We start from the raw sequence: 113,194 nt of genomic DNA on the forward strand, positions 1-113,194 counted from the left end.
TTCCCAGGGAGATTATGGCTGCCTCCTTCCTTGGAGCAAGTAGTCAATGACTACTGCGCATCCTGTCTTGCGGATCCCTTGTTCTATAAAAGAGCTCTCATCTGTGAAGAGAGTCCAGTCTGGATTCTCTAGGGGAGTTTCCCTGAGTTCCTCCCTGGCTGCATAGGTTTGTACTACGACTTGTTCACAGTTATGTTCAGGTTCCCCAGTTTCCTCAGGGAGGAAGGTGGCTGGATTTAGGTTAGAACAAGTCTTTAATTGGATGTGGGAACCCTCTAACAGCAGGGCCTGATATTTAAGGAGTCAGCTCTCTGTTAGCCAAAGCTTTACTCTAGAGTACAGTAGTCCTGCCACATTATGTGCGGTGTAAACAGTTAAATCATTCCCCAGGGTTAGTTTGGAGGCTTCTGGGACCAGCAGAGCCACCAGTCCCTTCTAGCTTGTAGAGATTCTGCTGGCTTGGTAGTGGCAAATTCTCTCAGCATTTGTTTGTCTGAAATAGACTGTATCTTTGTTTGTGAAGCTTAGTTTCACTGGATACAAAATTCTTGGCTGATAATTGTTTTGTTTAAGGAGGCTAAAGATAAGACCCCAATCCCATCTAGCTTATAGGGTCTCTGCTGAGAAACTGTTGTTAATCTGATAGGTTTTCCTTTATAGGTTACCTGATGCTTTTGCCTCACAGCTCTTAAGATTCTTTCCTTCATCTCGACTTTAGATAACCTCATGACTATGTGCCTAGGTTGTGATCTTTTTGTGATGCATTTCCCGGGTGTTCTTTGAGCTTCTTGTATTTAGATGTCTAGGTTTCTAGCAAGGCCAGCCCCAGAGCTGTTTGTACTGGCACCAGTGTTAAGTGGGTCAAATTCTTGGGCCTCCAGGTGGCTTGCTGAAATGCTGGTAGTGCTAGTGATAATCCAGGTGTTTGGGTAGGTTTTGGGCGCCTGGGTAGCTGCTGGGAAGTGACTGATGGCAGTAGCAGTGGTGGAGCAACCCACTGGGGCCCAAGCAGTCTGTGCTGGTATTGGCGCGGGCTGTGACAGGTTGAGTTGCACTGGTAACACTGCCAGCTGTGATAGTATCAGCAGGATGGGTCAACCCAACCTTAGATCCCAGCAGGAGTGGCCATTCAGGTGTCAATGGTCATAGATTGGGATGGGTGATTTTCAGGTCCCTGGATAGCATGCTTGGGTACTGGAGGAATGGTACTGGGCTGGCCAACTTGTCCTCTGGCCCTCTGGTAGTGCATTTACGTGCTTTTTGTGATAGGTAGAGGCAGAGTGGTCCACAGGCCACAGGCAGAATGCTCAGGTGTGGGCAGTGGCAGCTGTGCTGTGGGCCTGCCCTCAGGGAGGGTGAGACCTGTCTCAGCTGGAGTAGTGCAGGCAAGCAGTGCAGTTTGCCCGGGCCTTGGTCCCACAGCAGCCTGCAGCTGCAGTGGTGAGATTTGTCCTAGGGTTGCATGGGAGTTCCCGGCCTCCCCTCTCACTTCTCAGCCCAGTGGCAGCAATGTCAGCATCAGCCTGGCCTCAGGGCAAGATACAAATCCCCAGAGGCTAGGCTCTGAAAATGTCACCAAACTGAAGCTACTCTGGCCTTGGATGCCTCCGGGACTTTGTATGAGTTCCCTCTTTGAAGCTGTGTCTCTGTGCAATCTCTAAGCACCTTCCTGTTAGGCTTGAGGCCTGCATGGGTTGAGTGGTTCTGCAGCTACATTATAAAAGACGATGGCAGAAATATGAAGCTCTAAGTGTTTCTCTCTTACCCTTTCCCTGTATTGGGAAGCTTCTCCCACTTCTCATCCAATCCTGACTGAGCAAGCTGCCTCTTTCCCTGCTTTCAGTGCTTCCTGTCACTTTTCTATTGAATCCCAGTGTTCTTTCTTAGACAATCTCTTTGAAGTGTGAATATCTACTTGCTATATTTGTCCCTCTCCATAGAGGAGGTGCATACTAGCTGCATCTAGTCAGGCATCTTGAACCCTCTCCTTGATGTTAATGTTTGGAAAGCAACAAAAATGTACTAATCTTTCCTCCAGACTTAATCTACTTTATTATTTACATTTGGTAGAACTGCAAATAATATAGCTCTTTCTTTTCACCTATGTAACTGCTATACAAACCACTTCAACATATTTAAATATTTGTAGCATTAAAGACAATAAGATAATGACAAGGATAAACTATATAATGAAATGTTACTTTCCTTGTGATGGTAGAATATTTTATATTCAGGGATATAATTAAGTGCAGCATAATTTAAAGATGGTATAAATTACACACTGAATAATAATAAGAAGGTATTCTATCTAGAGTTTAAGATGTCCATACCTTAATTATCACAGTTGGAAGATGATTGAAAAATTAAAAATTAAAAAAAATGCCCATACCAGAGTCTGATTCTTCAGAACAATCTGGCAATACCCTATATAGTCATTAGTGAATAACTCCATATGTGAAATCATTTCTCATATTTATTATGTCACTTTCTAATTCTCTTTGAATAGTCCAAATTATTCTTTAAAAATTACTTGATTAGTGGCTCACGCCTATAATCCCAACACTTTGGGAGGCCAAGGCAGGCAGATTACTTGAGCTCGGGAGTTTGAGACCAGCCTGGCCAACATGGTAGAACCCCCCGTTTCTACTAAAAATACAAAAATTAGCTGGGTGTGGTGGCACATGCCTGTAATTCCAGCTACTTGGAAGGCTGAGGCACAAGAATTGCTTGAACCCGGGAGGTGGAGGTTGCAGTGAGCCGAGATCATGCCACTGTACTCTAGCCTGGGTAATGGAGTGAGACTCTGTCTTTAAAAAAAAAAAAAAAAAAAAATTGCTTGATTTTTCCAAACCCTCTCTTTTTTTCCTTGGATTTGTAATATTTCTCTTAAGGATACACAGAATGTTATCAAACACTACTCTTTAATACTATCTCTAGTCTTGTAATTTAGGATTCTACTAGGGAAAGATTATATGAGTTATATACACAGTATCAGGCAATTAGGTTGAACTAATGTTTCAGTTTTCTTTTTCTTTCTTTAAAAAAATTTTTTTGAGACAGGGTCTCACTTCTATTCAGGCTGGAGTGCAGTGGGATGATCAGGGCTCACTGCTGCTTCAACCTCGGTGAGTATTGAAGTCCCCCACTCTACTAAAAATACAAAAATTTGCCAGATGTGGTGGCAGATGCCTGTAATCTCAGCTACTAGGGAGGCTGAGGCAGGAGAATTGCTTGAACCCAGGAGGCAGAGGTTGCAGTGAACCCACATCGTGCCACTGTGCTCCAGTCTGGGCAGCAGAGTGAGACTCCATCTCAAAAAAACAAAACAAAACAAATCTATGATAAACTCTCTAAAAAAAAACCAACCATCTATGATAAACCCATAGCCAACATTATACTGAACAGGGAAAAGTTTAAAGCATTCCCCCTAAGAACTGGAATAAGACAAGGATGACCACTTTCACCACTTCTATTCAACGTAGTATTAGAAGTCCTAGCCAGAGCAATCAGACAAGAGGAATAAAGGGAATCCAAATCGGTAAGGAAGAAGTCAAATTGTTGCTGTTTGCTGATGATGTGATCCTATACCTAGAAAACCCTAAAGACTCATCCAAAAAGTTACTACATCTCATACATGAATTTAGTAAAGTTTCAGGATACAAAATCAATGTACACAAATCAGTAACACTGTTATACACCAACAGCAATCAGGCTGAGAATCAAACCAAGAACTCAATCACTTCTACAATAGCTTGCAAAAAAATAATAAAATACTTAGGAACATACCTAACCAAGGAGGTGAAAGACCTCTACAAGGAAAACTACTAAACACTGCTGAAAGAAATCACAGATGACACGAACAAATGGAAACACATCCCATGCTCATGAATGGGTGGAATCAGTATTGTGAAAATGACTATATGGCCAAAAGCAATCTACAAATTCAATGCAATTCTCATCCAAATACCATCATCGTCTTCACAGAACTAGAAAAAACAATCCTAAAATTCATATAGAATCAAAAAAGAGCCCATGTAGCCAAAGCAAGACTAAGCAAAAAGAATAATTTTTTTTCTTTTTTTTTTTTAGATGGAGTTACTCTTGTTGCCCAGGCTGGAGTGCAATGGCGCGATCTCGGCTCACCGCAATCTCCGCCTCCCGGGTTCAAGCAATTCTGCCTCAGCTTCCCGAGTAGCTGAGATTATAGGCATGCGCCACTAGGCCCGGCTAATTTTTTGGACTTTTAGTAGAGATGCAATTTCTCCGTGTTGGTCAGGCTGGTCTTGAACTCCCAACCTATGGTGATCCGCCTGCCTCGGCCTTCCAAAGTGCTGGGATTACAGGTGTGACGCTGTACCCAGCCTTTTTTGTTCTTTACCTGACTTCAAACTCTACTATAAGGCTATAGTCACCAAAACAGCATGGTACTGGTATAAAAATAGGCAAATAGATCAATGGAACAGAATAGATGACCCAGAAATAAAGCTAACAGCCAACTGATCTTAAACAAAGCAAACAAAAACATAAAGTGGGGAAAGAATACCGTACAAATGGTGCTGGGATAATTGGCAAGCCACATGTAGAAGAGTGAAACTGAATCCTCATGTCTTACCTTATCTAAAAATCAACTGAAGATGGATCAAAGACTTCAATCTAAGACCTGAAACCATCAAAATTTTAAAAGATAACATTGGAAAAACTCTTCTAGACATTGGCTTAGGCAAAGACTTCATGATCAAGAACCCAAAAGCAAATGCAACAACAAAAAAAGATAAATATATGGGACTTAATTAAACTAAAAAGTTTCTGCACAGCAAAAGAAATAGCAGAGTAAACAGACAACCCACAGAGTGGACAAAAATTTTCACAAACTGCATCCAACAAAGGACTAATATCCAGAATCTTGCAAGGAACAAGAAAAAAAAATAGTCTCATAGAAAATTAGGCTAAGAACATGAAGAGACAATTCTCAAAAGAAGATATACGAATGGTCAAAAAACATGAAAAAATGCTCAACATCACTAATTATCAGGGAAATGCAAATCAAAACCACAATGTGATACCACTTTACCCCTGTAAGAATGGCCATAGTAAAAAAAAATAGATATTGGCATGGATATGGTGAAAAGGGAACACTTCCACACTGCTGGTGGGAATGTAAACTCGCACAACCACTATGGAAAACTTTATGGAGATTCCTTAAAGAACTAAAAGTAGATCTACCATTTTGATGCAGCAGTCCCACTTTTGGGTTTCCACCCAGATGAAAAGAAGTCATTACATGAAAAAGACACTTGCACACACATGTTTATAGCAGCACAATTCACAATTGTAAAAATATGGAACCAGCCCAAATGTCCATCAATCAACGAGTGGATAAAGAAAATGTGGCAGTGGCCGGGCGCAGTGGTTCACGCCTGTAATCCCAGCACTTTGGGAGGCTGAGGCAGGCAGATCATCTGAGGTCAGGAGTTGGAGACCAGCCTGATCAACATGGCAAAACTCCATCTCTATTAAAAATACAAAAATTAGGCTGGGCGCGGTGGCTCATGCTTGTAATCCCAGCACTTTGGGAGGCCAAGGCGGGTGGATCACGAGGTCAGGAGATTGAGACCATCCTGGCTAACATGGTGAAACCCTGTCTCTACTGAAAATACAAAAAATTAGCCGGGCATGGTGGTGGGCACCTGTAGTCCCAGCTACTCGGGAGGCTGAGGCAGGAGAATGGCGTGAACCCGGGAGATGCAGGTTGCGGTGAGCTGAGATCGCGTCACTGCACTCCAGCCTGGGCAACAGTGAGACTCCATCTCAAAAAAAAAAAAAAAAAAAAAAATTAGCTGGGCGTTGTGGCACACACCTGTAATCCCAGCTACTTGGGAGGCTGAGGCAGGAGAATTGCTCGAACCTGAGAGGCAGATGTTGCAGTGAGCCAAGATCATGCCACTGCACTCCAGCCTGGGTGACAGAGAGAGACTCCAACTCAAAAAAAAAAGGAAAGAAAGAAAAGAAAAGAAAGTGTGATGTATATATACACCATGGAATACTACTCAGCCATAAAAAGAAACAAAATAATAGCATTTGCAGCAATCTGGAAGGAGTTGCAGACCATCATTCTAAGTGAAGTAACTCAGGAATGGAAAACTAAACATTGTATGTTCTCACTTATAAGTGGGAGCCTTTAAGCTATGAGGACGCAAAGGCAGAAGAATGATCCAATGGACTTTGGGGACTCGGGGAAGGTTGAAAGGAGGTAAGGAATAAAAGACTATAATTAGGTACAGTGTACACTGCTCAGATTATAGGTGTAGCAAAAGTTCAGAAATCACCATTAAAGAACTTATCCATGTAACCAAATACCACTTGTTCCCCACAAACTATTAAAATTTAAAATTTAAAAATTTAAAAAATGTTAAAGCAATTGACAATAAAAAACACAAAAAAGTAGAATGATTTCAAATAAACAACCTAATAATGCACTTAAAGGAACTAGAAAAGCAAGAACAAATCACACCCCCAAATTATGAGAAGAAAAAATAAAGATCAGAGCAGAACTAAATCTATTTGAGACTAAAAAATTACAAAGGACCAATGAAACAAAAAGTTGGTTCTTCAAAAGAATAAACAAAATTGATAAACTGTTATCTAGACCAACCAAGAAAAGAATACTCAAAGAAACAAAATCAAAGATGAGAAAGGAGATATTACCATTGATGCCACAGAAATACAAAAAAATTATCAGAGACTTTTATGACTATATGCTGAGAAACTGGAAAACCTAGAGGAAATGTATAAATTCTTGGACACATACAATCTACCAAGACTGAATCAGAAAGAAACAGAAAACCTGAACAGACTAATAATGAGTAACAAGATTGAATCAGTAATAAAAAATCTCTCAACAATATAAAGCCTAGGATCAGATGGATTCACATCCAAATTTGCCCAAATGTGCAAAGTAGAACTAATGTCAATCCTCCTGAAATGATTCCAAAAAAATTGAAAAGGAGGGAATTTTCCCTAATTCTTTTTTTTTTTTTTTTTTTTTTGAGACAGAGTCTCGCTCTGTCACCCAGGCTGGAGTGCAGTGGTGTGGTCTCGGCTCACTGCAACCTCCACATACCGGGTTCAAGCAATTCTCCTGCCTCAGCCTCCCGAGTAGCTGGGACTACAGGTGTGCACCACCATGCTCGGCTAATTTTTGTATTTTTTAGTAGAGATGGGGTTTCACCATGTTGGCCAGGCTGGACTCGAACTCTTGACCTCGTGATCCACCCACCTCAGTCTACCAAAGTGCTGGGATTACAGGCGTGAGCTACCATGCCCAGCACTCCCTAACTTTGTGAGGCCAGTGTCACCTTCATATCAAAACCAAACAAGGACAAGAAAAGAGGAAACTACAGGCCAATATCCCTGATGAAAATAGATGCAAAATCCATAGAGGAAAACACTAGCAAATCAAATCAGCAGCATATCAAAAACTAATACACTATGATCAGGTGTGATTTATACCTGGGATGCAAAGATGGTACAACATATAAAAATCAATAAATGTGTTACATCACATCAAGAGAATGAAGGACTAAAACCATGTGATCATTTCAATAGATGCAGAAAAAGCATTTAATAAAATTCAACATCCATTCTTGAGAAAAACTCCCAACAAACTATGCATAGAAGGAACATACCTCAAAGTAATAAAGGCCACATATAACAAATCCACAGCTAGCATTATACTGAATTCAAAAAAGTTAAAAGCCTTTCCTCTAAGAACTGGATCAAGACAAGGATGCCCACACTTACCACTCCTATTCAACATAGTACTACTAAAAGTCATACCCAAAGGAATCAGGCAAGAGAAAGAAATAAAAGGCATTCAAATTGGAAAAGAAGAAGTCAAACTACCTCTTTTTGTTGATGATATGATCTTATATGTAGAGAAACCTAAAAGACTCCACCAAAAAACTCTTAGATTTAATAAATTCAGTAAAGTTGCAGTTTACAAAATCAACACACATAAATCAGTAGTGTTCCTGTATACCAATAATCATCTAGCCAAGAAAGAAATTAAGAAGGCAATTCCATGTACGATAAATACAAAAAACTCAAAATACTTAGAAATAAATTTAACCAGGGAAGTGAAATATCTCTACAAAGAAAACTATAAAACACTAAAGAAATTGAAGATGACACAAATGAATGGAAAATATCCCACGCTCATGAACTGGAAAAATTAATATAATTAAAATGACCATATTGCCCAAAGTAATCTACAGATTCAACACAATCCCTATTAAAATACCAATTCATTTTTTATAGAATTATTAAAAGCAATCCTAAAATTCACATGCAACCAAAACAGAGCCCAAATAACCAATGTAATCCTGAGCAAGAAGAATGAAGCTGGAGGCATCATATTACCTGAATTCAAAACATATTACCAAAACAATATAGTAACCAAAACAGCATGGTATTTGTGTAAAAATTGACACACAGACAAATGAAACAGAATAGAGAACCCAGAAACAAAGCCATACATTTACAGCCAACTGATCTTTGACAAAGCTGAAAAGAGCTTATGTTGGGAAAAGGATATCTCCTTCAATCAATGGTGCTGGGAAAATTGGATAGTCACATGCAAAAGAATAAAACTGGACACCTATCTCTCACCATATACAAAAATCAAGTCAAGCTGCATTAAAAAATTAAACATAAGATCTGAAACTACAAAAATACTGGACAAAAACCTAGGGAAACCTCTCCTGGACATTGGCCTAGGCAAATAATTTATGACTAAGACCTCAAAAGCACATACAACAAAAACAGAAATAGACAAATGGGAATTAATTAAACTAAAAAGCTTCTACATAGCAAAAGAATCAGCAGAATGAAGAGACAACCTGTTGAATGGGAGAAAACATTTGCAAACTATTCATTCAACAGGGACTAATATCCAGAATATATAAGGAATGCGACTCAACAGGAAAAAACAAACAATCTCTTTAAAAAGTGGCCAAAGTCGGCTGGGCATGGTGGCTCACACCTTTAATCCTAGCACTTTGGGAGGCCAAGGTGGGAGGATCCTTTGAGCCCAGGAGTGCAAAACCAGTCTGGGCAACGTAGCAACATAGCAAGACCCTGGGCAACACAGCAAGACCCTGTCCCTTTTTTTTTTTTTAAAGTGGGCAAAGAACATAAATAGACATTTCTCAGAAGAAGACATACAAATGTCCAACAGATATATGAAAAAATGCTCAACATCTCTAACTGTCACAGAAATGCAAAGCAAAACCACAATGAGATATCTTACCATTTGGAATGGCTATGATTAAAAAGACAAAAAATAACAGATGTTGGCAATGATGCAGAGAAAAAAACCTTTTATACACTGGGAGAATGTAAATTAGTATAGCCACTGTGGAAAATAGTATGGATATTTCTCGAAAAACTAAAATAGAATTACCATTCAATCCAGCAATCCCACTGCTGGCTATCTACCTGAGGAAAAAGAAATCAATATATAAAAGGAATACCTGCACTCACATGTTTATTTCAGCACTATTCACAATAGAAATATAGAGGATCAACCTCAGTGTCCATCAACAGATGAACAGATTAAAAAAAAGAGATATATATACACAACTGAATACTATTTGGCTATTAAAAAGAATGAAATAATGTCATTTATAGCAACATGGATGGAACTGGAGGTCATTATCTTAAGTAAAATACGCCAGGCACAGAAAGAAAAAATATTGCATGTTCTCATTTACATGTGGGAGCTAAACAATTGGACCACATGGAGGTAGAGAATGGAAAGGTAGATGACAAAAACTGGGTAAGGTGAGTGAGGGGGAAAGGGAAGGATGAAGTCAAGTGGGTTAAAGGGTATAAACATACAGTTAGATAGAAGAAATAAATTCAATGTTTGATAGAAGAGTTGGGTGATGTTAGTCAAACAAAAATGCACTGTACTCAGGTGATACATACCCTACATACCCTGACTTGATCACTATACACTACATACATATAACAAAGTTTCACATATACCCCATAAGTCTGTACAAACATAAATAAATAAAAACACAAATAGATTGGTTGGGTTGTATATGAGAGGTGCACTCACAGAGGTGCCCCAGGGCATGAGCTCTGGATTGGCTGTGTTGTATATGAGATGTGAACTCCCAGAGGTGCCCAGGGAAGTAGTTTGCGATTTCTAGGAATTAGCTAACGCTCGGAGGGGCAGTGTCTCCAGGGCCAGCAAGGCCCCAGATGCCATAACATCAAGAATACAGAAAATAGGCAAATACAGTTAATACATATGGCTATGAAGTTGCCTGTCATTTTAGCACCAACTGAGGTAAAGAATGATAAAGTGAGGCTTTTATATTCTAGTGAATTAAATAAAGTGAATCCTGACTCAAAAGAAGAAAATCCACTCCCAAGACGGAAATCCACTGAAGGCAGAGGAAAGACACCCTACACTCCACTTCTGCTTCCAAGTGGAGGCTTCTTTCATTTCTAAAGGTGTTTTAAAAAGTCAAATAAGGCTGGGCACGGTGGCTCACACCTGTAAACCCAGCACTTTGGGAGGCTGAGGCAGGTGGATCATGAGGTCAGGAGTTCAAGACCAGCCTGGCCAACATGGTGAAACCCCATCTCTACTAAAAATACAAAAATTAGCCAGGTGTGGTGGCAGCCATCTGTAATCCCAGCTACTAGGGAGGCTGAGGCAGGAGAATTGCTTGAACCCAGGAGGCGGAGGTTGCAGTGTGCTGATATCGTGCCACTGCACTCCAGCCTGGGTGACAGAGCGAGACTCCGTCTCGGGGAAAAAAAAAAAGTCAAATAAGACAAATGAAAATGGCATCTTACCACAAATATAACCTATTTATCTGGGTTACTGAATATGAAATGATCTCTAAACAAACTCTTCTTGCAATATCTGTTACAGATGTTCTATTTTTTAAAACCTGAAACCTGATAAGATCTCTTATGCCTTAGGATGCTTATTTTAATCTTTTTTTTTTTTTTTTTTTTGAGGCGGAGTGTCGCTCTGTCACCCAGGCTGGAGTACAGTGGCTAGATCTCGGCTCACTGCAAGCTCTGCCTCCTGAGTTCACACCATTCTCCTGCCTCAGCCTCCCGAGTAGCTGGGACTACAGGCGCCTGCCACCACACCCGGCTAATTTTTTGTATTTTTAGTAAAGACGGGGTTTCACCGTGTTAGCCAGGATGGTCTCGATCTCCTGACCTCGTGATCCGCCTGCCTCAGCCTCCCAAAGTTCTGGGATTACAGGGGTGAGCCACCGTGCTCGGCCCTTTAATCTTTTATCTTCAGGATTTTTATTAGGGTACCAAATATCAAATTATAGTATGATTTTTAGCATCCTTGAGTACAAATGTCTCTGCAGATTTTCAGGTTGTTGAAACTAGTTAGCTGGGGGAGCAGAGAGCAGAGGCTGCATCTTGGCCCTGGAGCCCCTCTGGCTCCTGTGATGGTGGAGAAGGCATAGCTCTCTTACACTTTACTGTTTCTCCATTTCTCCCAACTCAGCTCATATATATGTTGGTTTGTTTTTTTTTTTTTTTTTTTTTTTTTTTTTTAAGACAGAGTTTCACTCTTGTTGCCCAGGCTGGAGTGCAACAGCACAGTCTCCGCTCACCGCAACCTCTGCCTCCCGGGTTCAAGCGATTCTCCAGCCCCAGCCTCCCGAGTACCTGGGATTACAGGCATGCGCCACCATGCCCAGCTAATTTTTGTGTTGTTAATAGAGACGGGGTTTCTTGAACTCCCGGCAGGCCTCGAACTCCCGACCTCAGGTGATCCACATGCCTCTGCCTCCCAAAGTGCAACCCAGCTCATATTTTTAGAAAGCTAATGAGTGGAATAATTTGTAATCATCTCTATAAATGTATATAAATTAACTAAATGCCTTTTGTTTCATTATACTGTGTTGGCTTAGAATGCCAGAGTTTAAAACCACAGCTTCATCATTTACTGTTCTGTAACTCAGAGAAAAACACTTAATTTCTATAAATTTCTGTTTTGTATATAAAAATGGGATAATAAACTGTAATCATGTCATTAGGCTGTTATGAGGTTTAAATAATACACATAAAGCACTTAACACAATTAGCATAATAAATGCTGGCTGCTCCAATGATAATATTTCTATGAGTTGTTCTTCATATGAGAGGCATCACCCATCATTATGAGCTAATGAAATTCATTCATAAATATATGGACAAGAAAGTTACAGCAAAAGCAGTTTTAAAATATTTTAGGCCAGGCACAGTGGCTCATGACTGTAATCCCAGCACTTTGGGAGGCCGAGGCAGGTGGATTACCTGAGGTCAGGAGTTTGAGATCAGCCTGGCCAACATGGTGAAAACCCATCTCTATTAAAAATACAAAAATTAGTTGGGCATGGTGGTGGGCGCCTGTTATCCCAGCTACTCGGGAAGCTGAGGCAGGAGAATCGTTTGAACCTGGGAGGAGGAGGTTGCGGTGAGCCAAGATTGCGCCATTGCACCCCAGCCTGGGTGACAAGAGTGAAACTCTTGTCTCAAAAAAAAAAAAAAAAAAAAAAAAATTTAGGCCAGGCACAGTGGCTCATGCCTGTAATCCCAACATTTTGGAAGGCTGAGGCAGGAGGATTGCTTCAGCTCAGGAATTCAAGACCAACCTGGGCAACCTAGCAAGCCCTCGTCTCCACTTAAAAAAAAAAAAATTAGCAGGGCATGGGGGCACGTGCCTACAGTCCCAGCTACTCAGGAGTCTGAGGTAGGAAGATGGCTTCAGCCCAGGAGGTCAAGGCTGCAGTGAGCCATGACCTCTCTTGCCATGGCACTCCAGCCTGGGTGTCAAAGCAAGACCCTGTCTCAAAAAAATAAAATACAATATCTTTGTTTCTTGCTCTCCCTCTTGTCATCTTCTAGGGGTCTTTCAAAAAGTTCAAAAATATGTAGATGACTAACTCTGGAAAATACTGGAGTAGACTGTGTCGTAATGGAAGTGCAGTGACTCACTTACTCCCAGAAACTGGAAACAGATACAAATCATGTCCCAGATTTCCTTTTGGCATCAAGCCTGCTTTAAATTGCAGAAAAAGATGGACTCAAATTTTGATTGTCGGAATGATGAAAATGACAATGAAATCGGCTACTGAAAAAGGAAATATATCAAGGTTTGGAGTCAAAAGGTATTATCTGGTGAAAGAATAAAGACATTTTAATATATATTTTGTTTTCTGTAGTATTAGAAATATTTTAGAATATCTTCTCCTATATGAAAGATTACCTTCAAAGAAGAGAAAGCATCTAATGTGCACAGAACTGCAGTGTGTTGCTGTCAGGCAAGTTGAACTCTTTTTATGATAGAAGATATCAAGTTGACATGAGCTGACTCAAAGGAACATCAAAGTACTCACCATATTAACATTGACAGATTTATTTGTTGTGTAAGCAACTGCCAAGTTAATTCTGTCTTTTATTTCTCAGATTAATGTAAAGGCTCAGTAAACCAAGCTGAGTTTTCCAATGGACAAGTGGAACTCAGCCACAAAACTTGTTTAAAGTTTTGTTGTAACTCATTAGAGTTGTAATATGGTGCTTTTTTCCCCAAATGATGGGGTTTTTTAACATGAAATTCCATAGCGCTCATGTGTGCATGTAGCCAAACAATGGCCTAAAGAGAACCATTTCATACAAAACAGTAAAATTGTTGATTATTAAATAATACTGTCAACCACTTAGACATTATTTGTCCAACAAACCCCCACTGAAGGCTTACTCTAACAAGCTGTTTGCTTTAAGGTTTGGCCACCCCCTTCCTGGAGCTCATATCTATCTGACGAGACAGATAAGCAATAAAGTATAATGGACAGTTAGACCATGGGAAAGGCTTTGTAAGAAAACAGATAACCTCAACTTTCCCTATTATCTTTTCATATAGACGTACTTTGTAACCTTATATTACTAATTCAAATTATACAGATCCACATGTCATGTTTTCTGACTTCCAGATTCTTTTTTTTTTTTTTTTTTTTTTTTTTTTTGAGACGGTGTCTTGCTCCACCGCGCAGGCTGGAGTGCAATGGCGCGATCTTGGCTCACTGCAACCTTCGCCTCCCGGGTTCAAGCGATTCTCCTGCCTCAGCCTCCCTAGTAGCTGGAATTACAGGTGCGTGCCACTATGCCTGGCTAATTTTTGTATTTTTAGTAGAGACGGGGTTTCACCATGTTGGCCAGGCTATTCTCGAACTCCTTACCTCAAGTGATCCACCCGCCTCGGCCTCCCAGTGTTGGGATTACAAGCGTGAGCCACTGCACCCGGCTTCTAGATTCCTTTTTTTTAAAATAGACTCAGGCGATCCTCCTGCCTGCGTTTGCTACATAGCTGGGACTACAGGCACAAATCACCACGCCCATCTCCAAATTCATTTCTAATTCCAGCAGTAGGAAAAAAGTGAAAAGGCCAAGTTTGCAGATGGAACCCAGAAGTGGGTGGGGCTTCGCTGTGAAATCACTTGTAGTTTAACAATGGCGTGGGGAATCTCAGAGTAAGCCCGGAGTTTGTTGAAAAGAGTCTTTAGCCAAAACTTTTATAATTTATTCTGGGGGGGGGGGGGGTGGGGTCAGCAGGCCTGTGGGAGGAGGGTGTTCAAAGGAGTAAAGGGGGCTCAAAGAGAGAAATAGATTCTTGTTCCCCTTTTCATGTCAAAAGTTTTATTTCAAAGGAAGACTAAATATTACTCTTATTCTGCCTGAATGGCCGAGTTTCCAAGTTTTTCTCAATCAACATACAATCCTGTTAATCTAAAATGCTTGAATTTCTTGCTACCCTCTGCTTTACAGGGTTCCGTAACTTTTTTTTTTTAATCTGAAAGGTGGAAGAAAAGTCTAACACTTTCACTTTAGAGTTACCATACTGACCAAAAAGGCGCTGAGAGCCCAGGTGTGCTGGCTTCCAGCTGAGCGCTGTCCCCGCGCCGCCTCCAGGGGTCGACAGAATGCTGAACAATAAGCATGGCGCATCCTCAACCTTCGCCCCACAATGAATCACCCGAGAAAATTTAAAAACCACCAGGGCCCGAGCCGCAGCCCAGGCTGAAAAGTGGGGTGTTCAGGGAGACCCCAGTACTTTTTAAAGCTGCCCGGGAGAGTCCCACGTGCAGCCAAGGGTGGGGAATTACCCACTTAATAAAAACTTCCCCTGTAAATGCGATGTTTCATTTTTAATGTATAACAGTTTTCTGAAATATTACCGTTGTTTTCATCGTATAGGTACATGTACATGTGCACACACAGACACATGCATGTGTGTAAATACTAATTTTAAAAATAATGGCTACGAGGACATTTACACCCCTCCAGTTGGAGTCCTGTCCAATCCTGAGGGCGGGTCTAATGAGGGGCCGTACCTTCCAAGACTTCACTCCGCCCTTCGACGCCGCGCGGCGCTGCGCGTGCGCAAACGCCTTTCCCTGGCGAGCCTGATCTCGGAGTCTCCCCGCGTCTTCCGCGGCCGCCCGGGGAGGGGAGGGCCCGCCCCGCCCAGCCCCTCCCCTCCCCGCCCAGCCCCTCCCCTCCCCGCCCAGCCCCTCCCCTCCCCGCCCAGCCCCTCCCCTCCCCGCCCAGCCCCTCCCCTCCCCGCCCCTCCCTGCCTCTCCCGCCGAAGCTCCGTCCCGCCCGCGGGCCGGCTCCGCCCTCACCTCCCGGCTGCAGCTGCCCTCTGCCCCGGTAGTCCAAGATGGAGGGCGCTCCACTGGGGCCGCTCGCCCTCCGGCTCCTGCTGTTCGTGGCGCTACCCGCCTCCGGCTGGCTGACGACAGGCGCCCCTGAGCCGCCGCCGCTGTCCGGAGCCCCACAGGTAGGGCAGGGCGGGCCCGGCTGGCTGCTTTAAGACTCCGACCCTCCGGGAGGCCCGGGCCGTCCACAATGACGCTTCCCACATCCCACCGGCGGGCAGGGGCGGGGGTCCGGGCCCCCGAAGGAGGTGTGGGGAGAAGCACCCCAGGAAATGGGGGCGGCGTGGGAGGCCGAGGTAAGAGGAAAGGGACCCACTGGGGCTGCGTCGCTGTGAGTGAGCTTCGAGCCACCCCACACCGACTCTCCGGCGGCCCAAGCCGGCGCGCGACCTGACGGGGCTTTGCCGTCTAAGCGCGCGGTTGCCGGTGATCACAGGCCTTCGTAATGGCGTCTTCCCGGGGTAGAGCCGGCGCTTGGGCAGGGAATGTTTGTGTGCTCGGGAAGTGTGGAAGTTGCCCACTTCGCGCATTTCCAGGCCACCTGTGCCTGCTCGGCCTGCGATCGCGAGGGTCCGCCGTTACGAGGCTGCGGGGCTCCGCCGGGCTGAGGTGGGCAGAGGCAGAGACCCGGCCCTCGCGCGACGTAGTGTTTTTGTCGGATGTTGGAGGAGAAGTTCTCACGGCGGGGCGCGATCAGCGGCGTCCGCATCCCCGGGGAACTCGGCCCGGCCTCTGGGGGCGGGGCCCAGCAGTCCGGGTTGGCGAGTCCTGCAGGTGCTTCTGATGCCGGCTGAGGTGGGAGAATCGAGGCATCCTAACATTAAAACGTGGCTGATGCTCACGATTTCTGCCGTACAGTCGTGCCTACCTAGGCCAGTATCAGCCTTTTTTCAGTAGAATGGTAGGGAAAAGTTTGAATATTTTAAAGTGCAAGTTTTCTGAGAATGACAAGAAACTATGTCGGTACACCTCTTCCTAGTCAAGACTTGAATACGAACACTCTAAATACAAAGGTGAAGGGCACGGTAAATGTCACTTTGACCAACAAGATGAAACCCCGTCTCTACTAAAAATAGAAAAATTAGCCGGGCGTGGTGGCAGGTGCCTGTAGTCCCAGTTACTCGGGAGGCTGAGACAGGAGAATTGCTTGAACCCGGAAGGCAGAGGTTGCAGTGAGCCGAGATCGTGCCACTGCACTCCAGCCTGGGTGACGAAGCTGAAAAACAAACAAACAAAACAAGTGTTAACGTTTTAGGATAATGACATTGCCCCACGTGGGTACAAAAATGACGAGCGTGTCTCAGTTCTGCAGGGCGTTCCAAGAAGCCACGACATTGCCTGCCATAAGAACCACCTATATATGGTTCACATATAATCTGAAATTATATGTGGACCACAGTTGCATCTGGTTAAACAATAGGAATGTGATGGACAGGCACCAAGGGACCAAGTAAAAGTGAAATAGTTCTAAAAAGTTCTGGAAATATGGACATTATTTTCCTATTTTTCAAGTTTTAAAGATTCATAATTGACACCTATGTGTCGAAGAGATGTTTAGGTCTATATAATCTGCGAAAAAATACATTTTGACTGCAGGCTTAAAATACACTGCATTGTTGTCTGGCTCTTAGTGATTTTATTATTTCAGTTCTCCCTTCTTGGGCCTTCATTTCACTTTCAGAAAGTCCAGATCTAAACTCGGAAATTCACATATTAAGCTGGGTGCAGTGGCTCACGCCTGTAATCCCAGCTACTGGGGAAGCCAAAGCCAGAGGATTGCTTGAGACCAAGAGTTGGGTGTTGGCTGTTAAGCCTGGTTAACATAGCAAGAGCCTGTCTCAACAACAAAAAGTTTCACAGATTAAATGAGTGCTGAACAACTAGAAAGAGAATCCCATTACTTGGACTGTGTCTGTGGGAAACTGAAGTCCCTTGATCTAAGTCTTCTCAACGTCTTATTGTGAAACATTTCCAATAGGAAAGAATTTCACAGTGGTCCCACATATCGTGTTAAGTGCTGTCCAGTAGAACTTTCTGCCTTGATGGTTATGTCTTTTCTCACCTTGTGGGTAGCCACTTGACTGCTGTGGCCACTGAGCACTTGAAATTTGGCCAGTGCCAGTGAGGAACTGTTTTTAAATTTTTATTTAATTTTAATCAATGTAAATGTAAATAGTCACAAGTGATTAGTGTGTACCATATTGAACAGTGCAGAACCAGACTACCCTTAACATTACTAGCTTTATCACATCTGTCCATCCTCGTTTCCAGCCTGATATAAATTAAACTGGTTGAAGTCAGGAAAATTCTGCCTTCTTTCAATGACTCAGATTTATTGGATTATAAGCATTTTTCTGTTTTTATGTATGCAGTTGTCAGAAGTTGAGGTAATACAATATTGCACATAAGATTGAAAAATAAAAGTCTTTTTTTTTTTTGAGACAGAATATCTCGCTCTGTCTCACCCAGGCTGGAGTGCAGTGGCGTGATCTCGGCTCACTGCAGCCTCCACCTCCCAGGTTCAAGCGATTCTGCTATCTCAGCCTCCTGAGTATCTGGTACTACTGGCGCGTGCCACCACACCTGGCTAGTTTTTCTATTTTTATTTTTATTTTTTATTTTTGAGAGAGAGTCTCACTCTGTCTCCCAGGCTGGAGTGCAATGGCGTGATCTTGGCTCACTGCAACCTCTGCCTCCTGGGTTCAGGTTCAAGTGATTTCCTGCCTCAGCTTCCCAAGTAGCTGGGATTACAGGCTCCCGCCACTGCGCCCAGCTAATTTTTTTATATTTTTAGTAGAGATGGGGTTTCACCATGTTGGCTAGGTTGGTCTCGAACTCCTGACCTCAAGTGATCCACTCACCTCAGCCTTCCAAAGTGCTGGGATTACAGGTGTGAGCCACGCGCCCGGTCACTTTTTTTTTTTTTTTTTTTGAGATGAAGTCTCACTCTGTCCCCCAGGCTGCACAGTGCAGTGGTGCAATCTCAGCTCACTGCAGCCTCTGCCTCCCAGGTTCCAGCGATTCTCCTGCCTCAGCCTCCCAGATAGCTGGGATTACAGGCACGTGCCACCATGCCTGGCTAATTTTTGTATTTTTAGTAGAGACGGGGTTTCTCCATGTTGGCTAGCTGGTCTCAAACTCCTGACCTCAGTTGATCCACCCGCCTCAGCCTCCCAAAGTGCTAGGATTACAGGCATGGGCCACCATGCCTGACCGAAAAATAAAAGTCTTTATAGTAAATTCTTCTAATATTAAAGTAACTTGGTCACCAAAGAGAGGCATTCGGAGGACACTTACTTTCTTGTATGCATAACTGTATATTTCGCTCAGACGTATTTTAAACCAGCTGTCTATTACCTTTATTCTTAGGAAGACACTTGTGTCCCCAGTGGGCATCCTATGAGTAAAGGAATTAGAAGAATTGAAGATGGTTAGGGAGAAACTTTTCAGTGTCCCCAAGCACTTTTTAAGTATATGCAACCCTGGCTTACGAGCCTGAACTTCCAGTTCAATCAGAAGTTCTCAAGAACAATAAATATGACCTAGCTCTGAACTCCTGGCCAGGGGGCCGTAAGCAGTGTGATTCCCTTTTGCAGTGAAATCATTCAGAAGGACCAGAAAATAATTTCATTGAACTTGGTTCTCTGGAAAATATAGTGTGCTTGTGTCTGTTAATTGTCTTTTTCAAACTCTGTAATTTTACTAGGTAGGTGAGATATATATATATATAAAGTTCAGTAAGTTGCTAACAATATAGTGTATGTTCACTGCTAAAAGGCAGAAGCTATAAAATGGTTTCCTAGAACAACATTGGAGGCTTACTTCTGGGCTGTTAGAAGAATAATAGTTTATAATTAATATATTCTCTAGTTTGCAAAGGAGATCCATATGACTTGAATTTGGACACAAAACAATGTAGCTATCAATCTCATGGCTCACTGAATGTTGATTTGTTTTAGATGCACTATTGGTTCTAACCCTCTAGATCAAGGTGGGCCAGGAAAAAGCTGGCTAGTTCTGAGGAATTTCTAGTTGGAAAGCTTCCTAGGCTCCTAGTTGGGAGGTGAACCAAAGTCACCCTAAATGTATGATGTCGGTCTTGTGTGGTATGAATCCTGTTCCACAAATTATTCCTGGAATCAGCTCAACCTCATGAAATTTCATCAGTCTTATTCTCTCATTTGTGGGAAATTATATATAAAGTTTTTAGGATACTCAGGGCCAGCAGATATACTTGTATATTATTTTTGATGTTTATGAACAGTTTTCCTATTTTCTAAGTTAATAACAACCTCAAAGAAAAAGTATTTGAGAGGAGTATTGTTTTTATTCTAGAATAACAATGTCTATTTGTGAATAAACTTAGAAAAGAATTTGATTTAGAAATGACAGATTGTAGTTCCTGTGGTCAGTGGTAAATACTTCTTAAAATAGTGCTTGCTTCTCTATATAAAGCATGTCATCTTCAATATGTGGGTATACTGCTTTTGATCATACCTTGAGAGGTAATAAAATTGGAGCATTACAGATGCTTGTATAAGAAACACACTCAAGAAAGGGTCAATGCAACTTTGGTCAGGTGCGGTGGCTCACGCCTGTAATCCCAGCACTTTGGGAGGCCGAGGCAGATGGATCACGAGGTCGGGAGTTCGTAACCAGCCTGACCAACGTGGTGAAACCCCCGTCTCTACTAAAAATACAAAAATTAGCCAGGTGTGGTGATGCATGCCTGTAATCCCAGCTACTCAGAAGGCTGAGGCAGGAGAATCGCTTGAACCCAGGAGGCGGAGATTGCAGTGAGCCAAGATCGCCACTGCACTCTATCCTGGGCAACAGAGCGAGACTCCCTCTCAAAAAAGAAAAAAAAGTCATTGCAACTTTATTTATAAAAGCAAAAATGTTGGAAACAACTCAGATGTCCATGGGTAGTAGAATAAATAAGTAAATTGGTAGTCCGAGATAGACTACTGTGATTACAGCTATGTGCATCAACAATATCAACTAAAGTTATGGAAGAATACATACTGTTATCCCACTTACATAAAGCTCAGAAACAGATAAAACTAAGCAACATATTGTTTAGAGAGAGAGACACAGGTAGTAAAACTATAAAGAAAAGCAAGAAATGATTCAAATGGAATTGGGTATAGGATTCCTTCTCGAGGGATAGAGGGCAATCATGCAGAGCCTGCCAAGGCAGGGGTAATATTTTATATTTTATCCTCGGTGGTACTTACAGGAGTGCTCATCTTTTAAACTCTACATTTACATATTATATACTCATGTGATACTTTTCACAAGTAAATAGAAAAAATATATATTATAAAAAATTAGACTGGGCGCGGTGACTCACGCCTGTAATTCCAGCACTTTGGGAGGCTGAGGGGGGCGGATCACGAGATCAGGAGTTCAAGACCATCCTGGCCAACAGGGTGAAACCCCGTCTCTACCAAAAATACAAAAATTAGCTGGGTATGGTGGTGCATGCCTGTAATCCCAGCTACTCGGGAGGCTGAGGCAGGAGAATTGCTTGAACCCAGGAGACGGAGATTGCAGTGAGCCCAGATCGCAGTACTGCACTCCAGCCTGGCGACAAAGTGAGACTCTCAAAATAAATAAATAAATAAATAAATAGTTGGAATTGTAAATAAGGGTGGAAAAATGGCTATAAAATGGAAAAGATGGTCTTTTAAACTCTCTTAATGCTGTTATAAGTGATTGTACAATAGGTATAATTGGAGGGAAAAGAGAAAGCCACGTTGTTCTCCATCTGTGAGATGCACACCTTCCAATTTACACAATACTTGTTTTACAGGACGGCATCAGAATTAATGTAACTACACTGAAAGATGATGGGGACATATCTAAACAGCAGGTTTGTCTCCTTTTCTGGTTTTAATATATAATTTAGCTAAGTGCTATGCAGCTTATTTGACTTTTTAACCTGCACATCTAATTTAATCTTTTTTGACTTGAAGAGTTTGCTATTGTTTATAAATATTGGAATTAATGTATATGCTGCTTTATTTTAAGGTTGTTCTTAACATAACCTATGAGAGTGGACAGGTGTATGTAAATGACTTACCTGTAAATAGTGGTGTAACCCGAATAAGCTGTCAGACTTTGATAGGTGAGTACTACTAAATTATTTCCATAATTGCTCTGTTTTTTTGTGTGTTTGTTGTTATTGTTGTTATTGTTTGTTTTTTGACACAGTCTTGCTCTGTCTCCCAGGCTGGAGTGCAATGGTGCGATCTCAGCTCACTGCAACCTCCACCTCCTAGGTTCAAATGATTCTCATTCCTCAGCCTCCACAGTAGCTGGGACTGCAGGCATGTGCCACCATACCCAGCTAATTTTTGTAATTTTAGTAGAGACAGGGTTTCGCCATGTTGGCCAGGCTGGTCTTGAACTCCTAGCCTCAAACCATCTACCCTCCTCTGCCTCTCAAAGTGCTGGGATTACAGATGTGAGCCCCTGTGCCTGGCCTGTTCTGTTTTTAATAATACTAAATTAGCAAAACAATTTTTGGATGTTATATATTTCCATTTTAAAGTAAAAATAGGCTGGGCACAGTGGCTCACGCCTGTAATCCCAACACTTTGGGAGGCCAAGGTGGGCAGATTACGAGAGGTCAGAAGTTTGAGACCAAACTGGCCAACATGGTGAAACCCCATCTCTACTGAAAATGTGGTGTGTGTGCCTGTAATCCCAGCTACTTGGGAGGCTGAGGCAGGAGAATCGTTTGAACCCAGGAGGCGGAGGCTGCAGTGAGCTGAGATCACGCCACTGCACTCCAGCCTGAGCAACAGAGCAAGGCTCCGTCACAAAAAAAAAAAAAAAATAAAGTAAAAATATACATCACTGAAGCAAGAGGATCACTTGATCCCAGGAGTTTGAGGCTGCAGTGAGCTATAATCATGCCACTGCACTCCAGCATGGGTGACAGAGCAAGACCCCATCTCTAAAACACACACACAGATCATTATCAGAATGTACAATAACACTAATGTGTTTAAAACTCTGTTCTTATTGTATATTGGCTGCTTCTCACATATTCACTATTTTCCATAAGATCAGCATTGATGAAACTGCATTTCTGGTAAGTTGATAACGATGTAAGAATGTGCATAGAGGCGGGGCACGGTGGCTCTAGCACTTTGGGAGGCTGAGGCGGGTGAACTGCCTGAGCCCTGAGTTGGAGACCAGCCCGGGCAACATGGTAAAACCTTGTCTCTGCAAAAAATACAAAAATAAATTAGCTGGGTGTGGTGGTGTGTGCCTGTAGTCCCAGCTACTCCTGAGAGGTGGGAGGATCGCCACTGTACTCCAGCCTGGGCAACAGAGTAAGACCCTGGCTCAAAAAAAAAAAAAAATGTGCATAAAGGTAGTAAATGGGATAGCAAGAGCCAAGAAAATGAATTGTCTGATTATCTAGTATTCAGTTTCTTCTACCCTTATGTCAGTAGAACATTTTCTTTTTAACCTTTAAAAATTTTGAGTTGTTTAAAGGTAAGCAGGTATGTTGCATTGGAATATGCCATATTATTTGGATGAAATAGCAAATACAAAGGATATACGTGGAATTTTTTTTTTTTTTTTTTTTTTTTTTTTTGAGATGGAGTTTTTGCTCTTGTTGCCCAGGCTGGAGTGCAGTGGCGCGATCTCGGCTCCCTGCAACCTCCTCCTCCCGGGTTCAAGTGATTCTCCTGCCACAGCCTCCCGAGTAACTGGGATTACAGGTGCCCACCACCATGCCCGGCTAATTTTTGTATTTTTAGTAGAGATGGGGTTTCACCATATTGGTCAAGGCCGGTCTCAAACTCCTAACCTCAGGTGATCCGCCTGCCTCGGCCTCCCAAAGTGCTGGGATTACAGGCGTGAGCCACCGTGCCCAGCCCACTTGTTTCTGTCAGTCTTTTAGTTGGGATTTTAACTTATTTACATTAATAAAATTACTGATACATTTGGATTTAAATCCTCCTTCTTGTTTCCTCTTTGTCCCAAGTTCTGTGTTTCTTTTTCTTCCCCCTTTGCCTTCTTATAGGTTAATTATTTTTGGTATCATAGTTCCCTTCTGTCTTGGTTTTACATAGTTTTACTATTCTTTTAGTGGTTACCCTTGCTATCAATAGATTAGTACTTTTGGCTGGGCATGGTTGCTCATGCCTGTATTCCCAGCCCTTTGGGAGGCCAAAGCTGGAGGACCACTTCAGCCTGGGAGTTCGAGACCAGCCTGGGCAACATAGGGAAACCTATGACCCCAGTGTGGTGGTTCAGGCTTGTTTTCCCAGCTACTTAGAAGGCTGAGGTGAAAGGATCCCTTGAGCTCAGGAGATACAGGCTGCAGTGAGCTGTGATTGTACCACTGTAGTCCATCCTGGGTGACAGAGTGAGACACTCTCTCAAAAAATGAATTTAAAAAATAAAAATAAATAAATTTGTACTTTTATCACTTCCCAAACAATGCAAGAACCTTAGAACACTTAAATTCCATTTATTCCCTTTTTGCTTTTGGGTTATTATTATATATTTTAACTCTTTGTGTTCTTAAACCCCATGTGACATAATTATTGTTTTATGTAGTCCAATATTCATGTGTGTTTGCCATCATAGTTACCTTTTTCATTGCTCTTTATTCCTTCCTATCTGTGCTCCACTCTATATCATTTGGTTGGAATTTCAAGTTCCAAAATTCTTTCTTCTATCCCTATTTCTCTGTACATTCTGCAACTCCTGCCTTGCCCTCACACACATGCATTGTGCCCTGGTTGTCATTTTCCTTCGGCCTAAAGAATTCCCTTTGGTATTTCTTTCAGTACAGGTTTGTTAGCAGTGAATGGTCTGAGGTTTTATTTGTCTGAAAACATCTCTTTGCCTTCATTTTAGAAGGCTATTTTTGCTGGCTGTGGAAGCATAGCTTAGCATTTTTGTTTTAACATTTAAACACTTCATTTTCTCCCCTGCTGGGTGAGACTGCCAGACACTTTGTCGAGCTTTTTTGCCTCTAGTCATTGCTTTCTACTCAGCTTTTCAACCTCTCCACCTGTTCTGCTTGGGAGTTGGCAAATGCCTTCGGGGGAAGAAATCACATAGGATATTGTACTCACCTCAGGGAGCTCTTTTCTTGGCCCTTCAAGTGCTGGCCATCTTTAGCTTCTGATGCCTCTAGACAGATGTAGGTTTTGTGTGTATGTGTGGGTGTGTATTTTTTACATCTTTTCTAGCAGTTCTTTGCAAGTGGTTCATTGCAAGAGGGTTGGTGTGCTACAAGCTGATCCATGGTAGCTAAGAAAGGAAGTGCTAGTACTACTGAAGTAATAATTCTTTTGTTGTTGTATTCACTGGGAATTGGACGTGGAATATAGCCTGTCTCCTCTCTTATGGCCGTCTTTTAGTCATCCCAGTCATTGCACTGAGTTTGTTTCTATGATAACTGAAATAAATGCTCATCTTACCCAATTACAGCAAGAATCTTCAAAACATTAAATGCAGCAACAACAACAAATCTTCTTTAATTCTTTAAAGAAACTTTTTCTTTAGTTGGTGTATTTGTTTATTGCTGCATAACAGTTTAACCCAGAAATCAGTGGCCTAAGACAATATTTATTATTTCATAGTTTCTGTAGGTCGAGAATCTGAGCTTGGCTTAGCGGGGTCCTGTGGTTCTCAAAAGGCTGTCATCACGTCAGGACTCAGCTGGGAAAAATCTGCTTCCCAGCTCATTCATGTGGTTGTTGGCAAGAGTCAGTTCCTTCTGAGCTCTTGAACAGAGGCCTCAGTTCCTCACCAGATGTTGGTTGAAGGCCTTCCTCAGTTCCTTGTCACACGAAGCTCCCCATAGAGCATCTCACAACATGGCAACTAGCTTCATCATTGAGAGGACAAGAGAGACTGCCAGTAAGAAAAAGAGTATTAGCAAGACAGAAGTCATAGCCATTAATAATCTAATTGTGGCAGTAACATTCCATCACTTGGGCTATGCTCTGTTTGTTAGAAACGAGTCACTAGGCTGTGTGCATTGGCTCATGCCTGTAATCCCAGCTATTCGGGAGGCTAAGGCTGGAGGATCACTTGAGGCCAGGAGTTCAAGACCAGCCTAGGCAAGATAGCAAGGCTGTCTCTTTCAAAAGAAAAAAAAAAGACTGTCTCATTCATAGATAGATAGATAGATAGATAGGTAACTAACTGACTAGTCACTAGGTCCAGCCCACTTGAGGAAGGAATTGCAGAAATGTCTGACTCCTTAGAGGCAAGGGTCATTGAGGGGCATTTTTGAAAGCTGCCTACCACAGTAAGGAAGTCGGAATATGAAGGGCTTTGTTGTTTTTTATTTAATTTTACGCTGTATTAGAGGTACTGTATGAGGCTCTTCTCACATTGCTATAAAGAAATACCTGAGACTGGGTAATTTATAAGGAAAAGAGGTTTAATTGGCTCATGGTTCTGCAGGCTGTACAGTAAGCATGGCACCAACATCTGCTCAGCTTCTAAGGAGGCGTCAGGAAGCTTTTACTCGTGGTGGAAAGCAAAGGGGGAGCCAGTATCTCACATGGCAGAGCAGGAGCAAGAGAGCGCGAGAGTGGCAGTGGGGTGCCGTAACACCAAGCCATGAGGGATCTGACCCCATGGCCCAAACATCTCTCACCAGGCCCCGCCTTCAACGCTGGGAATTACATCTCAACATGAGATTTGCGGGGAACATCCAAACTATATCAGGCACCAAATTTGCAGGCTGAAGAATTGCCACTTGGGTGTATTTTTATGACTGCATTTTCTCACCCATTGAGTCTCCCGTACCCTAGTCTTTGGGCTTACGGACATGCTGACACAGCGCCTGCTGTTCCATGAAGGAGACTCACGGGTGGTAATGGTCAGTTGAAACACGGGGATGGACCATGAGAGCGGGGGTACCTTTGACAGTGGTGCTTTTCAAAGGGCATGAATGATTAGGCACACTACAGAGAGGAGCAGTGAGAGGCCAGATGAGGAGCCTGAGGAGGACCAGTGAGAGGACCGGGAACCTCACAGAAGTGCCACTAAAGGTATATGAGCAGGAGGCTGTGGACGGAAAACCACGTCACAGTGAGACGAGCCTGGCCTGTTGTCTGAATGGTTTGGAGGCGGGGACTAAAGCAGGGGAGAATAGGTAGGTATATCTTGTAATAGTAAGTAGTTAATGAACTAGATATTGAGATGTTCCAGACAAAGGAAGTAGCCCTATAGACGCACAGAATCAGATTAAACAGCTGGGTGTGCATTCAGATTGTATATCTGGGTTTCTGTTTGGCAAAAATCTTCAGATTATTTGAGGGATAGAAATAAAATGCTCTGTCTGTGGCAGGTGCATTGGTGTATGTTGTTTTATCTTTTTCGATAGCACTTCTACCTTAATAGAGTAGCCGTTGGCTCTGTAAACCAGCTGCAGCTACTACATCCCGTTTCTACTAGAGCAGGAGTAGAGGTTTCCTAGCTAGAGAAGAACATAGACAATAGCTAGTCCTACCCCATTATCGATTACCAGAGAGAAATGACAGGTCTCCCCCACCCTCTTTCCCCATTCCTGCTCTCTCTAATAGTAATGATTCACTAATTGGGGAAAGGATTGATTAAAAAAACTCAGTGTTCTTACTGCTTGGGCATCTTCTCTCACAGGATTTTGTGGTTGGATGAATGTATGTGCTTATTATGTTAAAACATGGGATTAGCTGTATCTTATGGCTGGCTTTATAGTTGTGCCATGTTGGTTCCTCATTGCCAACCTGTGTAAAAGAATAGGAAAGATGGGCCGGGCATAAAAGAATAGGAAAGATGGGCCAGGCGTGGTGGTTCATGCCTCTAATCTCAGCACTTTGGGCGACCAAGGTGGGTGAATCACTTGAGGTCAGGAGTTAACAAGACCAGCCTGGCCAGTATGGTGAAACCCTGTCTCTGCTAAAAATACAAAAAATCAGATGAGCATGGTGGTGCAAGCCTGTAATCCCAGCTACTCGGGAGGCTGAGGCAGGAGAATCCCTTGAACCCAGGAAGCAAAGGTTGCAGTGAGCCAAGATGGCGCCACTGCACTCCAGCCTGGGCGACAGAGCAAGACTCCATCTCAAAAAAAAAAAAAAAAGAAAAAAAAAGGATAGGAAAGATGTTGCTAGTGTGGTATTTCATACAAAGTCTAAAGATCAACACATTTTACCCTTTCAAATGAGTGTAAGCAGTCATAAAGATTTGTCAGATTGTCTTTGTTTTTAATAAATCTGAAACAGCATTGAGGTCAGGGATGAAGAAAGCCAAAGAAATTGGTTTACAACTGTCTTGTTCCATGTAAATGTCATCAAAATAATCAAACTCAGTAACAGATTTGGTGGTAATTTTTGTTCAAAGGTGTCACTACTTTTTTTTTTTATAGTGAAGAATGAAAATCTTGAAAATTTGGAGGAAAAAGAATATTTTGGAATTGTCAGTGTAAGGATTTTAGTTCATGAGTGGCCTATGACATCTGGTTCCAGTTTGCAACTAATTGTCATTCAAGAAGAGGTAGTAGAGATTGATGGAAAACAAGTAAGACAGTATGTTTATTAATTGGGAATTAAATGATAAAGACTTAGATTTGTGCTAGATATTATGCATGTGTTCAGTTATTTTATTTGTTTCCGACTTGATAAGGAAGGTGCCTAATGTTGCCTATATCCAATTATTTAGAATTTTTGTATATTTATTTTAGCATTTGAAATGTATTTTTAAAATTTCCCATATTCATACATGTTTGTATCACTTTAAAATATACAGACATTATTAAATAGAAAGTAAGCAAAGAGATTCAATTTGACTCATAGTTCTGCTACCATTTCCTCTATGGTAAATGAAGTCTCTGTGTGTAAATGAAGTAAAATCGAGATTAAGCTTATAACAGTAAGTGTTAAAGCAGACAGGAATATTATTAAAGTTGCAAGTTAAGTGCCCCAAAGTGGGAGTACGGGGAAATAAAGAGTAATTGTCAGCCGGGCATGGTGGCTCACGCCTGTAATCCCAGCACTTTGGGAGGCCAAGGCGGACGAATCACCTGAGGTCAGGAGTTCTAGACCAGCCTGACCAACATGGAGAAACCCTGTCTCTACTAAAAATACAAAGTTAGCTGGGCATGGTGGTGCATGCCTGTAATCCTAGCTACTCGGGAGGCTGAGGCAGGAGAATCGCTTGAACCTGGAAGGCGGAAGTTGCGGTGAGCTGAGATCGCACCATTGCGCTCGCTCCAGCCTGGGCAACAAGAGCGAAACTCCATCTCAAAAAAAAAAAAAAAAAAAAAAAAAAGAGTAATTGTCTGAATAGGACACGTGTTTTAGTTATATAAATCTGGGAGGAAAATTTGCTTTTAAATTTTTATGGGGCTGTGCTACTATTTAAAATAAAGAATATTTATATTTTCTTTCACAGGTTCAGCAAAAGGATGTCACTGAAATTGATATTTTAGTTAAGAACTGGGGAGTGCTCAGACATTCAAACTATACCCTCCCTTTGGAAGAAAGCATGCTCCACTCTATTTCTCGAGACAGTGACATTTTATTTACCCTTCCTAACCTCTCCAAAAAAGGTAACTTAAAAGACCATTATTTAAAGTATTAAGGAGATTATTTAGTTGGTAGCTTTATATACTCTTGAACTTTGTTATTTTTTACGCTATTTGCAAAAGTTGCTATTTATCTTTAATTAATAGTTAATATGTTTGGAAATGAGCTTCTTTAAAAAAATGCTTCGTAACATGTATTGCTTCATATGTCCATTTAAGGACTTTAGGACTCTATTTTGAGCCTTAGTAGAATGTGATCAGTGCTGGTTGCATAGTGACATTTTTCAGTAATTACTCACTCTTACTGTGGGTACTGATCACAAAATATGTAATAAGAGTATTGTAAAGGTTCATTCAGAGGAAGAACTATTCGTTTTTTCACAGAAACATAGAACTTCTAAAATTTTGGCTTTCTATGTGACAGAATCATAACTGCTTTAGCTCCTTATACGTGTCTTAGTTTATAGTTCTCTTCTGACATTTAAATCAGTGAACATTCAGATGTGTTTATTTTTTCTCCCATGGTAAAATATGTGTTCTTATTATCCTAAATGCTATTGGTATCGTAATCTTAGGACTAGTAGGATAAGACACCAGCATTTTGGTAACGTTGCTCTTTCTCCTGGGTAGAAAGTGTTAGTTCACTGCAAACCACTAGCCAGTATCTTATCAGGAATGTGGAAACCACTGTGGATGAAGATGTTTTACCTGGCAAGTTACCTGAAACTCCTCTCAGAGCAGAGCCTCCATCTTCATATAAGGTAAATCAAGTATTTGGTGTTATATTTATTTGGTGTTATCATAAGCATTCATGGTTATGATGAAAATCGATCCTAGCATTTAAAATGGAATGGAAATCCTGAAGAATGGAACTGTAGAGCATGGGTGATAATGGACTCATCTTGGTCTTAATGTGATATTTTTAGTATTCCTATTTTTCTCTTCGAGCTTTGTTTAATAATATCGTAGTCAGATCATGATTATCAAGGTGCTGGATTTCATTTGGTTGGAATTATAAATTCCACAGTTATTTCTCATATCCAGATTTCTGTGTTTATTCTGTACCCGCTACCTTGCATACACACATGTGCATTGTGCCCCCAGGATCTTGCCCAGTGATTCAGCTCAGGTGGTTGAGAATATACTTCCTAGAGTCAGCCTGCCCAGGCTTGAAACCTGGTTCTGCTGCTGACTAGTTGTGTGATCTTGAACAAATTTTTTTTTTTCTTTGAGATGGAGTCTCGCTCTGTCACTCAGGCTGGAGTGCAGTGGTGTAATCTCGGCTTACTCCTCCACCTCCTGGGTTCAAGTGATTCTCCCACCTCGGCCTCCTGAGTAGCTGGGATTACAGGCACATGCTACCATGCCCGGCTAATTTTTGTATTTTTAGTGGAGACGGAGTTTCACCATGTTGGCCAGGCTGGTCTCAAACTCCTGACCTCAAGTCATCTGCTCACCTTGGCCTCCCAAAGTGCTGGGATTATAGGCGTGAGCCACCATCCCTGGCCGATAATTACTCTTTATTTCCCCGTACTCCCACTTTGGGGCACTTAATCTCTCTAACCTCAGTTTATCTGTACAGTGGGGCACCCACTTAATCTGAATAGTAGTGTAAAGTAGTATCTCATGAAGTTGTTATAAGGATTAAATAAGTTGGGTACTACATATAAATATGCATTGGCACCTACTAATTTCTCGAATGTTACCTGTGACATTTGTACTGCTTACGAGGAATATATTCATGGGTTCAGAAAGCATCCCGATATCTCTCTGTATATTAAGTAGACCCCTACCCGAAATTCATTTTAAATGAGCAGGGTCTATGGTTGGTCTTAAAGGAGTAGTAGTTCTCACTGAAGGTCAGGATTGCATATTTGAGGTCACTTTAGCAGTCTGGACTTTAGCACCTTTACCCTGTCTACCTCACCTCCCTTAGCAGCTCAGCCCCAGAGCATACTGTCTTCATAGTCCATGCCATCAGTGCCAACCTTAGGTTCTTCTCTCGCTCTTAAAGTATAGAAACATGTTTTGTACACAGTGAACTTCCCATCTATTCTAAAATTTACTAATATCTTTGTCTTTCTCTTCCTTCTCTTGTGCTCTAGGTACTGGAAACAGTTGACTCTGCTCCATTTCATTTATAATGGACTAGCCTAACGAATCTCTTGTCAATTAGCAATTATTTTCACTTGATTTGTAGTTAGAAAACAATATAAATAATTTTACAGGCTATTAACATTTTTGTGCTTGTGTTGTTAGAACATAATTTTTAAAATTATAAGTAACTTTATTGAGGTACATTCTAAAATAAAATCACCGTTTAAAATATACAATTAGTTTTGACAAATGTAGTCACCCATGTAACTACCAGCACAATCAAAATATAGAATATTTTTATCATCCCAAAGCTAAAACATTAAAAAATTTAAAGTTTATTCTTAGAGATCGATGCAACTTGCATATCTAATTGAAATTCCTTTTTCAGGTAATGTGTCAGTGGATGGAAAAGTTTAGAAAAGATCTGTGTAGGTTCTGGAGCAGTGTTTTCCCAGTATTCTTTCAGTTTTTGAACATCATGGTGGTTGGAATTACAGGAGCAGCTGTGGTAATAACCATCTTAAAGGTGCTTTTCCCAGTTTCTGAATACAAGTAAGTATTTCTTATTTTTGAAATGTTAGTATTTTTAATGATTAAAAAGTGAGACATATTTGCCATGTTTTAGAGTAGAAAATATAAAAATTAGAAAGAGTGAGACAAATGGGAGGGAACATAACACCTACTGTTTTTCTAGCCCATCTTCCAACGTTAGCAAAATTGAAACACATTTATTGAATAGCCATTGTGATCAAGACATTCTTAGAGATTCAGATGTAAGTAAGACAAACTCTGCTAAGAACTTAAAATCTAGTAGCGGCGGAAGGAAACAAATATGTGTAATGGAAAATGCAAGTGTATGATCAGAGGTGAACAAAACCAGAGGACTTCATGATGTATTTTCAACCCCAGAGTATCAGTTTAAAATGTAGTTAATTTCAGTAGACAAGCAGGATATTCATTGCAGCATTGTTTGTAATAGAAAATAAAAGCAAAATAGTCTGGGCACAGTGGCTCATGGCTGTAATCCCAGCACTTTGGGAGTCCGAGGCAGGTAGATCATGAGGTCAAGAGATCGAGACCATCCTGGCCAACATGGTGAAACCCCATCTCTACTAAAAATAAAAAAAAATTAGCCTGGACCTGGTGGCTCACGCCTGTAATCCCGGCACTTTGGGAGGCTGAGGTGGGCGGATCACAAGGTCAAGAATTTGAGACCAGCCTGGCCAATATGATGAAACCCTGTCTCTACTAAAACTACAAAAATTAGCCAGCTGTGGTGGCGGGCGCCTGTAGTCCCAGTTACTCAGGAGGCTGAGGCAGGAGAATCACTTGAACCCGGAAGGCAGAGGTTGCGGTAAACCGAGATTGCGCCACTGCACTCCAGTCTGGGCGACAGAGTGAGACTTCATCTCAAAAAATAAAAATAAAAGCTAGCTGGGCGTGTGGCACCCAACTGTAGTCCCAGCTTCTCAGGAGGCTGAGACAGGAGAATCGCTTGAACCCGGAAGGCGGAGGTTGTGGTAAGCCAAGATCATGCCGTTGCACTGCAGCCTGGGAAACAAGAGCAAAACTCCATCTCAAAAAAAAAAAAAAAAAGTAAAAGCAAAATAAAAACCCTCTTAACTGTATATCAGTGAGGGCTAATGAGATATTCTCTGGCTGAATAAGTCCAAAATCTATTATGTGGGGGGAAATATGGCAAAGCAGTATGATCACACTTAGGTAAAACAAAAGTATTACGTGTATATAAATGGATAGAAAATTTCTGGAATGAGAAAACAAGTTATCTCTAATGAGTGGGAATGAGAGCAGAGGTGGAGAGACTGACTTTGACTTCCTTTTGTATATTTTTTAGTGAAAAATTATAATAAAATTTAAAATGAATTATTGTTAGTATTTTTTCAAGTTAAATCAGTCGTTTTATTTTATTTTATTTATTTATTGAGATGGAATGTCACTCTGTCACCCAGGCTGGAGTGCAGTGGCATGATCTCGGCTCACTGCAACCTCTGCCGCCTGGGTTCAAGTGATTCTCCTTCCTCAGCCTCCCAAGTAGCTGGGATTACAGGCATGTGCCACCTTGCTTGGCTAATTTTTGTATTTTTAGTAGAGACGGGGTTTTGCCACGTTGGCCCAGCTAGTCTCGAACTCCTGACCTCAGATGGATCAGGTGGATCATGCCTCGGCCTCCCAAAATGCTGGGATTACAGGCGTGAGCCACTGCACCTGGCCCATTAGTCATTTTAATTATCTTAACAGAAACAAATCTCAATGCAGATGACCACAGTTCTTGGCTTAGCTACATTGCATTATACTGTTATGTAACAGGATTTTTGGAAAAGAAGACCTAATTTGAACATTTACTTTTCCACTTGCTTGTTGTGAGGTCTTTGAACCTCCGACTTCTTCAGGTGTAATGATGAACTAATGCCTCCCTTGAAGGGTTGTTGAAAGTCAAAGTCATGAAGCAAGCAAAGCACCTGCAGAGTAAAGAAATATTAGTTGCCCCTCCCACCTCTTAGTTTACATTTCCACTGAATTGGCATTCCCATTCCTTTCTGATACAGAAATATCCTTATCCAAAATGCTTAGAATCAAAAGTGTTTCAGATTTCAGATTTTTTTGGAATTTTGAACATTTGCATTATACTTACTGGTTGAGCATCCTTAACCCAAAATCCAAAATGCTCTTGGGAGCATTTCCTTTGCATATATGGAAATATATATATAATACTTGTATATATTTTATATAAATATTTATAAATGTATATATATATAGAGAGAGAGAGACATGGGGGTCTTGCTATGTTGGCTAGGTTGGTCTTGAACTCTTGGCCTCAAGTTGTCCTCCTGCCTTGGCCTCCCAAAGTGCTAGGATTACAGGTGTGAACCACTGTGCCTGGCCAAGCATTTTCTTTAAGTATCATGTTGGCACTCAAAAAGTTTTGGATTTTGGAGCATTTTGGATTTTGGATTAGGGATGCTTGACCTGTAATAAAAATTCTGTAATTTAACAGATTTCTTTCCCCTTTGGCCAGGAAGTTCCAAACTTTTTTTGAACTTTATTATGTATACCTGCATAGAAAACAGTGTTGTAATGTTCTTCTTTTTCTTTTGCCATTGTTTTGTTATGGCTTTCTCTGCAGGAACAGATGCAATATAAAATTAAAAACCAAATTTGCAGTTGTACTGCAGATACTTCCTGGTAGAAAAGGATTTAATACAGAACTATAGAGAGCAGTGAACTGAAAGTATCCCTTCTCTGTTCTTCAATTCTTACTCTACCTAGAGGTAGTCATTGTCAACTGAGTTGACATTTTTAATCCAAATTCTATGTATTAATGTGAATGTACACTAGATAATCATAATTGTTTATCAACTCAGATTGTTAATTGTTCTGCATTGCATTTTTCACTTAAGACAGAGGTTTCCCAAACTTTCTTGGTTTATAGTATCCTTAGTGTGCCAGTAATTTTTTTTAATGCCCCTATACTTAGGCCAAAAGACAAATTTAAAGATTTTTATTTTTATTATTTATTTATTTATAATGAGACAGAGTCTCGCTCTGTCGCCCAGGCTGAAGTGCAGTGGCACAATCTCGGCTCACTGCAAGCTCCGCCTCCCGGGTTCATGCCATTCTCCTGCCTCAGCCTCCCGAGTAGCTGGGACTACAGGCGCCCACCACCACACCCAGCTAATTTTTTGTATGTTTAGTAGAGACGAGGTTTCACTGTGTTAGCCAGGATGGTCTCGATCTCCCGACCCCGTGATCCCCCTGCCTCGGCCTCCCAAAGTGCTGGGATTACAGGCGTGAGCCACCACGCCTGGCAATTTTGTTCTTAAATTACTAATTTAAGAAATACTAATGGGATGTGAGTGCCTATAGAGCACTACACAATACCTCATATCTTGGCATCAGACTGGAAATTGGCATCCTCATTTCTTGTTCAGTGTTAGTTTTGTACAGTATTTGCTTTTTATCATAGTAACCACCTGTGTTAATCCATTTTGTGTTGCTTATAAAGTAATACCTGGGCTGGTTACTTTATAAAGAAAAGAGGTTATTTATTTAGCTCATGGTTCTACAAGAACCATGTAGGCTGTACAAGAAGCATGGTGCTGCCATCAGCTGGGCTTCTGGTGAGGTCCTCAGGCTGCTTCCACTCAGCAGCATCGCAAGGCAAAGCATGTGCAGAGATCACATATCAAGAAAGGAAGCAAGAGGAACAGCAGGGGGGTGTCAGGCTCTTTTTAACAACCAGGTCTCCAGGGACTGAATAATGAGAACTCATTCCCTTCCCCTCCAGAGAGAGCATTAATCTGTTCATGAAGGATCTGTCCTCATGGCCCAAACACTTCCTGTTAGGCCACATCCCCAACACAGGGGATTAAATTTCAACATGAGGTTTGGAGGGGAAAAACTTTCCAAATCTAGCACCACCAAAACCCAGCTTTGGAAAGATTGACTTCATTGAATGTTTTGCAATCTAATGTTAAAAGCATGAAGTAACCTCAAGGTAATATTACACATGAAGTCTCTTGAAAATGTATCATATTCTGTGGTGCTGCTGTGAGTTTGCTCACCAACCCAGGGACCTCAGTGCAGTTTGGGAACCATAGACCTGAGATCTTTTCTTACCACTACATATATTCTTTTTTGTCCCCTTAGTTATTTTAATTCCATTTTATTTTTTATTACTTATTTTTGAGACAAGGTCTCACCTTGACACCCAGGCTGGAATGCAGTGGCTCAGTCATGGCTCACTGCAGCCTCAATCTCCCAAGACTCAAGTGATCCTCTCACCTCAGCCTCCTGAGTAGCTAGGACTAAGGTGTGTGTCACCATGCCCAGCTAATTTTTTAAATTTATTTTTTGTAGAGGCCAGGTTGGCCCAGGCTGGTCTCAAACTCCTGGGGTCAAGCAGTCCTTCCACCTTGGCTTCCCAAAGTTCTGGGATTACAGGCATCAGCCACCGTGTCCAGCCCTTAATATTATTTTTAACTGACATGTCATAATTATGTATAGCTTACCTATTCTTTTTATGGCTGCATAGTTCTAAAGGAGATAGGAAAAACCGAAGCATAGGAAAAATACTTTGGTTTTTCCTACTCTGACACTCTGGAGTACTTCACGTTTGGGCACCAATACGTGTGTGGGGATTTTTCCCCACCAATAACCAATTCTCCAGTGGACACCAGCTGGGTGTCCTCTAATTCAGTTCAGTTCTGACACTTTCCACCTGGACACAGCATCAGATCCCACAGGCTAAGGGCTTAGTTCCACAAGACTGCCCTCCTTCAGATGCCAGTTGTAAGCCCCAGGTTGTGACGTGTGATTCTGACCAGCTGGGTATAAAGAGGTTCCCATGACCTCCTCTTTGGGTTTGATTAATTTGCTTGGGACGTCTTTGGGGCGGCTCACAGATCTCAGGGAAACACCTCCACTTGCTGGTTTATTACAAAGGAAACATGAACAGGCAGATGGAAGAAGTGCATAGGGCAAGACATGGGGAGGGGGAGAGGGGTTCAGAGCTTCCCTGCCCTCCCTAGGTGCACCTCTATCCAGGTCCCATACCTCTGTGTGTTCAGCTATCCAGAAGCTCTCCAAAGCTAGTCCTTTTGGGTTTTTTTGCAGGTTTCATCACACAGGCATGATTGATTACATGATTGGTCACTGGTGATCAACTCAACCTTCAGTACCCCATTCCCTTCCCCAAGGTTGGGGGATGGGACTGATCTCATGGTTGATAACCCCTGGCAACCAGCTCCCCTGTTGAGGCTATCCAGGATCCCCCAGCCATCAGTCATCATTAGCATCCAAAAGATATTTACCACTTTGGAGATGTAAGGATTTTAGGAGCTGTTCCAGGAAGCCAGAGGAACTTACAAGTCACAATATCACAGGTGTTCCACAGTATAGATATACCTTAATATAACCATTCCTCTAACATTTAGGTAATTTCCAATTTCATGTTAATCCCAATAATGTTCTAGTATACATTCTTGCACATATATTTCTTTGCATGTGTATTTATGTAGAATAGATTCCTAAAAGTAAAATTACTGTGTCACAAGTAATTGTATTAACTCCTTACAACCTGATGATAATCTTTCTTGGTTTTGCTACTAAAAATATAATTCATCTTAATTTGCATTTTCATCTTACTAGCATCTTTGCTAGTTTAGGTCTGGGTGGGTTCAGCATCTTTGTGATAATTGGCTATATATGATTCTCTCATGACTTGCTTACGTAGAGCCTTTGGCCATTTATCAATTGTGTTGCATTTTGTAGCTATTAGTATATAAGAGCTCTTTTGTCTATTATACATATGTAATGCACATTGCAGATTTTTTTAATGATCCCAGCCTATCATTTGTCTTTTGCTCATTTATGGTATCTCATAATACAAAAGCTTTAAATTCGAGGCCTAAGTAATTCATGTTATTCCTTTACAGCATCTAGGGTTTTTATTTTGCCTACTAAGTAGGCCAGACTTTCCTATCTTAAAATTATGGGGCTTTTTTTGTTGTTGTTTTTTGTTTTTTAAAGACAGGGTTTTGTTCTGTTGCCCAGGCTGGAGTACAGTGGCAGTGCTATCAAGGCCCACTGCAGCCTTGATACTCTTGGGTTCAAGCGATCCTCCTGCCTCAGCCTCCCAAGTAGCTGGGACTACAGGCACTTGCCACCATGCCTGGCTAATTTGTTGCTGCTGTTGTTGTTGAGACACAGTCTTGCTCTGTTGCCCAGGCTGGAGTGCAGTGGTATGATCTTGGCTTGCTGCAACCTCCACCTCTTGGTTTCAAGCAATTCTTATGCCTCAGCCTCCTGAATAGCTTGAGATTACAGGCGCCCGCCACCATGCCTGGCCAATTTTTGTATTTTTACTAGAGATGGGTTTCACCATGTTGGCCAGGATGGTCTCGAACTCCTGACCTCAAGTGACCCACCCGTCTCGGCCTCCCAAAGTGCTAGGATTGCAGGCGTGAGCCACCGTGCCCAGCTTAAGCCTTTGTGCCCAGCCATTTTTTGAAAAAAAATTTTGTGTAGAGACAGGGTCTCACTATGTTGCCCAGGCTGGACTCATTGGGCCCAAGCAGTCCTCCTGCTTCAGCCTCCAAAGGTGCTGGGATTACTAAGGGCATGAGCCACTGTGCCCAGCCATTATATTTTCTTAAAATTTATTTATTTATTTATATATTTTTTTGAGACAGAGTCTCGCTCTGTTGCCCAGGCTAGAGTGCAGTGGCACAATCTCTGCTCACTGCAACCTCCACTTCCTGGGGTCAAGAGATTCTCCTGCCTCAGCCTCCCGAGTAGCTGGGATTACAGGTGTGCACCACCACGGCCAGCTAATTTATGTATTTTTAGTAGAGACAGGGTTTCACCATGTTGGCCAGGCTGGCCTCAAACTCCTGACCTCAGGTGATCCGCCCACCTCAGCCTCCCAAAGTGCTGGGATTACAGGCATGAGCCACTGCGCCCGGCCAAAATTTATTTTTTAGCATTACTTTTCTGTATACTTTTAAAGCTAGAGTTCTCATTTTGTTTCCCAGACAGAGGCCATTTTTCCATTAGTAATTTCTCATTGACTTAGAATGTTACCTTATTATAAACTAAATTTCCATATACGTTAGTCTTTTTCTGGACTCTTTTCTGTCCCAGTGATCTGTTTGTCTATTCCTGTGCCAGTAGCACAGTTTTAATTACTCTCATGTTTTGTTTTTGTTTTTGAGACATGGGCTAACTTTGTTACCCAGGCTGCAGTGCAGTGGCACGATCTCGGCTCACTGCGACCTCCACCTCCCGGGTTCAAGCGATCCTCCCACCTCAGCCTCCTGAATAGCTAGCTGGGACTGCAGGTGTCCCATGCCCAGCTAATTTTTTCTATTTTTAGTAGAGATGGGGTTTCGCCATGTTTCCCAGGCTGATCTCGAACTGCTGGCCTCAAGTGATCTGCCCGCCTTGGCCTCCCGAAGTGCTGGGATTATAGGTGTGAGCCCCTACACCTGGCCTACTATCATGTTTTAATAAAACCTTTGAGAGCTAGTTAAGGCAACTTTCTCTTCTCCCCATTGTTCTTTAAAAAAAAAAAAAAATCTTATGGCTATTCTTGCAGTTACTCCCCTGTGAACTTTAGAATCTGTTTGGTTCTATAAACAACTAACCTCCGTTGATGTTCTTATTAGAATAACACTGAATTTACAATACAGGGTCCTAGATTCAATCCAAAGACGTACTCTCTGGTCAGGGATTTTAAGTAACAAAAAGAGCAACACTATCTAAAGACCTAAGGTTGTGTTGTGGTGGTGAGTATTGTTTAGAGAGGGGCTTAGGCTTAGGCTTTTTGCTCAGCCTGGGTGTATCTAGGAACCTAACTCTGCCTTGGAGATCTATACTTACCCTATTCTTCCCTAAAATAGGAAATAATGAACTTCCTCGATGCCTTTCTGTTCTCTCAGCCAGTTTGGTTAAAGTGACTTTGGGCTCAGTTTGTACAACCACTATGAATTTTTAAATAGAATGTAGCAAAAGCACCTAACCTTAGGTGTATATTATAACCTTGAAGTAGCCTTTTCTCACGATCAAACTACAGGCAGAGGAAACATTTAATTTTGATAGTAATTAATCACTTTCTATTTCAGAGGAATTCTTCAGTTGGATAAAGTGGACGTCATACCTGTGACAGCTATCAACTTATATCCAGATGGTCCAGAGAAAACAGCTGAAAACCTTGAAGATAAAACATGTATTTAAAACGCCATCTCATATCATGGACTCCGAAGTAGCCTATTGCCTCCAAATTTGCCACTTGAATATAATTTTCTTTAAATCGTTAAGAATCAGTTTGTACACTAGAGAAATTGCTAGACTCTAAGACTGCCTGAAAATTGACCTTTACAGTGCCAAGTTAAAGTCTACATTATTCTCGGCCGGGTGCAGTGGCTCACGCCTGTAATCCCAGGACGTTGGGAGGCCGAGGCGGGTGGATCACGAGGTCAGATCAAGACCATCCTGCCAACATGGTGAAACCCTGTCTCTACTAAAAAAATACAAAAATTAGCCGGGCGTGGCAGTGCACGCCTGTAGTCCCAGCTACTTGGGAAGCTGAGGCAGGAGAATAGCTTGAACCCGGGAGGCGGAGGCTGCAGTGAGCCAAGATCACGCCACTGCACTCCAGCCTGGGCGACACAGCAAGACTCCGTCTGAAAAACAAAAAAAGTTGACCTTATTCTCTAAAAGGGCTGGCTATTCATATGATGAATTGTTAAGGAAAACTTAAAAGTGGAAGAGAAGACATGTGAAGAGACTTTGAAATTATCAAGACCAGACAAAATCTCATGTGCCAATAACTTTTCAAGGTGCCTTTGTTAAGGAAATTATATCTACTTAATCACTATAATATATAAGACTTTATGAAAAGCACTTTATAAAATTCTAATTTAAAAGGTCAAGAACTTAACACTTATTTTTTTATTCAGTACAGTGTGCCTTTATATTAAGTATGTGACTCAGTATAAAATCACTGAAGTGTATCATGATTTGATTATATCCTGTACCAAGACTACTTACCTTGAATGCTCCAAGATTTACAAGTAGTATGACATGTTCTCACTCTAAAATAAACTTTTTTTTTTTTTTTTTGAGGAAAAAAGTATAGCCGTTTTGGTTACACTGATATAAAACCTTTGCCCAGGTAAGAATGGCTGAGATGCAGGAGTAGGTATACTTTCATTTACACTGGCTGAAACCATGGCTCAAATTGAATGAGTCAATTGATATCATGAGTTAGACTGTGCCCTTGGTCTTGTGGTTCTAGATATAGTGCTGTTTACCCTAAAAGTGTTTTATTACCTCTTTTAACCATCACTCATATTGACATATTAATATTTTACAATGGGAACGAGTACATATAACATCTCTATGTGATACTTTTTTTTTTTTGAGACGGAGTCTGGCTCTGTCGCCTAGGCTGGAGTGCAGTGGCGCAATCTCGGCTCACTGCAAGCTTTGCCTCCCGAGTTCATGCCATTCTCCTGCCGCAGCCTCCCGAGTAGCTGGGACTACAGGCGCCCACTACTATGCCCGGCTAATTTTTTGTATTTTTAGTAGAGACGGGGTTTCACCATGTTAGCCAGGATGGTCTTGATCTCCTGACCTCGTGATCCGCCCACCTCGGCCTCCCAAAGTGCTGGGATTACAGGCGTGAGCCACCGCGCCCGGCCCTCTATGTGATACTTTCTATTGTTTCATTAAAAAATATTTTTATTGGCTGGGCACGGTGGCTCACACCTGTAATCCCAGCACTTTGGGAGGCCGAGGCGGGCGGATCACGAGGTCAGGAGATCGAGACCATCCTGGCCAACACAGTGAAACCTCGTCTCTACTAAAAAAAAAAAATACAAAAAATTAGCCAGGCGTGGTGGCGGGCTCCCGTAGTCCCAGCTACTCGGGAGGCTGAGGCAAGAGAATGGTGTGAACCCGGGAGGCAGAGCTAGCAGTGAGCTGAGATCGCGCCACTGCACTCCAGCTTGGGCGACAGAGCAAGGCTCTGTCTCAAAATATATATATATATATATATTTTTTTTTTTACTGCAACCCATCATTTTGAAAACATTGTCCAAGAAAGTAATGGTTGTTTTTTGTTTGTTTTTTTGAGACGGAGTTTCACTCTTGTTGTCTAGGCTGGAGTGCAATGGTGTGATCTTAGCTCACTGCAACCTCCGCCTCCCAAGTTCAAGCAATTCTGCCTCAGCCTCCTGAGTAGCTGGGATTACAAACTCCCACCACCATGCCCGACTAATTTTTGTATTTTTAGTAGAGATGGGGTTTCACTGTGTTGGCCAGGCTGGTCTCAAAACTCCTGACCTCAGGTAATCCACCCACCTAGACCATCCAAAGTGCTGGAATTACAGGCATGAGCCACCATGCCCGGCCATGGTTGGTTTTTTTGAGACCACTTTATATTTAGGCCAAATAGGTGTGTGTGTGGTGGGGGTGGAGAGGATGACAAAGTAGAATGAAGGAGTGATGTTTCACTTTGCCAGACTTTAAATTAATTACATTGCATGGAGCTCTATTATGCAATACTATCTCCATACTGCTGAAAAAAATAATCTGCAACTTATAATTTGATCCTTGAGTTACCAACTAGTAACACTTTATCTTTACACCCTTTCTCATTCCCTAAGTCATTAGAAAGCACCAGTTCTAACTCCAAATGATGACATGGTCTTATTTTATCTATTAACCATAAGCTTACAGATTCTAGTGAAGAAAAAACTTTAGGAGGCTACATGGTCTATTGGAGAGTGTAGGCTCTGCAGTCAGAAGATCCCTATCCGGGCTTCTGTCTTTCTCAATAAGACTTGGGACCACAGCAAGGTCTGCAATCTCCTGAGGCTCTTTTCTATGGTTCGGATAACATGGTAAGTTATTTTCTTCTAAGTAGTCACACATGGAAATCTTATCTAAAATTTTATACCATTAACTTTTATTTCACTTATTAACTCATACCATTAATACCTTAGCTATGTTTAGTATGCATGAGTTAATGAGTGATTAGAGTACTATGAGCAGCACAGGTTTAGAAATGCCTATTTGCCTATAGTGCAGCCTCTTATATAGGCAAAATAAAAGTCAAGTAAGAATTTTATTTCTCCTTTTTAAAATGCAAAGTAAAATGTGTCTTTAAAACTCTCCCAGGAGGTGAAGGGAAGCTACCATAACACCAGGTGAGAAGGAAGACATATTGGGCTTGGCTCATGCTTTAATTAGCTACTGTGTAAAAATGTTCAGGGATTTTCAGTTATCCACTGGCACCCAGAGGCAATGGGTGAAGTTAACTGGAGCTAGAGCCAATTTTTTTCTTCCTAGAAGGAGTAACAGCAGCAAACAGTAGGAGAGAAGATGCCAAGTTAGAAGTGCATATAGCTTTCTTCCACAGGAGGCCTACACGCCGCTGCTTGAGCTGCCGCCATGTCTCTAGTGATCCTTGAAAAGTTGCAGCATATTTTGCAAGTACTCAACACCAACATTGATGGGTGGCGGAAAACAGCCTTTGCCATCACTGCCATTAAGGGTGTGGGCCAAAGATATGCTCATGTGGTGTTGAGGAAAGTAGACAATGACCTCAACAAGAGGGTGGGAGAACTCACTGAGGATGAGGTGGAACATGTGATCACCATTATGCAGAATCCATGCCAGTACAAAAGATGCCAGACTGGTTCTTGAACAGACAGAAGGATGTAAAGGATGGAAAATATAGCCAGGTCCTAGCCAACGGTCTGGACAACAAGCTCTGTGAAGACCTGGAGCAACTGAAGAAGATTCGGGCCCATAGAGGGCTGCGTCACTTCTGGGGCCTTCGTGTCCGAGGCCGGCACACCAAGACCACAGGCTGCCATGGCCGCACCGTGGGTGTGTCCAAGAAGAAATAAGTCTGTAGGCCTTGTCTGTTAATAAATAGTTTATATACCCTCCCCCACCAAAAAAAAAGTGCATATAAAGTCAGCTTTCCTAGGCCCTGAATCAAGAAAGGTGATGGTTTGCCATTGTAGCTGTTGGTTTCAAACAAGAGCCAAGATTGATGTCTTTCTTATGGTCTGTTGGCTAATCCCAGTATGAATGGCCAGTTCAGTTGGAAGAAACACAGTCTTGAAAAAAATAGAAAAAGCAAAGAAAAAAAAAGACAGCTTTCCAAGCTAAGTAACATTTGTGGTCAGTGAAATAGAAATCTAGTAATGCTAAAGTAAAACAAATTTTCAGCTTAAAAATATTGCCTTTATTCAGAATCATAAGGGTTTTAAAAAAAATCATACCATTATGAAAGTTAAAAAAAATATAGCACTCAATACAATGAATTACTACATTTAATATTCAAACACTTAAGGCACATTTCTCACAGTTTACATGTGAGAATTTAGCATGATCCAAACTCAAATATCCATTTCTCATATCTTTCAATGTCTGCAGCAGACACTGACTTAGAAACCTTTTTTAAAGCCATCTCGAAATCCTCCATAGTTGTAGGCATGTGCATTTCTTCTTTGGAAAGATTTCGGATTTCCTCTGGAGTCAAACCTTCAATGCGCCTTCTCATTGCCATCAAGGACGCATCCCTAGGTTTTAAGTTAAAAACAACAACAACACACACAGTGTTACTTTGGTTAAATGAAAACCTGTTAATAGAAAAATTTTCAATTGATCTGTTGTAGCACTCTCTAATTATATTACACATATATGTAGTATTGTATAGAAACTTATTGGAATACAAAGCCTGTTGTTTTTTTAAGCAGTTAAATCTTCTGTAATGAAAAAGGATGCTAATTTAAATAATTAATACTGAATATAAAACCCCAGAAAAAGTAAAAGTGGTGTTAAAGCTAGCAATTTGAATTTCATTATAACTATTCAGTAAAATGAAGAATAAGCATCACAGAGTCAGAAGAGAACCTGTTAACAAGAAAATTAAATATTTTCTCCATGTAGAGGAAAAGCTAGGTAAGTTCAGTGGTTTCTCCTTTTCTCATTTGTGTTTAAATAAAAAAAAACTTCAGATGCAAACAGCTCTTTCCTTTTACCAAGTTTTATCCTTAATAGCGGCCACCATTTATGCAAAGGGATAGCAATATAGCTGTTTGATGTATACATGTTAGCTTTAATCCTCAGAACCCCGTGTGGTATGCTCACTTTAGAGAGGAGGAAATGAGCGCAGTCAAGCCCCTGGTTAATTAAGTGTCTCTACTAATACTTAGATTAGGACAAAACCTACTTGAACCAGCTGTATTAAAGACATTGTTTTTTCTTTTTACTGCTATTCTATCACATTTAGGATAAGTTCACTGAGAATGAGACTGTATTCTGTGCATATGTCAAGTCAATATATTTCACAATCATTTCCTATTTTATAATATAGTGAACAAAGGCACCAACAATTTATTTAATCCAAGACAATTACTGATTTTCTGTTTTACACAATTTATCCTAACATTAGCTTCTTGAACTTGTAGCTTTCAAATGAACCGTAGACTCTTCACTGACATGAAAGATACCCAGATATCTTACCAGCACCTGCTAACACCAACAAAACCAGAATTTGTGACCCTGACTACAAAATGTATGTGGGGCCGGGCATCGTGGCTCACACCTGTAATCTCAGCACTTTGGGAGGCTGAGGCAGGCGGATCACTTGAGGTCAGGAGTTCCAAGACCAGCCTGGCCAACGTGGTGAAACCCCGTCTCTACTAAAAATACAAAAATTAGCCAGGTGTGGTGGCACGCTCCTGTAATCCCATCTACTCGGGAGGCTGAGGCACAAGAATCACTTGAACCTAGGAGGCAAAGGTTGCAGTGAGCTGAGATTGGACCACTGCACTCCAGCCTGGGTGACAGAGCAAGAGTCCGTCTCAAAAAACAAAACAAAACTGGAATGTGGGTCTTTATTCATCTTTTTTTTTTTTTTTTTTTGGACACAGGGTCTTGCTTTGTCGCCCAGGCTGGGGTGCAGTGGCACAATCATGGCTCACTGCAGCCTCAAATTCCTGGGCTCAAGCGATCCTCCTGCCTCAGCTTCCTGAGCAGGTGGGAACCACCATGCCCGGCTAATTTTTAAAATTTTTTTCATGGAGATGAGGTCTTGCTATGTTACCCAGGCCAGTCAAACTCCTGGGCTCAAGTGATCTCCCACTTGGCCTCCCAAAGTGCTGAGATTATAGGCTTGAGCTGCCACCAAGATACTGATCTGTCTTAATTCAGCATAAAAACTTCACGTCAGAGGATCACTTGAGCTCAGGAGTTTCAGGCTGCAGTAAGCTGTGACTGCGCCTCTACTCTCCAGTCTAGGCGACAGAGCGAGACTCTGTCTCAAAAAACAAAACCAAAAAACTTCATATTAGAAGTTTATGCCTTCAAAAACCTATGCTTCTGTGATAATTCATACCTGCACACGTTGGTAATGTCCGCACCTGAATAACCTTCCATGTTTTCTGCTATACTTGCAAGGTCAACATCATCAGCCAATTCCAGCTCACGTAGACTTATTCGTAATAGCTCTTCCCTGCCTTTTGCTAATGGTAGAAACAAATTTTAAAATGTAAGCCTGCAGCATAAACATAGTATACTATTGTCTCAAATCTTCTTTGTGTGAGATGTTGTTTTCCAGTAAGAATTGGATCTCTAAGAAGAGATCATTAAGTAAAGAGCCATTCTTTACTTTTTAATTCCTTACTATTTAGTATTAAGGCATATAGCCAAACTAGTACCGTAAAGGAAGATACTCCTCATGTATCTCGTCAAGAAAGTTAGTTAATAACAAATTTTAAATTCTCTAAACAAAACTACACGGAAGTTAACAGGCTTTCTGACAAGATTGAAAGGAAGATACCTGATGGCAAAGGAATATAGATTCGTTTCTCAAGGCGTCGTCTTAAAGCCTCATCTATATCCCAGGGAAAATTAGTAGCTGCCAGAACCATAACCATTTTGGAAGGGTCATCATTTTCAGAAGCACCTCCAACACCTAAAATAAGGGTAAGGAGAGAGTGAAAAAGATATTAAGTTGGATTATACCAAATAAAGCTCAGCTATTTAAAGATCAACAACTATTTAGTACAACAATACAAGGAAGCACAGTCTTAAAGCCTCCTTAAGACTTAGGTTAACTGGTACATATGTGAATTTGTAATCCAAAGAAAATGAGTTCTGTAGTATGCAAATATATGACTCAAAATAGATTTAATCGAAAAGCCAGATCTCAACTACATAACAATTTTAAATCTTTTTCAAAGCATACATAAACTCTAAGGCCAATTTATCTGCATTTATTTTTATTTCAATTTCATAGCTAAAGTGAGATAGTTGTATATACCAAAAGGGTGCCCTGTGGGTGGCCATTAGTTCTGACTTGTCACCACTGTCAGTGTACCAAATCTATTACTATCACTATCAGGAACTACTTGCCACCCCCTCTAGTCCATCTGAAGTTAAGAACACCTATTAAAAGCCTTGGGTTAGCACTATGAGTAAAGTTTGACCCACTGGAACTGGAGATGCCACACCTAACAACCTCCCATCCCTGGTCAACTCATGCTAAACACAGATACCATCCATTTGAACCAGCAGCTCCGCTTTCACCCTCCTGCTTGCTTCATGTTCTTCAGAAGTCCCTCGGCGACTACAGATGGAGTCTATCTCATCAATAAATATGGTGGCTGGAGAATAAAATCGAGCCTAAAGGAAGAAACCATGCAATACCAAGCTATTATTTCATTTTAAAATAATCTACAGACTCGCAATCAGAAAATAGCTGAGGGAGGCTGGGCGCAGTGGCTCACACATGTAATCCCAGCACTGGGAGGGTGAGGCAGGAGGATGGATTGAGCCCAAGAGTTCGAGACCAGCCTGGGCAACATAGCAAGACTCCATCTCTACAGAAAATTAAAATATTAGTTGAGTGTGGTTACACGTGTTTGAGTCCCAGCTACTCAGGAGGCTAGGTGAGAGGATCCCTTGAGCCCAGGAGTTCAAGGCTTCGGTGAGCTATGATCACACCACACCACTGTATTCCAGACTGGGTGACAGAGTGAGAACCTGTCTCTAAAACAAGAGGAAAGAAAGAAAACAACACAACAGCTAAGGAGCCTGCCACACTGTGCATCTTTCTCTCACGCTAATATTGGGGAGATGGGATAGAATTAGAACAGCTAAAATATGGCTTCTAATGAACCGTTATTTACTTATTTATTTATTTAAGAGGCAAGGTCTTGCTCTGTCATCCAGGCTGGAGTGCAGTGATATGATTTTGGCTCACTTCAACCTTGAGCTCCTGGGCTCAAGCAATCCTCTCACCTCAACCTCCTGAGTAGCTAGGACTACAGGTGTGTGCCACCACACCAGGCTTATTTTTATATTTTTGGTAGAGATGGTGTCTTATTATGTTGCCCAGGCTGGTCTCAAACTCCTAGACTCAAGCAATCTTCCTGCCTCAGCCTCCCAAAATGCTAGGATTACAATGAGCCACTGTACCTAGTGGGATAATTTCATCTTTAAAGAGAGTCAATACTTGGGTTTTTATGTATAAATATTTTTGTACTTTTTCAACAAATGGAGAGAGGGAAAGAGTGAACTTAATCATCATTAAAACATCCAAGAAAATTCTCAACTAAAATTTTAGGAACCATCTATCAAAAGAACCTACATCAACAAAAATTAAATTTCAGTCTGTTGCCACACCAAGCAAAAGTGACTAGACCGATTCTTCCCACATACTGAGGGTATGCAGAATGATCTGACTTCAAGTAAAGGCTATGTGTCCTGGGTTTAGCTGGCCCAGGCAGGTACTGTAGAGGACACCAATTGGTTCTCCCTGCACAGCACACTTCTGGTAAGAGAAGCCTCTTTTTCATTTGCAAATCATCCCTCTTTTTCTTTCTTTCTCTCTTTCTGTTTTTTTGAGACAGAACTCTCACTGTGTCTCCTACTTGGCTCACTGCAACCTCTGCCACCCCAGTTCAAGCGATTCTCCTGCCTCAGCCTCCCAAGTAGCTGGGATTACAAGCATGCACCACCACACCTGGCTAATTTTTGTATTTTTAGTAGAGATGGGGTTTCATCATGTTGGCCAGGCTGGTCTCGAACTCCTGACCTCAAGTGATCTGCCCGCCTCGACCTCCCAAAGTGCGGGGATTACAGGCGTGAGCCACCATGCCGGGCCCCTCTTTCATTCCTATTCCACTACTTCAAAAGAGGCTAACTTTACTTGGAACTCCAGGGGTTTTATTCAGGCCTGGCCAATCAGAGCACTCCAATTCTCTGACCAAAAACAAGGAGGTTAGGCATAGGTATGAAACTCAAAACAGGCCAAATATTAATCTTTGGACTTTTGCTGGAACTATGACAAAATGAGGGCTAACTTCGCTGAGAGTTCATTACCCTAAGGACAATAAAAATAAGACTTGAAAGCTGAGTTGCAGTGGTACACGCCTGAAGTCCCAGCTACTTGGGAGGCTGAGAGAGGAGGATGCAGTATGTTATGATTGTGCCTGTGAATAACCACTGCACTACAATCTGTATAATATAGTGAGAGCTTATCTTAAAAAAAAACCAAAAAAACAAAAAAGCTGAACACAATGGCTCTTGCCTGTAATCCCAGCACTTTATGGGGTCTAGGCAAGAGGAGTGTTTGAGGCCAGGAGTTCTAGATTAGCCTGGGCAACGTAGTGAGACTTCATCTCTACAAAAAAATCAAGGCCAGGCGCAGTGGCTCATACCTGTAATCCTAACACTTTGGGAGGCCAAGGTGGGCAGATCACCTGAGGTCAGGAGTTCAAGACCAGCCTGGTCAACATGGCAAAACCTCATCTCTACTAAAAATACAAAAATTAGCCAGGCATGGTAGTGCACATGTGTAGTCCCAGCTACTCAGGAGGCTAAGGTGGGAGGATTGCTTGAGGCTAGGAGGTGAAGGCTGCTGTGACCGGAGATTGCAACACTGCACTCCAGCCTAGGTGACAGAATGAGACCCTGTCTAAAAAAATAGAATTCATGTCTTGACCAGGATTGGTGACCCATGCCTGTAAATCCAGCACTTTGGGAGTCTGAAGCAAGAGGATCACTTGAACCCAGGAGTTCAAGATCAGCCTGGGCAACACAGCAAGACCCCATCTGTAAAAAAAAAAAAAAAAATTAGCTGAGTGTGGTGGCTCATGTCCATCGTCCCACCTACTTGGGAGGCTTAGACGGGAGGATCACTTGAGCCTGGGAGGTCACGGATGCAGTGAGTTGTGATCATGCTCCTGCATACCGGCCTAGGCAAGACTGAGAACCCAAAAAAAAAAAGAAGATTCACATCTTTGTCACTAATAGCATAACTCTATCCTAATTACATAAAACCACTCTGCTTCTTAGAGGCAAGAGTGAGGTAATCAGTGAAGCTTAACAAAGTCTGAAGTTTAAAAGGTTGTGGAATTCAATCTAAACACTCTATCAGAACTTGTTGAATTACATTTCTTCTATTGGTACTCTGATTTGTATTGGTGGAAGAAAGAACCTAATCCAAGATTAGGTCATTAAAATGAAGGCATTTGGTACAGTTAATAGATCGGAGGTGACCTGAGTTCCATAGTAACTTATGATTCTCACCTTTTGGCATCATTGTTACAATACTGTGGTTATCATATTATAACTAAACCTATTGATTTAAAAAACATAATAATTTCAGATTCCTACAGAAGATTAGTAATGCAGATCCCATAACGTGAGCATGCCCCAAAACTGGTAGATTTGGATCTACATCTGGAGAAAAAAAGACAAAGAGAAACTCTAATTATTCATGTTTGTAAAGAAAGCTAGCTTTAAGGACAAGGAATCATACTCTGGGCAAAATGGCATCCTGCCTAACTATTCCATATACTGGAGATAGTTACAGCTCACTTTCTCCCCTTTTAGAGAGGTAAAGAATCATTAGAGCTGTCTCAAACATTCACCATTTCAAACAGAAGACGAACAAGCTTCTCAGATTCTCCTCTGTATTTGGAAGTCAGAGTTGATGAAGAGACATTGAAGAATGTTGTCTTGCATTCTGTAGCCACTGCTTTAGCAAGGAGCGTCTTCCCCGTGCCAGGTGGGCCGACCATCAGTACTCCCTGTTGCGAATATAATAGCCTCAGCAGAGGATTTATCTGCCATTGTTCTAATTCATAAAAGTGTCATTACTAAGTAGCAAATTTCAACCAACTTATATATAATATCAAGACAAATAAAAGACAAAGAGATAAACAGGAGGATACTTTGTCACAAATTTACTCTTCCCGTTAAAAAAGAAGATAACTACATTATTAAAAATTTGGAACTCAAAGATGAGAAAAAGTAGTTTATAATATCAACACCCTAACAGAGGTACCATGAGCATCTGGATTTATATCCTGATTGTCCTTTTGCTCAGACAAATTAGGTTTTTTAAAAATATAACTTATTCGGCCAGGCATGGTGGCTCACGCCTGTAATCCCAGCACTTTGATGAGAGGCCAAGGCAGGCAGATCACGAGGTCAGGGGATCGGGACCATCCTGGCCAACATGGTGAAACCCTGTTTCTACTAAAATACAAAAAAAGTTAGCTGGGCATGGTGGTGCATGCCTGTAATCCCAGCTACTCGGGAGGCTAAGGCAGGGTAATCACTTCAACCCGTGAGGCGGAGATTGCAGTGAGCCAAGATCGCACTGCACTCCAGCCTGGCGACGGAGCGAGACTCCGTCTCAAAACAAAACAAACAAAATACATATATATATAATTTATTCAAAGTATGTCTATCATTTTGTATCTTGCTTATCACTTAATGTATAAAGGATTTTTACAACTATTCATACATGCAGAGTTACCTATCAGTGTATTTTCCAAATCCAAGAAAGGCTTTTTTGATGGTCTTTTTTTAGATCAGCCCATGACTTTAAAAAGTATTTATCACATGCAGATATTTCCCATTAATTTATTGAAAACAATCCCCAAAATACAGGTTACAATCATGCAACATGACATATAAAATGGAGTGTTTCTGCATTAGCTGACTAGGTCATATTTGCAAATACAAGGTCATTCTAAATGGGGTGAATTCTAATTTTTTTTTTTTTTTTGAGACAGAGTTTCACTCTTGTTGCCCAGGCTGAAGTGCAATGGAGTGATCTCAGCTCACCACAACCTCCACCTCCCAGTTTCAGGCAATTCTCCTGCCTCAGCCTCCCGGGTAGCTGGGATTACAGGCATGCACCACCACGCCCGGCTAGTTTTGTATTTTTAGTAGAGATGGGGTTTCTCCATGTTGGTCAGGCTGGTCTCAAACTCCTGACCTCAGGTGATCCACCTGCCTCGGCCTCCCAAAGTGCTGGGATTACAGGCGTGAGCCACCACGCCCGGCCAAATTCTAAATTTTAATGCTGTGTATTCAACTTTCCAAAGATCACACTGTATGTATTTCTTATTCTAGGACTCTTGCAATAGCTTCTGGTCTAACAAAATTCTCAGTAGCACAACATATACCTTTTAATTTAAAAATTTCCTTACTCCACTTTCTCCCTCCACTTTTCCCAATATAGATAAATATTGGCTTTCTGTATCAACATGCTGCCATTTACTTTGACAATGCCACACAGTAATAAACTTACTTTCCATGGTCTCCTAATGCCCTTAAAGAATTCGGGCATCCACATTGGTAACACTACGGCTTCCTTAAGCAACTTTTTAGCTTCTACTAAATCAGCGATATCGTCCCTGAAAGAGAAGACATTTTATTAACAACCCTTTAGATGATACATGTCTATGCAGTCACTCTTGAGAACCACTGGAAGCACATGATGTTGTGCTGCTGACAGAATGGTGAGCCTCTCTCTGAGCCCGGGTGAACTAACGCACTGTGATGAGGCCCACCATGTCAACCAGCAGATATATACACTGCTGACAGAATGGTGAGCCTCTCTCAGAACACGGGTGGACTAACACACTGCGACGAGGCCCACCATGTCAACCAGCAGATATATAAAGAGCACAACCTTTTCTTCAGTTATTGGCAGTTGACAGTTTTTAGCCTGGATCATGAGAACATAGTCTACAGGCACACTCTTCAGGGTTATGTGTCATCTCATTTTAAACTCCTGCTCTTATGGTCCTCATTCCACAACCTCCATGATTTAGAAACAATGAGCCCATGTTTTTTAAAACTAAAAAAAAGCATAAAGAATAAAAATGGTATAAAGCAGAGACAGGCTACAACATAGCTGCTTTGCCTCCAGCTCTATTAAGAGGTAGATGCCAAGGTTAAAGAGTATCACAGAGATTGCTATAAAGTCATCTCCAACCACTAGAATACCTACTACTACTGCTACATGTGGCAATTTCTGTTAAAAAAAGTATTTTCATTGTATAAAATATTAATGTCCCCAATATTTTTAAATATCAAACCCATACCTAATAATCATTAAGGTTTTAACAGAAATATAAACATAATATGCCTAACTTTGTGGAAAAGTTAACTTTTATAACTCATTGTAATACATTACAGATCTTTGATTATATGTAATATTAATAAAGTTGAGAATCACTGCTCTAAAAGAAAATAAAAGCAACATTTCTAGGATGCTATAGATAATAAGCAACACACATACATACAAATCATTGCCTTGGCCAGGTGCAAAGGCTCATGACTGTAATCCTAGCACTCTGGGAGGCTGAGGCAGGAGGATCACTTGAACCCAGGAGTTCAAGACCAGCCTGATCAAGACTCCAAGTCTACAAAACATTTTTTTAAATTAGCTAGATGTGGTGGTGTGCACCTGTGGTCCCAGCTACTTGGAAGGCTGTGGCAGGAGGATCACTTGAGCCTAGGAGTTTGAATCTGCAGTGAGCTATGATCAAGCCACTGTCCTCCAGCCTGGGCAATAAAGTAAGACCCTGTCTCTAAAAAACAAAAACAAAAACCTCAGACCCTCAGACAAAAATTGGAACAGGCTGAATGCAGGGAAGTCATGCTCACGCTGCACATACTCCGGTTCTGTCCTCAAGCTCTACTCTTCAGTACATGCTCACATTTGCTCCATTTTCCATTCCAAATAGCATCACCAGCACCCAATTATTTGGTTGTGATATAACTTACCATCGAACATTGGGATTCTGAGAAATTATATCTCTTTCCAAAGCTTCTACTAAGTCTTTATCATATCCGGTACTATCAAATTTATTTGTCTCTGGTTCTGTTACTGCAGCAGGTGATTTGTTCTACATCAAGAGAAAAAACAAGCTGATTCATTTATTTTGTTTCTGTGAATCGGAAACACAGATTGGACTCAAGTGACATCCTTTAAAAAGCTAATACATCATTTGGCCAGGCACAGTGGCTCACACCTGTAATCCCAGCACTTTGGGAGGCCAAGATGGGTGGATCACGAGGTCAGGAAATTGAGACCACCCTGACTAACAGGGTGAAACCCCATCTCTACTAAAAATACAAAAAATTAGCCAGGCATGGTGGCAGCACCTGTAGTCCCAGCTACTTGGGAGGCTGAGGCAGGAGAATAGTGTGAACCCGGGAGGCGGAGCTTGCAGTGAGCCAAGATCATGCCACTGCACTCCAGCCTGGATGACAGAGTGAGACTCCATCTCAAAAAAAAAAAAAAAAAAAAAGCAGCTAATATAATAATACAATAACAAGGATAGGACCAAAGACTCTAAGTCATCCTTCTACATCAACATCGGTTTGATATATCAAAAGTATCAAAGAAAAATAAAAATGACCATGCATATGAACGGGCTAGCATAAAAAAATTAATACTGAGATAAATGTGGTCACAAGTGAATATCAGATATACACAAAATGTATTTCAATCCTTTAGAGGAGATAAGATTAAAGACACATGGCTTATTTAGCCAAGACTATGGCTCAATCTTTAAACACCTACTTGTCCCTCATCAATGCTCCTAAAAATATCCCTTTTCATTATTCCCACTACCCTCCAAAAGACACATCTCAGTCCTTACATGGGATTCCTCTCATCCTCTGTGATGACAGTCATTAGGGCCACGGTTCCCAAACTATGTACTCAATACCCAGGACACAATGGCAAACTCACAAGGTATTGTGGGATAGTTTAAATTTTTGAAAGAAACACAGCAACATCTGTTGAACATTGTGTGAACTACTAGCTAGAGGTAGTTCACAATTCCTACATAAGACTGCTATACTCCTCTTCAATAATGCCTTATTTATTTATTTATTTATTTATTTATTTATTTTTGAGCTAGAGTCTCACTCTGTCGCCCAGGCTAGAGTGTAGTAGTGTGATCTTGGCTCATTGCAACCTCCACCTCCCGGGTTCAAGCAATTCTCCTGTCTCAGCCTTCTGAGTAGGATGACAGGTGTGCACCAACACGCCCGGCTAATTATTTTTAGTAGAGATGGGGTTTCAGCACGTTGGCCATGCTAGTCTTGAACTGCTGACCTCAAGTGATCCGCCCACCTCGGCTTCCAAAGTGCTGGGATTACAGGCGTGAGCCACCGTGTCCGGCCTGAGTAATGCCGTATTTTTGTGGAGCTGGGTTTTGGGCAGTTGCTGGGATAAGATGTACAGAGAGAAAATCAATGTGCAAGAGGAATGACGGTAGAATGTCCGTTCTGACTGCAGGGTTTGAGAAACTGTGTAACAGGGCCCAGTAGGTGTTCAACTGCTAGGACACAAACTGTTTGAACCTAACTTCTTCATAAATGGATAGGTATTTTTCATAAGTGGATGGGTATCCTGGCCTAGAGATGCTATATAAAAATTACTAAGATACTTATGAATATTATAGGCCAAGAAAATTTATGAAGCCCTGGCCCTGCATTAGGGTAAATAAACATTTTTTCTGCCATACTAAGATTGTTACCCAATTCCCATAACATTTTTTTTGCATGTAACATGATGATTCCTTTGCCAATTGGTGCTGTCTAATGCCATTATTAATGTCCAGACTTAACTAATATTTATGATATTCAAAATGTTAACCTAGACGGCCAAATAAGCATCAGTTCCACGATGTGTATTGAGCCTCCAATATTAACATAAAAGATTCAAGGAAGGAACTGTGTAACTTTTTTTTTTTTTTTTTTTTTTTTTTGAGATGGAGTTTCACTCTTGTTGCCCAGGCTGGAGTGCAGTGGCACGATCTTGGCTCACTGCAACCTCTGCTTCCCAGGTTCAAGCAATTCTCCTGCCTCAGCCTTCTGAGTAGCTGGGATTACAGGCATGCACCACCACGCCTGGCTGACTTTTTATATTTTTAGTAGAGATGAGGTTTCACCATGTTGGCCAGGCTGGTCTTGAACTCCTGACCTCAGGTGATTTGCCCACCTCAGCCTCCCAAAGTGCTGGGATTACAGGCGTGAGCCACCACACCCGGCCAGAACTGTGTAACATTTAAAAGAGAAGAAGATAATCTTTTCTTCAAAGTATTTATAAAGCTGTTAATCATTTACAGATATTTAACAAGTATTTGTTCCATGTTAGCAGCTATGGAGAACAGAAAGAAGACACTGTCCCTGACTATCAGGAACATATACTGTAAGCCAGGGAAGATACAAATATAAGGCATTTTCTCTTTCTCTTTCTTTTTCTTTTCTCCCATAGAACACAGTACTAAGGGAATGTTCGCAGACAAAGCAAAACAAATTTAAGTAGGCAGAAAAAAGAAACAGGGTTGTAATAGGCCAGCCAAAGGAAGCTGTGGAATTTCAAATGCTGACATATTTAATAGGATTTTATTTAATTAGTTGAACTAGCACAATTTCTTTTAGATATACATCTATCTAATAATTTGCTCCTGGCCAGGTGCAGTGGCTCATGCCTATAATTCTAGCACTTAGGCTGAGGCGGGTGGATCAGTTGAGGCCAGGAGTTTGAGATCAGGCTGGCCAACATGGTGAAATCCCCTCTCTACTAAAAATACAAAAATATTAGCTGGGCATAGTAGTACATGCCTGTAGTCCCAGCTACTCAAGAGGCTGAGAGGAGAATCGCTTGAACCCAGGAGGCAGAGGTTACACTAAGCTGAGACTGCACTACTGCACTCCAGCCTGGGCAACAGAACAAGACTCCATCTCAAATAAAAACAAACAATAACTTGTTCTAAGTGAAAACAGTAACTAGTAGGAAGTGGAAAAAAACAGTTGAGGGATTCAAAGGGACCTAGACTCCTTTTTTCATGCTCAAAATAAAGTTTCAGATAGATGGACTAATCAGTACATAAGTTCTTGGGTTTAAAACTAGTTCTTTTGCTGGGCTCAGTGGCTCACGCCTGTAATCCCAGCACTTTGGGAGGCCAAGGCAGGCAGATCACCTTAGGTCAGTAGTTCGAGACCAGCCTGGAGAACATGATGAAACCCCGTCTCTACTAACAATACAAAAATTAGCCAGGTGTGATGGCTCACACCTGTAATCCTAGCTGCTCGGGAGGCTGAAGCAGAAGAATCGCTTCAACCTGGGAGGCAGAAGTTGCAGTAAGCCGAGATCAGGCCACTGCACTCCAGCCTGGGCGACAGAGTGAGACTCCGTCTCAAAAAAAAAAACCAAAACAAAACCAAAAAACTAGTTCTTTTAAAGCTGGCAAAATTATAAATACAAAACCCATTACCTCAATTAAAAGAGTTAATTAAAAATGACAGCTGGGTTCTCATTTCCAGGAAGATGGAGCATACTTTTCAGCATTTCTTCTGCTAAGTAGAGCTAAAACCCTTGGGTATTATACATACCACAAACACAGGAGGACTCTGAAAGGTGCAAAGAAGCCAGCAGAGCCACTAAGGAACTCAAACATGGTGTGAGTTCCCTGGGTTTTCTTTCTTTCAAATATCCAGACTTGGGGCTGAAGAGCCAATTTGAACAAACAAAAACACCCCAACAGAAGCTTGCTCTTTCTAGGCAAAGGACCAAGGAAGGGGCAGTCTAGCAAGACAGAGCTTTTAGACAGTAACACTCTACTCCAGTCAAGCATCACCAAAGACTTGTGGCCCCGGCCCCACCCAGGGCAGCAAAGGCAGGGTGGAAGGCCTAGGACTTTCTACCTCTGGAAGCCTACAGTGAGTTACCTCAAACCCCCACTAGGGTAGAATCAGAGGCTAAATAAGAAGGTGAAACTTTCATTCCCAAAAATGAAATGAACAAGAGCCCCTGCATGTTCTCTCCCCCACCCCTCCCCGCCACAGTCACTGGACATCATAGAGGGAAGCTGGACTTCCACTCCTCAACCACAGTGTCCCTGGAGAGCATGTGGAGAACTTCCATCGCAGCTCAGCAGTAATGAGAAGGCCTCTGCCCCTAGGCAGGTGCCGACAGAGGATGGCTGGGGAACCTGAACTTCCATCCCCACCTGGCAGCGGTGGCACCCCTATTCTCCCTGCCAGAGTAATGTTAGGAAAAGTCAGCTAAACAGAAGGTTTAAATAACATCTAGAGTCTCATGATATAATATGAAAATGTCCAGGTTTCAACAGAAAATTCCTCATACCAAGAACCATGAAGATCTCAAATTAAACGTAAAGAGACAATCAACGATGCCAAGACCAAGATGACAGTGATGTTAGAGTTTCCTGACAGATTTTAAAGCCTTTTACATGCTTCAATAATTATGAATGTACTTGAAACATTATGAAGAAAAATAGCCTCAGAAACAAACAGAACATCCCAAAGACTCCATGCCAACACACATTATACTTTAATTTCTGAAAACCAAAGACAAAGAAAAAATTGAAAGCAATGAAAGAATATCAACACCTTGCTTATAGGGAAAAACAATTCGGATGAAAGCTTCTCAGAAAAGCAAGCCAGAGGAAGTAGCATAGTATTTTTTAAGGAAAAAAAAAAGTATTTTTTCAAGAAAAAAACTCAGGCCAGGTGCGGTGGCCCACGCCTATAATCTTAGCACTTTGGGAGGCCAAGGTGGCAAGACTGCTTGAGCTCAAGACTTCAAGACCAGCTTGGGCAATAAAATAAGATTCTGTCTCGGCCAGGCATGGTGGCTCAGGCCTGTAATCCCAGCATTTTGGGAGGCCGAGGTGGGCGTGTCACGAGGTCAGGAGTTTGAGACCTGCCTGGCCAACACAGTGAAACCCCATCTCTACTAAAAATACAAAAATTAGCTGGGCATGGTGATGGGCACCTGTAATCCTAGCTACTCGGGAGGCTGAGGCAGGAGAATCACTTGAACCCAGGAGGCACAAGTTGCAGTGAGCTGAGATCATGCCGCTGCACTTCAGCCTGGGCGACAGAGCTAGACTCCGTCTCAAAAAAAAAAAAAAAAAAAAGGCCAGGTGCAGTGGCTCATGTAATCCCAGCACTTTGGGAGGCCAAGGCAGGAGAATCACCTGAGGTCGGAGTTCGAGACCAGCCTGACCAACATGGAGAAACCCCGTCTCTACTAAAAATACAAAATAAGCTGGGTGTGGTGGCACATGCCTGTAATCCCATCTACTCGGAAGGCTGAGGCAGGAGAATCGCTTGAATCCGGGAGGTGGAGGTTGTGGTGAGCCGAGATCACGCCATAGCACTCCAGCCTGGGCAACAAGAGCGAAACTCTGTCTCAAAAAAAAAAAAAAAAGAGATCCTGTCTCTACAAAATAAAAATTAAAAAATTAGCCAGGTGTGGTAGCACACATCTGTGGTCCCAGCTACTTGGGAGACTGAGTCAGGAAGATCCCTTGAGCCTAAGGAGTTCAAGGTTGCATTGAGCTATGATCAGTGCCACTGCACTCCAGCCTGGGCAACAGAGTGAGATCCTATCTCAAAAAAAAAAAAAAAAAAAATCAGCAAGGATGTAGAGCTCAATAACACCACCATCCAAAGGATCCAACAGACATTTATAGAAAATTCCACCTAACAACAGTAAAATACACACTTTTTTCAAGTGTTCACAGAACATATACCAAAACAGCCATATCTTAAGCCAAAAACAAACTTAGACAAGTTTAAAAATATTGAAATTATATGAAGTATATTCTCAAAGCACAAAAGATTCAAACTAGAAATCAGTAACAGGAAGAAAACAAGAAAATCTCCACACAATTGGAAACTAAACAACATGCTAGTAAATAATCCAGGTCAAAGAGGAAGTCTCAATGGCTATCAAAGAACACATTGACCTGAAGAAAAATAAAGAAACAACTTATCAAAATTTCTGGGACACAGTTAAAGCAGTGCTGAGAGGGCAATTTAGAGCACTAAATGCATATGTTAGGCAAGAAAAAAAGTCTCAGGCCAGGCATGGTGTCTCACACCTGTAATCCCAGCACTTTGGGATCATGCCACTGCACTCCAGCCTGGGCGAGAGAGTGAGACTCTGTGGCAGGTGGATCACCTGAGGTCAGGAATTCGAGACCAGCTTGGCCAACGTGGCAAAACCCCGTCTCTTCTAAAAATACAAAAACTAGATGGGCATGGTGTTCCACGCCCATAGTCCCAGCTACTTGGGAGACTAAGGCAGAATTGCTTGAACCTGGGAGGTGGTGGTTGCAGTGAGCCAAGACTGCACCACTGCACTCCAGCCCAGGCAACAGAGCAAGATTCCGTCTCAGAAACAAACAAACAAAAAAGTCTCAAATAATCATTTAAGCTTTTACCTCATTAATGTAGAAAAGAACAAAATAAACTCAAAGCTAAAAAGGAAAATAATAGGCCAGGTGCAGTGGCTCACGCCTGTAATCTCAGCACGTTGGGAGGCCAAGGCAGGAGGGATTGCCTGAGGTCAGGAGTTCGAGACCAGCCTACCCACCATGGCGAAACCCTGTCTCTACTAAAAATACAAAAATTAGCTGAGCGTGGTGGCGGGGGCCTGTAATCTCAGCTACTCAGGAGGCTGAGGCAGGAGAATCACTTGAACCTGGGAGGCGGAGGTTGCAGTGAGCTGAGATCGCGCCATCGCACTCCAGCCTGGGTAACAAGAGTGAAATTCTGTCTCAAAAAAAAAAAAAAAAAAAAGAAAAAAGAAAAAAAAAGATATTGATAAGACCAAAAAGCAATAAAGTTAAAAACAGAATAACTATAGAGAAAATTCAATGAAACAAAGGAGTCTTTTAAAAAGATTAAAAATTGACAAACCTCTAGCAATACTGACAATGCAAAAAGGACAGAGAATACGTATTACTGATATAACGAATGAAAAAGGAGCTATCATTATAGACCTGCAAGCACTTAAAGAATAAGGAATATGGCTAGGCATGGTGGCTCATGCCTGTAATCCCAGCACTTCGGGAGGTCAAGGTGGGTGGATCACGAGGTCAGGAGATCGATACCATCCTGGCTAACATGGTGAAACCCTGTCACTACTAAAATTACAAAAAATTAGCCGGGCGTGGTGGCGGGCGCCTGTAGTCCCAGCTACTCGGGGAGGCTGAGGCAGGAGAATGGCGTGAACCCGGGAGGCGGAGCTTGCAGTGAGCCCAGATCACGCCAGTGCACTCCAGTCTGGGCGACAAAGCGAGACTCCATCTCAAAAAAAAAAAACAAAAAAAACAAAAAAAAAAACGAATAAGGAATCCTACAAAAATGCTACATACATAAATTTGACAACTTGGACTAACTGGACTAATTCTTTGAAAACCACAAACTACCACAACTCACCTAATAAAAGAAGATAATCTGAACAGTACCATAACTATTAATGAAGGTGATTCATAGTTTTAAAGAAATATTCAAGCCCAGGTAGTTTCATTGTAGAAACATTTGAAAAAGAATTAAGGCCGGGCGCGGTAGCTCACACCTATAATCCCAGCACTTTGGGAGGCCGAGGCGGGTGGATCACCTGAGGTCAGAAGTTTGAGATCAGCCTGGCCAACAGGGTGAAACCCTGTCTCTACTGAAAATACAAAAAAATTAGCCAGGCGTGGTGGCACGCATCTGTAACCCCAGCTACTCGTGAGGCTGAAGCACGAGAATCTATTGAACCCAGGAGGTGGAGGTTGCAGTGAGCCAAGATCGCGCCACTGCACTCCAGCCTGGGTGACAGAGTGAGACCCTGTCTCAAAAAAAAATTTTTTTTTAAGAATTAAATCAATTCTATACAAACTCTTCCAGAGCACAGAAGGAAAATTTCTCAATTCATTTTATAAAAGGCTATATTACCCTGATACAGAAATCAGATGAAGACAGTTCCAAAAAACAAAACAAAGGAAAAACTATAGACCATTCATGAATATACAGATGCAAAAATTGTTAACAAAATATTACCAAATAGAATTCAGCAAGATATAAAAAGAATTACATACCACGACCAAGTGAGAATTATTCCAGGGACATAAGACTAGTTCAATGTTAAAAAATTAATCAATATAATCCACTATATTAAGAGACTAAAGAAAAAGACCCATATGATCATGCAACAAATGCAGAAAAGCATGTGCTAAAACTGAATACCCATTCAGGACATAAGTTCTCAGAAAAATAGAATTTAAAGGGAATATCCTCAACTTGATAAAGAGTATCTACAAAACCATCCTGGCTAACACGGTGAAACCTCGTCTCTACTAAAAATACAGAAAATTAGCCGGGCATGGTGGCAGGCGCCTGTAGTCCCAGCTACTCGGGAGGCTGAGGCAGGAGAATGGCGTGAACCCGGGAGGCAGAGCTTGCAGTGAGTGGAGATCACGCCACTGCACTTTAGCCTGGGCAACAGAGCAAGACTCTGTCTCAAAAAAAAAAAAAAAAAATCTACAAAAACACCTACAGCTAACATTATACTCTCTGTGATGAAACACTGAATTCTTTCCTCCTAAAATCAGGAACACAGCAAGGACATCTACTTTGTCACTCTTAAATATTTGACACAGTACTGGAAGTTCTAGCCAATGCAATAAGGTAAGAAGAGGAAATAAAAGGCATAGAAATCCAAAAATACAGAAGTATTTGCAGATAACATAATTGTCCACACAGAAAATACTAAGTAATCTACAAAAATTCTCCTAGAATGAACAATTCTAGCATAGTATTAAGGTGACAAGATAGAAGATAAACATATAAGAATCAATTATTGGGACAGGATCGTGGAAGACTGGCAGAGTAGGAAGCATCAAGAATCTGTATCTCCACGTAAACAAAAACTGCACCCGCAGAATCTGTCTGATGCGACTATTTAGGAACTCTGGAGTCTATTGGGAGGACTGCAACTTCCAGGGGGAAACCTGGATGGTAAATGACAAATTATGGTTAATTCTGGTTAATTTCAGCCCAGCTACTGCTATGGTTTTAATGTGTCCCTCCAAAAGCAAGGTGTTGAAACTCAATAGCTAATGTGCTAGTATTAAAAGTTGGGCCTTTGAGAGGGGATTATGCCACAAGGGTTCCTTCCTCATGAATGGGATTAAGGCCCTTACAAAGAGGTATCACACAGCATTTGGATTTCCTGCTCTTATTCCTTCAGCCATGTGAGAACAAAGTGTTCCTCTACTCCAGAGGATGCAGCCCTCACCAAACAACTGAACATGCCAGCACCCTGATCTTGGACTCCTAGCCTCCAGAACTGTGAGGGAAAAAAATCCTGCTCTTTATAAATTACCCAGTCTGTGGTATTCTGTGATAGCAGCACAAAATTGAATAAACAACTCAGCCCATAGGCCCTTAGTAGGCAACTGTACAGGTGCTCCTGGAGTAGTCTGCAGGCAGTTCATAGGAGCCAGGATGGTCAAAAAGGACCCTGTCCTCCAAAAACTAGGTATGTATGTTTTGATTGCCGAATGCAGCTTCTGACCTTGCAGTCATAGGGGGCAGCTATGGTTGCAAACCTCCTCCCATTGTTGCAAGCCCTTCCCCTTCAGGCTGAAGCAACTTCAGGAGAGTTAAAGGGCCACCAACCTTTTATTTCCCCCATCCCCTTCATTTTTCTCTTTTTTCCCTTTTGGGGAAATAGACATTTAAAGTCTAGGAAATTCAAAAGTAACCACACACAGGGGAATTTTTAAAGTCTCTGTGAGTCACACATGGTTGGCTCATGCTTGTAATCCCAGTACTTTGAGAGGCTGAAATGCAAGGATTGCTTAAGGCCAGGATTTGAGACAAGCCTGGGCAACACAGTGAGACCCTGTCTCTACAAAAGAGATGAAAACATCAGCCAGGCTTGGAGGTGTATACCTGTAGTCCCAGCTACTCAGGAAGCTAAGGTGGGAGGGATTGCTTGAGCCCAGAAACTTGAGTCTACAAGTAGCTCTGATCCTGCCACCATATACCAGCCTGAGAGACATGGAGACCACAAAGAAAACAGCTATAAAATATACAAATATACACAAAAGAAAATGAGAAGGGAATTAAAACATTTCACTGTAAAAAATCAACTAAATGGCCTGGTGCAGTGGCTCACGCCTGTAATCCCAGTACTTTGGGAGGCGAGGCGGGTGGATCACTTGAGGTCAAGAGTTCGAGACCAGCCTGACCAACATGGTGAAACCGTCTCTACTAAAAATACAAAAATTAGCCAGGTGTGGTGACACACATCTGTAATCCCAGCTATGCAGGAGGCTGATGCAAGAGAATCGCTTGAACCCGGGAGGCTGAGGTTGCAGTGAGCTGAGATTGCGCCACTGCACTCCAGGCTGGGTGATAGAGCAAGACTCTGTCTCAAAAAAAAAAAAAAAATCAACTAAACACAAAAGAAGACAGTAATGTAGAAAATTATTTTTTTGTTTTGATTTTTTTTTTTTTTTTTTTTTTGAGACGGAGTTTTGCTCTGTCGTCCAGGCTGGGGTGCAATGTTGCAATCTCGGCTCACTGCAACCTCTGCCTCCCGGGTTCAAGCGATTCTCATGCCTCGGCCTCCTGAGTAGCTGGGATTACAGGTGCCCGCCACCATGCCCGGCTGATTTTTTGTATTTTAGTAGAAACGGGCTTTCACCATCTTGTCCATGCTGGTCTCGAACTCCTGAGCTCAGGCAATCTGCCTGTCTCAGCCTCCCAAAGTGCTAGGATTACAGGCGTGAGCACCATCCCCAGCCAGTAATGTAGAAAATTAAGGAAAAAGACAGATAGGCATATAAAGACTGAAATAACAGAAGTCTCTCCTTATCGGTAATTGGCTTAAATGGATTAAAACCTCCCATCAAAAGACAAACTGGCAGAATAGACAAAAAACTGACAGGGTATGCACCTATAGTCTCAATTACTTGGGAGGCTGGGTCAGGGGGCGGATCACTGGAACTCAGGAGTTTGAGGCTTTAGTGCATTATGATATAGTACACTGTGAATATTTACTGTACTCCAGCCTGGGCAACACAGTCAGACCCTGTCTCTAAAATTAATTAATAAAATAAATTTTAAAATAAAAAAACATGAACGAACTATATGTTGTCTACAAGAGACACTTTAGATCTAGACACACAAATAGGTTAAAAGTGCAAGAATGAAAAAAGATACTCCACACAAGCAGTAACCTAAAGATAGCAGGGACGGCTATAAATAAGCCTGTCACAAAAAGACAAATGCCATATGATCCACTTACATAAGCAGCTGAATTCAGAGAGACAGGAAGTTGAATGGTGATTGCCAGGGGCTGGAGGGAGGGTGAATGGTGAGTTATTGTTTAATGGGTACAGAGTTTCAGTTTTGCAAGATGAAGAGATCTGAAAATGAATGGTTGTGATGGCTGCATAGCAATGTTGATGCGCTTAGTACAACTGCACTGTACACTTAAAAACTGTTAAAATGGTAAATTTTATGTTATGTGCATTTTACTATATACAAAAAAGTCAACTATATTATTGGGAAAAATGTCAACTATATGATTGGGAAAATGCAAATCAATACCACAATGAGATACTACTTCACACCCAATTACATGGTTATTATCAAAGAAACTCGAAAATAACAAGCATTGATGAGGATGTAGAGAAACTGTAATCCTGGTAGGAATGTAAAATGGTGCAGCCACTGTGGAAAACAGTTTTGTCATTCTTCAAAAAATTAAAAATGAGGCCGGATGCAGTGGCTTATCCTGTAATCCCAGCACTTTTGGAGGCCAAGGCGGGCAGATCATCTGAGGTCAAGAGTTCAAGACCAGCCTGGCCAACATGGTGAAACCCCATCTCTACTAAAAAAATTAGCCGGGCATGGTGGCGGGTGCCTGTAATCCCAGACACTTGGGAGGCTGAGGCAGGAGAATCACTTGAACCCAGTAAGCGGAGGGTGCGGTGAGCCAAGATCGCGCCATTGCACTCCAGCCTGGGAAACAGAGCAAGACTCTGTCTTAAAAAAAAAATTAAAAATGGAATTACCATATGACCCAGCAAATCCACTTCTTGTATATGTCCAAAAATCTTAAAAGCAGGGTCTTGGAGAAATATCTGTGCACCCATATTCAAAGCAGCATTATTCACAAAAGCCAAACAGTGAGAGCAACCCAAGTGTGCATCAACAAATGAATGATAAACAAAGCATGAAATATACATGCAATGGAATAGCACTCAGCCTTAAAGAGGAAGGAAATTTTGACATACTGTAACATGGCAAAATCCCTAAAACACTATGCTAAGTAAAACAAGTAAGTCACAAAAGGGAAAATACTGTATGATTCCACTCAGATGAGGTACCTAGAGTAGTCAAATTCAGAGAGAAACAGAATGGTGGTTACCAAGGGCTGGGATGAGGGGGAGAATGATAAGAATGATGACTTTAATGGGTGTAGTGTTTCAGTTTTGAAAAATAAATAATGTTCTGTGGATAGACAGTAGTGATGATTCCACAACTAGTGTAACATGTGAATGTACTACTTAATACCACTTAACTGCACACTTGAAATATTTTAAATGGTAAATTTTATGTTATGTATATTTTACCACAACTTTTAAAAAATAAAAAATTTTTAAAACTCAGTTGAATTTCTATAGCTTAATAATTAACATACAGACTGAAATTAAAAATACATCACTGTTTACAATCACTACAAAAATGAAATACTTAGGTATAAAATCTAACAAGACATATATATATGACATGTGCTAAAAACTATAAAACACTGGCCAGGCGCAGTGGCTCACGCCTATAATCCCAACACTTTGGAAGGCCGAGGCGGGCGGATCACGAGGTCAAGAGATTGAGACTATCCTGATCAACATGGTGAAACCCTGTCTCCACTACAAATACAAAACATTGCCAGGTGAGGTGGCTCACGCCTGTAATCCCAGCACTTTGGGAGGCCAAGGCAGGTGGATCACCTAAGGTGAGGAGTTCAAAACCAGCCCGACCAATATGGTGAAACCCCGTCCCTACTAAAAAACACAAAAATTAGCTGGGCATGGTGGCCTGCACCTGTAGTCTCAGCTACTTGGGAGTGTGAGGCAGGAGAATCGCTTGAACCCGAGAGGTGGAGGTTGCAGTGAGCCAAGATCGTGCCACTGCACTCCAGCCAGGGTGACAGAGTGAAACTCTTGTCTCCAAAAATAAATAAATAAACAAACAAATAAATAAATAAATAAATAAAATTAGCTTGGCATGGTGGCACGTGCCTGTAGTCCCAGCTACTCGGGAGGCTGCGGCAGGAGGATTGCTTGAACCCAGGAGGCGAAGGTTGCAGTGAGCTGAGATCGCACCACTGCACTCCAGCCTGGTGACAGAGCAAGACTCTGTCTCAAAAAAAAAAAAAAAAAAAAAAACTATAAAAACACTAATGAAAGAAATCAATGATCTGAATAAATGAAGATATATACCATGTTTATGAATTAGAAGACTCATAATAAAAAAATACCAATTTTCCCCAAATTGATATACAGATTTAACATAATTATTCTATAATTGTTGAAAATATATTAGTGTGGTATTCTGAAATGTAATTTTCTCAGCAGTAGTCTGGGCACTTATTTTCAACAAACACACACTAACTTGGGAAGAATACCTATTCCATACACTTTTGCTTTAATTTCTGAGGACTTTAGCTACTAACAAAGCAATGCTGGAGTGATGTTAGCAAGATGGTTAACTAGAAGTCCTTCGTGCTTATCCCTACATCCCAAAAAGGATAGCCAAAACAATAAATAAACAGCTACATTTCAATGAAAATAACTACAAGAGAGCACAGGAGTACATCAAAGGAGTAACAGAAACCCAAGTGAGCATAGAAACTCAGGATAGCTATATAGAAAACAAGGGAACACCAGGCCTCCACCCGTCATCCCCCAGCTGGGATCAGCTGGGAACCAGGAGGAACTTCCTGTGCTGAAAAGGTAGCAAGTGGATCCCAGCAGCCACCTCAGGGACTAAGCCCAGCTGAGGGAGTTACCTGGAGTCCACAAAGCTGTGCCCTTCCCAGGGGAGCAGGCACCGTCTCACCCACTGTGGCCCATGCAGCTACTGTGCTACACCACTGTGGAACTAGAACTACTGCTGGAGTGTGTCTTGCAATGGGGCAGGTAGCCAGGGCACTCCCTCCTCCTTGAGGCTAAGCTGCCCCTGAACCACCCCTGCCTGGTGGCCTGACATCCCCAAGCTGAGCTGTGAGTAGCTATTATGCCCATCCCCATGGGCCAATCTACCTAGCCCTGTCCCTGCAGATCTAAAGCAATGTACTCCCACCTGAGGACATGTGCGCTGGCCAAGCTCCTCCATTTACAACTCCCAGTTACTGCTGCACCCTGTCTCTAGGGGCTGAGGGAACAGTGCCTTGGTGCAGGGGCCGCATATACCTCTCCCCAGTTGCTGCTGCATCCTGTATCCAGACTCTGTGAGGCCAGGTACAGGGGTAGCAAATACCTCAGAATGGCAGAACACAGCTGTTATCTGGGCCCTAGGGAACAGCACAGCAATGGCTCCACCTGGCCTCAGAGTCTGGAAGACTGCCAAGTGCCACCATCCCAGGGTCTAGACTCACCAGTATACAATGGCTTATCCCCTGTTGTGACTGTGCTCTATTGGCTCAGGTTCCTGAATTGCAGTGGCCATACCCTGCTCTCGGGGCCCAAACTTGCAGAGTACCCCTTCTTCCTGGAGTCAGGCCAGAGCTGTACCCTGCCCTCCAGGGACAGAATTACAGCTGCATCCCAGCCCCCTGGACCCAGGCTGCTAGAGAATGGTTCATAGTCACAGATACTGGCTCTGTGGTCAACCTACATCCAGTTTTGCCACAGAGAGCAAACCAGTATATCAAGACCCAGGTACCACAACGGGTTCACAAGACCCTGAGCCTAAGACCCCAGTCCCACAGCCAATCCAAACATTTGCACCTGGAACCCAGCTCCTCTGCAGCTGCTTGGAGACCATGTCAGTTCTGACACCATTAGAAGAATCCCCTTGACTAAGTCTCCCCATTGAGGGGAAAACAGGAAGACTCCAAAAGCCCTTGCCACCAAGGACATCAACAACCTATGTAGCTACTGCTACAAACTTCTACAGGCTAGAACACTGAGGTGTCTGCCATTATTGCTGATTTTGAAAGCAGCTGAAGAAGTTGCACAGAGACCATACCACAGCAGCACCTACAAGGAAACAGAGTAACCACACTCTTCCCAACTGGCACACAAAGATCCAGCTACAGATGAAAGTCTTTTACTAGAAGAGTGGCTCTAGAGGCAATTACTCCAACAGATGTACACACATCAGTGCAGGGAGACAAGAAACATAAAAAAACAAGAAAATATGATACCACCTGAAGAATATAACTCTCTAGTAATAGACCCCAATGAAAAGGAAATCAACAAATGCCAGGAAAGAAAAATATTTTAAGGACATTCAATAAGATACTAGAAAATACAGATAGACAATTCAACAAAATAAGAAAAAAATTCACGATATGAATGAGAAATTCAACAAAGCGACAGATATCATAATTAAAAAAAAACAGCCAGGCGCGGTGGCTCACACCTGTAATCTCAGCACTTTCGGAGGCCGAGACGCACAGATCATGAGGTCAGGAGATTGAGACCATCCTGGCTAACACGGTGAAACCCTGTCTCTACTAAAAATACAAAAAATTAGCCAGGCGTGGTGGAGGGCGCCTGTAGTCCCAGCTACTCGGGAGGCTGAGGCAGGAGAATGGCGTGAACCCAGGAAGTGGAGCTTGCAGTGAGCCGAGATTGCTCCACTGCACTACAGCCTGGGCAACAGAGCAAGACTCTGTCTCAAAACAAAACAAAACAAAACGTATCTTGCAGCTGAAGGATTCAATTAATGAAATTAAAAAACAGAATAGAGAGCTTCAACCACAGAACTGATAAAGCAGAAAAAAAAAAATCTTTTAACTTCAAAGACGCAGTGGGTCACGCCTGTAATCCCAGCACTTTGGGAGGCCGAGGTGGGCAGATCACTTGAGGTCAGGAGTTCAAGACCAGCTTGGCCAACGTGGAGAAACCCCATCTCTACTAAAAATACAAAATTAGCCGGGCATGGTGGTGCGTGCCTGTAATCCCAACTACTTGGGAGGCTGAGGCAAGAGAATCGCTTGAACCCAGGAGGTGGAGGTTACGGCAAGCTGAGATCGTGCCATTGCACTCCAGCCTGGGCAACAAGAGTGAAACTCCATCTCAAAACAAAACAAAAAAATTCAGCTGGGTGTGGTGGCATGTGCCTGTAATCCCAGCTACTTGGGAGGCTGAGGCAGGAGAGAACTGTTTGAACCTGGGAGGTGCAGGTTGCAGTGAGCCGAGATCGTGCCACTGCACTCCAGCTGGGCAACAGAGCGAGACTCTGTCTCAGAAAAAAAAAAAAAAGAAAAGGAAAAAATCTATTTAATAAAACAATAGCTGAAAATTTCCCAAGTCTGGGGGAAGATATGGATATCTATATCCTGGAAGCTCAAAAGCCCCAAATAGATTCAACCCAAAAAGGTCCTCCCTTTTTGGTATATTATAGTCAAACTGTCAAAAGTCAAAGGCAAAGTGAGAATTCTAAAAACAGCAAGAGAAAAGCGTCAAGTCACATATAAAGGAATCCCCTTTAGACTAACAGGAGAAACCCTACAGGTCAGGAGAGAAGGGGATGACTATTCAACATGCTGGAAGAAAAAAAAAATTACCATCCAAGAATACTATATCCAGCAAATCTATCCTTCAGAAATGAGGGAGAAATAGTCTTTTCCAGGCAAAAACACAACACAACAAAACAAACACCCAAGGGAACTCATCACTACTAGACCAGCCTTACAAGGGTACTGTATGTACATCTGGAAGGGAAAAGATGATAATCACCATCATGAAAACATGCAAAAGTATAAAATACATTGGAACAGCAGATATACAAAGGAGAAAGATACAACAATCAAACCTTATCACTACACACCAAACTGCACTGATAGTAAGAGAGAAGAAAGGAACAAAAGATATACAAAACAACCAGAAAAAGTTAGCAAAATGACAGGAGTAAGTCCTCATCTATTAATAACCTTGAATGTAAGCAGATTAAATTCCCCAATTAAAAAATGGCTGAACAGACTTTTAAAAACTTTATTCAAATATATGCTGCCTACAAGAAATTCACTTCACCTGTAAAGACACATGTTGAAAGAAAGTGAAGGATTGGAAAAAGATACTCCACACAGACAGAAACCGAAAACAAGCAGGAGCTGCTATACTTATATGAAATAAACTTTAAGTCAAAAACTGTAAGAAGAGACAAAGAAGGTCATAATACAATGATAAATGGATCAATTCAGCAAGAAGATATAACAATTGTAAGTATCTATGCACCCAACATTGAAGCACCCACAAATATAAAGCAAATATTTAGATCTAAAAGGAGGGATAGACTCCAATACAGTAATAGGGACTTTAACACCCCGCTGTCAGCATTAGACAGGTCATTTAGACAGAAAATCATCAAATAAACACTCCATTTAAACTGCACTTTAGACCAAATGGACCTAACAGGTATTTATACAGAACATTTCATCCAACAGGTACAGAATACAAATTATTTTCACTGGCACACAGAACATTCTCCAGGAGGGTCTATGGCCATACCACCCTGAACACTCCCAATCTCGTCTGATCTGGGAAGCTAAGCAGGGTCAGGCCTAGTTAGTACTTGGATGGGAGAACATTCTCCAGGATAGACCACATGTTAGGCCACAGAACAAGTCTCAACTAATTGAAAAGAACTGAAATCACATCAAGTATCTTTTCTGGCATAACAAGAGCAACTTTCAAAACTATTCAAATATAGAAAAACTAAACAACATGCTCCTGAAGAAACTATGAGGCAATTAAGAAATTAAGAAGGAAAATAAAACATTTCTTGAAACAAATGAAAATCGGAACACAATATACTGAAACCTATGGGATACAACAATAGCAGTACTAGTAAGTTTATAGCAATAACTGCCTATACCAGAAAGCACAAAGGTTTCAAATAAACAACACAGAAATGCAGCTCAAGGAACTAGAAGAGCAAGAACAAACCAAACTCAAAATTAGTAGAGGGAAATAAATAATAAAGATCAGAGCAAGGACAGGTGCAGTGGCTCATGCCTGTAATGCCAACACTCTGGGAGGCCAAACTGGGAGGATTGCTTGAGCCCCAGGGTACAAGACCAGCCTGGGCAATGTAGTGAAACTCTGTCTCTTACAAAAAACTTAAAAATTAGCTGGGCATGGTGGTACATGTTTGTACTCTCAGCTACTCATGAGGGTGAGGCAGGAGGGCTGCTTGAGCCCAGGAGGTTGAAGTTGCAATGAGCAGTGACTGTGCCACTGCACTCCAGCCTGGTGACAGACTGAGACTCTGTCTCCCCACCCCATGAAAAAAAAAATCATAGTGGAAAAAAGTAAATTGTGACTAACACAAAAGATAAACAAGGCTGGGTGCAGTGGCTCACACCCAGCACCTGGGGAGGCTGAGGCTAGAGGATTGCTTGAGCCCAGGAGTTTGAGATCAGCCTGGGCAACATGGCAAAACCCCATCTCTACAAAAAATACAAAAATTAGCCAGGCAGGCCGGGCGCAGTGGCTCACGCCTGTAATCCCAGCACTTTGGGAGGCCGAGGCGGGCAGATCACGAGGTCAGGAGATTGAGACCATCCTGGATAACACGGTGAAATCCCATCTCTACTAAAAATAAAAAAAATTAGCCGGGCATGGTGGCGGGTGCCTGCAGTCCCAGCTACTTGGGAGGCTATGGCAGGAGAATGGCATGAACCCGGGAGGCAGAGCTTGCAGTGAGCTAAGATTGTGCCACTGCACTCCAGCCTGGACAACAGAGCAAGACTCCATCTCAAAAAAAGAAAAAAAAATTAGCCAGGCATGGTGGTGTGTGCTTGTAGTCCCAGCTAGTTGGGAGGCTGAAGCGGGAGGATCGCTTGAGCATGGGTAGTGAAGGTTGCAGTGAGCTTAGATAGTACCACTGCACTCCAGCCTGGGCAACAAGGCAAGAGACTGTCATTGAAAAAAAAAAAAAAAAAAAAAAAAAGTCCAGGCACAGTAGCTCATGCCTGTAATCCCAGTACTTTAGGAGGCCAAGGCGGGTGGATCACCTGAGGTCAGGAGTTCGAGAGCAGCCTGGCCAACATGGCGAAACCCGTCTCTACTAAAAATACAAAAATTAGCCAGTCGTGGTGGCGTGCGCCTGTAGTCCCAGCTACTTGGGAGGCTGAGGCAGGAGAACTGCTTGAATCCAGGAGCAAAGGTTGCAATGACCCAAGGTCATGCCACTGCACTCCACTCCAGCCTGGGTGACAGAGCAAGACTCCATCTCAACAAAAAAAAAAAAAAAAAAAAAAAAAAGATCAACAAAACAAAAAGTTGTTTTGTAAAGATAAACAAGGCCAGCGCGGTGGCTCACACCTGTAATCTCAGCACTTTGGGGGGCCAGGGTGGGCAGATCACCTGAGGTCAGGAGTTCAAGATCAGCCTGGCCAACGTGGCAAAACCCTGTCTCTACTAAAAATACAAAAATTTGCCAGGTGTAGTGGGGTGCATCTGTAATCCCAGTTCCTGGGGAGGCTGAAGCAGGAGAATCACTTGAACCCAGGAGGCGGAGGTTGCAGTGAGCTGAGATCATGCCATTGTACTCCAGCCTGGGCTACAAGAGCGAAACTCCATCTCAAAAGAAAAAAAAAAGAAAGACAAACAAAATAACCATTAGATAGACTAATCAAGAAAAAAAGACTCAAAAAATAAAATCAGAAACAGAAAAGAAGACATACAGATGATACCACAAAATGTAAAGGACCATTAGAGACTATTAAGAACAACTATACATCAACAAATTGGAAAAGCTAATGGAAATGGATACATTCCTGGAAACAACCAATCTACCAAGAGTGAACCAAGAAGAAATAGAAAACCTGAACCAACCAGTTATGAATAATGAGATTAAATCAGTAATAAAAGTCTTCCATCAAAGAAAAGCCCAGGACCTGATGGCTTCAATGCTGAGTTCTATCAAATATTTGAAGAACTAATACCAATTCTCAAACTATTCCAGAAAATTGAAGAGAGGAGTAGATTTCTCCCAAACTCATTCTATGAGGCTACCATTACTCTGATAGCAAAACCAGACAAAGACACAACAAAAAAAGAAAACTACAGGCTAATATCCCTGATGAACAAAGATGCAAAATCCTCAACAAAATACAAGGAAGCCAAATACAGCAGCACATCAAAAAGATCATTCACTATGATAAAGTGGGATTTATTCCAGGGATACAAGGATGGTTTAGCATATGCAAATCAATAAACCTGATCTATCACATCAACAGAAGGACAAAAACCATACATGATCATCTCAACAGATGCAGAAAAAGTATTTGATAAAATTCAACATCCTTTCATGATAAAAACTCTCAAAAACCGGATACAGAAGCACCGTACTGCAAAACAATAAAGACCATTTATGACAAACCCACAGCTGGCATCATACTGAATGGGACAAAGCTAAAATCTTTTCCTCTAAGAACTAGAATAAGACAATGCTGTCCATTCTCACCACTTTTATTCGGACTGAAAGTCCCAGCCAGAGCAATCAGGCAAGGGAAAGAAATACAGAAACAAGGAAGTCAAACTGTCCCTGTTTGGAGACAACATGATCTTATATCTAGAAAACTAAAAGATCCACCAAAAAACTCTTTGAACTGATAAATTCGGTAAAGCTGTGGGACACAAAATCAACATACAAAAATTAGTAGTGTCTCTATATAACAATAATGAACTAATAGAAAAAGAAATCAAGAAAGCAATCCCATCTATTGTAGCTAAAAAACAAACAAAAAACCCCAAAAACCCAAGAATAAATGTAACCCTAAGAATAAATTTTTAAATTTTTAAATAAATTTAAATAGAGGTGAAAGAACTCCGCAAGAAAAACTATAGAGCACTGTTGAGAGAAACTGATGATAACACAAAAAATTGAAAGATATCTCCTGTTCATTGATTAAAAGAACTAATATTGTGAAAATTACCATACTATTAAAAGCAATCTACACATTCAATGCAATCCTATCAAAATACCAATGACATTCTTCATAGAAATAGAAAAGTCTCGGCTGGGTGCAGTGGCTCACGCCTGTAATCCCAGCGCTTTGGGAGGTTGAGACAGGCGGATCACCTGAGGTCAGGAGTTCAACTCGAGAACCACAAAAGACTCCAAAGAGATCCTGAGCAAAAGGAACAAAGTTGGAGACATCACACTACTTGACCCTAAACTGCAATGCTCTAGTAACCAAAACAGCATGGTACTGGCATAAAAACAGACATACAGACCAATGGAACAGAATAGAGAATCCAGAAATCCATGTATTTACAGCCAACTGATTTTCAACAAAAGCACCAAGAACATACACCGGAGCAAGTGCAGTGTCTTTAATAAATGGTGCTGAGAAAACTAGATATCCATTTGCAGAAATAAGGAGCTAGATGCCCTAACTCTCACCATATATAAAACCAACTCAAAATAAATTAAAGATATAAACGTTTACACCTGAAACTATGAAATTATTAGAAGATGACGTAGGAGAAATGCTTCAGGACATTGGTCTGGGCCAAGATTTTAGGAAGACCTTAAAAGCACAGGCAACAAAAGCAAAACTAAACAAATGTGTTTATATAAAACTAAAATGCTTCTGCACAGCAAAGGCAACAATTAAAAGAATAAAGAGGCAACCTGTAGAATGGGAGAAAATATTTGCAAACTATTCATCTGACAAGGGATTAATATCCAGAATACACAAGGAACTCAAACAAGGGCAAAAAAACCCCCACAAATAATCCAATTAAAAAATGGGTAAATGAATTGGAATAGACATCTCTCAAAAGAAGACATATAAATAGCCAAGAGGCATATGAAAAAAAATCCTCAGTGTCACTAATCATCAGGGAATTGCAAATCAAAACCACCATGAGATACCATCTTGCCCTAATTAGGATGGGTGTTAGCAAAAAGACAAAAAGTGCTGGGCGTGGTGGCTCACACCTGTAATCACAGCACTCTGGGAGGCTGAGGCAGGTGGACTGCCTGAGCTCAGGGGTTCGAGACCAGACTGGGCAACATGGTGAAACCTCGTCTCTACTAAAATACAAAAAATTAGCTAGGCGTGGTAGCGTGTGCCTGTAGTCGCAGCTAGTCAGGAGGCTGAGGCATGAGAACTGCTTGAACCTGAGAGGTGGAGGTTGTAGTGAGCCAAGATGACGCCACCGCACTCCAGCCTGGGCAACAGAGTGAGACTGTCTCCAAAAAAAAAAAAAAAAGACAAAAACTAACAAATGCTGGTGAGGATTTAAAGAAAGAATTCGTATACAAAGTTCTTGGAAATGTAAGATAATATAGCCACTATGAACAGTATGGAGGTTCCTCATGGGAGGAATAGGATTAATGAACATAGGAGTGCAGATATCTCTGACATATTCGTTTCCTTTCCTTTGGATATACCCAGCATCAGGATTGCTAGATTATATGGTAGTTCTAGTTTTTGTTTTTTAAGGAACCGCCATACTATTATAAACACTATTCACAATAGCCAAGACATGGAATCAACCTAAGTTCCCATCAACAGAAGAATGAATAAAGAAACTGTGGCATGCATATATATATATATATATATATATATATATATGGTGAAATACTATGTACCCATAAAAAAGAATGAAATTCTGTCATTCATGGCAACATGGATGCGTTTGGAGGATATCATGTTAAGAGAAATAAGGCAGGCACAGAAAGATAAATAACACATGTTCTCACTCATGACGAAGCTAAAAAAGTTGATCTCATACACGTACAGAGTAGAATAATGGTTACTAGAGGCTGGGATGGGTAGGGGAAGGTGGGTATATCAGACATTGGTTAACAAATACAAAAGTACAGCCAGATAGGTGGAATGAATTCTAGTGTTCTACAGTGCTATGGGGTGACTGCAATTACTATTATTTTTTAATTTTTTTGAGACAGAGTCTCACTTTGTCTCCCAGGCTGGAGTGCAGTGGCACGATCTTGGCTCACTCCCCCTCCCGGGCTCAAAGAATCCTCCTGCATCATCCTCCCAAGTAGCTGGGATTACAGGTGTGTGCCACCACCCCTGGCTAATATTTTTTTGTATTTTTAGTAGAGACAGGGTTTCACCATGCTGGCCAGGCTGGTCTCGAACTCCTGACCTCAAGTGATCTGCCTGCCTCGGCCTCCCAAAGTGATGGGATTACAGGAGTGAGCCACCACACCCAGCCAGGTGACTGTAATTAAAAACAACTTATGGTACATTTTCAAATAACTAGAAGAACAGATTTTGAATATTCCCAACACAAAGAAATGATAAATGTTTGAGGTGATGGATATGTTAATTACTCTGATTTGATCATTACCCATTGTATATGTGTATTGAATTATCACACTGTACCCCATAAATATGTATGATTATTATGTGTCAAATTAAAAATAACAAACGAAAATTTTTAAAAACCAAAGCAACGTCTACACTCAGCTTTTATAATTAATATAGAAGCAATACTGGCATTAGAAAATTATGATTTTGCAGTCAGTGCAGAAATAGCTGATTCAGACAAGAATCACTGGGTGCTAAAACTAGTAGATGAGATATTGATAAGAAACAGAGTATTTACATAGTCTCAAAGTACCTCCCACAAATTATTACAAGGGTCAAACGGTAAGTTTATTGTGGAGAGACCAAGCAGACACTACCTAACCTACCTAACCAAGCGATCCAACTTATCACCAGTAATAGGACAAACAGAAATCCTACGCCTTCTTTTTTTTTTTTTTTTTTTTTTTGAGACGGAGTCTCACTCAGTCTCCCAGGCTGGAGTGCAGTAGCGCCATCTGGGCTCACTGCAAGCTCCACCTCCCGGGTTCAAGCCATTGTCTTGCCTCAGCCTCCCGAGTAGCTGGGACTACAGGCACCTGCCACTATGCCTGGCTAATTTTTTTGTATTTTTAGTAGAGATGGGGTTTCACCGTGTTAGCAAGGATGGTCTCGATCTCCTGACCTCGTGATCCGCCCATCTCGGCCTCCCAAAGTGTTGGGATTACAGGCGTGAGCCACCGCGCCCGGCCCTGTGCCTTCTCATATGATACACTGAGAGAAAAAAACCATCATACCAATGGTATGCCTGCCAAAAATGAATAATCTTTTTTTTTTTTTTTTTTTTGAGACTGAGTCTCATTCTGTTGGTCAGGCTAGACTGCAGTGGTGTGATCTCAGCTCATTGCAACCTCCGCCTCCCGGGTTCAAGCGATTCTCCGGCCTCAGCCTCCCCAGTAACTGGGATTATAGGTGCCTGCCAACATGCCAACTAATTTTTATATTTTTAGTAGAGATAGGGTTTCACCATGTTGGCCAGGCTAGTCTAGAGCTCCTGGCCTCAAGTGATTCACCTGCCTCGGCCTCCCAAAGTGCTGGGATTGCAGGCATGAGCCACCATGCCTGGCCAAAAAAAAAAAAAAAAGAATAATCTTAATCTAATCCTGAGGAAGTATCAGGCAAGCCCAAACTGAGGAATATTCCACAAAATAACTGGACTGAATTCTTCAAAAATTCGAGTCCAAGAAACGCAAAAGCTGAGATGTTTGTATTAAAAGGGACTAAAGAAACACGATAACTAAATTCGATGTGTGCTTCTACATTGTAATCTGACCTAGCGAGGACAGAAGGGGGAAGATCTCTATATGACATTATTGGGATAATTGGCAAAATTTTATAAAGGTCTGTGGATTAGATGAACAGTACTATAACAATGTAAAATTTACAGCTTCTGATAATTGTGTTGTTTTTTTTTTCTCGAGACAGAGTCTCGCTCTGTTGCCCAGGCTGGAGTGCAGTGGTGCGGTCTCGGCTCACTGCAAACTCCACATCCCGGGTTCACGCCATTCTCCTGCCTCAGCCTCCCGAGTAGCTGGGACTACAGGCACCCACCACCACGCCCGGCTAATTTTTAGTAGAGATGGGATTTCACTGTGTTAGCCGATAATTGTGTTGTTTTTACGTAAAAGAATGTCTTAGTACTCAGGATATACATTCTGAAACATTGAAGGTTAAAGGAGCATTATATATACAACTTCGTCTCAAATGGTTCAGGAAAAGGGTATACAGAGAAAGAAAATGATAAGTCAAAAGGGGCATAATATTAATAATTGGTAAAACTAGGTAAAGTATATATGGAAGTTCCTTATACCATTCCTGCAAATTGTCTGCTAGTCTGAAATTATATCAAAATATAAAGTTACCAAAAAAAGCCAAAATATTTGTTGAATCGCAAGTGGGGAATATCCCAGCCTAGATGTAGTATAACTAGGATTTTATTATAGCGCTGGCAAACTGATGACTACAACTTATTGAAATTTGGGCCAGGCACAATGGCTCACACCTGTAATCCCAGCACCTTGGGAGGCCTGGGGGGGGGCGGGGGCGGATAACCTGAGGTAAAGAGTTCAAGACTAGCCTGGCCAACTTGCTGAAGCCTCATCTTTACTAATAATACAAAAATTAGCTCGATGTGGTGGCGCCCACTTGTAATCCCTGCTATTCGGAAGGCTGAGGCATGAGAATTGCTTGAACCCAGGAGGTGGAGGTTGCAGTGAGCCAAGATCACGCCACTGCACCCCAGCCTGGGTGACAGAGTGAGACTCTGTCTCAAAAAAGGAAAAAAAGAAAAAATAAATTTGTACAGTCTTCATTTTTATGGTTCAGAAATAACTTTTTCATTTATAAAAATCAATTAACATTTACCTTTTCCTCTCTTCCTTTATTCTGTTCTTTCTTTTCACGACAACGAACGGCTTTCCCTCTGTCATTGTGAAGATTCTGTGCAGATGAACGGTGAACTCTGACAGTTGTACTTGGACGATTACCATGTGATTTAGGGTCACTGTACTGAGAAGATTGGCGTTTTCTAGGTCCTGGTGAGGGTCTAATCAAACAAAAACTCATTAATATCATAATCAACTCCACATATGGATGAACACACATACTGTGTAAGTTTGAGTCTATGAACTAAAGAAGCCAATGCAACAACTGAACACAAGACACAACTGAATAAACTTCAGGATGTTGAAACCTAAGATCTAAAATTTAAATCTGGGCCAGGCACGGTGGCTCACACCTGCAATCCTAGCATTTTGGGAGGCCAAGGTGGGTGGATCACTTGAGGTCAGGATCACTTGAGGTCAGGTCAAGACCAGCCCGGCCCACATGGTGAAACCCCGTCTCTACTAAAAATACAAAAAATTAGCCAGGCGTGGTGATGCGCACCTGTAATCTCAGCCACTCGGGAGGCTGAGGCAGGACAATCGTTTGAACCTGGGAGGTGGAGACTGGAGTGAGCCAAGATCACGCCACTGTACTCTATCCTGGGCAACAGAACGAGACTCTGTCTCAAAAAAATAAAAATAAAAAGTAAAAATAAAATAAAATTTAAATCTGACATATCTGTTGGTGATTTAATTAAAGGAATGCAGTATAGTTATATTACAGAAATAATGCAGGGGAAGTAATGGTCACCTCTACTTAGAAAGGAAATTGTTGTATATCAAAGATGAATGTATCTGACTGTTGGAAGCTGAAAAAAAATTATCAGAGAAGAGAGTTTTATCGAGACAACCAAAATATAGTACAAGTATTCAATTCACATTTATCCAGTGGTATATATGTAATTTGGTACCATTTATTTAGAATATACAGATTGAGTATCCCTTATTCAAAATTTTGGGGACCAGAAGTGTTTTGAATTTTGGATTTTTTCAGATTTTGGAATATTTGCATATACATACCAGCTGAGCATCTCTAATCTGAAAATCCACAATCTAAAATGTCCCAATGAGCACTTCCTTTGAGCATGACCTTTGAGTGTCATGTTGGTGCTCAAAAAGTTTCAGTTTTTGAAACATTTTGAATTTTCAGATCAGGGAAGCTCAATCTATACCATAATTTTTGTGTTTTAATTAATAAAATTTAATTGTTTTCCCATTTAAAAAACTGATATAGCACTAGCTATGAACAGTTACTAGAACTCATGTTCAATGCTTTACATTTACATACACCACCTCATTTCACCTTTATGTATTTTTTATTATTATTATTTTTTGAGACAAGGTCTTGCTCTGTTACTGCAGCCTTGACCTCCCAAGCTCAAGCAATCCTCCCACCTCAGCCTCCCGAGTAGCAAGGACTACAGCCACATGGCACCACACAAGGCTAATTTTTGTATTTTGTAGAGACAAGGTCTCACTATGTTGCCTAGGCTAGTATCAAACTCCTGGGCTCAACTGATCCTCCCACCTTGGCCTCCCAAAGAGCTGGGACTACAGGCGTGAGCCCCTGTGTCGGTCCTCGTTTCATGCTTATTTCTGTAGCAGAATTCAGACTTCTCAAATATCCGTTAGGCTCCTACTCTGCTCCCAGATTTGGTTGCAGCCATTTACAAGGGGGAAAACAAACAAACAAAAAAGGAGTCCTATTCTCAAATAAACCACAGTATAGTTAAACAGACAGAAGCTATGTAAAGCTAGGCACGTATACTAGATGGTGTGAAACAGACCTAGTGCCATGGCAATGGGAATGGCCTCATGAAGACAGAAAAGAAACTGGGACTGGAAATGCAGGAGTTGAACTAAACAAGAGGGTACAATTATAGACAGAACATCAATAAAGAAAAGCAAAGAAACAAAAATGAGCTTAATCTATGTAAAGGATAATACAGACACCAGTCTAACACATAATGCTGAACATTAAGCGATAATACTGAGCAGAAATGGTTCGGTACACAGAAGATATAAATACCAGTTCAAGAGGCTTAGCTTTTAGCTAACTGCCAACAAGGATCTACTGAAAACATTTTAGAAAGATTAGTCTAATACTGAACGTGATATACTGATAAAGAAAACACAGAAAGCAGTGAGATGTCTGTGATTACAAAAGTTACTGAGACATGAGATAAGGGCCTAGTTTAAGGCAGTAACAATGAGAAGAGTCTCAGAGACATGCTATTAGTAAAGACACTCCAGGCAGGGCACGGTGGCTCACAATCCCAGCACTTTGGGAGGCTGAAGTGGGTAGATCACGTGAGGCCAGGAATTCGAGACCAGCCTGGCCAACATGGCAAAACTCCATCTCTACTAAAAATACAAAAAATTAGCTGGGTGTGGTGGCACGCACCGGTAATCCCAGCTACTCAGGAGGCTGAGGCAGAAGAATCACTTGAACCCGGGAGGCAGAGGTTGCAGTCAGCCAAGATTGCGCCACTGCACTCCAGCCTGGGAAACAGACCGCGACTGTCTCAAAAAAAAAAAGAAAAGACACTCCTAGGCTGGGTGCGGTGGCTCACGCCTGTAATCCCAACACTGTGGGAGGCCGAGGCAGGTGGATCACCTGAGGTCAGGAGTTCAAGACCAGCCTGGCCAACATGGTGAAACCCTGTCTCTACTAAAAATACAAAAATTAGATGGGCATGGTGCTGTGGACCTGTAATCTCAGCTACTTGGGAGGCTGAGGCATGAGAATCACTTGAACCCAGGAGGCAGAGGTTGCAGTGAGCCGAGCTCATGCCACTGCACTCCAGCCTGCATGACAGAGTGAGACTCCATCTGAAAAAAAAAAAAAAAAGACACTCCCAGATATGGAAAGTTGAGAATGAGAATTTGGGAGGATGATAACGCCAAACTAACGTGTATGTGAAGCAATGATGGGGGTTCAATTTTGGATTCAGGAAATATTCCTGTGTATGTATTTTTCCCTTTGCTAGAGAAATAATACAAAATAGACACTGACATATAATAAAGTATAGTTGGCCTTCCATATCTGCAGATTCCACAATGTGGAGTCAACCAATTGCCAATGAAAAATATTTTGAAAATAAAGATGGTTGAGTTGGTACTGAACATGTACAAACCTTTTTTTTGTCATTATTCTCTTTATAATATAGTGAAACAACTATTTATATAACATTTACTTTTACATACAATGTTACATATAACATTGTATTAGGTGTTACAAGTAATCTAAATATGATTTAAAGCATACAGGAGGATTTGTGCAGGTTATATGCAAATATACACCATCTGGCTGGACGCAGTGGCTCATGCCTGTAATCCCAGCACTTTGGGAGGCTGAGGCAGGTGGATCACCTGAGGTCAGGAGTTCGAGAACAGCCTGGCCAACATGGTGAAACCCCGTCTCTACTAAAAATACAAAAAATAGCCTGGTGTGGTGGCAGGTGCCTATAATCCCAGCTACTTGGAAAGCTGAGGCAGAAGAATCACTTGAACCCAGGAGGCGGAGGTTGCAGTGAGCTGAGGTCATGCCACTGCACTCCAGCCTGGGCAACAGAGTGAGACTCCATCTTAAAAAATAATAATAATAATAATTTCAACAACAACCCTTACTGTCATAGACTTACATATGTGTGTGTGTATCAGCGGTGCATCAAACAGTACATCAGGTAATATTAAGTGCTATCAAGAAGAATAAAGAAGGGGGCCAGGCATGGTGGCTCATGCCCATAATCCCAGCACTTTGAGGCTGAGGCAGGTGGATCATTTGGGGTCAGGAGTTTGAGACCCGTCTGGCCAACATGGAGAAACCCCATCTCTACTAAAAATACAAAAATTTGGCCGGCCGTGGTGGCTCACGCATGTGATCCGAGCACTTTGGGAGGCCAAGGCAGGTGGATCACTTGAGGTCAGGAGTTCAAGACCAGGCGGACAGATCACTTGAGGTCAGGAGTTCGAGACTAGCCTGGCAAACATGGTGAAACCCTGTCTCTACTAAAAATACAAAAAAATTAGCTAGGCATGGTGGTGCATGCCTGTAATCCCAGCTACTTGGGAGGCTGAAGCAGGAGAATTGCTTGAACCTGGGAGACGGAGGTTGCAGTGAGCCAAGATTACACCACTGCATTCCAGCCTGAACGACAGAGTGAGACTCCATCTCAAAAAAAAAAAAAAAAAAAAAAAAAAAAAAGCTGGGTAATTATTCCAGCTACTCAGGAAGCTGAGGCATGAGAATTGCTTGGACCCAGGAGGTAGAGGCTACAGTGAGCTGAGATGCACTATTGCACTCCAGCCTGGGTGACAGAGCGAGACTCAAAAAAAAAAAAAAAAAAAGAAGGGCAAGGGGCTACAGGATCATTGGGGGTGGTTTTTAGATGGCATGGTCAGAGACAGACTTTCTGAGGTGACAACTGAGTAGAGAGCTAAATGAAAGAAGGGAACAGGTCATTCAGCACTGGAGCTGAGGGAAAGGCAGGTAAAAGGAGTGAAGCATTTGTGGGCTTGGCTTGTTCAAGGCCACAGCACAGTGCCTGAGGGAGAGAGCTGTATGAACTTAGGTCCCAGAGGCTGTGGGGAACCAGGTCTCATAGGGCTTGAAAGACATGAAAACTCCGGGTTTTATTCTGTGAGATGGGAAGATATTTGAGGGAAATCAGCTGACATTTGAAAAGAATCACATCTAGTGGCATTTAAGCTATGTCTAACCTTTTCTATATAAGGCTTCAATGAACCTCCTTGTACTCACACTTTTTTTTTTTTTAAATGGAGTGTCTGTTGCCCAGGCTGGAGTGCAGTGGCGCAATCTCGGCTCACTGCAAGCTCCGCCTCCCAGGTTCACGCCACTCTCCTGCCTCAGCCTCCCGAGTAGCTGGGACTACAGGCGCCTGCCACCATGCCCAGCTAATTTTTTTTTGTATTTTTAGTAGAGATGGGGTTTCACTGTGTTAGGCAGAATGGTTTCGAACTCCTGACCTTGTGATCTTCCCACCTCGACCTCCCAAAGCGCTGGGATTACAGGCGTGAGCCACCGTGCCTGGCCTGTACTCACATTTTTTGTGTACAATTCTAGGAGAGAATACTGGATCAGTTGAATCTGTTCTTTAATGGTACTAAAATTTAGGTGATGATAAGGTTAGGATCACCAACACAGGTGAAGAAAGAATTACTCTCGGCCAGGAGCGGTGGCTCACACCTGTAATCCCAGCACTTTGGGAGGCCAATGCAGGTGGATTACGAGGTCAGGAGTTCGAGATCAGCCTGGCCAACAAGGTGAAACCCCGTCTCTACTAATAATACAAAGATTAGCCAGGCATGGTGGCGCACACCTGTAGTCCCAGCTACACGGGAGGCTGAGGCAGGAGAATTGCTTGAACCCGGGAGGCAGAGGTTGCAGTGAGCCGAGATTGTGCCACTGCACTCCAGCCTGGGCAACAGAGCGAGACTCTATCTCAAAAAAAAAAGAAAAAGAAAAAAAAAAAAAAAGAAGGACTATCTTAAGCATGAGTACAAATAAAGACTAATAGAAAAATAAAAAGAATCTTAAAAGATACCCAGTTAAGGGAGCAAGTAAAATAAATTATAGGAAGAAACAGATGCCACAGATAAAGTCAAAAAGGAAAACTTAACAGTAATCTAGAGCATTCAAAATCAGGAACAGAAAACAATACTGAAGAAAGCAAGAAGCAATAAGAAGGAACACCATTTAGGGCTTAACTTCCCACCACCCCTCAGAGGAAATCCTCCCTCTCTGCTTGTAAGACTGAGGTGACCAAATATTTCACTAAATTCAGAATCAACTGATTTCCCACTGGGAACATCTATTTGTTGGAAAGATCTTACCAATAACTGAGAGGAGTTATAGGACTGTTAGAGGCTGAATGTTTGTGTCCTCCCCAAAATTCATACTTTAAAGCCCCAGTGCCCAATATGACTATTAGGAGTAAGGAAGTAAGTAAGAGTCCCTGATGTGAAAGAGCTCACTCACTCTCTCTGTCATGTGAGCACACAGAGAGAAGGTGGCTGTCTGCTCAGGAAGAGAGCCCTCACCTGGAACCAAATTGGCCACGTCTTGATCTTGGACTTCCCAGACTCGAGAAGTGTGAGAAACAAATTTCTGTTGTTTAAGCCACCCAGTGTATGGTATTTTGTTATGGTAGCCCAAGCAGACTAATACAAGACCCAAGTGATGATTCTCCAGAAGGAGAAAAGAAAAGAGCAAGTAAATAAGAATAAAACAAATTAACAGACAAAAGCAAAAACACAACTTGACTCATCTATTAGTTCTACTTCTGAAATTAGGGGAAAAAATTATAAATGTGGAAAAATTTTTACTCACAACTATTCACTGCAACTTTATTTATAATAATGAAAAAAGAGGGGAAAAAACATTAAGAGCATGGTTAACTATATAGGTTACATACCAGTCAGAACAGTGGCAAATAACTCTTAAAAAACTGCAGAGAAAAAGATCTGACATGGTTTATAAATCATAAATGTTTAAAATATGAAGAGCAAATTACTTAACCTATCTTAGCTTATCCTCATCAGAAACTGGGGCTAAAAAAATTAGTACCTACCTTCTAAGGTGGTTTTGAGAATTAAATAATACATGTAAAACAACCAACACAGTACCTGGCACACAGTAATATGCAATGATTGTTGACTATTATTAGGATTTTTCTTAAAAGGGGGTTCAATGTTGTAAATTATGGATATAGCACAACTACAACTATGAAAATAATGCATAAAAGAACAGAAGGAAACAAACTAGGATGACTATGTGATTTTCCCCCTACTTCAATGAATTTTTCTATTTTTCTTTAATGAGCTACTGTGTTTTAGTGAACTATTATGTAATATAACAGAAAATGTAATTATGTGAAAGTGCTTATGAGGCACGGGAAAAATTTAGTAAATATCCAAAGGATATCAGGAGTCAGTAACAGAACATTAGTACAGTCCTTTTATGTGGAGATTAAAAAAACAAAAGTGGCAGCTGGGTGCAGTGGCTCACGCCTGTAATCCCAGCACTTTGGGAGGCCAAGGCGGGTGGATCACCTGAGGTCAGGAGTTCAAGACCAGCCTGGCCAAGACGGTGAAACCCCGTCTCTACTAAAAATACAAAAATTAGCTGGGCGCGGTGGCGCGTGCCTGTAATTCCAGCTACTTGGGAGGCAGAGACAGGAGATTGCTTGAACCGGGAGGCGGAGGTTGCAGTGAGCCGAGATCGTGCCACTGCACTCCAGCCTGGGCAACAGAGCAAGACTCTGTCTCAAAAAAAATAAAAATAAAAATGAAAGTGGCTAAGAAATAATCAATACTCATTAACTGATTTTAAATATCAAGAACATGATGGTATGGGTCTTCTCAAAATGTGACCTATGGACCACCGACATCAGAATCACCTGTAGATTCTTGAGTTCTACCTGCTATCTACCATATCAGACTCTCTGGGAGTGATGCCCCTAAATGCACATTTTTAATTAGAGATTGTTAGGACTGCTATAGCAGAGAGTGCCAGCTTTGTAATCATTATTATAAAACACAATATATCTAGGTTCAAATCCTAGCTCTACCAGTTATCAGTTTTGTGATAGTGGAGAAAAGTTACCCAACCTTATTGTACCTCAGCTGTCTTATCTGAAATACAGGGAAAATATGACTTATTTGGAAGGCTTATTGTAACAAATAAAATAACACCTATAGCCTAAAATAGTTCAAGACACTGTGGGTGTATAATCCAGCACCTGTATTATAAAATACAACCAGGCCGGGTGTGGTGGCTCACGCCTGTGATCTCAGCTCTTTAGGAGGCCAAGGTGGGCGAATCACGAGGTCAGGAGTTCGAGACCAGTCTGGCCAACATAGTGAAACCCTGTCTCTACTAAAAACACAAAAAATTAGCTGGGCATGATGGCAGGTGCCTGTAATTCCAGCTACTTGGGGGGGTTGAGGCAGGAGAATTGCTTGAACTCAGGAGGCAGAGGTTGCAGTGAGCCGAGATCATGCCACTGCACTCCAGCCCAGGCGACAGAGTGAGACTCCATCTCAAAAAACAAATAAATAAAATAAAATAAAATACAACCAAGGCTGGTCCGAAGGTAGTGAGTTATCTCGATTGTTTATAGTCAGTTACAGATCAAACTCCTTGTTCTATTCTTCCCCTCCTTCTCACTACTGCACTTAACTAGTCTTAAAAACAAACAAACAAACAAACAAACAAGAAATCAGAGTTGCAATGACAAAATGTTAAAACTGAAAACCATCTGAGCAACATCTTAAGGCACGGTTAACGGGCAATGAACCTGGGAAGTCATAAGCGTTCTTTCTAGAAAGACATGACACAGTCAATATTTAAATTTATTATACAAACTAGGAAATCTATTATGTAAGTGAAATAGATAACATCCACCTGCACACTTGTCAGTTTAAAAATGTGCAGTAAAACTATGCATGATTGGCTAGTTACAGCATTTCAGTAAATATCAGTATCACTAGTTGTTCATTTGCTGGCACTTGGTAGTAGGAAGTTGGGGAAAAAAAGCCAGAGAAAACCCTACAATTCAGAACATTTTATTTTTACTGTTCTCTATGAATTAAAAAGCCCATTTTTTTCAATTTTAGCAAATTTAGAAAAATTTTCCATTTTTTGTTATAGCTTGATGAAAAGACGTATTCTGTGATCCTTGTTTGAGAACCACTGTTAGTCTAACTTAATCTCTTTGCATAAGAAAAATCTGAGGCCTGGCTGGGCGTGGTGGCTCAGGCCTGTAATCCCAGCACTTTGGGAGGCTGAGGCAGGTGGATCACAAGGTGAGGAGATCGAGACCAGCCTGGCCAACATGGTGAAACCCCGTCTCTACTAAAATACAAAAAATTAGCCGGGCATGGTGGTGTGTGCCTGTAGTCCCAGCTGTTCAGGAGGCTGAGGCAGGGAAGTCGCTTGAACCCAGGAGGTGGAGGTTGCAGTGAGCCGAGATCGTGCCACTGCACTCCAGCCTCGTGACAGAGCGAGACTCTATCTTAAAAAAAAAAAAAGAAAAAAAAGAAAAATCTGAGGTCTAAAAAGGTTCTATTATTTTCCCAAAGCTACAGAGAGTGGCAAAGACAGACATAGAGCTTGGATATTTCAATTCCTAATCCCATTTTCCTTCCGCAAGATAACACTGTCTCTACCACTGTAAGGTCATTCACAAAAGCATATTTTTAAATTATTCCTACCTAAATCTTATTTTTTGAAATAGGTCAAAAAGGCACAAGGTTCAAGACCAGTGAGTTATAAAAGAGAGAACGTTCAGTAAAGAAAACTCCCTCCCATTCCTGTCTCTCAGCCACCCCATCCTCCTCCTAAATATAATCAATGCTATAAGCTTCTTGGGCTAACTGGTTTCTTAAAAGGTTTCCACTTACCTTCGTTCAACAGGTACAGGCATGGACCAGACTTCTCCCTCAGAAGCTGGAAGGTCATGCTGTGCCGCTTTCAAGGGAGTGCTGTCTAGTTTAAAGCTCTCTAGTGTTTTCATAATATCTTTAACATGTTTAGCTTCCACATTTATTTCCTGCCAAACCTGATTTCAAAGAAGAAGATGGATCTTTAAATTTCTATAATATATCACTGTCAAAATTAAATGAGGGCCATTTACTAGAGATGTTACACAACTCCATTTTGATATCAGATATCCAGTAAACCACATCAAGATATTCTATCAAAATGTTGATAACAGTTCATTAAATTTATGTTTTCAATTGCAATTTTTTTTTTTTTTTTTTTGAGATGGAGTCTTGCTCTGTTGCCCAGGCTGGAGTGCAGTGGCATGATCACTCTCGGCTCATTGCAAGCTCCGCCTCCTGGGTTCAGGCCATTCTCTTGCCTCAGCCTCCCCAGTAGCTGGGACTACAGGCGCCCGCCACCAGGTCTGGCTAATTTTGTGTATTTTTAGTAGAGACAGGGCTTCACCATGTTAGCCAGGATGGTCTTGATCTCCTGACCTCGTGATCCACCCGCCTAGGCCTCCCAAAATGCTGGGATTACAGGCATGAGCCACTGCGCCCGGCCCTCAATTGCAAAATTAATTCTGATAAAATGAATTAAAACATCCAGGATAGGAAACATCCACGCCTGTAATCCCAGCACTTTAGGGAGGCTGAGGCGGATGGATCACTTGAGCTCAGGAGTTTGAGACAAGCCTGGCCAACATGGTAAAAACCCCATCTCTACTAAAAATACAAAAAATTAGCTGGGCATGGGGGCAGGCGCCTATAGGCCCAGCTACCTGGGAGGCTGAGGCAGGGGAATCTCTTGAGCCCAGGAGGTGGAGGTTGCAGAGAGCCAAGATCACGCCACTGCACTCCAGCCTGGGCAACATAGCAAGAATCTGTCTCAAAAAAAAAAAAAAAAAAATCCAGGCTAACTAAATCATACTACTAATTTATATTCTTATTTAAATTGCATAGCCGGGTGTGGTGGCACATGCATGTAATCCCAGCTACTCGGGAGGCTGAGGCAGGAGAATCGCTTGAATCTGGGAGGCGGAGGTTGCGGCGAGCCAGAGATCGCGCCATTGCACTCCAGCCTGGGCAACAAGAGTGAAACTCCGGTTCAAATAAATAAATAAATAAATAAATAAATAGCATAACAGGCCAGGCGTGGTGGCTCACACCTGTAATCTCAACACTTTGGGAGGCCAAGGAGGGCAGATCACCTGAGGTCAGGCGTTCAAGACCAGCCTGGCCAACATGTTGAAACCACACCTCTATTAAAAATACAAAAATTAGCTGGGTGTGGTGGCGGGCACCTGGAATCTCAGCTACTTGGGAGGCCGAGCCACGACAATCGCTTGAACCCAGGAGGTGGAGGCTGCAGTGAGCTGAGATCGTGCCATTGCACTCCTGCCTGGGCAACAGAGCAAGACTCCATCTCAAAAAAATAAAATAAAATAAAATAAAATAAATTGCATAACAAATTGAAAAGTTAGGCATAACTTTAAAGTTCTACAAGAATAATTAGCTGGGCATGGTGGTCCATGCCTGTAGTCCTGCCTACTTTAGAGGCTGAGGTGAGAGAATTGCTTGAGCCCAAGGGGGAAAAAAAAACCATCAAAGCACAACTTGTGAAAGTCTCATTTTTGTCAAACTTTTATTTTTATGTTTTAGAGACAAGGTTTCATTCTGTTGCCCAGGCTGTACTGCAGTGGCACGATCATAGCTCACCATAACCTCAAACTCCTGGGTTCAAGCCATCCTCCCACCTCAGCTTCTCAAAGTGCTGGGATTACAGGTGCGAGCCACCATGCCCAGCCCTACTTTGATAATTTTTATTCTGTTTAATTAACTTTTTAAATGCTGATTAATCCCAATTACCCTGATTTGATCATTAGATATTGTATACAGAAATCAAAATATAATGTGTATGCCCAAGATATGTACAACTATTATATATCAGTAAATAATTTCTAAAAAATCAATACAACACTGATCAGAATATACTAATTTTATGGCTAATGGGTCACAACCTACAGACTAAAAAAGGTCTCAATTCATACGCAACCAAGGTATTTTTTTAAAAGCAGTCTTTTTTTTTTTTCAAATATTTTTTAGAGACAGGGTCTCATTCTGTCATCCAGTATGGAATGCAGTAAAATGGCCCTAGTTTTGAGAGTAAGGCTCCACCTCAAAAAGAGAAAAGGAATCTTGACGCAATTTAAAAACACTAATCTTGGGCAACATAACAATACCCCATCTCTAAAAAAAAAAAAAATAAGCCAGGCATGTTGGTTTGTGCCTGTGGCCCCAACTACTCTGGAGGCTGGGTGGGAGGATTGCTTGAGCCTGGGAAGTTAAGGCTGCAGTGAGCCATAATTGCACCACCGTACTCCAGCCTGGGGAACAGACCGAGACCCTGCCTCGAAAAAACCCTCAAAAACCTATATATAGTTTTGATTCAACTGTATTATAGTAATGGGTCTTAACTCAGCCTAAAAACTATATATGGTGATGGTTGTACATTATATATGTATTTAATACCACTGAACTGTATACTCAAAAATGGCCAAGGCCGGGTGTAGTGGCTCACATCTGTAATCTCAGTACTTTGGGAGGCTGAGGCGGGCAGATCACCTGAGGTCAGGAGTTCCAGACCAGCCTGGCCAACATGGCAAAAACCCCATCTCTACTAAAAGTACAAAAAAATTAGCTGGGTGTGGTGGCACACACCTGTAATTCCAGCTACTCGGGAGGCTGAGGCAGGAGAATCACTTGACCCCAGGAGGCAGAGGTTGCAATGAGCTGAGATTGCGCCACTGCACTACAGCCTGGGCAACAGAGTGAGACTCCATCTCAAAACAAACAAACAAACAAAAAACAGTAAAGTGTTATGTATATTTTACCACAATAAGAAAACGGTAGGCCGGGCATGGTGGCTCATGCCTGTAATCCCAGCACTTTGGGAGGCCGAGGCAAGCAGATCACCTGAGGTCAGGAGTTCGAGACCAGCTGGCTACATGGTGAAACCCCGTCTCTACTAAAAATACAAAAATTAGCTGGGTGTGGTGGTGGGCTCCTGTAATCCCAGCTACTCGGGAGTCTGAGGCGGAAGAATTGCTTGAACCCAGGAGGTGGAGGTTGCAGTGAGCTGAGACCGCACCATTGCACTCCAGCCTGGGCAACAAGTGAGAAACTCCATCTCAAAAGAAAACAAACCAGAAAATGGTAAAAAAAAAAAAAAAAACAAACAAACAAAAAAAAAAAACTATATATATAATACTGAAATAAAATTTAAGATGATAATGTTTTGCTTTATAACTTAAACGATTTAATCTTAAGTACCTTTAAACAAAAGCTTAGACTTAAGTAAAAGTCTTTGGCCTAACAACAAAAGACCTAAAAAGTCCTTCACTGACAAACTTAAGACTCCTTATGAAATAAAATATTTTCTAGGCCGAGCATGGTGACTCATGCCTATAATCCTAGGACTTTGGGAGGCCGAGGCAAGAGGATCATTTGAGCCCAGGAGTTTAAGACCAGCCTGAACAACATAGTGAGATGCCACGTCTGTAAAAAATAAATAAATACAAGATAAATAAAATAAAATATTTGCCCCTTCTGGTAATTATACGGATATGGTAAAGGATATTGGAGGGACAGATATAGGAAAATAGATGAAGTTCAAAGAGATAGGCTGTTTCTCTCAAAAAAATTAAGGACAAATATTGAACAATATTTAAAAAGCAGCTCAGCAGAATCTGAGGTATAATATTCTATCTAGAAGACCACCTCAAAAAGACTATTACTTTCATTTTTTTTTTTTTTTTTTGAGACCGAGTCTTGCTCTGTTGCCAGGCTGGAGTGCAATGGCGCGATCTCGGCTCACTGCAACCTCCGCCTTCTGGTATCAAGTGATTCTACCACCTCAGCCTCCCAAGTAGCTGAGATTACAGATGCCCGACACTACACCCAGCTAATTTTTTTGTATTTTAGTAGAGATGGGGTTTCACCATGTTGGTCAGGCTGGTCTCGAACTCCTGACCTCAGGTGATCTGCCCACCTCAGCCTCCCAAAGTGCTGGGATTACAGGCGTGAGCCACCACGCCCCGCAAGACTTATTTTCTTAACGTTTTTTTCCTCTTGTGACATAGTTGAGCCTTGTTATAAATGCCACCCTCCACTGGACCTGTAAGTTCTACAATTTCCAATTTTAAATTTCTGTTAGTCCGCAGTGACTGAAGTTTCTCAATGGGATTCAACATAATCTGCTTCATAAAGTTCTATTATACAAGGAATATGAGGCCAGGCATGGTGGCTCACACCTGTAATCCCAGCACTTAGGGAGGCTGAGGTGGAAGGATCACTTTAGCCTAAGAGTTTGAGACCAGCCTGGGAAACATAGGGAGATCCCATCTCTACCAAAAAATTTAAAAATTAGCAGGTCACAGTGGGGCACACCTGTGGTTCCACCCACTCAGGAGGCTGAGGTGGGAGGATTGTTTGAGCCTGGGAGGTCAAGGCTGTAGAGACTGCACTCCCTCCTGGGCAAGAGAGCAAGACCCTCTCTCAAAAAGTTTTTTAAAAAATATGGTACCTGTGAGATTCACAAGCCATTTACAGTTTCGACAATGGCTTAATAAAGTCTACTCTATTTTTACGAAGTAAAAATCTCATCAAAAAATGTCAAAACCATTATTTTAAAAAACTCTTGGCTGGGCGTGGTGGCTCATGCCTGTAATCCCAGCACTTTGGGAGGTCAAGGTGGGCAGATCACCTGAGGTCAGGAGTTCGACACCAGCCTGGCCAACATGGTGAAACCCTGTCTCTACCAAAAATACAAAAATTAGCTGGGTGTGGAGGCAGGCGCCTATAATCCCAGCTACTCGGGAGGCTTGAACCTGGGAGGCGAAGGTTGCAGTAAGCAGAGATCGTGCCACTGCACTCCACCCTGGATGACAAGAGCAAAACTCTGTCTCGAGGAAAAAAAAAAAACCCTCTTATTAGATTCCAGCAATTAGAATTAAGTAGAACTCATAATACTGCTGATGGTGATAGTGGATTATTATTAATATAATAAAGTTTCAAGTAATATTATATAGAAATCTGTGTAATAACTCACATACTCATGTTTTGTTTTGTTTTTTATTTTTGAGACAAGGTCTAGCTCTGTTGTCCAGGCTGGAGTGTAGTGGTACAAGCATAGCTCACTGCAGCCTCAACTTCCCAGGCTCAAGTGACCCTCCCACCTCAACCTCCCTAGTAGCTAGGACTACAGGCACACACTACCACATCTGGCTAATTTTTTTATTTTTGTAGAGATGAAGTCTTGCTATGTTGTCTAGGCTGGACTTGAACTCCTGGCCTCAAGTGATCCTTCTGCTTTGGCTTCCCAAAGTGCTAGGATTACAGGAGTGAGCCACTGTGTACTGTGCTTGGTAGTCATACAGTCTTAACATGTAACTACATATAGCATTGACATCTGATCTAAATTTTCTCTTCCGAGTACTTAAGCCATTAAAACATACAGCAGCCATTATTCTCACCTGTTGCCATTTCTGCTGGAGGTATGTATCTTTGACTGAGTACAGATACTTGTTCATTTGGTCAAGAACTCCCTGATAATAGACCATCGCAGAGTCATAGTTTCCCAGCAATGCATATTCACGAGCCAATTTTACATTCTCACTAATCATAAGAAGACTCATGTTCAACTGTAAGCTAAAAAGAAGAAGAAGAAAAAAAACACTTTAAGCTTACATGTCTCTTAAAAATAAGTATAGTTATTAAAAAATACTTTCCAGGGCTCCCTCAAGAAACTCACAATCACACATACCACACTTCCCATCTCTGTATGTGTGCTCATGCTATTTCCATTCCTTCAAAGAAAGTTTTTTGTTTTTTTTTTTTGAGACAGAGTGCCACTCTGTGGCCCAGGCTGGAGCACAATGGCATGATCTTAGCTCACTGCAACCTCTGCCTCCCGGGTTCAAGCGATTCTTCCACCTCAGCCTCCCAAGTAGTTGAGATTACAGGCACCCACCATCATGCCTGGCTAATTTTTGTTGTATTTTTGTAGAGATGGGGTTTCACCATGTTGGCCCGGCTGGTCTCGAACTCCTGACCTCAGGTGATCTGCCCGCCTCGGCCTCCCAAAGTGCTGGGATTACAGGTATGAGCCACTGCGCCCGGCCTCAAAGAAATCTTTTATTTAGGAGGCTAAGGCAGGCAGCTCACTTCAGGCCAGGAGTTCAAGACCAGCCTAGCCAATATGGCGAAACCCTGTCTCTACTAAAATGTAAAAATTAGCCGGGCGTGGTGGCACATGCCTATAGTCCCAGCTACTTGGGAGGCTGAGACACAAGAATCGCTTGAACCAGGGTAGCAGAGGTTGCAGTAGGCCAAGATCGCGCCACTGTATTCCAGCCTGGGAGACGGAGCAAGATTCTGTTTTAAAAACAACAACAACAACAACAAAAAAAACAGGCCGGGCGCGGTGGCTCACGCCTGTAATCCCAGCACTTTGGGAGGCTGAGGTGGGTGGATCATGAGGTCGGGAGATCGAGACCATCCTGGCCAACATGGTGGAACTCAGTCTCTACTAAAAATACAAAAATCAGCTGGGCATGGTGGCACGTGCCTGTAATCCCAGCTACTCAGGAGGCTGAGGCAGGAGAATCACTTGAACCAGGGAGTCGGAGGTTGCAGTGAGCTGAGATCACACCACAGCACTCCAGCCTGGCAACAGCGTGAGACTCTGTCTCAAAAAATAAAAAATTAAAAAAAAATTTTTAATTTAAAACATTGTTTTAAAAAGGTTCCCACATTCAAATCCTCCCTATTGTCAAAGTCCAGCTCAGATGGCAGTTTTCCTAGTATGTCTACCCCTGAACTCCTCAGTTCAAAATAAACTCTGCCTCCTCTAAAGTCCCTTTGCACTTTACTGTGACTTTCATCCCAAGACACTTGTCTACTTCAAATTATAGTTTCTATATATGTCTTATCTCTAGTAGACTGTTATCTGACAGTAGGATTTGCATCTGAAAGGTATGAGACTATATGATCCTTGCATGACACACATCTTATTAAACATCTGAAGAATTAATAGTGAATATTAGATATATTTTTTGAAGCAGTGTGGATTAGCAGGAGGCGTATGTATTTTGAAGTTAGAAAAATCGTGGCTAGAATTGTCATTGTGCCACCTTAGTCAAGTCCCTTAACTTTTTTCTAAGCCTGTTTTAATATCTGTAGAACTGTCATAGCAACTACTTTCGAGAGTTATGCTATAAACAATAAATGGCTATTTAAAGTACTAAGCATACTACTTGACAAATAGTAGGTCTTCAATAAATGTTAAATGTATCTACCATGAAGCTTTCTATATATGAGAACCTAATCCAACCTTTGAACCTAGGAGTTCAAGACCAGCCTGGGCAACATGGCAAAACCCCATCTCTAAAAAAAAAAAAAATTAGCAGAGCATGGTGGTATGCGCCTGTAGTCCCAGCTACTCAAGAGGCTGAGGTGGAAGGATTAGCTGAGCCTGGGGAGGTCAAAGCTACAGTAAGCCGAGATAGTGCCACTGTACTCCAGCCTGGGCAACAGAGACAGAGTGAGACTGTATCTCAAGAAAACATTTTCTAAAAAATGCACTTAGTAGGATATGGATATATGGATGTGGATATAAAGCATTAGAAGCAGATGCCTGATAAATGTCAGCTTTGTTAATGTTCACAATGACTATTATTATTTTCTAACTGTAAATCACAAGGTGAAGTTCAAGGCTGGAAAGATTTATGTGCTTTTAGGGGGCAATAATTTGGATTAGGGATGTGGCTATGGGAATAAAAAGAAACAAACCAGAAATACTGCGGTGAAAGAACTGCTGAGATTACTTAGGAACTCACTGTGTGGAGAAAAAGTTGAAAATGAATGAAGTTTCAAGCCTAGAGGACTAAAAAGGTGAAGAAATCATGAAAGATTACAGTAAAGCTGAGAAGACATATAAGTATAAAGAAAAGAAGATTTTTTTTACTTCTTTTGTGTGTCAGTGGGGTATCTAGATAAGCGTATTTCATAGCTAGTTTTCCAGCTGCATCCTTTCCGATTGGCACTGGCCAATCTTTGCTCACTCTAGCCCTATCCCACCATCAGGCAGAAAAACAGCAGTGCCAGCCCAATACCAGACAGAGATAGTAGAGTATTTCAGGGCCAGCCTAGAACCTGGATAGAGTGAGGAGCTGATGAAAAAAGAGATGTCAACACAGCAGCTCTTAAGAGTGGTCTCAGCCAGGCACGGTGGCTCATGCCTGTAATCCCAGCACTTTGGGAGGCTGAGGCAGGAGGACTGCTTGAGCTTAGGAGTTCAAGACCAGCCTGGGCAACACGGCAAAACCCCATCTCTACAAAAAATATAAAAATTAGCAGAGCATGGTGGTGTGCACCTGTAGTCCCAGCTACTTGGGAGGCTGAGGTGGGAGGATTACCTGAGCCTGGGAAGGTCAAAGCTGCAGTAAAGCCGAGATAGTGCCACTGTACTCCAGCCTGGGCAACAGAGACAGAGTGAGACCATATCTCAAGAAAACATTAAAAAAAAAAAAAAAGCTCCAGGCCCAGATGATTTCTATAAGTATGGTGGTTTTTGTGGTTTTTCAGTTTTTTTTTTTTTTTTTTTTTTTTTTGAGACGGAGTCTCACTGTGTTGCCAGGCTGGAGTACAGTGGCGCAATCTCTGCTCACTGCAACCTCTGCCTCCCGGGTTCAAGCGATTCCCCTGCCTCAGCCTCCCGAGTGGCTAGGACTACAGCCATGCATCCACCACACTCGGCTAATTTTTTGTATTTTAGTAGAGATGGAGTTTCACCATGTTGGCCAGATTGGTCTCAATCTCCTGACCTCGTGATCCGCCCGCCTCGGCCTCCCAAAGTGCTGGGATTACAGGCGTGACTCATCACACCTGGCCTCAGGTTTGTATTTTTGTTGTTGTTGTTTTTGGTTTTTTTTTTGGGACAGAGTTTTGCTCTTGTTGCCCAGGCTGGAGTGTGATGGTGCAATCTCGGCTCACTGCAACCTCCACCTCTCAGGTTCAAGCGATTCTCCTGACTCAGGTTCCCGAGTAGCTGGGGTTACAGGCATGTGCCACAACGCCTGGCTAATTTTGTATTCTTAGTAGGGACAGGGTTTCTCCATGTTGGTCACGCTGGTCTCGAACTCCCGACCTCAGGTGATCTGCCCACCTCAGCCTCACAAAGTGCTGGGATTACAGGTGTGAGCCACCGCACCTGGTCTGGCCTCAGGGATTTTTTTTTTTTTTTTTTTTGAGACAGAGTCTCGCTCTGTCACTCAGGCTGGAGTGCAGTGGGGCGATCTCAGCTTAGTGCAAGCTCCGCCTCCCGGGTTGACGCCATTCTCCTGCCTCAGCCTCCCGAGTAGCTGGGACTACAGGCGCGTGCCACCACGCCCAGATAATTTTTTGTATTTTTTAGTAGAGATGGGGTTTCACCATGTTAGCCAGGATGGTCTCAATCTCTTGACCTCATGATCCACCTGCCTCGGCCTCCCAAAGTGCTGGGATTACAGGCGTGAGCCACTGCGCCCAGCCGGCCTTGGGGTTTTTTTTAACCAAACTTCTAAACAGAAATAATTCCAACCACATAAAAGTTGATCCAGAAAACAAGAGAAAAGCTGAGCAATTCTTTTTTATGAGGCTGAAATCATCTCAATGAACCGAATAAGAACACAAGACCCATTTCACTTATGAACATGGAAATCCTAATATTAGTTTACCTACAATGCATCAACACACACACCGCATGATCAAGAAGGGTTTATCCCAGAAATGCATGGATGACTTAAGATCAGAAAATCTATCATTGTAATTCCTCACACTAACGGACAAAAGTACCTCACAAGAAAATGAGGAAACAGCATAAAGGATAATTCACAGAAAGGAAACCCAAACGGCTAACAAGCACAGACAGGAGTGACCAATAAATACAAACTGAAGCCATGAGAAACCTCTTTTTATTTTTTTATTTTTTTTTATTGTTTTGGAGACAGAGTCTCACTCTGTTGCCCAGGCTGGAGTGCAGTGGCGTGATCTCGGCTCACTGTAACCTCTGCCTCCCAGGTTCAAGCAATTCTCCTGCCTCAGCCTCCCGAGTAGCTAGGACTACAGGCGCTCGCCACCACACCCAGCTAATTTTTGTATTTTTAGTAGAGATGGGGTTTCACCACGTTGGCCAGGATGGTCTCAATCTCTTGACCTTGTGATCCGCCTGCCTGGGCCTCCCAAAGTGCTGGGATTACGGCGTGAGCCTACGTGCCCGGCCGAGAGACCTCTTTTATTTACCAGACTCAAAAGTGCAATGATACTAAGTATTGGCAAGGATTTGGGAAAAAGGAAACCTTTACATCAATTTGCAGGTATAAACTGGCATAGTCATTTTGGAGTGCAATCTGCCAGTACTTGGGGAAATTATGTATGCATGTATATGTATATGTATATATACACACACATATACACACATATATGTATATATATACACCCTGTGACCCAGCAATCCCACTCTTGTGTAAATCTTCCAGAGAAAGTCCCACACAGATCCATAAAGGAATTTGGTTTTGGACATTAATGACAGAAATCTTTGAGAAATCAAGTAGAGTCAATCTATTTATTCCCTGCTAGGGGAAATACGGTGGATACAGACCACAGGGTACCATGTAGCAGATGGAAGCAATGAATAAAATTTACATACAGCAACATGGATGGATCATCAAAATACAGGGTTGGCTGAAAAGGTCTCAGACATAGAACAAGATCTAAATCCCAATGTCATTTTATAAATTAAAAATACATATGCTATATAAAATACTCATTTTTAAAGGATGCATACATATCCAAGAAAGTACCTTAAATATATTAGAGAGTCTATGGAAGGTGAGGAGGAAAATATGTGAGTGGAGAAATTGCTTATGACACATAGGAGAGAAACAAAAAATAAATAAAACAAAAGAAGGGCCTTATATCCATGGATAATCATAGGGAGCCTCTAAGATGGCACTCAATGACCTTTGCCTCTTGGTATCCATACCCTTATATAATTACTACCCCTTGAATGTGTGCTTGTAACAAATAACATAATACCATTTCTGAGATTAGACTATGACTTGCATCTTGCTTCTTGCTGTCTCTTGCTGGCCCCACTCAAACGGAATACCAGCTCCACGCAGTGAGCTGCCTGGGCAGAGGCTCACACGGCAAAGAGCTGAGGCAGGATCCAGGCCAACAACCAGTGAGGAACTGAGGCCCTCAGTCCACCAGCCCCTGAGGAACTGAATTCTGCCAACAACCATGTGAGTGAGATCAGAAGTGACTCTTTCCTCACTAGAGCCTTGAGATGACTACAGGCCTGGCCAATACCTGATCACAGCTCTGAGAAACACCCTGAATCTAAGGCATCCAGCTAAGTCATGCCCAAATTCCTGACCCAGTGAAACAGTCAGAGAGATAATAAATGTCTGTTGTTTTAAGTCACCAAGTTTTGGGATAATCTGTTATGAAGCAATATAGCTATGAACTAAGGTCTATGAGTAACTCAAGACTGGGCATCCGAGCTCCAAAAGAAAGGAATAAAATCCTATCACCTAAATCTTGCCTCCCTGGATTCATGACCACTGATCATATTCTATCTTAATAAAAGCCTAAAGGCCAAGGACCATATCTCTCTGTTATTTACTGATATATCTCTAGCACCTAGAACCATGTCCTCAAATGTAGATCTCAATCAATCTTCGAATGACTGAATACTGCCTAGTTGTTGTCCTTTTTTTTTTTTTGAGACAGGGTCTCACTCTGTAGCCCAGGCTGGAGTGCAGTGGTGCCATCACGGCTCACTGCAGCCTTAATCTTCTGGGCTCAACGGATCCTAAGTAGCTGGGACCACAGATGTGTACCACCACACCCAGCTAATTTTTTTTTTTTTTTGGTATGTTTTGTAGAGATGGGGATTTCACCATGTTGCCCAGGCTGGTCTTGAACTCCTGGGCTCAAGTGATCAGCCCACCTTAGCCTCCCAAAGTGCTAGGATTACAGGCATAAGCCACCATGCCTGGCCAGGTTTTTGTTGTAACTACCAAGAGTTCGTAACCTTGTCCAGTTCCTGACCCTCAGCATGGTCACATTCCTTGATCCTCAGCTCATCCCTTCCAAGCTGGGATTACAGCTTGATTCTTGTGTGATTACTTCTGCCCTGAAGCCATCCATGCCCTACAGAGACACCTAGCCTGGGCAACGGTGTTAGAAAAGCATAACTGGGGCCCGCTGCTAAAAGTATACAGTTGTTCTAGATGAGCTTGGATGTCAAAAGCCTTTCATGTCTTTTCCCTCTCTCCCTCTTTTCCTTAATAGTCTCCCTGGAGATCTTTCTTCCCATTTTTCCACTAAAAAAATCTAAAATAGTCAGGCATGGTGGTTCACGCCTGTAATCCTAGTACTTTGGGGTGCCAAGGTGGGAGGATCGCTTGAGCCCAGGAGTTCAAGACCAGCCTGGCCAACACAGTGAAACCCTGTCTCTACAAAAAATACAAAAAATTAGCTGGGCATGATAAGGCATGCTTGTAGTCCCAGCTAACAGGAGGTTGAGGTGGGAGGATCATCCGAGCCCAGGAGGTCAAAGCTGCAATGAGCTGTGATCATGCCACTGCACTCCAGCCTGGGTAAGAGAGTAAGGCTCTGTACCAAAAAAATAAATAAATAAAATAAAATAAAATAAAATAAAAATAAACTTAAATTAAGTTGTTACTTATATATAGGTAGTCCTCGTTTTTTTCTTGAGGGCCATGATTCAACGGCCCAAAACTCATACAAGTCCCTCCAAGCCTTCTTTAAAGGTTCCATGTTTTGAACTCTTTCTAGTCAGATAAAATTATTTAGAAGCCAATGAATTGATATTTTCTAACAAACATGAATGTAAAGTCTAATCCAAGGCCACATTAACAAATGACTTGAAAAATCCCTGATTATCAAAGAAACAATGTGTTTGCAGAAAATAGTATTAAAGCACTCTTAGTTCACTAAATGTTAGCCGAAAATAATTTTCCCCATTCCCTTATTACTCTCTAAGCCTAAAACATCCTTCTCAAATGAATGTCACAACTGTAAATTTATGAAATTATCCCAATTTTCAACAATATATCTTTATCATTGCTAAAATTCCACTGCAGGAAGACTAGAAACTGGCTCTATTAAGCACAATATCTGGCAATATTTGAAGAATTGAATCCATTTGAAATAAAAAGCTGGCTGGGCGCAGTGGCTCACGCCTGTAATCCCAGCACTTTGGGAGGCCGAGGCAGGCGGATCACGAGGTCAGGAGGTCGAGACCATCCTGGCTAACACTGTGAAACCCCGTCTCCACTAAAAATACAAAAAATTAGCCGGGTGTGGTGGCGGGCACCTGTAGTCCCAGCTACTCGGGATGCTGAGGCAGGAGAATGGCGTGAACCAGGAGGTGGAGCTTGCAGTGAGCCAAACTCGCACCACTGCACTCCAGCCTGGGCGACAGAGCAAGACTCCGTCTCAAAAAACAAAAAAACAAAAAAAAAGAAAGAAAAAAAAGCTGACTGACACAGCTTAAGCACTATGAACTATAAACACAATCTATTGGTTCAACATTAATAGAACACTTATAAAGATGAGATTGCCCCAAAATTCAGGCTCTTGGTTACACAGATTATTAGAGAGAAGGATAACCATATGCTATGCCTGCTTTATTCACAGCAAGTTTTTCCTTTACATTATTCTAACAGAACCACGCTTTTGCTTACATGCCTTGAGAATTTATGAGTTAGCGAATGACTAAATTAACTTATTTAAAGTGAGCAAGATGCAATGTGAAATTTTAACTCAAGTGACAGAATCAAATTTTTTAAAATACTGAAATCGCAATTTTACAGCAAATTTTCTAGCAATATAGTATGTGATGCAGTGCTGTGTCTCCACAGAGAAAGTTTTTTGTTTTTTTTTTCTCCTCTAGGATTAGGAAAAAGAAGTGATCACAGAGAATGAAAAAGAACAGGCAAAATATCAAAATATCTGAGTTCTAAGATTCTTATTCTCTCTCTAAACAACAAATACAGGGCCCTGCCTATTTCACACCTAAAGAGGATACCTTACCCATTTAATTTTTAAAGGACTCAGGCTGGGCTCCACTTATTTGCAGTTTTTTAACATAACATGCATGGGTCATTCATTCAAGAAATATTAAAGGAACATCAACTAAGTTGCAAGGAATTGCACTGAAGACAAAAATAAGACAGAATTAGACCTTGAAATCCTTGAAGTTTAATAGAAGAGATATCACCTTATTTATTCTAGGTGGGTTTTTTTTCTTTGCTTAGTAAGAGAAGACAAACATAGAATATTATTAAACACAGACTAAAAAATCAGCAGCAATGCTGGAAGCCGGAAAATGTTTTTAAAATACCTATCTGTAAAATTTACTTCCTAAAACAAAAAGATCACGAAACCCAATCATGCATCTTCCTGAAGGCATTTCAGTAAAGCAAGTGTATATGACTTCAAAAGTGGCCGTACATTGGTAAGCAATTTTCAGAATGTTCATCTCTGGGATATGAAAGAAACCACACGCTAATTTACAGTCAGCCACTGATTATTATGAATAAGCACAATAAATGAATGACCCATGACCAATTACAGCATGGCATACATTTTTCTTACCTTTATATAACCATCATATGATAAATACTTAAGCACAAGAAAGTTACCACTATTTTTTAAAAACACCAAAAAGCAACCTGTTCAGAAAAAAAGTACATATAAAGTCCACTCTATTTATACAGTAAACTTTCAGTTTACCCTAAACAAACAAATCAGAGTATAATTATTAAAATGTAATTTAAAAGTCATATTCAAGCCCTAATGATAAACGCCACAAACAAAAGCTATTTAGCATGTTATCAACACTGACCATATTTATGTGATAATACTATCTTTTTTAAACAGTCAAGTGAGTAAAAAAACCCAAACTATTGTTAACAGAAATTCAACAATGTTGTTAATAGAGTGAATTCAACAAGATTCTCTAGTCCTCAATATTTGTCAGCATCTTGATACCAGTTTCAAAATGAGGTGGAGAATCCCTTGTGGACTACATAGCATGCCTATTACCTCTAAAAATGTAAACGCTTCTTGAATAACCAACGCTATAAAGAAGCTTTATATAGCTTTTCATAGTCAAGGAATGTGGAAAGTTGATCAGTACTGCGTGTTTTTTTTTTTTAAAGGTATTTACAGGCCACAAGTTGTTAATGTTAATACAAAACAAAGTTTTGCTCCTATTTCTTGGTATAAGAACAAAAACCGGCCGGGTGCAGTGGCTCACGCCTGTAATCCCAACACTTTGGGAGGCCGAGGCGGGCGGATCACAATGTCAGGAAATCGAGACCAGCCTGGCCAACATGGTGAAACCCCATCTCTACTAAATTAAAAAAAATTTGCCGGGCGTGGTGGAGTGGGGGAATCGCTTGAACCCGGGAGGCAGAGGTTGCAGTGAGCCGAGATCGCGCCACTGCACTTCAGCCTGGCGACAGAGCAAGACTCCGTCTCAAAAAAAAAAAAAAAAAAAAAAAAAAAAAAAAAAAAAAGAACAAAACCCAGCTCTTTTGGAAAAGAAAATAGGGCTTTATACTGAGACATTTAAGCCCGTAAAAACATTTCAAGAATCTGTCTTAATATCTACTAAGGTGACTATCACTGTGACTACGTGACAAAGATCTACTGCACCCATTCTAAAACATCGGGAATATTTTCAGCAATAACTAAAGGTCTAATTTCAAAGAGGAAGATGTAAATTAGTGCTTTCAAGAGAAAAGAGCATCACTGTGCTGTTGGAAGTTAGTAACTAATATAAAAGCGGCCCTTCGCGGTTATAACAGGAAACTATTTTTGATTAAATAAGAGATTATCCACTGTAAGGCACTTCAGGATCTACGTTGATCTCTAACTTTGTCATCACATTTGTATGAAACAACTGTTTCGAGGGAAAACTTTTCTAAAAGGTACCAACTCTAAACCAAAAGGCCCACAGGCCTTCCAGAGGAAGCCGTGCTCTAGAATAAATAAGAAATAACATCTCCAACAACATCACTCGCACCTAACAAATTTTAAGAAAAGAAGTTGCCTCCCAATGTCATGGCCATTGGGGTTTTTACCTCTGAGGGTTTCGGGGTCGGGGGCGTGAACGGGTTGGGGAGAGAACCAGTCGAAAAAGCGAAGGACTAAAAACTCTCGCTAACGACACAGATCAAAAAATGGGATCGACAGGAGCCCCCGGAAAGTCCCCCGCCGGGCAGGATTCCTCAGGTAGGGGGACTGTCACCTAAGCCAAGTTATCGGGGACAACAGCAAGGACCTAAGATCTCAGCTCAGGCACAGGCAGGCTCACGGAGGGTTGGGCGGCGGGTTCTCGCTGCGGGCCCCCCGAGTCCCTCACCAGCCCGGCCCTGGAAAATCGGGGGTCCCCAGAGCACCGCCAGATTGAAAACTCACCTGCGGCGGCCCAAGCTCCTCGGGAAACCGCCCAACGCCAGGCACAGGGGATTAGCCGAGTGGAGGTCCCGGCAGCGAGGAAGGCGGGCCTGACCCAGTCCAGCCCACCTTGCTCTCCGCTCACGGCCCCAGTACTGCCCAGTTCAATCGTCAACACCACCTGCCGGCGCGGCTCCTGCTCGCTAAGAATTTGAAGACAAACCCGCCAGGGTCACTTCCGGTGCCGGGGACTACCTCAGCGACTCCAGCGCACGCGGGGCGACGCCCCGGGAGCGAGGTCGCTGGGCGGGAGCGGCGGAAGAGGGTGTGGCCGGGCGCGGGGGCGCGCGTGCGCAGTCTGGCGCCGCCGCCTCCCAGCGGACGCGGCGGAGACCAGAGATAGTATAGACCTTGGTCAAATAGGTGGTATTGTAGTACTACCTCGCGCGCCTCTGTACCTTGTTCAGGTGCTTGCTCACTTTCCCTCCCATTTGATTTTCACCACACACACACACACCGAGGTCAGGTGTCTATTTTAGAGGTGAATGTCCAGGATCAAGCAATTCGTTTATGACAAATCCTGTTTTAGAACCTAGTATTCAGAATTCCCCAGCTGGGCTCCGTGTCATGACATAACAATAGGGAGGAGGTAAACAAAGATTCTCGGACACACTGCTAGTGGGATTTTATTTTCTTGATTTGTTTATCACCGTTTTAATACGACGAGACAAGGAAAATGATATTTAATGACTTACAGATATGTACTGCACAGGGCTTCCTCCAGTCTCAATCTCCACCCTCTGCCATCACTTGAGGCAGAATAGGGCACTTATCACACATTCCTTTAAAAACGCAAGGTAATTGAGTTTCTAACATGAAAGCATCCCGACTGGGCACAGTGGCTCATCCCTGTAATCCCAGCACTTTGGGAGGCTGAGGCGGGAGAATAGCTTGAGCCGAGAGTTCAAGACCAGCCTGGGCAACATAGTGAGACCCCCGTCTTTGCAAAAAGTACAAAAATTGGCTGGACATGGTGGTGCACGCCTGTAGTCCCAACTACTCAGGAGGCTGACACAAGAGGATCACTTGAGCCCTGGAGTTGGAGGCTGCAGTGGGCCATGATGGCACCATTGCACTCCAGTCTGGGAGACAAAGTGAGGCCCTATCTCTACAAAGATAAAAGCATCCCAGTCATCTAACATAGACATGTAAAAGCAATTCAGGGGAAATACATCCATTCAGTCAACAAATGTTTCCTCAGCAACTACTATGTGTGAGACAGCGTTGGCACTGGATATACAGCGGTCACAAAATAGAATGTTACGTGGGGCTTAAAGTCTTGTAACATTCTCAACTGAGTGGAAAATAATGGTTTCACTGTAGTAAATATGAATTCTATTGTAATAGGGAACAGAAACTATATTTAGTATATATTTTTGGAATCAAAACCAATTCAGGGAGGTACAGATTAATTACCCTAATTCAACCTTCATCCTTTATGTGAGTTCAAAGCTATGCTAATTTATAAAGCCAATTTACAGTTTAAAAACTAGTCAAAGGCCACAAAATAAATACATATTGTATGATTCCATTTATAAGAAATTCTAGGCCAGGCATGGTGGCTCACACCTGTAATCCCAGCACTTTGGGAGGCCGAGACGGGTGGGTCACTTGAGGTCAGGCGTTTGAGACCAGCCTGGCCAACATGGTGAAACCCCGTCTCTACTAAAAATACAAATATTAGCTGGGCCTGGTGGCACACACCTGTAATCTCAGCTACTTGGGTGGCTGAGGCACAAGAATCGCTTGAACCCAGGAGGCAGAGGCTGCAGTGAGCCAAGATCACGCCATTGTACTCCAGCCTGGGTGACAGAGCAAGACTCTGTCTCAAAAAAAAAAAAAAAAAAAAAAAAGAAATTCTAGAACAGGTAAAACTAATCTATAGTAATAGCTGATCAGTGGTTGGCTGCCTGAGGCTGTATTCAGGAAGAGGGGGAGAAGAAATAGATTGCTCAAAGTCCCCAGGAAATGTTTAAGGTGATGGGAAGGAAATGTTCTGTTAGGGTAGTGCTTACACAGGTGTATACATTTATTAAAATTCATCAACAGTATATAAACTGGGCACATTCGTGTACATACGCCTATTATATATGAAGATTTTTTGGGTTTTTGTTGTTGTTTTGAGACAGAGTGTAGCTCTGTCGCCCAAGCTGGAGTGTAGTGGCGCGATCTCGGCTCACTGCAACCTCCACCTCCCAGGTTGAAGCCTCACCCCCCCGAGTAGCTGGGATTACAGGTGCCCGCCACCATGCCCAGCTAATTTTTGTATTTTTAGTAGAGACGGGGTTTCACTGTGTTGGCCAGTCTGGTCTCAAACTCCTGACCTCATGATCTGCCCGCCTCAGCCTCCCAAAGTGCTGGGATTACAAGTGTGAGCCACCGCTCCTGGCTGAAGATTTTTTTTAGGTGGAAAGACAAACCTCCAGAGAGTGGCTTATATTCACTACTTCCATTTCTTTACTAGCTGTACTAGTCAAGCAGGAGTGGGTTACGCTGTAGCAACCTCTAAGTCACAGAGGCTTCAACAACAGCATTTTTTTCTTATGTACTCTTTATGTTCATAGCTTGAGTGGATGCAGGCAGTGGGACCCTTGGCAGTGAAAAAAAGAAAGGAAGACAAAGTGCACAGCCTCTGCCTGGATGTGAAACTTGCCACTCTGCCTACATTTTTTTGGCCAGAGCAAGTCACTCGTCAAGCCTGACTTCAAAGAAATGCGGTTGTTCATCTCTGCATTGTGCCTTGAAGAAGCAGAATATTTGTGTACCACTCTCATGACTAGGAGTCATTTCTTCTTTTACAGTGTGGCTTCTACAACCACCACCCTTCTAAAATGATTGTATCCAAACTGTGACTCAGAAAACCTGAGATTATATTTTCCTGGTGAATGGTCAGATTAATTGGGCAGAATCACAGGACACACAAAAAGAAGTTAGGGGAAAAGACGTAGAAAGATAGGTGCCAGCTAAAGAGTTTAAACTTTATTCAGTAGACAAAAGGGGACCCATTGAAAGGTTTCAAATGAAGACATAAGTTATATAGCAAATAGGAGGATTAATTTGACAGCTAAACGTAGGAAGTTTTGGAGAGGAGAGAGAATAGATTGGGGGACTGTTGCAAGAGGTACTGTGACCCCTGGAATTACACAGAAGGGGAATGGCCATGAAGACCTTCTTCACATTATATATTTGTTTCTCTTGCCCCAGTGAGTAAACTTAATGAAGTCAGATACTTTGTCCATTTGAGTAGAGCAATGTCTGGCATATTGTAGGTGTTAATTAGATATTTGTAGAATAAATAAAATAAAATAATTTCAAAGAATTTGAGGGCCAAGTGTGGTGGCTCACGCCTGTAATCCCAGCACTTTGGGAAGCCAAGGCAGGCAGATCACCTGAGGTCAGGAGTTTGAGACCAGCCTGGCCAAAATGTCGAAACCCCATCTCTACTAAAAACACATAAATTAGTGGGTAGGGTGGTGGGTGCCTGTAGTCCCAGCTACTCGGGAGGCTGAGGCAGGAGAAGCACTTGAACCCAGAAGTGGAGGTTGCCGTGAGCAGAGATTGCACCACTGCACTCCGGCCTGGGCAACAGAGCGAGACTCTGTCTCAAAAAATAAATACATAAAAGAATTTGAGACACTTTTTACATTTCATGAGAGGAATTGGAAAGGACTTTCAGGACCAGTTTATTAACTTCACTCACGTGGTTGATGCATCTGGCATTCCTCTTCTATACTTCAAACATTTGAGCCATCTCCTGGGATACAGTATGTATAAGGCTAGAAAATCTAACCATAAGTAAGATTTACTGAATTTTTAGATTATGTCACACCATAGCTGCAGTAACAGACTGGGACAGATTCACCAGTGTTCTTCACTAACCTTATACACATTCTTCCTAAACAACAGCTTCCATCACTGATCTGCTAATACCAGGCTGTTGAACGCTACCAAGAAAATCACATCTCTGTGAAGATTGATGCGCCATAATTTCATGTCTTTCTAACCCAGCTGAAACATTTTTCTGCCTGTCTCACTTCAGTTATGTCTCACTCTTCCCATTAGTTCAGACTTTTATTTTTTGAAACAGGGTCTTGCTCTGTCCCCCAGGCTGGAGTGCAGTGGCAGGATCTCGGCTCACCACAGCCTTGACCCACAAGGCTCAAGCCACCCTCCTGTCTCAGCCTCCTGAGTAGCTAGAACTACGGGCACATGCCACCAAGCCCAGATAATTTTTAATTTTTTTGTAGAGACAAGGTCTCACCATGTTGCCCAGGCTGGTCTCGAACTCCTGGGTTCAGATGATCTTCCCGCTGCAGCCTCCCAAAGTGCTGGGATTACAGATGTGAGCCAGTGCACCCAACCTATTTCAGACTTTTACCCCAGAAAGGCAGCTACCCAGCCCTTTCTGCCCTTTCAGTGAATTACTATGCCTCCAACCTCAAAGAAATAGAAGCTATCAGAAATTCTCTCAACTTGGGCCAGGCACGGTGGTTCGGGCCTGTAATCTCAGCACTTTGGGAGGCCGAGGTGGGTGGATCACCTGAGGTCAGGAGTTCAAGACCAGGCTGTCCAACATGGTGAAACCCCATCTCTACTAAAAATACAAAAATTAGCTGGGCATGGTGGCATGTGCCTATAATCCCAGCTACTTGGGAGGCTGAGGCAGGAGAATTGCTTGAACCCAGGAGGCAGAGCTTTCAGTGAACTGAGATCACACCACTGCACTCCAGCCTGGGCAACATAGCAAGACCCTGTCTCAAAAAATAATAATTAAAAAAAAAAAAAAAGAAATTCTCTCAGCTTGCTCACTGTGGCAGAGACTGGATGCCAAATACCCATTCTCATAACAGAACCTGGTTTGATAAAATCAGACCACCTGGAATAAGGACTATTTCCCAGACACTCTTGCTGCTAGATGCGACCATGGATCTAACTTCTGGTAGTGAAAGTGTTGTGTAGAACTTTTAGGAAGGCATCTTTAAAAGGAGAAGCCATAGAAATCTCCCTCCACCCCTCCCCCTGGTCTTTTCACCAGGTGAGAACAAGGAAAAGAAGGCTGGGCACAGTGGCTCACGTCTGTAATCCCAACACTTTGGAAGGCTGAGGTGGGTGGATTGCTTGAGCCCAGGAGTTTGAGACCTGCCTGGGCAATATGGTAAAACCTCATTTCTACTAAAAACACAAAAATTAGCTGGACGTGGTGGCGGGCACCTGTAATCCCAGCTACTCTAGAGGCTGAGGCACAAGAATTGCTTGAATCTGGGAGGCGGAGGTTGCAGTGAGCCATCGTGCCACTGCACTCCAGCCTGGGAGACAGTAAGACTCAATATTAAAAAAACCTGAAAAACAAAGAAACAAACAAACAAAAAAAACCACACACACACCCAAGGTGTAGAGAACATAAGCAGCCAACTACTAACCAGAGCAAACTTTAGGTTGACAAGGACAGCAGAATTGAATAGATGAAGTGTGGGCTGACTTTGTGGAGCTGCCATACCAGAAGTGGACTGCCAACTTCAGACATTATATGTCTAAGGTATGGCTGTTTTGGGTTTTATGTGCAGCGGAGCTTAACCTAAATTAATACTCTTACTCTCCAACTTACAAACTTCTTTACCTCACATCTGCCTTTTGGTTTTTGCCTCATGTCCCAATGAATGTGTATCTTCCTTTGTCTAAATCCAGTTCTTCCACTTGGACTTAAAGTTTTGAGTTGTTTTGTTTTTTAATTCCATTTTATGTTATATATTTGGATAGGCAATGCATTCACATGATGCAAAATCAAATGATATAGAGGGTCATATAGTGAGAAGTATTTCTACAATTCTTGTCACCCTACAAATCCAGTTTACCATTCCCAGAGGCAATCGAGGATACCAAATTCAGGGCTGGGCATGGTGGCTCACGCCTGTAATCCCAGCACTTTGGGAGGCCCAGGCAGGTGGATCACCTAAGGTCAGGAGTTTGATACCAGCCTGGCCAACACGGTGAAACCTCGTCTCTACTAAAAAATATAAAAATTAGCCAGGGGTGGTGGCGGACACCTGTAATCCCAGATACTTGGGAGGCTGAGGCAGGAGAATCACTTGAACCCAGGAGGTGGAGGTTGCAGTGAGCCAACATCATGCCATTGCACTCCAGTCTGGGCAACAAAGTGAGACTCTGTCTCAAAAAAAAAAAAAAAAAAAGGATACCAAATTCATTCATTACCTTTCAGAGATATTATTTCAGTATGCACTCAATTGGAAGAAATGGTGGCTGAACATAAAAAAGAATGAGTTAATGTCCTTTGCAGGGACATGGATGAAGCTGGAAGCCATCATTCTTAGCAAACTAACACAGGAACAGAAAACCAAACACCGCATGTTCTCACTCACAAGTAGGAATTGAATAATGAGAACACAGGGGCACAGGGAGGGGAACATCACACACCGGGGCCTGTCAGGGGGTGGAGGGCTAGGGAAGGGATAGCATTAGGAGAAATACCTAATGTAGACGACGAGTTGATGGGTGCAGCAAACTACCATGGTACATGTATACCTATGTAACAAACCTGCATGTTCTGCACATGTATCCCAGAACTTAAGTATAATAAAAAAAGATGGAAAAAAAAAAAAAGAAATGGTGGCTAAAAAAAATCTTGCATTAATGAAAACCATTGCTCCACAGATTTAAGAAGCTCAACAAACCCCAAGCACAAGAAAAATAAACACTTGACACCAGGCACATCATAATTAAATTGCTTAACATGGGCGATAGAAAACCCTTAAAAGTGAATATTGGTTCAAATATCACAGACTCTCAAAACTCACACCAAATTTTAATAGATTTTCTTGAGTAATCTTCCCTCCCCTCCCTTCTCCTCCTCTCTCCTCACTTCTCCTCTCCTTTTGGAGTCTCTGTCTGTCTCCCAGGCTGGAGTGCAGTGGTGATCTCGGCTCACTGCAACCTCTGCCTCCTGGATTCAAGCGATTCTCCTGCCTCAGCCTCCTGAGTAGCTAGGACTACAGGCATACACCACCACACC

The 113,194-nt window shown here is 42.1% G+C and overlaps 2 protein-coding genes, 1 non-coding gene and 1 pseudogene across 5 annotated transcripts; 3 read left to right on the forward strand and 1 right to left on the reverse strand.

Annotated features, from left to right (window-relative positions):
- The first annotated feature begins 15,743 nt into the window (after positions 1-15,743).
- GINM1 (glycosylated integral membrane protein 1) lies at positions 15,744-40,856 on the forward strand. Its single transcript, NM_001131987.1, is given in 8 exon segments — positions 15,744-15,871; positions 21,565-21,624; positions 21,783-21,879; positions 28,150-28,301; positions 29,175-29,331; positions 29,938-30,068; positions 31,793-31,956; positions 40,047-40,856. Coding segments are annotated over 8 exon segments (993 nt in total). The 5' UTR covers positions 15,744-15,751; the 3' UTR covers positions 40,159-40,856.
- Positions 40,857-41,881: 1,025 nt separating this feature from the next.
- Positions 41,882-43,881, forward strand: LOC103891020 (small ribosomal subunit protein uS13-like; annotated as a pseudogene).
- Positions 43,882-43,921: 40 nt separating this feature from the next.
- Positions 43,922-44,056, forward strand: LOC112134053 (small nucleolar RNA SNORA2/SNORA34 family). Its single transcript, XR_002915637.1, has one exon. It is a non-coding gene; the product is annotated as a small nucleolar RNA SNORA2/SNORA34 family (small nucleolar RNA).
- A 106-nt stretch (positions 44,057-44,162) lies between these two features.
- On the reverse strand, positions 44,163-106,703 carry KATNA1 (katanin catalytic subunit A1). Of its 3 annotated transcripts, none has more exons than XM_054558290.2 (11): positions 106,566-106,703; positions 95,103-95,277; positions 89,488-89,645; positions 80,042-80,222; positions 54,043-54,164; positions 52,559-52,664; positions 50,886-51,044; positions 47,505-47,631; positions 46,787-46,921; positions 46,343-46,469; positions 44,163-44,522 (listed from the first exon to the last, which is right to left on the reverse strand). In XM_054558290.2, exons 2-11 carry the CDS (start codon positions 95,262-95,264, stop codon positions 44,324-44,326), a joined length of 1,476 nt encoding a protein of 491 aa, XP_054414265.1. In that variant the 5' UTR covers positions 95,265-95,277; positions 106,566-106,703; the 3' UTR covers positions 44,163-44,323. The 3 variants fall into 3 exon arrangements, with proteins under 3 accessions (XP_054414265.1, XP_024104332.1, XP_063581121.1); XM_024248564.3 differs by lacking the exon at positions 106,566-106,703 and adding an exon at positions 106,129-106,421; XM_063725051.1 differs by lacking the exon at positions 50,886-51,044 and having other exon boundaries at positions 106,566-106,663.
- Between the last annotated feature and the right edge of the window lie 6,491 nt (positions 106,704-113,194).

The sequence above is a fragment of the Pongo abelii genome, chromosome 5, assembly GCF_028885655.2.
Source record: "Pongo abelii isolate AG06213 chromosome 5, NHGRI_mPonAbe1-v2.0_pri, whole genome shotgun sequence".
Lineage (NCBI taxonomy): Eukaryota > Metazoa > Chordata > Mammalia > Primates > Hominidae > Pongo > Pongo abelii.

Bases quoted from the DNA above. Each gene is read 5' to 3' on its own strand.
- KATNA1 (XM_054558290.2), bottom strand. From the start codon at position 95,264: ATGAGTCTTCTTATGATTAGTGAGAATGTAAAATTGGCTCGTGAATAT. The intron at 52,665-54,042 runs GTAAGTTATATC...CTTCTCTTTCAG, and splicing joins CAGAATCCCAATGTTCGATG to GGACGATATCGCTGATTTAG. The intron at 44,523-46,342 runs GTATGAATTATC...CTTAAAACCTAG, and splicing joins GACATTACCAACGTGTGCAG to GGATGCGTCCTTGATGGCAA.